Raw genomic sequence first — 144,179 nt, 5'->3', positions numbered from 1 at the left:
TACAAACAGGTACAAACCGGTGATCGGACATGAGAGTCTGCACACCGAGACGACTAAACGGTCAATGGGGCGTAAGTCTTGCAGCTTCCCGAGAAGTACTTTCTTTCCTCTCAAGGACATTCTTATGGATTCGTTTGTTTATTATTGGATTATAGGCTGTAAGATATCGACTTGGACCACTATCTAGTAGCAGTTTGTATGCGCTCAAAACTGTTCAATGTTTATCACATGCGACAGAGCCGATCCCCGCATCTCAACATTAAACAGCTACGGAACCCCCAAACTGCGGAAGACTACGCGCAACAACTAGACGCGGCACTTCCTACGGCAGAGGAGTTAGGTGCAACATCTCTTGAAGATGGTTGGTGCAGAATTCGCACAGCCATCAGGGAATCCGCGACGGATACACCAAGAGTGGAGGCACCGTCCGGCAGAAACGCCGGAATGCGAGGCAGCGGTTGCGGAGAAAAATCGTACTTGGGCAGGCTACCTGAGGGTCAGGACGAGGGAGAACTTGGCCAAACAAAGACGGGCACGGAACGACATGACCACGGTTCTGGAACGAAAGAAACGCTAACAGGAGGATCGCGATCATGAGTAGCTGAAAGAGCTGTTCGGTGTCAATGGAACGCGGAAGTTTTACGAGAAGGTAAACCAATCCCGCAGACGTTATATGCCGCAAGGCGATATACGTAAGGACGAAGGTGAAGTGCTTGACAGGTGGAAGCAGTATTTCGAAGTGCACCTTAATGGTGATGCAGCAAGCGAAGCGGAGATGGAACTGACCTGGGTGAGTCATCAGTAGGCGCGCGGTACCACGGACCAAATTTTTTCAATCCGATAAATCCTACTAGATCCAAAAATGTCGGGAATACAACGTGACCACGCACCACATTTTCTTTGACTTCCTTTTGTGTCGTGATTTGTAGCACGTAACACCAAAAAAGCCGCTGGGGGAAATGATTTCTGTATGATCATATTTGAACGAACGAAAGCGATTTTTTCAGTGAATGGATCAACTGGCAAACACTGAAGAAATGTGGGCCATTTATACACATGATGTTTTTCCCGTGCCACAAAACTTCTAGCCTACTACACTTATTCTAAGCGGTTTTTTCTGTTGCCGTTGTTTACTGCAGTGATTTATTCCGGTCATGCTTGAAAATATGTGGAGATCTTAAGGAGTTTTCGGTTTTGACCAACTCCTCCACTGTTTCCCTATTTGGAAATTGCTTGCTTGTACAATTGAATATGTTTATCATTGGTTATTGTTTCAGAAATCACATATTTCATGTATAATAGTTTGTGTATACACCGGTCATATCGACATATCTTCCGCTTTTACTACCGTTCTAGTGCAGAATTGATTGCCATCTTCTAATTTTGAAACTTCGACCGTAAAGTTAATTATTTTTATCGAATTTACACTAGCTTTGCACATCTTTGTGGGAGTTAATTATCACATTTCAAAGATTCAATCCTAAGCATTGTCAGTGTTCCTATCAGAGGCACAGGGGACTTCCATCTCTACCGCATACATACTCTATTCTAAAATTAGAGCCCCTTTTTCAAGTCTCGATAAAATTTAAGCGAAAGCTCGTGTTGTTGGAAAGAGTCACTATACACGCACGTTCGAACAATCCCCTTCTACTAATTTACATGATTGGTTCCTCGTATCAGCGAAATTCGTTATTCAATTATGCTCAGGATTTATTGTAACCACTGAAATTTAATCTCAGGAATGAATTAATTGGAGCCTCAACGTCTACCAGTTTCGAGCAATTACGTTGGACTGAATTGAAAACATCGAATGAAATCCATTCAATAAATTTATACATCAAGGGGGGATATACACATACGAGGGCAGGTCAATGAGTCTTATCCTACAAATAAATGAAAATTTTGGAAAATTGTCGATTTATTTCTCAACTCAGTCTCCTTTTAGCTCGATACACTTGACCCAGCGATGCCCCAACTTCTTCAATCCATCTGAAAAATACGCTTTCTCGAGGTCTGTAAAGTAGGCCTCCGTGGCGGTGATGACTTCCCCATTCGACTGAAATTTCTGTCCAAAAAGTCGCCCGAGGCCAAATCTGGAGAATACAGTGGATGGAGCAGCAGTTCGTAGTACGATTCGACCAATTTGGCCGCGGCGACGGCGGAATTTCCATTTTTTCCATTTTTCTAAAATCTACGGACACCCCCGCTTCTACAAACGGTCAAAACAAAACTACGAGTCCAATTCGGCTGAAATTTTAACAGTATCCGTTTACGAGAATGTACTATACGATAAGTAAAGTAATTTCTCTTGCGATACTGACACCATCGGGCGATGAGGCTATGTACTTATCGGACCGCCCTCGTATATGCAGAAATTTAACATGATTTCTAGTATTTATTTTTCGAGAACAACTTGTTCATTATTTTCGAAATATGGCAAACATGGCTTATTTCTTTTGTCATTTTGACTATTCGAAAAAAAATCTTTAGTTTATGATTGTCATTGAAATCGAAATATCTCTCTGCTGTAGTGACAGCTTGCCAAATATGGGTAAAATTCCTGAGGTCCTTTGTGTAATGTACGCGCACTCGCGCACGTTATATTTTTCATAATCCCGTTTGTAACTAAACCTCGGGTTTTTTCCGTATATCCTAGTACTTCGTTAGAGCCCCGTTGTATTTTTGAGCGCATGTCTTGTTCACCAGACTCTGCTTCAGCGTCCGATTTAGTTTTTAGGGAACGAAAAAAACCAGTTATGATGGAACGGTTTTCTGGACAGTAGAATGAATGGAAAAGTTTTCCTAGGTAACATCAGCATACGAGAGTCCTTAGATCACTTTAACATGGTTTCCTTCCCGTTGTTCCTACACCCAAAATTTATCATATGTTTTGGTATCCCGATTTATTACATTAAATGCGCCTAAAAATAACAGAACTACTTCCCCATCATTCGTATAATATATATGCTGTAACAATATAAGAGCAATATGAGCGAGCGAAACAAGAGACACATTGCAAATAAGCACGCAATAAAGCTTTTCGCACACTTTGCCACATACACGGCCCAGACCGAAAAAGATATAGAAGTTTATGCTCTCCTTTTTAATCTTAGAAAATACTTTCCAACTTCATTATATAATGAGGTGTAATACTATCTAGGATTGGGCGATCTCGGATCGATTCTTAGAAGATCGATCTTTTCCATTACGATTTTCGATTTTTTTAATAATTTTTTAATCTTGTGTATTCGAGAAAATCGTGAAAATCTTTTTTATTGCTCTCGATTATTTCGATATTCCGTACAAATGCTGACAGAGACAGAACTAGCGGTAGCTACTGAGGGGATTTACTGTAACCAGTGGCCCATAGGATTACTGAGCTAGATGTTGATATCAGTTCCAGGAGAAATGTCGTTTTTTAGAACTGGTGCCAAATTCAATAATCGGTTTTGACTAAATGACAGACGCATAGCGGATTTCTGGACAGACACCAGTTGTTGATTTTCTAATAATGCTTTTTCAATTGATTCATTAATGAAACGACTACCTGAACGATGAATGCCCTGGAAAATGTTTTTGACGTAGGACTACGTCTAACCGGAAGATATAGGGGGTGAAATGGAAATCTAGGCACTGAACAAGTAGGAAAAAATGCAAGATTTGGAACGCTTATAACTCGAGCATTTCTCAATATATCGCAAAGGTTTTTGCAGCAATTGATAGGAAATATATCTTGTAGCAGTCGTGCTACAAGTTAGGAATATTTTCGGAGGGTAGCAGTCCAAATAAAAGGGACTGCTATCTAGCACATCTTGCACACAACGATGTGCATAAGTTGTACGCAATCGTTGTGTGGTTGGACGCAAGCGCAGCAATCATGTTCCGTCACACATACACCTTTCAAGGTTGAGTGGACGAAGTGCCTCGCAATTGGGTCACTTATGCGCGGCTTAGCGGGAGTTCCGAGTCAGGTTTCGAGAGGCGATTCTGAAACTCGCGAGAAGGCTGACTCGACCTGACTCATGAGAGCGGACAATCGTTTCTTTGCTCTGTTTCGAACCGTGGGCTGGGGGAAGTTCGCGGATTTGAAAAGAACATTATTTGCTTTAGCAAATATTGTTCTCCCGGGGGCAAAGATCGGGCACTAATTGTGTTCTGAGGAACTGGGGAATCTTTGCTCGTCCATTCCGATCTGATTCGTGGAAGAGGCAGCAGTGCGAGTATTTTTCGTTTGTCACGTCGCGGTGTGCTTTCTAATGTAAGACTTGTGCTGTGAAAGGTTTTTCTTTAAACGTAATTGGATTGTTCTTTTTTTTGATTTTCGTAGAATTATAAGGAATATTAGAAATTATAGAGATTCGTGTTCGTTAATAGTGAGTGCTCAGTAAAACAATAAAAGGTAATATTTTGAGGATTGAGTTAGCGAATGTTTTTTTTTCTAAATGCGTCGAACAGCCGTTCGACGGCTTTTTTTGTTAGATTTAAAATCTGCAGGATTGAGGCTGACCGGAAGTACAATTCCCAGTCCGTGCTCGGCGCACCGCAACTTCACCTCGTCATCGACCGCACTTCTGACCCCACGTGTTGGGTTGGAATATCCCGACGCAACGCCAACACTATCGGAAGGGAACTGCTCCGACAACACAGCGCTCCGGGCAGAGCCAGTCAGCAAAGCGTAAGTACCCTAACCCTTAAATACATGGCCATGTGGGTGGGTACTTTTTTGTAAAGGATTATACTAGTAATGAAGTGATCCCACGTTGTTGTGAATGAAACTGAAACAGTGCGGGAATGAAGGCCGGTTCGACGAATAGTTAGGATATTAGATTAGGGAAATATATGTATAGAGTAGGTAAAGAATAAATGTTTTGAGTTGAGAAAATGTGTTAGTTGATTTTTGTAGTTATAATTTTGTGTTTGGAGAAACCCTTTCGAGCTTCGCGTCGTCTTCTGTTCGTAGATTTTTGTTTGTACTCCAAGTGTGGACTGCTTGGGAGTCTCAGTCCATCTCGGCTCTTGTTCTCGGAAGCGATTGGGAAGGTTTGGGCCGCAGGAGGAATCAGGGGAAGACGCTTTGGTGTGCGTCTCAGTGCCCCCGGTAGAATCCGTGAACTTTCTCTCGTTTGTGTTGTTGGAGACAGAGCAGAGAAACGGGAACGCGAGTTGTAGGTGTCAGGAGGAGTCAGCTATTAGTGAGTTTCGGGATCGATTCAAGAACCCGCCCTGAGGTCGGAATTCTTGCCGGGCAGACAGCGAGTGAGTGGCCCTCTTACGAGGTGGCGCTTAAGCCACTCATTTTGAATCCCGTGTGACGGAACCAGTAGCTGCGCTTCCAGCGCGCTACATTTGGCGCCCAACGTGTTTTAGGGCTTACCGGAAATTTTGGGTGCGCCACATTTTGGCGCCCAACGTTAATTGGGGATATCGGGGATATTGGCGCGCCACATTTTGGGCGCCCAGCGTTATTTGGAGTGTACCGGAATATTTGGAACACCACATTTTGGCATCAAACGTTATTTGAGGTTATCCGGAAATATTAGTGCGGTGCATATTTGCAATCAAAATTTTTTAGATTGTTCGGAAATTGCTACAGTTTGGCACGCGAATAATTTTGTTTTCTGTGCTTTCGGAAATATATATATTTTTTAAAACTTTGTCTGCTACATATAGGAATAGTTAGATTAACAGAAAAATAAGACGTACTATTTTTGGAATTTGTCTTTATTGAAATAAATTAAATGGAATTCGAGTATTTATTTTTCGTTGAAATATTTTGTGGGGAAATTGTATTGTGTGTGTGATATTTGTTAAATCATTTTCTTCGTATATTATATATTCACTGTATTTTCTGTTAAATAAAAAGTATTATATTTATTATTTATTCTTTTATTATTATTATTATACTGCATTATTTCAAAATGAGTTCGAAATTTCCGCACGCGGATCACCTTTACAATGATGAGGTGGACTATGAATTAATTATTAGAGGGAAATATGAAGAAACTAAAAGTGATTTGGAGACGAAATATAGGCTACTGAGAAAACTGTTTCATGAGGACATGAAGGAAAACCGAGAGTGTTCTTCACGTTTCACAATTGATCAAGAGTTCGATCATATTGCGGGTAAAATTGATAGTTTGAGAAAAAGATTAGAAAAAGGAAATGATGAGAAATCTATTTCACGATTGAAACATTACGCGTTAAGAGTGTCTCGTAGTATTGCTGAAGATGCTCAATCACAACAGATGCGTAAGGAGCTTGGACAAGATATTAGGGAATTGATCAATAAATTCAGTACCAAGAAAAAAACTGAAATTAAATCACCTAATAAGGCGTACATATTTGAACCGCAAAGTGAAGTCCGAATAAGCGAGCATGAAAAAATGCAAAACGTTGAGCAGGAAAACGCAGCGTGCGGAGGTCAACCTCGAAGTCTGGAAAAGCATGACCAGAATAGAAACGATTCATCAACAACGGAACACACTAAAGTGTTCAGTGAGAGCCTCAAGCGAAGTCTAGGTGCAATTCCTAAAGAACGTCAGACACAGAGTGCAGAGCGCGTGGTAGGGAAAAGTGAGGAAGAAAAACAAATGTTAATTAACCGAATTACGGAGCTAGAGCAACAGTTGTCGTTGATGCTGGGCTCTATGCAACAGAGGGAAGGACCAGTAAGGGAAAATTCGAAGCGAGTAGTAGAAAGTAATAAAACATTTGACCGAAGAGATCGTGACAATCAGGGAAGAAAAACCCCCGAACGAGAAACGAATATAAGAAATAGTCAGTCTGAATCGTTTGTCAGCGAACAGCGTAATATGAACCAGAAGGGTAGAATGGAGTCGGGCCCAGATTATATATAACAAACCGAACACCGAAATGTACCAGAACAGCGATATTCTAGTAGGAATGATAGCCGACGAAATGAGCTAGAAAGGCAACAGGCGGGCAACGCACGAACAGACCGTAACGCAACTGAAGTTCGTCGCGATCCCAGGAGGATGCACCACGATCGATTGAATCGGAATGATAGTTCAGAAGAGCGATCTGATGAAGAATATTACGATAGACAAAGATCACGTAGAATACCGAGAAATATTCGACAAATTACCGAATTGGAGATTCAGAACGTGGATCGCCGCATGGAAAAATGGCATCTTACGTATAACGGAGATTCTCGTCAACGATCGCTGGAGGATTTCCTTCACAAAGTCCAAAGGCTAGCACGCATGGATAGAGTATCAGAAGACGTTCTATTACAGCGCATTCATACGATCCTGAGAGGTGAGGCGTATGATTGGTATCTCTGCTACGCAGATGAGTTCATTGATTGGAGCGATTTCGAAGAACGAATTCGATATATGTACGGCAACCCTAACAAGGACCAAGGTAACCGCCAGAAGATCTATGAGCGGAAACAGATGCGAAACGAATCATTTTTGTCGTTCAAAATGGAAATCGAACGACTGAATAAGTTGTTGACAATTCCTTTGGATCAGCGAAGAATTTTTGAAGTGATATGGGACAACATGCGTCCTCATTACAGATCGAAGCTAGCATGCAAGACAATTACCGACATGAGGAAGCTGGAATATTACGCTTATCGTATCGACGCGAATGATTCAACGTTAAGATACAACAGAGATGGACCGTCAAGAAGTTCCAATCAGGTTCACAACATCGAGATCGAGCGGGAATCCGACGATTCGTATTCAGCTTGTTCAGAAGAAAAGGAAGTTAATGTGGTGGATAAAAGACATGAGAGAGATCGACGATCTAGAGACGCTGCAAGAACACAACCACAAAATAATCAGGAAGTGAGACAGAGCGAGAGAAGAGAGAAGCAGACAGAGCCGCTATGCTGGAACTGTAGAAAACGTGGCCATTTCTGGAGACAATGTAGAGAGGAAAAAAGAATATTCTGCTACATTTGTGGGACACTGGGAGAAACTTCGATTTCTTGTCGAAACCATCCGCAAGCTAGGCAAAATTTTCGTAACAGACAGTCGGAAAACTAAGACGGGAGTGTAGAGAAGGGAACATCAGCATTCCGTCCAGCAGTTTAGTTCCCCAACCGACTATAACCGAGGAGACTTTTCGTAGCCTGTTAGAGATTGGTGTACACAGGGAAAATTGTCCCCATATAACTGTACATATTTTCAACCAGAAATACGATGCTTTGTTAGATTCGGGGGCAAGCGTTTGTGTGACCAGCATTACCGATATAGCAGAGAAAAATGGACTGACATTACAACCAAGTCCCCTTAGGATTGTAACAACCGATAAAACCGTCCATGAGTGTTTAGGCTATGTTCAACTACCTATGGTTTTTCGAGGGATTACCAAAATTAATCCAACCTTGGTTGTTCCGCAAGTTTGTAGACCGCTGATATTGGGTTACAATTTTTGGAAGTCATTCGAGATTCAGCCAATGATTAAGGGTCCGAGAGGATTAGAGACAGTAATCACTGAGGAGAAGAGCAACAAAAGAGGATGCGAAATTGAGATGATTCAATTTTCGCTTTTGCCCATTGAATCACTACCAATGGTGAAACGAACAGATCCAGACGAGACATTAGACATTCCAGCTCTGGAGTTGCCAGAACCGTCTAAAGTCACACCAGAAACGATCGAAACGGAGCACGATTTAAATGAGATAGAGCGAAGTCAGTTGACAGATGTCGTGAGAAGATTTTCGTGCACGACAGAAAATCATTTAGGTAGAACATCTGTAATTCAACATGAGATCATCCTGAAGGAAGGAGCAGTACCACGACGACAACGGGATACCCTAGCTTCCGGTGCTCTCCAACAATACGAGCGGAAATGGACGCAGAACTTGAACGGTATAAGAAAATAGATGCCATCGAGGAGTGTACGAGTGAGTGGGCCAGCGCTTTGGTACCCGTTCGAAAATCGAATGGAAAACTCAGAATATGTCTGGATTCCCGAAAAATAAATGCCTGGACGAAGAAAGACTCCTATCCCATGCGGAATATGGGAGACATTTTCAACAAGCTGGGAAAGGCAAAATATTACTCAGTCGTGGATTTAAAGGATGCGTATTTCCAGATTCCACTTAAAAAGGAATCTAGGGACTATACGGCCTTTAGGACTTCTCAAGGACTATACCGGTTTAAGGTTTGCCCATTCGGGCTGACCAACGCGCCTTTTACGATGAGTCGTCTAATGGATAAAGTCATAGGGTTCGACTTAGAGCCCAACGTGTTTGTCTACTTGGACGACATAGTAGTAGCAACAGAGAGTTTCGAGGAACACCTTCGGCTCCTCAAACTAGTGGCCGAGAGGCTGAGTAGAGCGGATTTGACCATATCTTTGGGCAAAAGTCGTTTTTGCCGAAAGCAGGTGACTTATCTGGGTTATCTTTTAACAGATGAAGGCGTATCGATTGATAATTCCCGAATATCCCCAATTCTCGACTATACACGCCCACGAAACATAAAAGATGTCCGCAGACTGTTAGGTTTTGCAGGGTTTTACCAACGTTTCATCTCGCAGTACAGCAAGATAGTTGCCCCGATATCGGATACGTTGAAAAAGGCAAAGAAGAAGTTTGAATGGACCGATGCTGCAGAAGAAGCATTTGGGAAACTGAAATCAGCTTTAGTGTCAGCTCCAATCCTTGGAAACCCGAGTTTCAAACATCCTTTTGTCATTGAATCAGACGCTTCGGACAACGCGGTAGGAGCAGCGTTGATCCAGGAAATAGACGGACAATCCAGAGTAATTGCGTATTTCAGCAAAAAACTCAGCAGCACTCAACGTAAATACGCCAGCGTTGAGAAGGAGTGCCTAGGAGTGTTGCTTGCGATAGAGCATTTCCGTCATTTTGTGGAAGGAACGCGGTTCAAGGTCGTGACCGATGCAAGAAGCTTGCTATGGCTTTTCACGATGGGTGTAGAGTCAGGCAACGCAAAGCTGTTGCGCTGGGCTCTCAAAATACAGTCCTACGATATCCAACTAGAATATAGGAAAGGAAAGAACAATATCGTAGCTGATTGTCACTCGCGATCAGTGGAAACAATATCTTCGTTACCTGTGGACGATGAATATCGAAAGCTTGCTACTCAAATTCTAAATGATCCGGCGAAATTTCCTGACTATAGAGTAATTGATGGAGAAATCTTCAAGTTTGTGAAAACCGACGGTAAAATAGAAGACGCGCGATTCCAATGGAAGAGCTACCCGCGAAAGGAGAAACGTGATGAAATAATTCAACATGTGCACAACCAAGCTCACCTCGGACCTGACAAGACATTAGCTTCTGTCAAGGAGCGTTACTTTTGGCCCTATATGAGCAGCGAAGTAAAACGATTTTGTCGAAACTGCATGAAATGCCAGACGAGTAAAGCGACAAACCAAAACGCAACCCCACCAATGACTATCCAGAAAAAAGTTGCCGAGTATCCATGGCAATTCCTCGCTATGGATTACGTAGGCCCATTGCCAGCCTCAGGGAGGAATAGAAATACGTGTTTGCTAGTCGTAACTGACTTGTTTAGCAAGTTTGTATTGGTACAACCATTCAGACAAGCGACCGCAGAATCGTTAACCCATTTCGTCGAAAACATCATCTTTCTATTGTTCGGAGTCCCGGAGGTTATACTCTCCGATAACGGTTCTCAATTCGTTTCGTCAAAGTTCCAAGAACTGTTAGCAAAATATCACGTTTCACATTGGAGAACGCCGAATTATCATCCCCAGATCAACGACTCTGAGAGAGTAAACCGTGTGATAACGACAGCCATTCGAGCTTCAATTCAAAAGAACCACAGCGAATGGGCTAATCATATTCAGCACATAGCCAACGCAGTACGAAACTCCGTACACGATGCCACCCACTACGCCCCATATTTTGTTCTTTTTGGACGAAATATGGTTTCCGATGGAAGGGAATACCGCCAGCTTAGAGACTCTCAGACAACTGACAACGTGAACTTGGAAAATGAAGAAAGAGAGAAACTGTACGAAGACGTCAGAAAAAACTTACGTTCTGCCTACGAAAAACACTCAGCATACTACAATTTGCGTTCAAATGCTAATTGTGCGTCCTATAAAGTGGGAGAGCGGGTACTGAAAAAGAACACCGAACAGTCAGATAAAGGGAAGGGTTTTTGTACCAAACTGGCACCCAAGTATATACCAGCCGTTGTGAAAAGAATAGTAGGTTCTCATTGCTTCGATCTAGAAGACCTGAGTGGGAAAAGATTAGGCATCTTCAATTGCAAATATCTCAAGAAATGTTGCTATTCTAACGACCTTCTACCTCAAAACTCAACCTCCAAATAAACCAAAATGTTATAAAGCTATGAACCTCTCATTTTGAGTAGAGACAAATGCATCAGGATATCTATCTCTGGTGCAATAAAAACATATCTCCACCATTCCATGACCGCGTAAAATCAAGACAAATGCAGGCGGGAATGGTTGGAATATTAAGCTCATACTTGTTTCTTCTGATAAGTAAACCTTTTCCGAACTAGTTACTGCTGCCAAGCGATCCCCTCGACCAGAAGTTATAGTGAGTCCATGGTGTTACACATCAGGACGTTGATCTACCAATCCAGAAACTCAGAGCCCATGTGGCGTTGACGAGTAGTACTGTTGAAGGAAGCAATGAAGCGCGAGTTTGTGACCGGGGATTCACAGATGATGACCGATGTAAGACTCAGAGTTTAAGCGAAAGCAAAACTATGACGAGCAAACTAGTTAATCGAGCGGGTAAAGGTAACTGGTTTGACGCAAGGTTGAAATTAGAAGAGAACAATAAGGAATTAGAAATCACCAAAGAGATAAAACAAAACCTGATGAATGTGGGGGAGTAAATAATGTTAGTCGGTAGTGCACATCGAGTCTTACTCATTATATTAGTAAGGCTAACCTACCGATTTATTGTACATAGCTAGTCCCTGTCCTTATACACTATTTAATATTTATTCAGAGTTATGTACATTGGAATTATTTATTTAGCAGTTAATTATTTACATTATTTATTTGTGATGTTTATCGTTAACTGTTATTATTTATTTATATTGTTGGTAGTTATAGTTGGTGTTATTTATTGGAAAATTATTTATTTACATTATTATTTATTTACCATTTATATTAGGGTTAGTTATACATAGAGATTGTTTGTGGGAGATTATTTATTTATATTTTTGTTATTTATTTATCATATATTTATTTATTTATTTAGAGATTAGTTGATGTAGATTTAACTTATTTATAGAAATATTCGTTTGAGTAATTTGTTGTCCTTCTAGATATAATCCTTGGAAAATACAAAATGCAGCAACATTTCCAGTCATCCTTCTCTTCCTTGAAAAGTCATCAAAATACCTAAAAAGAAAACAAATCTATAAGAATCGGTGGTGAAACTCACCTTTAATTGGAAGTCAGCTCTCCATTTTCCGTATTGTCATCTCGTGGAATTCTTCAAAACTAGATCCAGTGAAAAAATCAGTCATCTTCATCATCATAAAGTTTTCGTCATCCTGTCCAGTTTCTGCTATCGTCCATTTTCATGATTTGTTGATTTTCCTGAAAAATAAAATAAAAAGATAATTTTCAAATGTTTATAGATTAAATAAGTGTACATGTATTTCAAAATTTTCCTTATAAATGCAGTATTTTCATGAAAATTACCTTCAATTTCCTAAAATAGCACGAGCACCACACAATGCACTTCATTGGTTTTTGTTTACTATCGTATTTGACGTTTGTCGGAGTTCGGTTCAGTGGATGAAATGTTCATCCAATCGTTTGAAATAATTCATTCGATATTTAAAATATTTCATGTGCCTAGAATATATGCTCTAGGGTGGAAATGAATACTGTTGGGTGGAAAAGAATGAATTGGGAGGATTATGGTGTTTATGTTTGGAGAAATATTTCGCGTTGCGCCTGAAACTGCTGAGTTTTCTTTTAACCGGTGAAATCTTCGGTGTTGAGAACAAATGTAAAGATAAATTATTCTTTGGAGAATTGATGAGTCGTTATTTACTTGAGATACCTTTCCAACAGCGAGTTTGGAGTAGTCTCTGGATAGACGATGAGAGTATGTTGCGATTCATATTTGAATCTGTGGGAGCATTTGTTATGAGGAATTTGAAGAAATGTGTGATTTTTGTGAACTACCACTGAACAAAGACGACGAACTCAAACGATTTGTGTATTTAATGTTTTGTACTAAATTTATATCTAGTGTATATATTGTAAATAGTACGTATAGAATTAGGTTTGCATGTTTGTTTGGGATTTAGTGGGCGTAATAATGGATTCGATGTTTGTTTAGGGATTTAGAGGGATGTGCCCTTACGAAAATTTGGTTGTTTCTCTCAACCAAATTTTCGTAAAAGAAGTCGGGTGTTATGTAGCAGTCGTGCTACAAGTTAGGAATATTTTCGGAGGGTAGCAGTCCGAATAAAACGGACTGCTATCTAGCACATCTTGCACACAACGATGTGCATAAGTTGTACGCAATCGTTGTGTGGTTGGACGCAAGCGCAGCAATCATGTTCCGTCACACATACACCTTTCAAGGTTGAGTGGACGAAGTGCCTCGCAATTGGGTCACTTATGCGCGGCTTAGCGAGAGTTCCGAGTCAGGTTTCGAGAGGCGATTCTGAAACTCGCGAGAAGGCTGACTCAACCTGACTCATGAGAGCGGACAATCGTTTCTTTGCTCTGTTTCGAACCGTGGGCTGGGGGAAGTTCGCGGATTTGAAAAGAACATTATTTGCTTTAGCAAATATTGTTCTCCCGGGGGCAAAGATCGGGCACTAATTGTGTTCTGAGGAACTGGGGAATCTTTGCTCGTCCATTCCGATCTGATTCGTGGAAGAGGCAGCAGTGCGAGTATTTTTCGTTTGTCACGTCGCGGTGTGCTTTCTAATGTAAGACTTGTGCTGTGAAAGGTTTTCTTTAAACGTAATTGGATTGTTCTTTTTTTTTATTTTCGTAGAATTATAAGGAATATTAGAAATTATAGAGATTCGTGTTCGTTAATAGTGAGTGCTCAGTAAAACAATAAAAGGTAATATTTTGAGGATTGAGTTAGCGAATGTTTTTTTTTCTAAATGCGTCGAACAGCCGTTCGACGGCTTTTTTTGTTAGATTTAAAATCTGCAGGATTGAGGCTGACCGGAAGTACAATTCCCAGTCCGTGTTCGGCGCACCGCAACTTCACCTCGTCATCGACCGCACTTCTGACCCCACGTGTTGGGTTGGAATATCCCGACGCAACGCCAACACTATCGGAAGGGAGCTGCTCCGACAACACAGCGCTCCGGGCAGAGCCAGTCAGCAAAGCGTAAGTACCCTAACCCTTAAATACATGGCCATGTGGGTGGGTACTTTTTGTAAAGGATTATACTAGTAATGAAGTGATCCCACGTTGTTGTGAATGAAACTGAAACAGTGCGGGAATGAAGGCCGGTTCGACGAATAGTTAGGATATTAGATTAGGGAAATATATGTATAGAGTAGGTAAAGAATAAATGTTTTGAGTTGAGAAAATGTGTTAGTTGATTTTTGTAGTTATAATTTTGTGTTTGGAGAAACCCTTTCGAGCTTCGCGTCGTCTTCTGTTCGTAGATTTTTGTTTGTACTCCAAGTGTGGACTGCTTGGGAGTCTCAGTCCATCTCGGCTCTTGTTCTCGGAAGCGATTGGGAAGGTTTGGGCCGCAGGAGGAATCAGGGGAAGACGCTTTGGTGTGCGTCTTAGTGCCCCCGGTAGAATCCGTGAACTTTCTCTCGTTTGTGTTGTTGGAGACAGAGCAGAGAAACGGGAACGCGAGTTGTAGGTGTCAGGAGGAGTCAGCTATTAGTGAGTTTCGGGATCGATTCAAGAACCCGCCCTGAGGTCGGAATTCTTGCCGGGCAGACAGCGAGTGAGTGGCCCTCTTACGAGGTGGCGCTTAAGCCACTCACTTTGAATCCCGTGTGACGGAACCAGTAGCTGCGCTTCCAGCGCGCTACATTTGGCGCCCAACGTGTTTTAGGGCTTACCGGAAATTTTGGGTGCGCCACAATCTACGCATCTATCATTACGAAAAACATTTCATTTTTCTTGAGATAAATAATTGAATAATTGTGAAATATCAAGTATTGTCAAAATGCACTATGTGCCCATTTTTGATTGGCCCATTTTGTGCTCCTCAAATCGTACCGACCAAAACGGGCAACCAGCGGCAGCAGCGAAATAGAATGAAGCACGATAGGAAAGGAAGAAGAGAAAAATGAACGAAACATTGGTCGCAGTCTCACACATGCGTAATTCTCGAGCCAGCCAGTCAGCTTAAAAATTCCCGCTCCGCTGTCGTAACGATCATTCTTTGTGTGGACACCGACTGGACAACATCGTTGCTGGACGAGCTGGACGGCGAGGGATCGAGTGCCTTTCTCAAGGCAAGAGGGCGGAGGTGGTAGCGCCGGAGTAGAGTAGAGTAGAGTTTTCAAAGGGCCTTTCTCAAGGCTAGAGACGAATGAACTGCAAAAGTTTAAAGTCTCTATAATACAAGACCTTCCTTCCTTCCTTCCTTCCTTCCGTAACGATCATTCTCATTCAAACATTCAAACACATCAACAAACCAACACAAGCAGCCATGTCTGGACATGGTAAAGGAGGAAAAGTGAAGGGAAAGGCAAAATCCCGCTCGAACCGTGTTGATCTGAAGTTCCCCGCAAGGGTAGCTAGGCCGAGCGCGTTAGTACCAGTGCACCAGTCCACCTAGCCGGCGTTATATAGTTTCGGCCGCCGAAGTGATCGAGTTGGCTGGCAAAGCTGCTCGTGACGATAAAAAACCCGCATTCGGAACAGAACACATTCGGTTCGGTGGACATCAAGACAACAGGCAGTTGCAGCGAGTGGCGAGTGGCAAACGCAATCGCAAAACGGCATCAAGTAGCAGAAGAAAAAAGTTTGTTCTTTATACAAACTGCTTTGGTGGCAAATCCAGAACAAGGCGGCATCGAGGGCGTTCGAAATGGTTTTTTTCAAAACCACGAGTACTAAGTTTTCTAAATTGGAACCATTCCATAAAACAAGGCGCTTTCCAGGGCCATTAAACCTTCCAAAAAAGAGTTTACGAAATACAGTTCAATGCTTTCTAAAACAATATCCAAAATAATAATAAAACACAAATTGATTTTTTGTGAATTTGGCAGTTGTTCTGAGCTTATTGATTTTCACCAATTCTTAAATTGCTTCTAGATTGAAAGTACAGTAATTTACACTTATCTCGACATTTAGCTAATTGGACGGACCTGTAATGCGACATATTTAGTTGGACATTTTTGTAAACATAGAGTTCGGGGTCCAAATTATGACCCCACATTGAAAGTCGACACTGTACCACTGTCATCACAAATGTTCAATTACAGGTTGAAATTACCTCCAAACTGAGTGGTGATAATGCGACGTGCCATTGAATGTAATTTACTGTAAAATATGTCACAAGCTGGATGGGAAGAAATTTTCCAACTGTGAAAGCTGTGGCGAGTGGCAAATGCAATCGCTAAACAGAAAGGTTTAGCCGAACAAGATGGGGATATCGAGTGATAACAAAAAAAAAACCCTTTATATTGGAGTTAGTTTTGTGATCCTGAAAAGGACCCTTTTTAGCCTGTATGTGAATCCAACGAGCGAACAAATCGTAATGAATGTATTTTTTTTGCCATCGCTCCCTTTTAACGCTTATTCGTTCGTCTCGTTGGACTCGCCCCTCTGGCTGAGTCTGCCGTTTTGGTTCTATCCTGTGAGTGTGTACCGCTAGAGTATAAAACACGCGGACCCCAAAAAAATACCTTATTTTCTTTCAAACCGTAAACCCGTGTGGTTGTACGGCATCGGCATAGTGGACGTAACAAAGGAGGACAAGTTAAGGGAAAGGCAAAGTCTCACTCGAACCGTACAGGTCTCCAGTTCCCTGTTGGTCGCATTCAATGATTGCTCAGCAAGGGTAACTAGGCCGAACAGATTGGTGCCGGAGCACCAGTATACCTAACATCGATTATAGAGTTTCGGCCGTCGGAGTGCTCGAGTTGGCTTGCAAAGCTGCTCACGACAATCAGAAAACCCGCATCAAGAACAGAGCAGCTTCGGTTCGGCGCTCATCAAGGCAACAATTAGTTTCAGTGAGTGACAAAGTGTTTCTCCGGCACGTCGCATTAAATGTAATTTACTGAACAACATGTCACAAGCTGGATGGGAAGAAATTTTCCAACTGTGAAAGCTGTGGCGAGTGGCAAACGCAATAGCTAAACAGGAAGGTTTAACCGAACAAGATAGGAATATCGAGTGATAACAAAAACACAACACCAAAGGTTCTTTTCAGAACCATCAACATGTTCATAAAGAGTAAACAGTAAACTAATCCATTTTTCAGGTAGATAGGTAGGTATTCACGTAGGAGAAGAAAATAAAACAATATATTTAAAATATTTCGTACCGATTTAATCAGTGGATCGATCCCCACGTCGTTTGGAACATCGATTCGACAGGATCGATCTTTTTATAAAAATCGTCCAATCCTAATGTAGAGTTGGGAAAAAAGAAATGTCGTATTTCTGATCGAAATTTGACGCTTTATTTAACATACTTAAAATTATCCAATTTAAGTCAAATATGCGCCGTTTTGTACGCAAACTTGTTGCCATTTAGAAGGCAACTCCATTATCCCCCCCTTATAAAACCCCCACTCCTTATTTGAAAAAAACTCAGACAGCCAGTTTTCGCAAGCCTCTTTTGAGGCCAACTTAGTATCACCAAGTATCACTTGGAGCCAGGTCCGGACTATACGGTGGGTGCAATAGGACATCCCATCCGAGCTCCCGTAGATTCTGGTGGGTCATCAAAGATGTGTGATGCCGAGCGTTGTCCTGGTGGAAAACAACACCATTCCTATTGATCATTTCTGGCCGCTTCTGGTCAATCGCCTGCTTCAAACGGTCAGGCTGCTCACAGTAGAGAACCGAGTTGAGGGTCTGGCCATAGTTGAGCAGCTCATAGTGCATGATTCCCTTCCAATCCCACCAAACACACAGCAAAACCTTCCTGGCCGTCAATCCGGGCTTGGCGATGGTTTGGGCCAGCTCACCGCGCTTCGACCACGACTTTTTCCGCTTTGGGTTGTCGTACGTGATCCACTTTTCATCACCAGTCACCATCTTCTTCAAAAATGGGTCGAGTTCGTTCCGTTTAAGCAGTGCATCGCAGGAGTTGATTCGGTCTAAAAGATTTTTTTGCGTCAACTCGCGTGGCACCTATACATCCAGCTTTTTTTGGAATCTAATCTTCTACAAATGGTTCCAAACGGTTTTATGGTCTATACCCAGTTCCTGGCCAATCGAGCGAGTGCTCACATGCCGGTCTACTTGAATGATTTCAACGATTTTATCGGTTTCCACGACGATTGGCCTACCAGTACGGGGAGTATCTTCGACAGCCACTACACCAGAACGAAATCGATCAAACCAACGATGTGCTGTGTGAATCGTTGCAGTATCGGGTCCATAAACTACACGAATTTTTTCGGCCGCCTTAGTTGCAGTTTTACCTCGCAGGTAGTAAAAACGTAAAATATGGCACATTTCTTGCTTGGTGGACTCCATCTTTAACGCGCTATAACTTGAGACTGAAAAGGACAATCACAACACTGCCAAAACGACACTTGTAGCACAGATTGTCTTCAAATAATCGTATAGTATGACTCGATGCGATAAATACAACACAAGATATGTTTAAGTGTTGCCATATATTGACAATATACGACATTCCTTTTTCCCCAACCCAATATTATCACGCATTTATGCAACAGCGCCAGTGGCTATGTGGATAGCATGGTCGTGTAAGACTGCTTTACATTCCAGCCGGCCTTGGTTCGATCCCCGTTGGCATCGTTTGGACTTTTTTTTGATACAATCCCAAGCTGACGTTCAGTCTGAGAAAAGAGATGTCTGCTTTATACAATCGTTTTAAAGCTTTTGAAAAAATGCTTTTATTTGTTCATTTCACTCTTCAGCACACGAAAAACGGATGATGATCATTGGTGTGTCCATTTTTTGAATCAATACGCCACTGCCTTACTCTGTTTTCACTCATTATTCCACTCTCGCACACTTTCTTCACAAAGCTCGTGATGGATCGCAATTGGTTTGTAGTTCATGCCGACAAAAACCTAATCACTGGAACTTTCCGCTATCACAACTTGATGCGTACTGAGCGTAGAAACCTTTTGCTACCAAGATGCTCAGTCCACTGTCACGCTAGTCAAAAACGTCTTCTTGTTTCTGGATAGCCCTTGTAGAATTTACAGTTTCTCGTGTCATAAAATGGTATAGATATCGATCGGGAGCACCAGCGGGTAGTAGTTGAGGGTTTCGACCGAAAACTTCGAGATGTACCAAGAAAAGTGAATCCGATCAAAAATTTGTAACGTTTATAATTCATACAGTATAAAATATCCCTCCATGGAAGTGTCATAGAGATAGATATATGTGAAGACGGACATCAATCAGATTTCAGAGAACTAATATTTCACTGCTAAATACAAGTTTGATGTACCAGATAACTTCAATAAACTGGAATTGTGAGGATTTATTTTGGTAAACGATTTGTTCGAGCGTAAGTCGGAAGATATTTCTGAAGTCACACAACGGTTCTACGATTTTTTGGTCGAGTTCGGCTTTATGTGATTACGCAAAGGACGCATTGAGTTAATACCAGGCAAATGGTGTCGATTTCGTTCCGAAAGATCTGAATACATCAAAAATGCCGAAGTTGCGGCCGATTAAGAAGTACGGGGCCATTCTGAAGCTGAATCTTCGTAAACGTTCAAAAGTAGTCATTCAGGTCATGAAATGAGGAAAAAGGGTAAATATGCTGAAAAAAAACTACTCTGATGCTGTAGTTCATTTGTTTCATTCAAATCTCTGAAAATTCGATGACAATCGGCCAAGTGTGGTCGAATAATATTGTGAGATGTACTCACTTTAACTTTCTGTAAAATATAGCAAGAGTTCAAATTCGTCCTGTAAATTGCACATCAAAATTTGACTGGCAGATCGTGTTAAATAACAAATCATTCGCAATTCTAATGCGCTGGTTTATTCATTCTTTTTGGCTATGCACGAATGACATGCAAACACATGTCAACTCAAGGAAACCGCCATTTGTTGCCGCTATATGAACACAAATAGCGGTTCATCTGTTTAGATTTCGCTGAATTTGAATTTATGCTCTCATCCCTATACCTACATGCTTGCTGCAGGGCTCGGATGATTGCGACCCGTTCTCGTCCGAAACAATTTGTCGAAGTTATTGTTGGTAAAAACTTAATCAGCAGAGTAAGAGTAGGTGTAAAGGGTACTTGAATAATAATTAATTTCATTTATGGGAATCCTTTTAGGTACAGTTAACTCGATCAGTTACTGCTGTAACTGCAAGTGGGTGTAAAAATATAGAGATGTGGCCGACGTGCAGTGAAGAGGCGAAGATGAAATTCTGAACGAAAGTGCTGAGGAAATCTATCGTAATCAGTGTAAGTAACGTAAAGTAAATAGCTCTTGCCGGCGCCAGCAGAAATGTTTTTTGTTGTTGGTGTCAGGTCAGGGTTACGCCCGAAGTTAAGAAACTCTTATTTTCCCGATCAGTAGAGGACCCCAAAAAGTTTAAAGTCAGTTTTCATAACACTATTCATTGGAATGAGCAAAATTATTGAATTATAAAACAGAAAAAAACTTCATTGCATTTTTTTTTTCAAAATTTTAATCTATTCAAAATCATTCTTTCACGGTACAAAGATCACAAATATTTTTTTTGAGACATAGAACTTCAAATTGAAATGGAAGAAGGATTAATTAGGGTTAATCTCCCAATCAATATGACTTTCGATTCCATTTATTCTTTGTCATTTCATTGACTGTGATTTTGAGCAGATTGCTACTTCGGCTGGTTGTGAGGAAGTTCAAATCACGAACACTTTTTGCAGAGGTGGAGGCTTTATAGCAGTGAAAACATGGGAAACATTGTTTTCCAAGGTGTTAATCATCGACTCATCGGCGTAGTTCTGGGACATGGCAAATTAAACGAAGAGAACCATTGAAAATACAGTCCAATTTGTAGCCACAGTTCTAATGTCAGTATACTCCTGATGAAAAGGCTAATCTAAGTGACTACAAAACATGTGAAGCTGTCAACATCGCGTACATATAAAAACGAATAGGTTCTAGTGGAGTTAAGTTGGAAAGCGATGGAAAGAGTTATCCAAATCGTGCTCTCTTTCTTCATCTTAAATGTATGCCGTTATACACCGTATACAAATTACTTGACGCTTGAAAATACGGACGGCTCCTCTTTTAACACGTTCGTCGTCCCGTCACTCGGACATGGGTGACATTTTACTAATTAAACTTGAATAGTGTTTTTAAAAGGAGTTTAATGGAATAGACACCTAATTATAAATATTGGATTTATAGAATAATCATAAAAACAAAACCATCAAATATAATGCTTATAATATACTTTCCATTAATTAAGATTTAGGATGGTTTGTACTACAGTTTCCTACGAAACTCATGTTATATGTCATTGGCATGTGATTTTGTTGACAGTTTGTCTTCGAACGAACAAAGTTCGACCTTCATTTAATGATTTATTCGCATGTTGGGCCTCGCGAAAAACTTAGTCGGATCCCGTTGGGTGACAAACGTGCTAAGTTACAGAAGTGAAACAGAAGGTGTCAGTTAGGGGAGCCACGAGTAAGACGGACAGTTGGGGTATGATGGACAGGTGATTAATTTGTATAGTTGCATTATGAATTTCAAATTTCTGTTGATGGGAACCCCTTCCACATCCTATTCTAGAATATTTAAACCATCCTATGACAATGAATACTGATCAAAAGTGAAATAGGGAAACAAAAACCGAAAATCAAACATGATTCCGCGAGTGGATGTAATTTTCGCGGCTTCGATATTAAGCATTTTGAGTGATTTAATTGCAAAATTGAATTCGCGGATGGTTTTATTTCGGTTTGTGAGTTGACAGAGAAGCAGTATTAGGTATGTACGGAAATGTAAATTCTTTCGTTAGTGGTAAATTTCAATTATTGAAATAATTGCACTGATGGGGTCAAATCCATAATCACATCCAATGCATGATGGAAAGTGAAGGGAATAATATTGAACTCATTTTTATATCACTTTCTCTTTTTGTTCTATTTCAGTTACTTAAAATTTTCTACTATTCGGCTTGTTTTAATTTCAGTAAAAACATAAAAAAACACATTTTTATAAAACATTTGGCCAATTATTTCGAAAACCAGTATATTGAACTATAAGAAACTGCTTTTAAGTTTTGGAAAACATGAGTTTCCAAAGATACAATTGAAGTTTTCCTTAACATGTCCGTCTTACCCCCATATCCCCTACTGCTGTTGCATTGAAAATGATTCCGAACCGGAGGATGTCGAATGCGCCCATACCATGAAATTTGACGCCCGATTTATATGTATGAGACGGTTCGTGCGTGTAAAAACGAAAAAAAAATTGAAGTAGCTCGGATGGTTTTCCCTCTTGAAAGTTATGCATTACTCCATAACCGCCCAGCTTAGTTCACCTCTTTAAATTCATCTCAGGGTCGGCTTCCGAGTTACAGGGGACTCCCTGTACCGCGGCTCGACACCAGAGCTGCGATTTGTCGTGAGAATCAAGTGATGGTACTCACACAAAGATAATCAACAAATTTTGTACGACGATTATCTTTGGTGACCATCTCAAAGCCAGTTCAATAGTGTGAGAAGAGTATTATCACAACACTAACACATGGTGAGCTTCTACTTGACAGTAGAAATCCGAGCTCTTTGGTGAGTGTCATGTTGCTGAAATGTCAGAATAGTGCGACACTCAAAAGTCTAGCTGATGGTTTGGTGTTTGGCGATATTCACAACATTCGCCTCTTTGTGTTCGTTCTTTACGGTCAGGGATGCCAGATGTGAATATACAGTTTCATTTTAAATACAATTTGAAGAATATTGTATTTTCAGGCATGTATTTTCTTTTCATCTTTTCAGATGGCCTTAATGTTTTTAGTGGCACTTCGCCGACTCTACGTAGTATTACACGTGTCATTTGTATTAGTACTTAGTTTGTGGAATAACACGCCTTGATTATCCCCTCTATTGCGGATCCCGATCGGGTTTGAAATTAGCAAAATGATGCATTTTGAAACCCGTTCGACTTCGATTTTTTTTTTACCAAATTTGTTTCTCATCGTTGCAACGATGCTAAATTTGTAGACATATTTTACTGATGTTTGATGTCCTGCCTATCCTGTTGCAGACTTATATTTTCAGTTGCAAGCTGCAGTGATATGGCATTTCTACTCTTTATTTACTTTAGAGGTGATGACATTTACTTTGACAAAGGCCAACACGAAAACAACAAGTCACCAAGTATTTTTGTATACATTATACATCAAATATTTTTGTGTACAATGGCTCTCTGGGTTGACCGCTACCGACCGCGCCAGCTATCCAAACTGGACTACCACAAAACGCAAGTTACGTATCTGATCAATCTTTGCTACCAGGGAGACTTCCCGCATGTTCTACGGCCCTTCCAGGCCAGTAACAAAACTCGCATCATGTGTCTGCTGCGGAAACTTTACCAACCGGGCGCGGAACGGCTACGCAATGAGATAATGAATTTCACAACGCCCTCGAACCAGAAGGTGGAAATCAGGAGCATCAGCAGTAATTACCACATCGAGTTGAATTCATCGGTTGCCGTGATATATAACAGGGTGGTCGTGTCGAATTTGATCAAGCAAATTGATCCCAGTGGGTAGAGGGAATATGAGACTCGTCTTGTCCGAAGTGGATTAGCTGATCAAAGATACCCAGGATGCGCTGAGAAGAACCATTGAAAAGAATTTGTCTACGTGCAGATTGATTTTGTGCGCCAATTCTACTTCGCGGGCTATTCCCGCGGTTAGGAGTCGTTGCTTGAGTAAGAGTGCCGGCTCTATCTTAGGAGGATATTCTTAAAATTTTGTATGTAAGATTGTCATTTGTTTGTTTCTTGAATGTAACAACACTATTTGCATTTCAGCACATTCCTTCGGAGCTAACGAAAAGAATTACGCTATCCTCATGCTGGAAGCTTACAAGGTACAACTGTAACCGTTCACGGTCAACTATTAGGTGCCGTAAATCGACAGGCAAATAATTGTAAACAGAGCGATCGGCAGTGAGAGGCATTGGAACCAACCGTCATTTGGTTAGGTGTCAGAAACAAAATAGTGAGTATCACTACTGAATATTTGGATCTCACGTGCCGTGAGAGGAATTGAGTGACTATGGTCAGCTTTTTTGTGACATTGACGGTGATGGATTGCAGCTCTGCTCGACACTATCACAACCGAAAAAGTAGTCCAATAGGGCTGATTCTGATTGAAAACTAAGTGAAAACTACTAGATAATAAATTTGAACAATTTTTATTTAACGATTTCTTCGTTGCGGCGCCGTTCGTTGATCGTTGGGGGATCTTCGATGCTCACGTGGATGATGCGAAATAGAGAGAGGAGGAGAGACGGTCCAAGTACCTTTATCCGTGGTTCGAACTGCGATTCCACTGATTACCAATGTCGATTCTGTTGTAAAATATCGCTGAATTGATTGCTGCACTTAACTTGCGCACGGGCGCACGGAGGTTCGAAATCCGGGGGAATGCATGGAAACAGCGTGGCGTGAACCGAAACGTTCCTGTGTTTTCTTCACACGCCCAGGAGTATTACACTCACTTTATCACAATATACTTCTTAATGGTCAATTTACTACCTTCAGGATAATTGGTCGTTTCCCAACTCCAGTTAAAGTGCCCGAGGCCGCTCAATTTTCTTTCCACGAAACCTTAGCCCTTCTTCCTTTTTCGGTCCATTTCTCACTCTCTTAATCCGTTCTCTTTCTCATCCTTCTGTCTTATTCCTTCCTCTCTCTCTTATTACTTCCGGAACACCATCTATTCATTTTCGTTTGCCCGCCGTTGTTATTCAAGGTGGCTGACGGTCGTTACAAATTACAATTTTGGGATAAGCACAATATACACTTACAACTAATGTTAATTCATACAATAAATAATTCACGAAATTTACATTAAACGACAATATTATATACGAACCAGCCAACAAGAAACAAAGTAAATAATTTACTCAATTCTATTTTTCAACAAGTACTACAGTAAATAAACAAAATTGAACTGCCCTTTATGTGACACCGTCTAAAGGTTGAGCACAAAAATATCCGAACATATTGAAAACGCTGCCAGCGAGGCACCTTTTGTGTATTTTTCTTTATTTTACTGAATTTGTGTGCAATTCCAAATTAAATCGTCCAAAAAATGCAGATCTTTAAAACATATATTTTTTATTCGAATGAAAGTTTGTATTACATTTGGGTTGGAGTAAATATGAGTTTTTCACAGTAATTGGGATTTTTTTGACTCAATTGCAACTTTTGAAAAGAGCGTATCGATTTCAGTAAGAAAAATCATTGATCATTTACATTTCAAAAACTATGAGTCGTATCGAAATAGTGTCTTAGAAAGAGTTATATAATATTGAAAACAGTACATTTTTTCTCATTTACAAGAAACATTAATTTGCACTATCTAAATTATGTATTTTTCTATTTTTTCAAATGTTTTTAATATAAAGTAAAAGTCATGTAGGAAATTAAAAAAAAAGTGTCCAGGATGATATAACTATTTTTGACGAATTTTTTCGGAACATCCAATTGTTATGAATTTTCGAAACTTTGCATCTACGTTGCATCCCACAAACTCAAGTTTCTCAATCACTGACACGGTTAAGAAACGTTTTTCAGATGAATATTTGTTACCGTTTTTCGGAAACGGTTTACAACACGAGAACATTTTGTTGCAGTCCATTGTGGTATACTGTTATCCACTCTATGAGGCTGATTGTTCGACTGATAAACGATGTTTGAATCTGAGTACACGCAAACATATTAAAAGAGCCTGTTTACTATTAAAAAGACAATAAATTAGAAATATTATTTTGAATATCCCGAGAATGGCTGCATTTAGGCTGCATTTAGAAGGAGATTAATAATCTACATCACATAAGAATTCATAATTTGTGGCTAAAAATGATTGTTAACATACAAAAATTACACATTCATAAATATTCGATGTTCCACAAAGTCTGTCAAAAATAATTTTACCATCTTGTACTTATTTTTCGAATTTTCTACACAACTTGTATTTTATACGAAAAAAAAATTTAAAAATACATATTCTAGATATGGCAAATAAAGTTTTTTTTGTGAATAAAAAAAAGAGTCATATTTTTTTCCTCAGTGTATATTTTTTCACGTTTAAACATCAATACTCTATAATATCATGGACAGACAAAGCTGTACTAGCGTTGTACAGGTACCATCATAGCATGGCAGACATACTTTGGTTCTACATTGTACCGCATGTCAAACTGCCATTCAGAAATTTGACCAATTTTCACCACATATTTCATGAAAAGGGTTTTTATTTAGCTTCTCAACTATCAAGCACAACAAACAAGCACAATGTTTACCAAGTGTTTTGATTCGGTTTGTTCAGGCTACCCACCACTAACCGTCTATGACGCTGCGCTGTAGCCATGTACAACGGTGAAACAGGTCGGTACAGATACAGTGACTGTACCGAGTTGCTTGCATGGTTCTAGCACTATACATAGTGACAGACATACAATTTTCGAAGTACAACGCTAGTACAGTTGTATGTCTGTCATAAGTATAACTCTTTCTAAAACACTATTTCGGTACGACTAATAGTTTTGGAGATATAAATTATCAAAGATTTTTCTTACTAAAATTTATACGCCCTTATCAAAAATTAAACTATTGTCATAACATTCCCAATTACTGTGGAAAACTCATATTTCCTTCAACCCAAACGGAATACAAACTTCCACTCGGATCAAAAATACTCATGTTTTGTCATTTGTAGATTTCATTTGGAATTGCTCTTTTTTAGAATTACAGCAGTCATTGGTTGCCGGGATAAGCTCATTTGTTTACACCATGACTTTACTGGAGCTAGCAAAATTTTTGAACTGGACGGGAGCTTTATGCCTTAGTTGACCTGAAGAGTGCCCCGGAAAAATGTTAAATCAAGAAAAAATCAAAATTCCCCAAAAAGTTCCTTGTATGGCAAGCAATCTGCGGTTGTGGATTAAAAAATGAAACTTTCGATTCTTCTGGGACCATGAAACAGCAAATCCACTAGGAGTAGTTCATACAGAGACTGACTTCTCTGAAGTAACATGATTTGGTTTGCTTATAGGGGAAAGTCGGGAAAGACGGACACCCCTGTATAATTGATAAATTACATTTTTATTTTAAATTTGAATGATGTACAAACTTGCAATACAGTGTATCAATACCTTTGACACTTACTGTGTACACCTAGTTGGTTTTCTGTTAAAATTGTAAATAAAAATAAAAAAGTAATCTACAAAGAGCAGCTCGATGTAAATTTTCGTCTGCAGAAAATAAGGTTCTCATTGTTATCGAGTAATTTTTTGGAATATTTTTCGCTACGTGAATGTTTTACCATCAGTTTTATTTCAGTTTATCCAATCAGCGGTGAAGTTGTCTCATTTTTACTCCAGAAATATTGACGAAAATAAAATACTAATCAAGTCGGGTAAGATGGACACTCCACCGGTAAATGACAAACATTTTGTTTTGAAAACAATTTGATTATCTCCTCCTTCTTTTATGTTCAGATGCCCACTAACTACGTTTGCAAGTGCAACCAGATATCATGGACGAATCAGTAGAGCGGTTTTAAAAACTTTTATAACAATTTCCTGTCTTCTTTTATTGTTGTTTAGTTCAGTGTAGTCGTTTGAAGCAAAAATGCTTTTACTTTTAAATCTTTTAATCTTTCCATTTTTATATAATTTTTTCCTGTAGTGAATCCCTTCAAAGGAACTAAGTTCCACTGGGAAATTCACTGTTGCTTACAATTAGATTCTCCATGCCTTCTGGTGTGGGGGTCAGTGGAGGGTAAAAAAAAAGAAACTATTATAAAAAAAAACGTAGCTCGAATTCGTCATTCCGAATGCCGGAAGCTATTTTAGACATGAAAAATGAGAAAAATTACAAGCCCTTATAGGTGATTTTAGTTTAGCCTTTTTGTTAGACAATTTTTAAAGCATATTTGAAGACCTCCAAAACTTATCGAGTACATAAACTTTAATTTTCAGTTAGTGTCCACCTTTCCCACCCCAGGTGTCCATTTTGCCAACCAAGTGTCCGTCTTTCTCGACTCAATCTTATTTTTTCAAAGATGCCGGACAAATCCATTTTCCAAAATTTCTGCCTTAAAGACAAAGTTTATTATAGAAAGTGACCTAGACTAGCAATTTGTGGTGAGATAGCTACATATTTTTTGTAAAATTCACAAAAAATATCAACTTGTACTTAGGGTGTCCGTCTTTACCACCCTTCCCCTACCGGTTGGACTTGGTGAACTGCCACTACTCAAATTCGAAGTGGTTCAGCAAAAATGGCGTTACAGTGGTTTCCGAGGAGATGAATCCGTTCAATATTCCGGAATCCAATTGTAGATTACTGATTAATTGTGTAACAAATACTAAAGAAAAAGGGTGCAATTGCAATTGAACTGAAGGATTTTAAGCCAAAATGGAATTTTGCAGCCAAACAAGAGAGAACAGACCATTTTGAAAATGGTCCGTAATGACGACATTAGTATTGTCTTAGGTTTTATGTATAAACAGTTTGTAGATAGAAACAAAAGAATTTTGTTTCATAATTATGTTTATGTTATTCACTGAGTTCACTGATCTTACATAGAACGTTGATTCTTAATAACTATAAAAATAAGAAACGAAAAACCAGAAATATCAAATGTAGGTAGTAGTGATACTGTTTCCACCCTAGGATCTTGTATTTAACTATCCGAACGATAAAATCACAGTCTGGCTGCGGTGAACCCAAGCTAAAACACGTGTACAAGCGGTAAATTCTGCCACGAGCTACGGACGGGAGAAAAACATTCATTTGGATCTGAAAAGACGGTCTGTCCGGCAAGGAAAAAGGTAAACTAATGTGGTTGAATTTGTTCTAGTAAATATCGTAATCTGCATGATGTATATCGTGAAACCTGTGTGGCGCCGGGTTGAATATAACAGTTGGCTAGAGTGGGGGCACGACTAATGAAGACGGATCGTTAAAAATCACGTGGAATATAGGGGTGTATTTGTTATAGAATTCAACAGGTAGTGATTCGGTCGCAATCGCGTTCTCACGTCGCTGACATTCAGCTAATTGAGCTATGAACTTTTGTGATAGAGGGGACTGTACTCCAGCTGGCTTGCACTATTATAGTAATCAATAAGTAACCTTTTCAAATTTAGAGAAGCTTGCGCGAATTGCATCTTATTTTAACGAGTAGTAATGTCCTCGATATTACGGAAACATAAGTCGGGCACATCGAGCCTATCATCAAACTTGTGAAATTGTCACATTGCTGTTGCTAATTAGCAGCTAAGATTGACGTCTGACACTGAGATTTGGCATCTCGCCTGACACACCTAATCCTCGAATCAATCAACGTTTAATAAAGTTATTCTTATTTCTGACGCTTTTACCGGCTAGTATAGAAATTACCTGTCGTAGAAAATTAATTTTCCCGATCGTGAGGCTTCGGTCCGTTACTGATTGGCAATCAAGCATGACTATTTTGTAACTGGTGATGTAACGAGAGAGGGCAAAATTGAAATGTCACCGTGCACCCCGCAGTGGGAATGCGTTCATTTGAACTCGGTTCACGTCATTGCTTCGGATCTCTCTTTCGTGCGTTATTTCCACCCGCAACCAATCACGATATGCGACGGGGAAAACACCGGGTGGGGAAAATCTTCTCCTCATTTTCTAAAGGTGACAAATGTATGATAAGTTGTGTATTATGTATACGTTCAATTAAAAGCTTATAACGGGAAATCAGCATGTGGATCATTCATGGGGAGCAGTTGAGTCAAGTAAGATGGAAGTTTGTAGCTAATTATCACTTATCTCAAGCCAAACCAACTATGCACTCTTGTGGAACTCGGCTATGTAACATGTGAAGGAGTCTTAAACCTGATTGTGTTTAGTAAAATGCGGAGGTTGTCCAGGATATGAAAATGTAGTTGAGGAGGTTTTCGGAATCTCTAAATCATATATCTATTATCACCATCGTGCGTAAGAATCTTCATAGCTCATTTGGTATTCTCATTCGAAATTTAGTGGGGGAGAATATGACGTCAATCGGTATCTACATGTTCTAAATGGCATATACAGGTCGGACTCGATTATCCGGAGACTCGGTTATCCGGGATTCGATTATCCGGAATTTTAGACTCGATTATCCGGAGTATTTTATTTCTGATTTTCGAAAATTTTGAATAATTTGTATAATAATTCCATATTGAATAGCTAAAATGAGTATCAAATGAAAGGGCTGGACTAGTAGAACACAGTTATTTATGAAAGATGTAAACCCAAAAGGGCCGCCATCACAAGATAGCGCCATATATTTTTTTTCAAAACCTCATCAATATGGGTATCAAAAAAAAGTTCTCGACTAGTAGAACATAGCAGATGATGAAAAATCCAATTCCAAGATGGCCGCAGTCCCCAAATAACTAATTACTTTTTAAATGGTTTCATTCAGCTTGACCTGTTTCTATGTATGTTTGAATGTTTGTAGGGCTGTCCCACATTAATAGAAAACTGACCCCGTTCCTGTTGACTGATTGATCTGAAAATTGGAACATATATTTATATATGGAACATATATTTATATAAAACTGCGTATTCCATGATCTTGAAAAATTCAATTTGGCCGCCGCAAAAAAATGGCTGAATGGCTTGATTTGGAGAATACACTACATTATGAACAACATAAATTCGAAAAGGTCGCCGCCAAAAAGTTGTCGACTATGTATTTTTTCCAAACCCCTCAATATTGGTATCAAATGAAATGATTTGACTAATAGGATACAGTATATCATCAAAATATTCTGAAGAAAGTTAGGTAAGAAATAAAAATAAAAAAAAATATTTGTTGAATGGTTTTAATGTACAAAAGTATTCTAATGATACAGATAATTTACTAAAAAATAAAAAACTTTTTAAGTTAAATGGTTTAATGTACTAAAAGCTAGAAAATAATTAGGCAAGTAGCAGTTAGTAGTTATCACATCAGTTCCTTCATTAATCTAGGGCAATGATGAAACAACTGACTGTGGATAATGGAAATCCAACGTTTATTTCTTACCTAATTTTCTTCGGAATATTTTCATGATGTACTGTATTTTATTAGTCAAATCATTTCATTTGATACCGATATTGAGGGGACTGCGAAATATACATAGTCGACCATTTTGTGGCGGCGACCTATTTGAATTTAAGTTGTTTATTATGTTTCGTGTTCTCCAAGTTAAATCATTCAGCCATTTTTTAACGACGGCCAAATTGAATTTTTCAAGATCATGGAGTACGCAGTTTTATAATGACAGTAGAATTAAATGTATGTTCCAAATTTCAGATCAATCAGTCAACAGGAACGGGGTCAATTTTCTATTAATGTGGGACAACCCTACAAACATTCAAATATACATAGAAGCAGGTCAAGCTGAATGAAACCATTTAAAAAGTAATTAGTTGTTTGGGGACTGCAGATATCTTGGAATTGGATATTTCATTATCTGCTATGTTCTACTAGTCGAGAACTTTCTTTTGATACCTATATTGATGAGGTTTTGAAAAAAAATATATATATGGCGCTATTTTGTGGTGGCGGTCATTTTGGATTTGCATTATTCATAAATAACTGTGTTCTACTAGTCAATCTCTTTCATTTGATATACATGTTGATGGGGTTATGAGAAAATGTGTAACCCGCCATTTTGTAGCGGCCATTATCTTGGATTTACATTTTTCATAAATAATTGTATTCTACTAGTCAATCTCTTTCATTTGATACACATATTGATGGGGTTCTGAAAATGTGTAATCCGCCATTTTGTAGCGGCCGCCATCTTGGATTTGCATTTTTCATAAAAAACTGTGAAAAAACTACTAGTCAATTCCTTTCATTTGATATACATATTGATGGGGTTTTGAGAAAATTTGTAATCCGCCATTTTGTAGCGGTCGCTATCTTTGATTTACATTTTCCATAAATAATTATGTTCTACTGGTCAAGCCCTTTCATTTGATACCCATGTTGATGGGATTTTGAGAAAATATGTACATTTTCCGCCATTTTGTAGCGGCCGTCATTTTGGATTTTCAAGATCATGGAATACGTCGTTTTATAAAGACACCAGAGATAAAGATGTGTTCCAAATTTCAGATCAAACGGTCAACAGGAAGGGGGTTCAATTTCTATTAATGTGGTACAGCGCTACAGACAAAGTTACAAAATTAAAAAAAAATGAGTGGGTTATATCTATGATATAACCGCAAGGTTGACGTGGAACTACCTTAGCTTAGCAATCATTCGTTTGTATTGATTAAATTCTTGATTGAATGAAACAGTTTCCAAATTCAATTGAGTTCAATATATTTGCTCTGTGAGTGAAAAAAAAGAACAAATGCCGTGTAAAGTCAATTCATTTATTGTGATTGATTATTCTTCGTTACAAGTAAATTTAATGACGGACCTTTTACGTTTGGTATGATGACTAGAACAAAATATATGTACGGAAGAATTATCAAACTTTGATGAACTAGCCTAAGGCTGAAAATCTTTCCAATAAAGACAAAAAAAAATATCAAACGATTATTTTATTTTACATTTCCCTCTGAAGTTTACATCCCAAAAGTGTACATACTTCTCGAATCTCGAATTTGCTTGAAACTGGGAAGTTCATTCGCTTCTAGTGTCTGCATGATTTTCCCAGGTTCCTAAGTTTAGAAGATCATGTTAGGACAGACATATTCCACTCTGCACAAAGGCAAGCGAGGACAAAAGTACTCGCAGTTTGCATTTATTTGCAGAGCCGATTTCCCCAGAAACCTCGGTTTTGAAGTCTGTGTTAGGGAAACACATTTAAATCGGAACAAAAATATCCCCGATTTGTATGAATTCGCAATGCCGATTTCCCCACGCTCCATGGATTTGAAGTCTGTGTTAGGGAAACACATTCCAGTCGGAACAAAAATACCCCCGACTTGCATGAATTTGAAATACCGATTTCTCCAGGCACCTTGGTTTAGAAATCTCTATTAGGGAACACATTTCGGTGGGAACAAAAGCTCTCCCTACTTTCGTGTGTTCTTCTTCTTCTTTTTGGCTTTAAGAGGGTTTAAACTTTTCAGTTCACTCGCCTCTAGGCTCTTTCGTGTGTTTGCAATGCCGATTTCGCTGCTTGATTTTAAAGTCTGTGTTAGGGAACATTTTTCGATGAGAACAAAAGTCCCCCTACTTTCATGTATTTACAATGCCGATTTCCCCAGGGCTGCTTGGTTTTGATGGCTGTGTTAGGGAAACCGTAAATCGGGCCAATCAAAACGATGCAGTTAGGGCGTTTAGATAACGCCTAATATTTTACAGTTATTCAATTGTTTATCTAAAGAAAAACAACATTTTGTTAGTTGCGATAGATGCGTAGAAATATTCCCTATCAAGTGATGCAAACATCTCTACTATCCAGTACGAAATGTTCGAGCTATAAGCATTCGAAATCTTTAATTTTTTCCTGCATGTTCTGTGTTTAGGTTTTCATTTTACCCTCCATATATTCCGGTTAGACGTAGTCCCACGTCAAAATTACAAAGTCACAAACATACAAACGAGTCCAAGCTAGATAAAACCGTTTAATAAATAAGTGCAAATCATAATTATATTAAGTTTAACGAGAGAAAATTTGTTTTTTTTTATGACTCGATTATCCAGAGGATTCGATTGTCCGGATAGAAAAATCAAAACTCCGGATAATCGAGTCTGACCTGTACTCGAAAATAGTCGATACTATTCCAGAGACAATTGGTCGGTGTTAAGTCAGAGCGGACCGTGTCGCAAAATTAAAAATTTCGAGTTATTGATTGCATTAGGTTAAACATCTTGTAGGCTACATTCCACACTTATCAGATTTGGGAAATCACGCGTACAGCGGGATTAACTTATCGAAATTGTTTTGAACGCTCAATGCAAACTCTTTATTTAAAACTTCAAACTCGTTTTCCTCGAAATCATAAAAGTGTCACTTGGTCCGGTCTGACTTAACACCGACCAATTCTTCTACGTCTCCGTATAAAAGTTAAAAGTTTAAATGCAGGATTGAACAGAAATTCATGCTAAACATTGCCTTTTCTGAACCATGACACAGGTTGAAGACCAGTGGTTTGGCTATCAATCAAAATGTTTGGGAAAATGTTGATTCTATTTTTTTCAAAATATCATTCCGATGGGTGAAATGTGTTTTGGCAAGATGAAGCAGAAATAATGGGAGTAAGAACCACCCGCACAGATTAGCAAACATCAACGAAAATCGACCAACACGGAGAACAAATTTACAACCTCAGACTATAGAATCGTTTACTTGAACATGCTCCGTTAGTGCCTTAATCACTTCATTCGTACCGGAGTATGGCGAAACAGCCCCACAATGCAGGAAATTTGAATGATATCGGGAATAGGAAAATTATTTGAATTCAGAGCTACGTGTGACTTACTTTCGATCAGCTAACGGTCGAATTTCTTGGAAGAATGCTATACGTTGCATAGTGAGAGAATGTCAGCGAGTAAAATCGGAAAACATATCTATTTTATTGTTTCGTTGTTTATGCGTTTTACTATTTCCTTTTCATTTGTCTTAGACAAAAACATAGCTGGGGCTATTTCCCAATAATTTATGTATTCCGTGACTAGTGTTGCCACATTTTAATCTGTACCAGAGGGGTTAAAAATCTTTCTCATCTGTACTTTTTCGTCCAAAAATCTGTACCATCAAAAATATTCGTTGTAGAAATTTGGCATGAAAAAATACTCATTTATTTACTACAAATACTGTATTTACATTACATGTGTTTTATAATGCTAAAATTGATAAATGCTAAAAATAAAATTTAAAAAATCGCTCCAAACGATACTGCGGCGTAGAAGTCGTCATGTACCTTGATGTTGCTTTGTTCGAATGTAACAATTTCCACACGCGGAAAAAATAATGGTACCAATGTACTTTTTGACGAAAATCTGTACTCTGTACCGTACAGAATCGGTACCAAAAATAACGAAAAAATCCGTAGCTTTCCAGATAAATGTGTTCGTGTGGCAACACTGCTCGTGACCTTAAGCGTGAGGGGTACGGATATTGCCTCCCTAATTGAAGAAATATTGACGTTCAAAATCTTTCCCTTTCAAACCAAAACATTGAAATTGATCCTTCGAAAAGTTAGACGTAATCTCAAAACAAATTGTCCGAATGATGTCCCTTATGATAACAACATTCCTTCGATCGGGTTTTTGAGTTTTACAATACGCGATAGTGATTTTCGGGAAAATGATAGATTTCTAATGCTTTAGACAAGGCTTCCTCCTTCTCCGATGGCGCTAACGTTTCCAAAGGAACTCCGCTGTGTCGACGTAGTATTACTAGCCTGATTTTTTTTATTTTCTATGCCAAACAATCTGCCTCAAATGTACACTGAGTGGCAAGTTGAAGAATACACTTGTACCATTGCGAGTCGGAATAAATTAAGAACTAGACCCTAAATTTCCGGCATGATATTCGTGATGCAAGCCAAGGGAACCGCAAATCTTAAGGGGTAATACACTATGGGTTCTTGAAAAAAATCATTTTTTTTTCTGGCTTGTTCTCTGTATTCTCTGTGATGTCTACTTTACTGTAGTTTTTGTCCCAGTTTTGTCCGATGCTCCGCGTTTTTCTCGAAATTAAGTTTTGCAAACTGGCTGGAGTTTTACCTTCGGAACGGTCCATCCGATTTTGATGAAATAGTTTTTTTTTTACAAAAAATGTCGCCATTTCGTCAAAAATCTATATTTTGAAAAAATCCTACGTACGATGACAGGAAACCGGTTGCGGTTATTCAGAGGATAGTTCATTTGTCACAAATATATTTTTGTTGGTTAAGTAACATATACCTAACAAAACTGTGATATCAGATTAATCATAGTAATTTATTTTCTCGTTGAAAAAATCGCGAAAATCACATACTTTTTATGATGTTTATAGTGTACTACCACCTTAAAAGAAGTTGTTGGCTGATCGCTGACTGGCGCGAGACTAAAACGAAAATCACAAATGTAATCTATTTTTGACTGGCGCCAGGTTCAAGGGCGGAGAGAAAGATTTTTTTTCTTCTGGTCTGTGTTTGCGCATCAGAAAGAAAAAAAAACTTTCTGTTACAAGAATATTTGAATAGTCTCACGTAAACCATGAGGGTGTAATTTGGATTTCCTCACAAATTTGAATCATAAGCCAATTCTAACTTGTCACCCGGCCTCTCAGGCATCCGACCTCGAAACTTGCTCATTATTCGGCTACCAATATGGGGTCGTCCTACTATCCGTTTCATTTCTATTACCGACTACATGTGTCGTAAACGTTATCCGCGTTTGGAATCTGGAAAACATTATTTATTTTTAATGTTTAGTTATATCTGTATTTTCAAGAATAAATAGAAATAACAAAATTATTCATCTCGATTTTGAATTTTCTTACGTTTCTTTGAGCATGGTTCATAAACCGGCGCGCTTCTTACATTCACTATTTTGGTCACCTTTTAACATTAACATGATGAAGCCGTGTGAGGATATTTTTTGTACCATGTGAATTTGAAAGAATTACCTAGTATCCAGGCTGATGCCTACAAAAATCTACGTTGATTCCATCGTCCACGTGAAAACCTGGATGATTAAATTGGTCAGCAATTGGTCATGTAGATTTCGGTCAAGTGTTTCAGCCACACTGATTAGTCTGAAGAATCGATTTGGGGACGAATGCCATGAGCTGTAATGTAGGATAGTCCCATGCGATGGAAAAACATTGCTCGAATTAACTGCTTTTATAAACGACTAGCAGACCCGGCAAACTTCGTCCCACCCAAAATTTATTTTTCGTGATCATATACACGTTTTCTTAGTAAGTGCACGTTCATGGCTCCAATCGTAGAACCATTCTTTGATTGATCTTCTAATCCTCCCTTTAAAATTACCTTGTACTATAAAATTTCTGGTATTAGATTATTTTCAGACACAATTCTCGATCAATATTTTTCAACCACTTGCAAATAACATGTTTCTTGGCTACATGGAATAAATGTTTGATACAGAAAATATTATAGAATAAAGACAGCCCTAAATCGGACAATTCCTTTCTCGAGTTTTGCTCTTAACGTTTATCGATCCCTAAAACCTCTATAGGCCAAATTCGATTCCATTTGCTTTATTGGTTCTCGAGTATTCATACCGGCTACCCCCTCCCCCCTGTAGAGAGGGGGAGGAGTGTCAAACCACGTTAGAAACGTTTCTTGCCTCCTAAAACCACCACATGCCAAATTTGGTTCTTTATGCTTGATTAGTTATGCAGAAATTTATGCTTCATTTGTATGGAAGTCCCCCGCATCCCCCGTCTCCCTTAGAGAGGGGTGAGTAGTGTCTGTTCACCATAGAAACGTTTCGTGCCCCCTAAAACCTCCACATGCCGAATTTGGTTTCGTTTGCTTGATTAATTCTCGAGTAATGCAGAAAATAGTGTTTCATTTGTATGGAAGCCCCCCCCCCCTAACAGAGGGAGATATATATATATATATATATATATATATATATGGGAGGAGCAGATTGTGTGAACAGTAGAACAAATGAGAAGCGCGATGAGCTTTTCGAATGCCGTGTATTTAAGACAATTAAAATTAAATTCAAAACAATTGACAACTGTCATAAAGATGCACATATCTAAAAGTGCTACCAATTAAAAGATTTATAAAATATCTATCTCTATAAAAACTACGCATTATAATCATATTATCTGCCGTGATGAATTCATATAATCGCATTTATATATGCCTAATATTCTTTTAATGTGAACGTTCTAACAATTCATAGAAGTTATTGAATTGATTGGGTGTTTTCAATGAAAATTCTTGCGCCTTTCGTAAACTGCAGGAACCTTGTTCCGTTTCTGTTGCTGAGCTGGCAGCTATTGACTTCGCATTGGGTATGATCAACAAGTCTGCAGACCACTACTTCATTTTCTCGGATAGTCTCAGTTCGCTTGAGGCGCTCCAGTCGGTGAAAACCAGTAGGCACCTATCTCATTTCCTCACAAAAGAGAGGCAGCAGATGAGTGCACTGATCGAAAGATCTTATAAGATTACCTTGGTATGGATCCCCTCCCATTGCTCAATTCCTGGCAATGAGAAGGCGGATACTATCGCAAAGGTGGGTACCCTGAAAGGCGAATTGTTTGATAGACATATTTTATACGATGTTTTTTTTTCCAATTATTACGTCAAAGTTCTCTCTTGATTTGGCAAACCGATTGGAACACTGGAAGTCTTGGGCGGTGGTTACATACAGTTCTACCAAATGTTTCTCCGAGAGCGTGGTTCAAAGGTTAGGACGTAAGTCGTGACTTCATTCGAGTAATTCATCTCGCCCCTTAACCTCGAGTAAACTGCGAGTAATGGGTCGAATCCTTCTAACCCGGTGAACAGAGCAATCGTCCACATCATGTCCGAGCTACAGAGGAAGTGGAGGACCGATCAGCGTGCGGATAATGCCTAACTATAAAAGATGAACCATAGCGGGATCTGAAGCACCGGAGTACCCCACGAGAGCGGCCGTTACAGAGTGCGCGTTGTGTTGGAGAGCACTACCTAATCGGCGCTCCGCATATTAATGTATCTTGGGTTATATTGTATCACACAAACACTGAGGAGCACTGGTGGAAGTTCGAATAACTACTGTTTGGAACGTACAGTTAAACATGCTGAATGGTCAATTATTGCAATATTACCCAATTAACTTGGTTGACAATTGATCGGGGTCCTACCAGAACGAACCAATAATCTATCGACAATGAATTAAGTGAGCTACACATACACCATCCCGTCTTCGTGAAGTCAACGTAAAGGAATGAAATGTCAAATATTTCCCCCTGAAAATCATATGGTAGCATTCACATACACCATCACCGGCAACATTGACGTCGGCAAAATAAGTTCAAAAGAATAGTTGACGGGACGGTGACGGTGACGTTGTATGTGTAGCGCACTTTAACCTTGTCATTCGGGCAGTCGACAGCGGCTCCTAAACGAAAATTCCGTGTAGCAGGCTGCGAAAAAGACGAAATTGCATTCAACCAGAGCGATCCATAAACCAACAACATGGCATCGGACGATAGTGATCGTTTTCTTCAGAAAGGCAGTTTTTCCTATTTATCCGAATCCTTGTCAGGTTTTTCTGTTTCGGGCAGTTCTTGGGAACAGTTGTCGTCGGGATCTGGTAAGTAAGATAGTCAGAGGGTTGCCCGGAAGTGTTAAGAGGGCTGATCTGCATTTTTCAAAATTGCGATCAGCCATAATGAACCAAGTATAATACATTTTTAATTTAATTTATTTTCGTTTATTAGGATATTACTTTGTCAAAAACAGCAAAAGTGAGTCATTATATATACTATACATACTACTACTCAAGAGTCGTTACGAAAAACAAATGTGTTGAGTGATAAGATTATATTAACAGTTAGTATATACACTGGAGTCGCTTTTTACGCGGGGGATACGTGCCGCGTAAAAGGAAACCTTGTAAATTCCAAAAATCCGCGTAAATTCCAAAATCCGCGTAAAAATAAACCGGGTAAATTTCAAAATGATAACAAAAATCTAACAAACAGTGAATTATTAATTAAAAATGCAACCCATGATCTAACAATTGATTAACTTATTTTTTTCGTATGCTGTTATCATGATATCTGTATCTTCTTTTATTTCTCAGCTACTAATCAATGATACAATACCAAGTTATTGAATTTGTTGGCGGTTGATACGTGCTGCGTAAAAAAAAACGCGTAAATTTCGAAATCCGCGTAAATTCCGAAATCCGCATAAATTCCGAAATCCGCGTAAATTCAAAAAACCGCGTAAAATAAAAGCGCGTAAAAAGCGACTTCAGTGTACTTGGTTCGCTCTGGCTGCAAAGATAATGAAGTTTTGCGTGTCTCGCAGCTACATAATTGAGTTTTTCACTTTATTAAAGCTTCTGAATCCAAAATTAACCAGGCTCACAGCTTGAAAGGGAGGAAGTTATTAAGGAAGACTTGGTTATGGAGGACAGAAATTAAAGAGACAATAATACTCTAGATGACATTTTTTGACATAGTTCACATTTTTTAAAATTATCTACGATCATAACATTTTAGAAAAAGAAAGAAATGAAACAAATGAACAAATCTCGAATTTCCATAAAGAGAACATAGTTTCGCCGTCGTATATCAAAAAAACGTAAGCATGCTGATTCTTAATTTTTGAAGAAAAATCCACATAAGCGTAATAGAAATGCAGGCAAATTATAGAACAACATACGATGGGCGGTAGATGCAGCTAAGAAGATTCAAGCCGATCACGTCTGTGGTTGTCCAAAAAATTTTTATAACAAAATGTCTTTTCAGCAACGTCTGTCAGTTCTACGAAAAAGCACCGTGGGAAACACAAACAGCATTATTGCCAAATCAACTCGTGTTTCAATAGTTCAACGGAGGAGGGTTTCCGATCCAGATCAGTAGAGGAAGTTGTCTCATCTTGTAAGCAAAACAAGAGAAAGTTTGTTGTCACTAAAATAACAAGCGACGATTTTTACTCCACTTAAGCGTTGCAAAAGTTAATTATCAATAGAAAACAAAGACAATGTGAACTGGCTGAGTATGGAAGAAATTTTCGTGGTAAAATCAAAGTCGGAATACTTATGTTTAAGTATTTCTTTGAGTTAGACTTGAGGAAGAGATTAGGAGGTCCTTCACCTTTTTTAGTAAAACCACAATGGAACTTTTACATCTAAATGGGCACAGCATTTTTCGCACGAAGTACAACGACATTCAACATCTGGTGAAATACCTTCTGTAAACCGTGGTCTTATGTCTGCTCTCAGCCACCAAACCTTCTTCACCGTTCCGCTCGTTTGTTTGCTCTCAGCCACTACACAATATACATTAAAAATTATCAAAGGTTTTTTTTGGAAAAAAAATTATTGAAAATTAAAATTCATTTTTCTCGAAAACATGCTTTTAAAATTTTGAAAAAAATATATATAAATAGCACTTACAATTTCCAACAAGTTTTCCATACATCGGACGATGGGCACATTTACATGGAAAAAGCAACAACTTTTTCATTTTTTCTTTGAAAAAATAACATTTAACATTTGCATGTATAAATTATCGCAATTTACATGCTCTGCCAACTTTTCTCTATTTGGAAACATGTCAAGAACATGTCAAACGTGAGAATTTACACACAAAAATGTTACGAGCAAAACATTTTTTTTTCAGCAGTCTTCATACAAAAATGACTTATATTCCAAAAGCTATAACAGATAGAAAGTTGATGATGATGATGATGATGTACCACCTCATACCCCTACAAAGGTCAGGCCGATTTCTCTTATAGATAATATTTATGTTTGAAACAATAAAGAAACCAGTGTTTAAAAAACAATCAAAGCGAACTGGCTCTGTTGCAGGCATAAATTTGATTTCTTCGACAAAAGTTCACATTTTGATAAAAGCTAAAATTTTGTCGAATACACTATATCTTGACATTAAACAAAATTAGAATTAGTTGTATTTTTTTTCAAAGAAAATATAAAAAAGTTGTTGTTAGAAAAACTTTTTCCCTGTAAAAGTGCCCATCTTCCGATGTATAGCCGACTTGTTGGAAATTTCAAGGGCTATGCATATACATATATTTTTGGGAATTTAAAAAAAATACGTTTTTGAGAAAAATGAATTTTAATTTTTAAAATACCTTTTTTTTCAGCGAAATTTTTTTTTTCAAAAAATATTTGATATTTTTTCGTAAAAATTTAAACAATTTCCTACATTTCATTTTATGACATGAATTTTGTAGGTATCATAGTTTCTAAGTTATAAATTTTTGTAAAAATTAAAAAAAAAATTCGGCTTTTTCCAAAAAGTTGTCTATTTATTTTTCGAATATTTCAAGTATGTAAAGTTGCTTAAATGACCCATGTCTTTACACCCACAACGTTTCACTGCTATCTGAGATGGTACTGCCAACGGCCAGTCGAGTTGGCATGAAATTCGACTATAGTAAAAAGGTTGAGGCGGCGCCGTCTACGTTAGCAAATTAATCATTGTATTTTATTATTAATTACAATACGTATATGGGAGGAATACGAAAATATGTACGAAAATTGGTGGAACCACTTGCAGGCGATTTTCGTGATGGATATCACGCGAAGTAGGAATTATTAAAACATATTTGTTGATTTTCACATTTTCACATTAAAACACATTGTTCAGTGAGCGCATATCTACAGCTCACAATAAAAACAATAGATCTTATTTACGTTTCATAATCTTACATGTTATGTGTCACTGCTCTTTCAAGGGAAAATAATTCCGACCAGTACGACACCCATACCAGAATGTAATACAACCGCAAAGGGTTAATCATGAAGTTGGATCCCGAATGATCCTTACCTGCCTTTAGATCAATATCTGCTAACGATTCATTTTCGATCGAAAAAATTACCAAGCCATTGAGTCGGTCTTTGTTCATTTTAGAACGCAGATAATTTTCAATCAATTTACGATTGCTGAAACTGTGTTCGCACGATGCGCGGTCTGTGCCATTTTTACTTTAGTGTAAACCAGACTAGCAGGCTCTTTCATCCCAGCACAAAAATTGCTCAAAAATTGCCTTTCAATAACACAGACATTATTTAGAAGTTCTTTTAATGCAGCTTAAGAAATAAAGTGTGTTTCAGTTAGAATTTGGTCGCTTATTTTTATTCACTTCAGCGCCCCTAGTTGTCACATCGAGAAACTATTGACGTTTATTCAGTAGTACAAAATTCGTCGAGATTGAAGGATATACCCAAAAGTAATCGACGATGGAACGCGAAAGGCGAAAAAAAATCGCACAATCACATTGAGAACCCGACGTGGTCGGGAGAAAAGACTCCAAAATTCCAAAATACCGTACTCAAACGTTACCGGGAGACGTCGAACACCGATGAAAACTTGAAGAAAATGAAAGAAGTGGTGCTTGAAATTCGTCATACCAGCTTGAGAGGGATGTCTAGTGAATTTGACATTGCATATGGAGCGGCACAGTATATTGTTTTGGGTCGTTCCGAAGGACCTGAATTTCGTGCAAAAACACCATCAACAGACAGTTGCTGAAGAGATGATTTCTCAAGCCCAATGTGATCCAACCCTCCAACGGATAACTACGGGCGACGAGACATGGGTCTATGAATTTGACATAGAAACAAAGCAAGAATCGTCCGAGTAGCGCTTCGAAGACGAGGAAAACCGCGTCAAATCCACTCAAAAGTGAAGGTGATGCTGACTGTTTTCTTCGATTGTCAACGCGTAGTACACTATGAGTACCTTCCACCGGGCTAGACAGTCAACCAAGAATATTATTTATCCATTTTGAAGCGTTTTAGAGATGCTGTACGTCGCTAACGACCAGAAATGTGGGCCGACAATTCTTGGAATTTGCATGATGATAACGCGCCATCGCACTGAGCCAGAATTGTACTGAATTATTTGACCAAACATCGACTAAAAACCACCGAGTAAGCACCGTATTCACCTGATGACCCAGTGCGCCTTTTTTTTGTTTCCACAGTTGCCAGTTCGTGGAAAAAGATTTCAGTCGATCGATGAGATCAAAAAGAATGTGACGAGGGAATTAAAAACTATTCTTTCGTTGGCCCACCAGGGATGCATGGAGGACTGGGTCAAGCGTTGACACATGTGTGTTGCTTCAGATGAATCATATTTTGAAAAAGATAAAATTAATTTGCCTGAAATTTAACTCTATTTTGTTTTATATAAAAAATTCCGGTACTTTCTGATCATAGGGTGCGTAACAATGGATTTTCAGACAAATAGTCGGTAACAATTTTTACCATGTCAGGAGTAGGAGAGGTTCAAATTTGTTTACGCAGATGAATTTGCCCGTAAGTTGATGATCACTGGGGCAACAATTACAAGGAGGAGTGTCTTCAGAACAGAACTTTGTCATTCATTCTATCACACAATGGTCCAGTGAAGTTCTGGCCTGGCTTGACAAGCCGCCATTACAGCCGGTATGGCATCAAGTGTTATAAGGAGAACAAAATCGACTTCATTGAAAAAATTATCAATCCTCAAAATTGTTCGGATTTTCGAGAGATATTGGACAATATCAAAGGCAAATTGAAGAAATGTGGCAGAACCATCAAAAATACAATTCAAATGCACCACTTTTCCAAGAAGATAGCAAAAACAGTTACCAGTAGTACTGTGCAGAAAATAATGGGTGGTATCACACGAAAAGTTCGAAAATTCATCCGAACAGATGAATTGAACAATTTTTTTGTGTTTTTTAACCTTAAAGTTGATAAACCTACAAAATAACATCCCTTCCCTTTTTTGTACGATATTTTTATGCTGAGAAATGTCCTACTTTATGCGAAATTCTAACTGAAACAGGCTTTAACTGTAAAACATAGTACGGCCATTCACGGCCTATTTCGACACCCTTCCGCCCCACTGTATTGGCTGCATGCAACTGTTTTGCATTGCATGGAGAAGCGCCCAGGTATGCGTAGCGATTAATCGAATGGGTATTGATGTAATGTGGTGTTGGGTGTTTCAATTTTGCTAAAATCAGAGAGAGTTTATTGGTTTTATTAATGTACGGACAGAAGCAACTACTCATGATGGGTGTTTTTTTCTCAATTGAAAGATGAAATATAATAGTTGGGAAATATAATTGTAGGATAAAATGCTATTCAAAATTCCTGGATTTTGGCGCCTTAAAGGGCCAGCGCCCCCGACAAATGCCGGGTTTGCCGCCCGCACACTAGGCCACTGCTTGTAACACTTGAGCTATAAAATAATAGATTTGATCAGCCACGGTCAATTAGTGGGAGCCCAAACTTCAAATTGAAATATTTCAAAATAATGTTTTTGGTTCGTCCTGGCAGAACCATTTCCTATGCATATAATATCATGGTTTGGATCTCTATCGCATCGTTCTTTGCCGGGACATTCGAATTTGGTTGTATCGAAGCGAGAATATGAAAGTTACTTGAGGGAAATGTGCGAAATAGTGCGCGTTTCGGTAAAAGGATATTATACAACTCTAGCACCTGCATGATAGTTTTTAACAGGTATGAAAAGAGTCATAAACATTTTCTTCAAATTTCCTCCCTCTTCTGTTTTCTTATCATGTATATTTTCCGACCATATCCAAACAGAAGACGTTCTGGGAAACGCGTTCAAGCTAAATTTAAATAGTTCGCATACAGCGAGCCCAAACTTATCCTCATAGAATGAATCAGTTTACATGTTTTTAGGTAAAACTGTTCATCTATGTATGCACGTCGCTTCAGATTTATTATTTTCCGAAAAAGATTACATTTCAACCCCAAAATTTTCCCGTTGCATGAAGTGAATATTTTTGCATACCGCTTTCTAAAAGAGCGAACAACAGTTGTGAGCCCATGCAATTCCAATTTCCACCCCCTTCATGCGAACACTCTTTGACGAAGCATCATTCGCTCGACCGCGCTCTCGGGTGAACTCTTCGGCATGATAGCACGTGTTGGTTTACAACACGAAGCTGAATGGGGGTTCATTTCGTTATGTAGCAGCAGCATCTATGCGACATGTGATCATTGCAGAACGATGTTTCATCATCAGAAATGATGTTATCTATTCTATGCTATACGTGATGTTACGTTATGTTGACGCGAGGGTGTGGAACGTATAGCCCATAGCCCACGAACGAACAGTATGAGTGATACTAAAATACTGATTACCGTCAGTGAGTAGGATGTTGTAGTGTTCATTGATGGATTTTATAGTTTCAATAGTAAACTGGATAAATGGCTCATGATTAACATGATTTGCATTTAACGGAGATCCTGATCTGAAAATTCGAAAAACTATAGTTTTTATTTTAACATTGTCGGGTAGCTTATAACATCAAAAATGTTAACGACCCCAAACATATAAAGTAGCTTTTTTGTAAATATTTTGCTTCATTCATTATATTCTCTCAAATATACACCGGGAATGACAGAACGCGCTTAAAATTGACATTAAGAACGCGTCAATCAGCGTGGAAATTTTTAGATGATTTTTGAAGTGCTGTAACTTCGCGAAAAATCGACGCATGTAGGTGGGTATATGAACCTTCTTAACCAGCTTTCTTTTGATTCCTAGAACGTTCTTGTAGGACTTTGCAAGTAAAATTTCGGTTGGAGGTCTTCGCAGCCTAATTGGTTGCGTGTCCGCTACTAAGCGAACAATCATGAACTTATAACTCAGGGCCCTCAACTGACCATTTTTGTGTGTTATTCTAGCTACTACGTCAATGCATCAATCATCATGTGATGGTGATCACAGCCTCTCACTCCCCATACGATCGATCTGCTGCATCGGTAATTGGTGCGATTTATAAACACAACAATGGAAGCAGTCCCGCTGTGTCCAACTGTGAACATTCGAACAATAGAAATATTCTTACGCCGAAAAATGCGACATGAGTTGTATATCGATCAGGCCCCGGCCAAGAGGATAGGATCCGCGAGCCAAAATGTGTTGCAATTTTAGCTGTCATTGCCAAAATACTCGGTGAGCTCAAGGCAGATCTATGGAACAAGGTGCGCCCATTCGCTAATCATATTTAACTCGAAACAATCGTCGTCAAATTCGCGAAAATTCAAAGAAGGCAATTTTGTAATCTTAAAATTTGAATGAAGATTCTTAAGTTATTCGATTATTTAAAACACGACGCTCTCTTAACCATTTGGCTACATATTTCACAACACACAACATTTACAAAAACTCGCCAGTGGAGGCGATCTGGCGTAGTGGTAACATTCATGCCTCTCACGCTGAAGGTCACGAGTTCAATTCTCACTCCCGACATTCTTCCAAAAATGGAAGTAAAAGTGACGAACCAGCCAAATGAGTTGAAAATCACTATAATACAGATTTAGTGATTTTCAATAGTTATTATTGCATAGAATACACATTCGAAACAGAAAAGTAAATTTTCATTTATTATATTTTCTTTCAGAAGTGTGTTTATATCATCCTGTAAATTCATGGCTGTAGAGTGGTTTTCACATTTTGACCAACCTGGCAGTATGTTAAGCGCCTTGATTTAAACCAGCTTGAGAGTTTGGCAGTTCTCGCGAGTGACAGTGGTTGCAAATTGCATTTGCGACCCGGACATGTTTGACGCTGTCAAATGCTGTGCATTAGTATATGGATGCCCTAAGGCTGGTATCGATAGAATAGGAATGAATACTCTTAAGTCTAAATGGCTAATGTGTAATAGATAAAAATGTGTGTCGATGAGATAGGAATACTTTTACGCCTATATGGCTACTGTGTAATATACAGCATGAGAAAAAAAGTACACGATAACTTCGGCTCTGTTATAGCTGAATTGCTAGATGAGCCTAGTAATAAAAATAAACAGATGGGATAAAAAAAAGTAAAATTTCCCCTTCGTGATGAATAATTGATGATGAATAATTCAATAAATAACGTTCGCACCGCAAATCGAAAGACAGTTTTGAGAAGTCCAATAAATTCTGTACAAGGACCTGCATGTTGTTGCTTTGATGAAAAAAATAATTGAAATTTTATGCATCGATTTAAAAAAGTGTCAAAAACAGTTTTTTTTGTAGTTTATACAAATATAGTTTTACAAAATCTGCTGTAATTCAGCAAACATAAAGTAAGTTCTAATGTTTGCATACACATTTTTAGCCGGATGTATCCCCTGAACCCCTGTGAACGTTTCATATTGACAATTTTAGTCGTTTTTTAGCCAATCGATCAAAATTTGGAGTAAATTAGAGGAGCACTTCATCGGAAATTGTACCAGAAGTGTGAAATACTATGCGTATCGTCGAAATGGAAGATTCACAACTTCCGTAAGCTTTCACAAAAATTCTATGCGAATCGGAAGCGGATTTATTTTAGTTTAGGGTAAATGATCTTGGTTTGTCCAGTCGAAAATATGATCATGGTTTGCCCACTTTTTTGAATGCTCTAATTTAGCGCTCCTGTGTCAAATAAGGCCTTCGAATGTTTCGAAACATATAAATGAAATTGCCTTTTACATGATTTATAGTAGTTTGATAGTATATTTTTACGAAATCACATGTTTTAAAGGATTATAAAATACACCTTCTATTTGTGTCAATGCGCCCTTCATTCGAGCAAACTTTTAATCGATCACCAGATGATTATTTGGCACGTATTCAGACCTTTTCTGGATTACAACACTTATAAATATTGTAAACATCATGTATGCTCACCATTTGTATCGGATTTACTAAACCATTAAATTAACGCATTTTGATGAACTCAATTCTGATCATGAGTTGTCCAATTCAATAATGTTGTTTTGTCCACATGATTTCTATGGCAACCGCTTGGCGCGCTGCAGTTTGTTTATGTTTGTTTATGGTGTGCTTCGCGCATAGCAGAAGTATGGTTTTTCTGTGTTGATTGTGTTGAGGTGAACACTTCTAAAATGCCCAAGAAAAGGCATATTCTGAAGAAAGCCTAAATTATGAATGAATCAATATGATGACAGTAAACTCAAGCAATGATAAATGCAACATCAAATTGTGAATTCGAATGTTTTCATTCAAAAATGGAGATTTCTAAAACCGGACAAACCATGATCATTTTTTTGGGCAAACAATGATCAGAGGTGGTCAAACCATGATCATAATTCTTCTTTAAGGAATATCGTTAAAAAACATAAAAATTTGAATAATTTCAACACCTTATGGTAGTATTAGCAACTAGAGACTTGGGGCTTTTCAACAAACCCAAACTCGTATCGATTATGTGTGATTTTCATGAAGAAAAATCGATTTGCATTTACTAGTTGCCTAAAAACACCCCAAATTGGACAAACCAAGATCATTTACCCTATAACAAAAAATCAATGATGTCCTCAGATCGTAGTTCGTAAGCACAAAATCCACCATGTTTAATTTAAAAAAAAATTGCGACCGCATTAAAATTCTAATGTTTCGTATTAGATATTATTAACAGGTGTCAAAAACGACGTTGACGTTCATCATGACGATCGATATGATTTTGAGCTTTTCACAACAGACCGTGCAACAACATGCGCTGCAAACTAACAAGTACGCGCTGACGAGAAATGCGGGAAAAAGATTATTTTGCGTTCTTTTGGTTTGGGATATTAAATAATAAATAAGTAAAAATAATTTTCAATTTTGTGAAAGATTGTAGAACTAAACGGTGCACATACTCGTATAATTGAATAAATGTATGTATACCTATGAAAATTGTGCTTTTGATTTTTTCCCTAAAAATCGGCACGAACTTTCCGGACAACCCAAATTTATAAAAAAAAATGCAAATCAAATGAATCAAATTTTGCATATTTGCAAATTTTAATGCAATTTGAATCGTTTTGAAAGACGATTGATATGTACGCGTCTACATATTATATGTGGTAAACGGCTACTGAAAAGGTGGATGAGGAAAAGCTTGCATCAAGCTAACCAGCTGGGAAGCAACAGCTCCATCGGTTCGTCCGCGATGTCGCATGATTCGTGACATCATAACGATGACGGTGGGTTGATTGGGCCGACGACAGGAGACTCTGATGATTATGATGACGGAGGTGATGACGAGTAACAGGAAATAAAAGGAACTGATCTTGTTTGGAAGCAAGCACTCCTTTTTGGTAATCCTGAGGATACAGATGGCAGCAGAGAGATAACCAGCAAGGAACAAACGATCTTTTAGTGAGTGTCAGAACAAGAACAGTAGACACGTAGTGTGAAGTGCAAGTGCCAAAGAGACAACATTAGGCGGTACTGTATCTGGTGAATAATTTGAAAGCGCCCGGAACGAGATAAGCACTCATGGGAATTTAAAATTGCAATATAGTTCTAAACGAACAATTGTAGGGAAACGTGAAACAGTGCATTACCATATATTGCAACGTGGAGAAGCATTCCGATACAATTGTTTTTTCACAGCCTCCACTTCAGATCTTGACATTTCACTGGTAACAAAAGCCACGGCGTGGCGTTTTGCTTTGCTCTATTCAGATCAACAATAAGCAAGTGCTAGAGGTTAGTAGAAGTGCAACTTCATAAAGACTCACTTAAATCTCGCCACTTGGCAGCCTTGTTGAGTCGGCGCACGGAATGTAAAGTGGCAGAAAAAAATATTACATCCCAGGAAGCACGTCAGAAGTGAACGAATTTATGAGGCGGGAGGTCTATGAATAAATTTATACTTTCGCGAGATTTGTTTTAATCGAGGTGCAATCCGAGCGTATCTAGCTCTACATATTAGGCGAAAGAGCCCTACTGGGAGTGCGGCTCGCATCGAGTGTAGGAGTGTTCGAAGAGTACCACCGGCAAAAAAACAGGGTGGGAGGCAATAAATTTGTCACTGAAGCACAAGTGCATCGTGATAAATTTTTGACAAATTCGCCGAAAAAAAAACGGTTACGATGAAGGTAAGTGAGAAAAAGTTTTTTCTAGGAAAGGGATATGATGGAATGCAGCAACAGAGTACTTGAGAGAAGTGCATAGATGATGACTTATGTAATTTACACAATTTTTGAATCATTGCTCTAAATGAATAATTACTTATTTGATAAAGTACGCATACTATTTTGATTGAAAACATAACCAAATGTGTTCTCATTGTATTAATGACACAATTCGTCTCTTATTAAAGTCTTATCAAGCCACCCAAGGGAATTGTTTTTTGCTGCATTAAATTCTAGAAACCTTCATTCAAATGATAAATATACAAGCGTGATCATTGATTTTCAACACATCTTCTCTCACACAGTCTAGAGTCTAGACCAAGCTTTAGAATATTTAAATGAGAAAACCACATATTAGCACATTCTGGTACATTCACACATGCCGATTAAAGTGAAAAGTAGTTCGAGGCTTCTATTCCTCGTATCGTCAGGAACCGTATTCATGTAATTATGTTTTCATAGTGTGTTCCTTACTTTAATTACTGGAATGATGTTCTTTTAGCTTTAAATGTTAAGTTACTTTTCCAGTAAAAATAAGGAAATCATGTCGAATCTCTCTCAAAATTGTAGATTTTTTCTGTATTTTCCAATTCAATAAATTATGTTTTTCGGGAGTGAACACCGAGCTGCCTTAAAATATTGTTATGATTAACTATTCTGGTACATTTTTAATGTAATGAAAAATGTGATGTTCACAATACTGTTTGAAACTTATAAGTGGTACCAGTGCTTCAAAAATAGTCTACGATGACCATAATTGACCAATTGATATTGGAAAATGAAGAAATGTTGTAAATCGATTAGTTCCAACTATTGTTGATCTATATTGCCGAACAAAATGACTGAAAGACGGCTGAGGTGGTCATTCCAATTAACTAGTAGATACTAGGCAAAAGCCCTGAATCTATGTCCGCACACAGAACATTGAGAAAAGCTTGCTATCCGTTATATGCTCATATGAGGTAGATATCATGCTAAAAAGACGAAATAGTGGACTCGTTAAGCTATACTTCTGCTTTCTGAAGCACTATTGATATAGATCAGCTATAGTCAACCTGCGGCCCACCAGGCTCTTCTGGTTGGCCCGCCTGGCCCGTTACCATTTCGTATGAGTAACAATCATGGAAACTTAAGAAATCATCTAAGAAGCATGAGATGTAAATAATGAAGATTGACACATTACACATTATTACACATTAGTTAGTTGTGTAGTTAAGGGGTATTAGTAGATTAAATATATTCTTGTTGACGTTAGTGAATAAAAATGAAAATATGGATATGAAAATATCCATATGAAAACATTACCTATTTCTTGACATAAGACTACATACGTCTTTCAGTAATGGTACTGCTTCTAAAGCAAACAATTGAAGTCACAAAAATCTGTAAATATGAGGACAAGCTTGAAAGCCTATGATTTGTCGATATGTGTCAATGACTGTCAGTAAAAACTCTCTGAATATTGTGCTCGTTCTGGTTTTTATTTTGCTATTGTGTTGAACTGTTTTTTTTTTGTCACAGAATGCATCTTCAGAATATGCAAGAAGCAAGCATAGTTTTTTGTTTCGAGCTCTGTTGCCTCAAACTGGCTCTACATTAAAATGTACGCTACGGAAGAAGTTTCTGTTACTTTCATTTGAAAGATGAGAAAATGTAGCGCAGGATTAGTGGATTTTATTAACATTTTGGAAGTAGAAAACCTAAAATTTAATAATTTTTAATGTGTTATTATTAATTTCAGTAATGGTACCAAATCAGAAAACACGGTCACGATTTTTATGAAATAGTTTTAACGATAATAATTATTTTAGCTCTGAACAGATTTTGATGGTTAGCAATCCAATAGAATCAGAAATTGTCTAATTTTTTTTCGGTACGTTATACATTACGGCTATAATTAAAATGAATGAAAATTGAAAGGAAACACATTTTCCTATCGTATTCCCGTAGCCGAGGTACAATATTTAAATATCACTGCTAATCAGGAATGCGTAAATCGGTCACTCGAAATGCAAATGCAGCTTCCGTTCTTCGGACAATGTGGGTAGAGGAAATATTGCAAACTGCAATCGCTGTATTATATTCATTGAGTATAAACGAACCATACGAAATTTCAAATTACAGTATTGACAATTTATCTGTCACCTAGCGACCAGACGCTAGCTTGGTCTTGCTTCAACTATCAGACAGCAGTTTTTCTTAATGTTAATGTCACACACAACAGTTTTGCTCAAATTTAAGAAAGAATGAAAAATAGATATCGCACAGTATGGGGGTATGTCAATAACTTCATTCGAATAATAAAAGATGTATGAATAATGCTGGTTATTTTTTGACCCAAAAACTTTTTCAATAGTTCAAAACTGCTTCTAAAGCAAACAATTGAAGTCACAAAAATCTATAAATATGAGAACAAGCTTGAAATCCTATGATTTGTCGATGTATTAGGCTGTCAAAAAAGTCCTGCGGTATTTTTTTGAATTTTCATTTGTTCATAAAATTAGTTACAATCATCTGTTTTAAGTCAAATATGCGCCGTTTTGTTCGATGACTTGTTCCCAACGAGAAGCCAACTTCATAATACCCCTATTATAGAAGCTCGCTTCCTTATTGGCAAAAAACTCGGATAGCCAATTTTCACAGGCCTCTTTTGTGGCTAACTTCTGACTACCTAGCTCGTTCGCCATGGACAAAAACAGGTGGTAGTCGCTTGATGCAAGGTCTATACGGCGGATGCAAAAGAACCTCCCATCCGAGCTACCGGAGCTTCTGGCGCGTCACCAAAGAAGTGTGTGGCTTGACGTTGTCCTGATGGAAGACAATGCGGCCTCTGTTTATCAAAGATGGCCTCTTCTTCATGAGTGCTACCTTCAAGCGGTCCAGTTGTTGGCAGTACAGGTCCGAATTGAGCGTTTGGCCATAGGGAAGCAGCTCATAATAGATTATTCCTTGAAAATCCCACCAAACACACAGCAGAACCTTCCTGGCCGTTAATGAGGGCTTGGCCACCGTCTGAGCCGCTTCAGCGGGCTTCGACCACGACCGTTTGTGCTTCACGTTGTCGTAAGTGACCCACTTTTCATCGCCAGTCACCATCCGCTTCAGAAACGGGTCGATTTTGTTGCGATTCAGCAGCGATTCACATGCGTCGAAACGGTGAAAGATGTTTTTTTTGCGTCAACGTGTGTGGCACCCATACATCGAGCTTCTTTGTGAATCCAAGCTTCTTCAAATGGTTAATAACGGTTTGATGACTTATCCCCAGCTCTTGACCGATGCTACGGCTGCTACTATGCCGGTCTTTCTCGGCTAATTCAGCGATTTTGTCGCAATTTTCGACGACAAGCCTTCCGGAGCGTGGCGCATCTTCGACGACCTCTACACCAGAACGAAAACGTTGAAACCATCGTTGTGCGGTGGAAATGGAAACTGTATCGGGTCCATAAACTGCACAAATTTTATTGGCATCTTGAGATGCATTTTTGCCTTTATCATAGTAGTACTGTAAAATATGTCGGATTTTCTCTTTATTTTGCTCCATATTTGCGGCACTATAACTCACGAACGACTTAACCAAACAAAACACTGTCAAGGACTATATTATAGCGCGCAAAAATACCTTTCCATAACTATAGTATGACTCGATACAATGAATACAACTAGAACTACGCGCTTACAACGACACCTCGTGGAAATACCGCAGGACTTTTTTGACAGCCTAATATGTCAATGACTGTCAGTAAAAACTCTCTGAATATTGTGCACGCTCTGTTTTTTATTTTGCTATTGTGTTGAACTATTTTTTCGCTACAGAACGCATCTTAAGAATATCCAAGAAGCAAGCATAGTGTAAAGCAGATGAGAAATATGTTACAGGGGGGACTCGATTATATACAATTTCTGATTTCTTTTCACTGTATATAATCGAATCAAAAAATTTTTAAGTTGATTCGTTTAATTCCCTTAAAGTCAGAATACACCTTTCTCATATGAAAAAATAATTTCATCCAGATTCTCTCAGCAGATGATAGACGATCATATTTGATGAAAAAAAATCCTTCTACGCATATGTTCGAATTTCAACAATGACAGAGTTATAGAACTTTTTTTTTGTTTCGGACTCTGTTGCCTAAAACTGGCTCTACATTAAAATGTACCCTACGAAAGACGATTCTTTTACTTTCATTTGAAAGATGAGAAAATGTAGCACAGGATATAGTAGTGGGACATCTAAATTAGTGGATTTTAATAACATTTTGGAAGTAGAAAACCTAAAATTTAATAATTTTTAATGTGTTATTATGAATTAGATCTGAAAATTTATATTAAACTAAATTGTTTCTATCAATTAAATTGAAGCTCGAATAATTCTACAATTTATTCTTCGACACCCACCTTCTATCTTTTTTAGTTTGGCTGCAATATCGATATAAACAATTCCTGGGGAAAATTCAAGCAAACTCTTCAAAAATCACGGTTTTCACCCCACTGTACATGTAATAGTCACTTAAATTTCACGTTAAAGTTGAAACGTCACATTTCTTCTTGAAATAAGTCATATTTGAAATATAAAAAAAAATATTTTTTTCCAAATTGTATAGAATCGAATCACATATAATCGAGTCCGACCTGTATTTATATTTATTTGAAGCCGAAAGGAGTTTCTGTGAATTCAGTACTTTTCTTTGATTTTTATTGGTGTAATGATGTTGTTTTGAATTATAGAGGCTTTGAGCTTGCTCAATTAATTAGCTTCTAGCATTGAAAAAAAAAAAAAATTTGAAAAACTTAACTAAACAACGCCTTGAGAAATACCATTTAAAAAGCCTTGCTGCTGTCCGGTCCGTGACTGATAAATCGTTAATGACTTATTTGTGATTTTTTACAATCGTTCATTCAATTTACGAGATTTTAATTATTATTTCCGGGTTGAGAGTTGTGTTCTTCGGTGGAAAACTGAAGATGAAAATTTGTTTCGATGCTATTGCATTCGTATTGTCCGCCACTACACAATAGTTATGGTTCGGATTTTCGGTTGCCGTACTGCGTCTTCTGAGATGTTTCCTTCTGCGTTGGACATTAATTTTGCTAAGAGATACTGAAAAATAATAGAAGTATCAGTAAGTTTCTTCGTTTTTTTTCAAAGATTAATGCTTTATTCTGAAAAATGGTTACGAATTTAATATTCAAAGTATTGCCAATCGCTAGTCACAACTTTTTCCCATCATTCTGGCAATTCACGGATTTTTTTGTGGAAATAATCGGCCGGTTTGTCGGCTAACCACGAATCGAAATGGAAGAAGTGCTGGTCAACCAGACCATGTTGCATCGATCGAAGAAGGTAGTATTCGGACGGAGCAATGTCTGGAGAATACTTCATCGTGCCTTTGCTCGTATTGTGGCCATTTTTCCTTCAGTGCACGACTCAAACGCATAAATTGTCATCGGTAGAGGTCCGCCGTAATTCGGTTTTAGCAGCTCATAGTATACCACACCCAGCTGGTCCCACCAAATAGACAGTGTAACCTTCTGGCCGTGAACATTCCGCGCGGCCGCCGATGTTGATGCATGACCGGGGTATCCATACGTTGCCCGACGTTTAGGATTGTCGTAATGGACCCACTTTTCATCGCCAGTAATGATTCGATGCAAAACCCTTTCTTTCATGCCATTGGAGCAGTTGTTTGCACGTGAAAAAACGGCGTTCGACGTCTCAATTCATACGGCACCCAATGTCATATCTTTCGGATCATTGCCATTGCTTTTAAATGATCGGATATGGTTTGCTGAGCTACTCCAAGTGTATCTGAAAGATCTTGTTGCGTTCGTGACGGATCTTGATCGAGTAAAGTCTCCAATTCTTCATCTTCAAACTTTTTTGGCGGTCCGGACGTTCTCCGTCTTCCAAGTCAAAATTACCACTTTTAAACCGTGCAAACCACGTCTGACACGTTCGCTCAGTTGGAGCACGGTCACCATATACTTCCACCAAAATGCAATGACTTTACGCAGCTTTTTTCTTCATATTGAAGTAATGAAGTAACACTCCCCGTAAAAACACTCTCGTTGGTACGAAATTCAACATATTCAGAGTGTTTCCTTCCTGTTGTTTACGCTTCAACTTTTTGACATATACTGAAAAAGACGCGCAGTGACATTAGCTTTCCAACGAATGTCTGCAAATTTGATTCATTGGATTCAAGTTACGCCATCTGTTGTAAAACCGAAGAAACTTGGATATTAAAGAAGATCTCAATTTCAGTTTCAGAGCATCGAGTTATCAATAGTACATGTTAATGCTTAGAATTAATTTGACAATGACAAAGACAACTCCTCACTCAGTGAAAGCATTCATTTATCGGCTCTTGTAATCTATCAAATATTTATATCGAAAAGTTTTATTATTGAATTTCTTTAATGATTGTTCTCACCGGCAATAATTTCGTAGTACAGTCTTGGACATCACGCTTCTTTATTAATTTTTTTGCGGCTCACGACATCATGAATAACACGTGTTGGTGGCCCCTATGAAAAAAAGGTTGAGTATCGCTGATATATGATATATCGGTGCTCCTGTGGCCGAGTGGTTAGCGTCCTACATGATCATGCCGGGGGTTCGGGTTCGGTTCCCGTTTTGACCGGGGGATTTTTCATCAAAGAAATTTCTTCCGACTTGCACTGTGGTCACGCGCATTCTAGAGCTTGCCGCTCCAGAATACATTTAAGGCGTGTTATCCGGCATCAACTTAGTACCACTAATAAAAATGATGCAAGTAATACTACGCTGAGAAGACAAAAGTTCCGCTGGGAAAGTTAATGCCATCCAAAAAGAAGAAGATCGCTGATATAGATGAATGAATTGATAATAACCGCATTTCAATTACCACCCAGGTAGTTCAGATACCGAGTAAATGCTCTATATTAGCGTTTAATGCTTTAGTTAATATATGTTTCCATCACTGTTAATATGCTTTCATAATGTTCATAATGTTTCATAATATTAGGCTTACAAGCAAGAAAAATGTAGATATACTGCTATTTGGCATCAGAGATGCTGAATTAGAGCCATAATTGTTAGTTAAAGCTATAAGTTAATGCTTATCAATGCTGATACATCATTCGGGTCTGATCAGAGATTTTCACAAGAGAAGTTGGATTTCAGATGAGTTATTGTGAGATTGGTACCAGAAGGATTTATTCCTGTTGCAGTGAATGGATGTCCTATTTGCTTGCGAAAAACAACTAAAATAGCTAACGAAAATCCTGGCTCTAATAGTCAATATTGGGATCCAGAAAACCTTCGATGAGTGGATTACATGTTGGCCCGAGTATATCGTAGCCGTCGGAAACTACTCTGAAAGGAAAAAAAAGTTGTTTAACATTTAATTGAGCAGTTCTTCAGAAATATCAGGCTCTACCAAAATGAAATGATTTCAATCGAATTGAAATCTCGAAATAAAATAGTGCAGTATAATTATATTACTTTTCTGAGGAATACAAGATTGTATCTAACGATTGCAGTACATATAATTTCCATATACAAAGTGAATTTAAAGGTGTTGTTGAGGGTTTCCAGCAAAGAAGAGATTTATAACATAGAATGGGAACCTGGAACCCGCTTTATCCTTTTTTTGAATAAATGTACATCGCCAAGATTTTATAAACATTTACTTTATCAAGTAGTCAATTAATTACATTTGGTTGAAAGCATTTCAACAAAAAAAAAAACCTATCACGATTTATTCTACCTCTTGCACAACGACGAGAATGCGTAATCATACCCAATAACATCTGGTGAACTCTTTCAAAGAACAAATTATTATGCATCAGATGGCTTTTTAATTTTGCGTTTGAGTTTGCATTTCTTCTGACGATTGGATGTCGTTTCTTTTAGTTTAACGGGTGAAAATGTCAGATATTAATTACTTGTCGTCGTGGACGCCTTTCGTCAATTTGCTCAGAGTAGTGTGTGACAACGGGAAGCCCCCTTGCAAGTATAAATCAGAACCATTAGTATTTTTGCTTGTTTCTAGCCGAGCAATGGTCGATGGCGTTCTCAGACTTGGGTACAATCTTGCACTAATGAATAAATCAGAAGAAAAATGAAGGTGTTTTTCTTGCATCTATGAAAATGCGAAATGGAAGATAAAGCGCAGCTATTCAGTTGCAAATTAACATTTCTATCAGTCTGATCAAACATGGAATTAATTAGGTGCCTTTTAGATAGATTGTTTGGTATAATGTATGTAACCTCTGCAGTTTTTCATGAAAACTAACACAAAATTAGGACGAAAAACAGCCGAATTTTACGCGACCGTCTTCGATTTTTTTGAAACTTGGTACACATGATAGCAGTTATCCAAAATCACATTCGCACATTAAACATAATTAATATTTCTTCCAAAAAATCGTAACCCAAAATCCAAATGTTTGATTGAACTTATGTGTTTGATAAAGTTCTGGGAAAATCAATGAACTATTTGGGAAAAATGACATTTTAAATACATGTATCCAAGCTATGCAAGCTATGAGTAACCATTTCAGGGATGAGAAGTTTGAATTTGTTGAGATTTGTGCCCCAAAAAATGTTAGATGGCATGGTAAAAACTTCAGAGGCAGCCATTTGTAGTTTCCAACAAACTTGTCCTTAAGAAACAATTATTTCAAAAAATAATTTTCTCTTATTTCGTCTTTATTCAAGTAATTGTTGTTTGCATTTTCAAATAATGCAAACTATATCTCTACTCATGATAAAAAACATTGCATTCGGAAATGTTTCGTCACAAGTTTATTCATCCAAGCACATCTGCAGCGCAGCATTACGAATCTTTCTGAGGTGCACCATCAGCCATCTCGAAGTGTTTGTCCTCAGCCCATTCGATTAGCCGAGCCAGTTCTTGAGCGACTTGGTGGGTTCGGGTCAATGCTGAACCTGGAAATACGATGTTCACCCAAAATCGAATCTTTGTCTCCTTGTTTATCCAACGAATGTTCCTCTATGCCGTCGCAGCCTTTATCGTCCTTATTCAGTAACACAGCGTAATTTTCGCGTCTGAGTATTTATCAACGCAAAATTATTCTTCGGGATATTCCGTTGTTGAAACTGTGTCGATGTCCATCTGGGAATCGAACAATATACGCAAAAGAACGTCGTCGTAGTGCAGCAGTTACAACTATCCAGCCTATATTTTCAAGATCGTTGAATCACTGTTTCGGATACATCCATCCATGTTTAATGCAGCCAAAAAGAAACGAATTTAAGGTTGATTTTCTTAATCCGTTGCTTAAAGTCAGACTTATTGGCGATTTCAAGATGTAATTTGTCTCGGTATCTTGTTTTGGTATTTTGAATGACCTCTTGGTCCATGGGCTGTAGTAAAGGGGTCACGCTTGGCGGTAGAAGCTTTACCTCTATCAAGCCATCAACCGAAATCAGCTCATGTTGGAAATGATGGGCCGTACAATTGTCAAGAAGGAGAACGGCGTTTGGTTCGATTCCCACTCTAGCGGAAAATTTTCGAATATTTGGTACGAAAGACTCGTGAAACCACTTCTGAAATATGTCGCGAGATGTCCATGCATTTTTCGATGCGGCAGGTATTTGAGCATTTGAGCATTTTTGAAAGCCCTATGGTTTTATAGTTTTCCAAATTATAAATATCGGCAGTTTGTGAGTACCCGTAGCATTTGCGCATGGTATAAAGGTTATTCTATATTTTGCCATCTTTAGCCCCAGAGCAGTAGACTCTTCAGTGAATACACTGCGTTTCACAAGTATAGAACCACTCATTTTTTCTGAGTTTCCAAAGTCATTTAAAAAGTCGGTTGAATTGAAGTATATGGTGTATGATATAACAACTATCTTAATTTAAAAGAATGGCCATTTGAACTTTGTTGTTGTCTTCAGGCGCGAAACATTCAAAAAACAAAAATTTCCAGTGTTTCATAACTATAGAACCAGATGGAGAAACTCTCACTCCTTTACAAAATTAACGTCAATTCCACATGAATTACAATAAGTTTCTAATTCGTAAGTCATCTTTAGTTCTCAATCAGTTCAAATAACCCATTCGGGGTAGTTTTGACCAAGCTGCGCCATGTTGTAGTGTGTATCTCGTTCTACGCAGAGGATACTGCTCGTCTAAGCACTTCAAATTACTCATACTGTTCGTAAACTAAATCTACTATTCATACGATCACTCCTCATTAGTTCTTGATAGGGGTTTGATCTGGTAAACAAGCAGACCAGTCCAGAATCTGAAGTCCTTATTCATCAAACCATGCCTTGAGACAGTTTAAAAAGATAGGAGTTTGACGTCAAAGAACAAATTGTAGAATGGTTAGAGAGCTTTAATTTGGTTGATAGTAACAATCACATTTATTATGATAAAATTAACAATTACACCTTAAAAAACCCCTAAATTTTAAGTTTTTCACGTTGAAGGCGATCTGGCATAGTGGTAACATCCGTACCTCACATTATAAAGGTCCTGAGTTCAATTTTCACTCTCGACATTTTTCCAAAATGGAGGTAAAGTAACGAACCAACCAAAAATATTGAAAAACACTATAATACAGAAGGAAAAAAAAAGTTTTTCGCTCCCAAAATGTTACTTAAATCCGATAATTGTGATGTTTCACAGCTGTATTCTGCATTAAATTTCCTCATCTTCGAAATGGAAGTAACAAAAACGTCCTATGTATCGAAGCCTACGTACTTTTTGAAGTAGAGCCAGTTTAAGGTAAATAGAGCCCAAAACAAAAAAAAAGCTCTATAACTCTATCATTGTTGAAATTCGACCATATGCGTAGAAGGATTTTTTACATCAAGAAATTTTTTTTCGATTCCATTAACGTTTGCATTAAAAAAATGAACTTTTTCGGATGGTGATAAAAAAAACTAAGACAGATGATTGAGTTGGTAAAATTCCCATAGAAGGTAATTATATTAGCTTACTTTCAAAAAATATCTACGCCCTTGCGAGCGGTTTTCCGGCAGTTAATCGGAACATTCGTCATGACGGACGAAACCATGCGTGTGAGCATGTTTTTGAGTTCTTTCTTCGTTTTATTTATCAATTCCTTTTCTGTTTTCGCGACAAAATTGTTGGAGTAGATCTTGCGCAGCTGGGGGACTTTGGGCGTGTTCGCCGACATGGGTACCACATCGATATTCAGCCGCTCCATCTCCCCCACGATCGCTTCGAGTAGTGAGCCGACGCTAGATCCGGCTAAAACACCGAGTCTTCGCCCTTATGGTATTTCTTGATGAACGACGCAGCTTCCGTTAGGTACTTTGTACTATACATTTTCCCATTCACGGCCAGTCCGGAACCAAACAAATGGCTTTGACATCCCCTTCTCGCTGATTGTCAGCCTCAGCAACACCTTCTTGGGGAACTTGGTGTGCGAAATAAACTTCACTTCGGAGCTCACTTCCGTCGTGGGGGAAGTAAAATACGAAGTGCCCTTCCAGTCGTTGCCATCCAGGGTGAGGTATGTCTCGTCGTCCATCACCACCGCCACGTCGCGATTCGTCGGGAAAATCGACTTGACCATCTTGTTCAGTCGCTGTCGCTGCGTTATTGCCTGCAGCTCCGAGACCAGTGGACGGGACTTCCGCTTCTTGACATGTATATCCATGTTCGCCAGGTACTTTTCCCTTTTTACCGGCCAAGCGCATGCAGCATTGTAGCCACTTTTCCCTCGATATTCCTCTTCAGCATCCTTTGGAGCTTCTTGTCGCTCAGGGTCGTCGGTCGTCCGGAACAAGGCTTTTCGTTTGATGCTCTGATTGTTGTCCCATAGTGCCAAGATGTTATAGATGCCGGAACGGACGTATTCGGCGCCCACGAAGTGCCGCACGAAGTCCGTTTTCGACGCGGCGGGGTACCGTTTTTTGAACGCGCACAGTTCTGAACGGAGTAGCTTCCCTGTTTTCGCCATCACGGTTAGAGTTTGACTGATAAAGCTGCCAAATTTTTCCTGCTGACTCATGGGTTATTATGATTGATGCTGCATGGGTAGTTTCATCAGTGCGTAAAACTCATGAAAGATCGACAATTTTTGTCCATTTTTTTAATGCAAACGTCAGGGCCAAAATTATTTAGAAAAAAAAACAATGTCGCAATCATTCGAATTCTCGAGCGCAAATAAACATATATCTTCTACAGACAATATGTATTCAGACCGCTTGAAGTTCTCCAAAATTTGAAGTAAAAGTCGCTCTGTTGTTGAATTCATTCTATATGTTTGTGGATTTTCTGCTTGGAAAAGTTTGAAAAAAGCAAGTGAATGACCCCGAGACAAAAGTCTCCGTTGATTACTAGTAACAAAAGTAAACAAGTGACACTGATAAAAAAAGCAAGCGAATGACATTGAGACAAAAGCCCTACTTCCTTTGACGATATTTTCGGCCAATAGTTAGAATTTCATGGAAATAATATCTCTCAAAAACCCAAGTACACTATCATAATGAAAAGTCTTCACATATTTCATTATGTCTTCAAAATGTCTTCCCAAAATCAAATGTCTTCACAGCAAGTCAAATGTCTTCAAATATGGCATATCTGTCTACGAAACTCCGCTTTGCTCCAACCAAGATTTCATCGCACAGCTTTTGGATATAATAAGCCCATTTTTTTTTTTTATCCAAAATATATATTTTATTAAGGCTCATATGGCGTCAGCCTAACGGGGCCGGGAGTTCAATATTTTCACAATTTTTGCTTAGACTATGTTAGTAATATGTAACCGATTACTCGCGGTTGACTCGAGGTTAGTATTACAAGGGTTCTCATAATTGGTATGTCGCAGTCTTCGATGCTCTGTACGTGTGCCCGACACGGGATACTTCCTATTGGGATGCAGCTGACCATTAATCAGCAACGCCCCCCTAGTCTGTACCCCATATCTAGCGTGGTGCGTCTTTCTCGACTCGAGGAATCCAGGATAGAATGGTCACTAGCCGGCGCAATCATCAGCTCGTGTAGAGTTGTCATGAGCGGTACAACCTTTGGCTCTTGTTGAATAATCAGTGGACTGCACAACCTTCGGCCCGTGCATCTGTAAAGAGTGTGTGTATGTATTGCCGCGACTAAGTAAAAGTTTATCGATCGGATAGGAGGGATATGAAACGGGGACACAACGAAGGAAACATCATTAAACGTTGACATCGGCGTTTCTGAGGAACAGGTATAGATGAAGCAGAAGATCAGGATCCCGGCTACCTAAGATATCCCGGACAGGGATATCCGATTGTCTGCCTTGTGCTCTCAGTGCTCTAGAGAGCTGAGAGCGAGCAGCGTGGAACCGGATACACGACCAGACAACATGCTCGATGTCGTGGTAGCCATCGCCACAATCACAAAGATTGTTTGCTGCGAGCCCAATGCGATAGAGATGCGCGTTTAGGTTGTAGTGATTGGACATAAGCCGAGATATCACGCGAATGAAATCACAACCTACATTCAATCCCTTGAACCATGCACTCGTCGAGACCTTAGGGATAATCGTGTGTAACCAACGACCGAACTCATCACCACTCCACATGCGCTGCCAACTTACGAGCGTATACTGACGGATATGTGGAAAAATTCATTATAAGCAATTTGCCTTACAAAAAGTGTGCCTTCTAAAGCGCCCACCTTAGCTAGCGAGTCCGCTTTCTCATTCCCCGGAATCGAGCAATGAGAGGGAACCCATGCTAAGGTAATCTTGAATAATTTTTCGACCAAAACACTCAATAGTTGTCTTATTCTTGTTAGGAAATAAGATGAGCGTTTATCAACTTTCATTGAGCGGATTGCTGAGACTGTCTGAAAAAATAAAATAGTGGTCGATGGGCAATGTTTCAATGATCCCTAATGCGTAATATATCGCACCCAGTTCAGCGACATACACGGAACAAGGATCTTTGAGTTTGAAAGAGGCACTGGAATTTTCATTGAAGATGCCGAAGCCAGTGGACCCGTTTATGAATGAACCGTCAGTAAAGAACATTTTATCAGATCTAACTTTCCCATATTCTGCCGAAAATATCGGCGGAGCGTAGGTGATCTGGGATTCCATGGATTTTTTGTCGCATGGACAGATCAAAAATGACAGAGGAATTGCAGAAGTATGGGAAGCAAACTTGGTTGGAGATGCCTGGTGAAGGGTGCATGTCGTGGGTAAGGTACTCATGGTATAAAGACATAAAACTTGACTGAGGAGTCAGTTGGAGTAGATTTTCGAAGTTATCAATCACCAATGGATTCATGATCTTGCAACGGATGAGAAATCTGTAGGATAATTCTGTGAACCGAAGAGTAAGCGGGGGTACTCCTGCCAAAACTTCGAGACTCATCGTATGTGTCGAATGCAAACACCCCATGGCTATACGCAAGCAACGATATTGTATTCTCTCCAGCTTGAGAATATGAATCCTGGCAGCTGATCGGAAGCAAAAACTGCCATATTCTAACACTGATAATATCGTTGTTTTGTACAACTGAATGAGGTCTCCTGGATGGGCACCCCACCATGTTCCGGTAATTGTTTGGAGAAAATTGATTCTTTGCTGGCATTTCTGTTTCAAATACGCAATGTGTCTCCCCCAGGTACACTTAGAATCAAAATATACACCCAGGTATTTGAAAAACATAGAGTGTTGGGTCGTTTTGCCGGATAGGTGAAGCTGGAATTGGGCGGGTTCGTGCTTCCTAAAAAAAACGACCATTTCAGTTTTCTCCGTAGAGAATTCGATACCCAGCTTGAGGGCCCACGTGAACAGATTGTTCAGGGTATCTTGCATAATAAGCCCATGTTGAGGATTTATTCGAGTTTGGCGAGCGTTCCAGCTGTTTTTCGAGAAGTGTGGCTAGACCTGAATACTTCCATGATGTATTGTGATATTATTCATTAAGAAATTCCAGTTGGATGGATATAACAATAGTAAATAAATCACCTGATAGATTGGAAAGAGTACACGATTTTCCCATTTATCAGACGAAAAAAATTTTTATTCATTCGAGAACAATAAATACGGTTTCAGATCTATACATTTGATACATTACATGGTCTTATGCTTATTTTAAGGACTTTGTTTCATCCCCACTTCTTTTCATAGGCTATTGCTTGAATTTTTCCATGACAACGGTCCATCACCCATTGCACCACCTGTTTTCCGGCGTGTTTGGTAGCTAAATTCCGTTTTACTCTTAAACTCTATTTCGACTACAAACTATTAACAACCAACCTCAAAATTCGATAATGTACTTGGTTGATGGCTTCAAAAGTTACGAAAGCGTCATTTCCTAGTCCGAAGCTAAGGAGACTGAACGAGGAATTTTTCGTCTTTCGGGGCACTTCGACGATCGATCGAGCGGATTTTAATAGCTAGCGTGTACGGTGGCCCGGTAATAAGAACAATTGAATATATTCTGATAACAAATACCTATTGTGATTATATACGATCCTAATGTAATTCAGTGAAAGTTAGAAAATTGCCGCCAATGCTTATGTATTTTTGCATTGTTGTTAAAGGTAGATTAGTGGTGAAGAAATAAGGCACAACGGTGCTGCTTGAACGAATATACAAGGGTCCGTGTAAAAATAAAAACTTTTTTCAACATAGTCTCTTATAAGACGTATACACTTCGTCCAACGATGCTTTAATTTATTCAAACACAAAGAAACAGACCGATTTGGCTGAAACTTGGTGTTCTCCCAAAAGATGCCACTAACGCAGTGTCAGTAGTGTCAGTTCTTTGACTTTGCACGGATTTTTCAAACGACCTTCGTATAATCGCCTGTGATCGAATGTTTTACTTGCGAAAGACTTCCGAGATAGCGTTTGCTATGATTAGGGGAAAAGGGGGGAATTTGGACCACCTAAGCAAATCGCCTAATATTTCCAAACCAATACGGTCTAAATAAAAAATGTCACATTGTATACTAAGCTTAACTTGTTTTCTCTCAATCAATAATGTTTAATCATTATATCAAGCTTTAAACTGCTAAATATATCATAAAATAAAAGAGATGATTTTTGGACATTAAAATTTGATGCGGGGTGATTTGGACCATCTGTGGGGTGATTTGGTCCAGTGTGTGTTTCATCGAAAAAAACATACTTATGTTTATGTAAAGTATTTTGGAATAATGTTACAATCAGAAACAGTGTTCTGGGATCGATACCAGGTGTGTTGACCAGATTCCAGACCAAAAAAATTTGATTGAAACCATCTCGAATTCTGCATGGATTTTTCACTGTTGTTCGAGAATTTCAAACACTTTCGATGCTTGGTCAAAGAATATCCGTTCTTGATGGCCTGCGTTGCACTTTCAAGCTTTTCCCTCTTCCAAAGTTGTCTGCCCATCCTCTTTTTGTAATTCAGCGGCATCTGGAATCAATTAGACCAAAGAAAAGCCTCAAACCTGTATTCACCCCACAGAAACGTGTCCATGTCACCCCACACAACATGCAAAAATTAAAATGCAATTAATTTCATTAATTGTTATCAAACTTACAGTTTCGCTGCATCAAATTGTTCCTCTTCTGTAGGCGAACAGAACTTTACTACACAATACACGAAAAGTTTGTTTAATCAGCGGGAAAAACCTTAAAACCACGATAGGAAAATTCATATTTTTTAACAATCAAAGTGCTTGCTGTGTTCATGCTACCATTCCCTTCCACCTGTCAAATTTTACCAAAGTTTTTTTACGTTAGTTACATACGGTTCATTAATAAAAGAAGATGACATTATAAAAAATCCAAGTTGAGCCGTACTTTTTGAGATAATGGGGTGGTCCAAATCACCCCGTATGTCCAACTCACCCCGTGTTACCCTACTGCTTTGCTATATAGAAACAAATTGCGACATATTATCAGCTTGTGTATTGCTCTCGCGTGGGCAAGAAAGGATCATCAATCACCTATCTTCAAATGTTTCTATAAAACCATTCATCGACCCTTTTCAGGGCCACCCAAATTTTCCACAAAAAAGTTATTTAGAATGTTTCGATGCATTCCAAAGTAATATCCGTAATAACGTAAAGTTTGATACATGTAAAATCCAGAATCACAAAAAAGGCTTTAAACCGCATTTTTTTTCTTGAAACAGCCGCCGTTTTGCCAAAAAACAGGTTTTTGACTTGTCCGACGTTCATGCGATAGCGACATTTTGACTGATTCATTTTTCTGTTTCAGATAACCAGACGGGCTGGTATCGTGTACCACATGGCACGGTTTTTTTAACCTCCTCGCTTCATCAGCTTGTGTCCATTCTATTTATGAATAATGTTTTTCTGTTCAATCTTTGTTTCATTGTTAAAAGATAGATTAATAATTAGTAACATAATGGATATTCCAATATATTCTATATACTTATAATCTTTGTTTTATTTCTTCGAAGCAAAAAACAACTTTCTGAATTCGTGCCTCTACACTAGAATACCCAAAGCATTCTACACTAGAATACCCAAAGCATTCTTACAGTTTTGATAATTTTTTAAACATTTTTTCGGATAAGATAGCTTTGGTTTTCTGTCCACAGCAGCAAAGACATCTGCTCTGGCAGTGGCCTCATGGAAATTCTGGCCTGAGAGCTGACCAAAATCTATCTTCACTTACGTACCGTCATCCATCAGTATACATTCTTCATACTTCGTCAAAACCAACTTTCAAACGCCTTTTTGGGCCACCAGATTTTGTTTCATCGTCTTGCTTGGTTGCTTATAAAATATTATATGGAAATTACCATAACCTTCTCGCATACCGGTTCTGCGGATGGTACTTTTGGTTAGAGTTGTGTTTTTTGAGATTTGACGATTCCGAGAGTCCCTAGTTTGCCTTAAATGTTCTCAGTACCTTCAACGTCGGTTTCCGGTCGTAAGTTCCACTACGACTCATCCTCTGATCCTTCTGAACAACAGTTGTACCCTCATGGAAGCACAGTATCGATTTAGCCACTGTCAGTGACTTCGCGATTTAGTAACTGACCACGTCAGACCACGTCGGGCTGTCCAAAATAAAACTTCTTCTCTCGGCTTTCATCCTGCACAACTTTTTCGAAACAAAACGGATCAACATGATATTTTCACCGTCAAAAGATACAGATTCTCCAAACAATTTGCTGTCATAAGGTTTTAGATACGCCTGCTACGACCGCTGCTATAAAATGAACGATAAATGTAAGAGTGGAACAATCACAAATTCGCAAGCCTTTTTACTAACTTTTTCTGTTAAAATTGATAAGTCCTCCTCATCAACGCTTTGGCCATCTCGAATAGCGTAATACTGGTGACCAGGAAGCGTTTTGTGATCAAACTTGACGTAAGATTCATCGTCCATGATTACGCACACCGATTTACCACACAGAAGTTGATCATATGATTTACGAGGTCTTGTTTTGACTCCGCTTCCGGAGTGGGAGCCTTCGGAAAATTTCCTCAGAAATGGGAGGAGAATGTTTGCAAACACTAACAGATACGTCCAAGCGGTTAGTGATTAATTTTTGGTAACTTCGATTCTTGAGTATTTCTGTTTCAGATCGAGGAAATTTCCCACTGAGTTAACCTTTGCACTGTTATACGCGCGTGCCACTCATAACATAAATCTAATAATGAACTTCGAACATGATGGAAATGGTTTGAGTAATAATATATTAAAAAAAACGAAATAAATCGCAGCCATGTTATGTCATCAAATAATAAAAATATGCAGAAATATCCAAATGAGATAGAACTCAGTTGCCCATATGTTCAGGCCGTTTGATCCCGTGTATCGTTTTGAGCTCCACCGTTTCCTGTAATCGTTTTGCTCGATGTGATTTGAAAAATTCCGACCATCACCGTTCTACCGTTCGAGCAGATTGTTTCCACCCACCCACTGCAGCAATCAATCAGGGCATTTGGCATAACAAAATACTCGGTTGTTGTGGTATAATGGAGACATGGGAGCAAAACGATACCGCGGATCGATGTGCGTTTTGCCAAATCAGGTATTTGGGGATTGGGGGTTCGAACCAATCGAGAGGAAGTAAAAATAATCAGTGATGCTAGAACAACACACGAGCATCCGATTGGTACACAGTAATGCTGGTACGACGGTATGTCATGTAAACACATACTTGACTAGAGATATGCCACGGAACGGGCAATAAAAACTGAATGCTTCGCTGCATTCCAAGCCAAGCCATTCCAAGATGATTCAAACCAATTTAGATTCATTTTTTGTTCGCTCTCATTTTAAACTAGAATAGATTAAGTGGGGGAGGGTTTTTGATTTGCCTCGCTTGAATATTTGAACAAGCCAGCGCAAATCGAATTCTCTTGATAATGTGCTATGAGCAATTCAAAATGAGCGTTCATCCGTTGTTATTTCCCATACGCCTCTTTGGGTTGCATCTCAGGAGGGACTAATAACGTTTGATTCACATTGCACGGGAGAATTATAGCATATACTTCCGGTTTTAGCCTCTTCCCGTTGCTATGACGTTTTTGTGGTGAAATGATCATGTCATAATAAAAGATTCCCATCCTCTACGTCTTTTAGGAAATTGTTCTCACTTAAAGCTGACATGATTGAATTGTCGGTCATTCACGCATGAAAAACAGAGTCATAACTGATGTACACTCGATGATGATGATGATGATAACCACGTATAGTTTCCAACCGATAGTTAGATTCTCTCTCTGGCTGTGCGCCATAAATGCGGCGTCATAAAGTCCTACGCCACCTTCTCTATTTTTGGTGAATTTACTATATAACCGGATGTGTTTGACTTGTTGAGTCCTGGTGTGGTAAACATGCAACAGGTTGAATTTTATTAGATTCTTGTGCAGTGATAGTGGGATGGGGTAGAAATTGCTGTGGTTTTTCCCATGGCAGACTGTTGATGGGAGTCGAGTGAATGCTAACTATCGCCGAGGGATATCGACAACTTTATGAGAAAACTGTTCTTGTTGTTACACAATTTGTGGTATGAATTGTACCATGATTTGAAACAACAATTGATATTGGATTTTACATCAAACAGCCATTTTTTCATGATATATACAGTAATTTTGATGATTATTTATAGAGTGGCTATATTATATGCATGCTACAAAAGCCACTTATCGTACTGAGCGGAACACAAACAGATACTGAAATAATCTCTCTTCTTCTCCTGTTTCTATAGAAGATGGAGTATTCTATGGCAATACCCAGTAAATAAGTTTTTGACGTGGGACTATGTCTAACCGTAGTATATGGGGGGTAAAATGAAAACCTAAACACAGAACATGCAGGAAAAAATGAATGATTCCGAATGCTTATAACTCGAACATTTCTTACTGGATCGGAAATATGTTTGCAATAATTGACAGGGAATATTTCTACGCTTCTGTCGTAATTAATAAAATGTTATTTTTCATTAGATAAACAATTGAATTGCTGTAAAATGTTTAGCGTTAGCTAAACGCCCTAACTGCCTCGTTTCGATAGGCCCGATTTACGGTTTCCCCAACACAGTCATCTAAACCAAGCAGCCTTGGCGAAATCGGCATTGCAAATACAGTAGAACCCCGATTATCCACGGAATAGTCGGGCTAGCTCATCGCGGATCACGAAAATCGCGGATAACACAACAAATGACTAAAAATGAGGTGCAAACACAAAAAAAAAACAATATTTCAGTATGAAAACAATGTTTTATCAATACAGGAATCATTGAACTATCCATCTGTATGGTCGTGTACACCAGTAGTCAAATAATGTGAAAGTCATGACCAAAACAGAAGAACAAAAACCTACCACTCATTGTCAAATTTAGGATAGGTTCATAGAATTACTATGGAACTCGCTTTCGCGGATAAACCGCACCGTGGATCATCCGCTCGCGGATAATGGGGGTTCTACTGTACATGAAAGTATGGAGACTTTTGTTCTCTCCGAAATGTGTTCCCTAACACAGATATCAAAACCAAGCGTTGGAGAAATCGGCATTGCAAATACATGAAAGTCGGGGGCATTTTTGTTCCAACTGAAATATGTTTCCCTAACACAGACTTGAAATTCATGGAGCGTGGGGAAATTGGCATTGCAAATACATGCAAGTTGGGGGTATTTTTGTTCCAACTGAAATGCGTTTACCTAATACAAACTTCTGAGCCAAGGTTTCTGGGGAAATCGGCATTGCAAATACATGCAAGTCGGAGGCATTCTTGTTCCGACTGATATGTGTTTGTCTAACACAGACTTCAAAATCAAGACGTCTGCTGAATTCGGCTTTGCAAATGAATGCAAACTGCAAGTTCTTTCGTACTCGCTTGCCTTTGTACAGACTAGCATATGTTTCCTTAACACGGGCTCCTAAACATAGGAACCTGGGAAAATCGTGCAGACACTAGAGGCGAATGAACTTTCAAGTTTAAAGCCTCAATAGGATAGAAAGTAAGAGTTGTTGATTCATGCAAGCCGGGGGTACTTCTGCACCCGCAAGTTTTGTTTGCATTCAGAAAAGTGTTTTCCTAACACGGATTAAAAAAGCGGTTACGGACACAACGCTATGGCTCGGTTATTCAGGATTGCATTGGAGGATATGCCTTCATATCTTCTGCTCACTACATTTCCACGCATACCATTTGATGATTAGGGAAAATGTTGATAACCATTTGCTGCAATAACGCCTATTGATTAAACAATATGCGTTCGACGTACATGTCAAAATCGAAAATGAGTGCCTGAAGTTCATCAAATCAAGTAAATTCGCGGTTCAAGAAGTACGTATACTGAGAAATGCATAGTTAATCAAAAATTTAATCAATACAAACAAGTGATTGCTAAGCTAAGGTAGTCCCACTTCAACTTTGCGGTTATATCATAGATATAACCCACCAATTTTATTTACAATAGGTTCAAACTTTCAAGGCTCCGTTACAGCTTCAACGTTTATGTTTAAAACTGTTAATCTGTTTATGAGTATTTTTCTCAAGAAGATGCTTACAAGGCACGATATTTTCACATAATGTACAGTGATGGACGCAAAATAAATCCACCCCTATTCGAAATCAGAGTGTTCCAATATTGAAAGTTTTTTTTTTCAAACTTTTCGGTATTCCAGTCCAGAACTACAGCAGCATGTTGACATGCTCTCTCGCAAACCGAAATCATTGTTTTGTTGGTGTTGCGATCATCGAACGCTTTTGGCGAAGTAGCTCTTCAGGTCTCGTTCCACCTAGCGTCGACGAATGGTGCAGTTGGAAAGGCCCAGGTCCAACATTTCTGTAATCGGCCAAATGATCGTTCGTGGGTTTTTGTTAACATTCCGAATGACCAGCTGGATCGCACCACGGCAATGTTTCATTCGGACTCCATACGCTGGAAGTCACACACAATCATATTTCAACAACAGACTGGAACAGAGGGTCCTGTCCAGGTTGCGTGTGAGACACACAAGGGTGGCCCATGCTCACACGATTCTTCGATGTGACCCACGGTTTTGTACAACATGCGACACCAGATTAACAGTCGAACACATATCAATCAACTGCATGAAATATGACCTGCGAGTACATTACCAGCTGTCAACATCAATAAGGGATGTTCTCAGCAATGACCCTGTTCGTGAGGAGATTCTCCTGTCGTTCCTGAAGGATACCGGTTTGTTTTGGGAGATTTAAATACGCACCTTCCCTGTATTATCCCTGCCCGGAGAGGTCCCGATTTCAATCGATGAACCTCCGGCGGCAGGTGCAGGGGGGAGCCTGGATATAGCTTTAGTGAGATCATCTTAGTTATCGTAATGCTCATGCATATTGTTGCTTTGCGATATTTCAGAAATATCATATGCTTGCACTCCTCCACCCCTCATGGTCTCCGATGGATTGGAATAATATGATCTGTGAAACAACGCCTACGAGGAAGACCTGGGGTGACATTTCGCATTTCGAAACGAGTGATTTTTGTTCGTTTCGACCACTTTTGCGACCACTTGAGCTCGAAACGAGCGAAATGAATAAGGTAGTAGGAGCAGCAGTGCTTCTGAAAGTTATTTGGAACACGGTTGTTTTTTTTTTTTTAATTCGTTTATTTTTACAGGCTCAGTTACTTAAGTTTAAAGGAGCCGAATTCTTAATTATAATTTTAAAACTATATATATAAACAATTTTCTTACATCTATGGTTAGTAAGGTGGAAAACCGATTACTCGCGGTGTACTCGAGTTTAGGAGTGTGACATATTTTTAGGAGAAGGATGGGATATAAGGAAATTGTAACAATGTTGATGAACACTCAATTTATAAATCTATTCGTATATCTATAGTGTATTTACATTTCAACTTATTCTACTATTTATAGCAAGGGGACGAATTACCCGCAAAGGAAGGAAAGGAGGGTATAAGGATGTAGGGGCAATCACACACGAAGATCTATAGCTTTAAGGAAAACATATATATGGGACATGGAATCAAGGTCTAACCGAGCCAACACATCTCTCACCGGCACATTGGGCTGTCTTCCTCGGGCCCGAAGGGAGTTTTTTAAATTCGATCTGGCGACCAGATACACCTCGCACGACCAAACAACGTGCTCGATGTCGTGATAACCTTGGCCACAAACGCAGAGATTGCTGCTGGCAAGATTGAAACGGAAGAGTAGTGCATCTAACGAACAGTGATTGGACATGAGTCGGGAGAAGGTGCGAATAAAGTCCCGACTCAAGTCCAGACTTTTGAACCACGGTTTGAGGCTAACCTTAGGGATAATCGAGTGAAACCACCGGCCCAATTCATCTTCATTCCACTTGCGTTGCCAGTTAGCGATGGTATTTTTGCGGACTAAAGAATAAAATTCATTGAAGGCGATTTGACGCTGATAAATATCGCCTTTAATTGCACCTACCTTTGCTAATGAGTCAGCCCTCTCATTACCCGGAATGGAGCAATGTGAAGGGACCCAGATAAAGGTAATGACATAACAGCGTCTGGATAAAGCACTCAAAATTTCTCGTATTCTCTCAAGGAAGTACGGCGAGTGCTTTTCCGGCCTCACTGAACGGATAGCTTCGACAGAGCTAAGACTATCCGTTACAATGTAATAGTGTTCAACAGGTCGTGAGGCGACGCTGTCCAGCGCCCAATGAATTGCTGCCAATTCAACAATATACACTGAGCAAGGATTCTGAAGACTGTGTGAGGTGCTAAAAAATTCGTTGAACACTCCAAATCCTGTGGACTCGTTTATAGTGGACCCATCAGTAAAGTACATATTATCACAATTGATACCCCCATACTTTTCATCGAAGATCGTTGGAGCGATCCTCGATCGTTGGTAATCTGAATATCCATGGATATCTGCTTCATGGACAGATCAAAATGCACAGAGGAATTGATGTAGTCAGGGAAACAAACACGGTTGGGAATATACGAAGAAGGATCAACCTGCATGGAGATGAATTCATGAATATGATCCGGAGTGAAAATTTAGCTCGATCAGCTGCTCAAAATTTCCGATCACCAATGGGTTCATGACCTTACACCGGATGAAGAACCGAAGAGATAATAAATTGAAGCGATCTTTTAGTGGGAGTAGGCCTGCCAAAACCTCGAGACTCATGGTATGCGTTGAGGGCATACATCCCAACGCGATACGGAGACAAAGATACTGAATTCGCTCGAGTTTAATGAGGTGTGTTTTGGCAGCTGATTGAAAACAGAAACTGCCATACTCCATCACTGAGAGAATAGTTGTTCGATACAACATTATAAGATCTTCTGGGTGGGCTCCCCACCAGGTGCCGGTAATTGTACGGAGAAAGTTTATTCTTTGTTGGCATTTTTTACTCAGATACCTAATATGGGCCCCCCAAGTACATTTGGAGTCGAACCAGACCCCAAGATACTTGAATGACATAGCATGAGTGATCGGTTTACCCAAAAGTTGAAGCTTTGGTTTTGCTGGTCTATGCTTCCTAGAAAAAACCACCATCTCTGTTTTCTCCGTGGAGAATTCGATCCCTCGCCCAATGGCCCAGGTTGAAAAATTGTTCAAAGTATCTTGTAAGGGTCCTTGCAGGTCGGATTCGTTTGGTCCTACGACAGACACCACTCCATCATCTGCAAGTTGTCTTAGGCTGCAATTTTGTGTAAGGCAATTGTCGATGTCGCTTACATAGAAGTTGTACAAAAGGGGGCTTAAACATGAGCCCTGGGGGAGGCCCATGTAAGAGTCCCGACTTACTGCCGAATCTCCGTGAGAAAAGTTCAAATGTTCACAAAGCAAGTTATATAACATATTATTCAATAGAGGCGGCAGACCCCGAGAGTGTAATTTGTCCGACAAAACCTCTATTGAAACAGAATCGAAGGCCCCCTTTATGTCCAAGAATACTGAAGCCATTTGTTTTTTTTTCGGCGTAAGCCATTTGAATTTCTGAAGAAAGCAACGCAAGACAATCATTCGTCCCCTTGCCCCTGCGGAACCCATATTGTGTATCTGAGAGTAGGCCATTCGTTTCAACCCATCGATCAAGGCGAAACAAGATTATTTTCTCCAACAATTTCCGTATACAAGACAGCATTGCTATTGGGCGGTACGAATTGAAGTCGGACGCGGGTTTTCCGGGTTTTTGAATAGCTATAACTCGTACTTGTCTCCAATCATCTGGAACAATATTATTCTCCAGAAACCGATTGAATAAATTCAACAAGCGATGTTTCGCCACATCAGGGAGGTTTTTCAGCAAGTTGAACTTAATTCTATCCGATCCCGGAGCAGAATTGTTACATGAGAGCAGAGCAAGAGAGAATTCTACCATCGAAAACTCGGAATCAAGATCGCACCTACCTTGTGGTATATCTCGAACAATTTTCTGCACGGGAGCGAAATCAGGACAAACCTTCCGTGCAAAATTAAAAATCCATCGATGTGAATATTCTTCGTTTTCATTCGTTGAAGAGCGATTTCTCATGTTTCGAGCCACTTTCCATAATTTTTTCATTGACGTTTCTCGTGACAAACCTCCCACGAAATTTCGCCAATAAGCACGTTTTTTCCCTTTGATCAAATTTTTGAACTGATTCTCAAGGGCTAAATACATTTGAAAATTTTCAGGGGTTCCACGTTTCCGAAAAGCTTTAAATGCATTCGATTTTCTACATAAAGCTTGGAACATTGGCTATCCCACCATAGATTGGGAGGCCTTCGGGAAATGGTGGAACCTGGGATGAGTTTCGTTTGAGCGCGAACCGCGCTGTCATATATCAAACGAGAAAGGAAGTTATACTCCTCCAATGGAGGTAAACCATCTCTGGAATTGATGGCTAGAGCAATCGCGTCCGCATATTTTTTCCAGTCAATGTGTCTTGTGAGGTCATATGCCATGTTTATAGATTCAGAAGAATTCGACCCAATGGTGATGGAAATTTTGATTGGCAAGTGATCACTACCGTTGGGGTTCTGGATTACATTCCACTTGCAATCTAACGATAGTGAATTCGAGCAAAGCGAGAGGTCAAGAGCACTTGGGTTAGCAGGAGGTTTAGGTACACGTGTTGTTTCCCCAGTGTTCAAAACGGTCATATTGAAGCTGTTACAAAGGTCATATATCAACAATGAACGATTGTCGTCGTACTGTTCCCCCCAGGCAGTTCCGTGAGAGTTGAAGTCTCCCAAGATCAATCGTTGCTCAGGAAGGAGTGAGCACATGTCATCAAGTTGTTTGCGGCTAACCGCAGCTCTCGGAGGCCAATACAAGCTGACAATACAGAGGTCTTTGCCTCTGATGTTTGCATGACAAGCAACAGCTTCGATCCCTCCAATAGGTGGAAGGTCAATTCTAAAAAATGAGTGGCACTTATTGATCCCCAAAAGCACCCCTCCGTATCTATCATCACGGTCCAAGCGTATAATATTAAAATCGTGGAAAGAGATATCATCTCGCGAAGAAAGCCAAGTTTCGGACAGAGCAAAAACATCACAATTGTAGTTATGAATTAAAATTTTGAATGTATCCAATTTAGGGATAAGACTACGACAATTCCACTGTAAAACAGTGATATCTCCTATTTGAATTAGACATCAAGAGAGATAATCATTGCAAGGAGGGGCCATGTTTGCATCAATTGTTGCAAAATTGTCTTTAATACTGGAAGCATTGAGATGACAAGGGTTCTGATGGAGTCGGAAACATTAAAACACTTGAAGATTTGGTCCAAAAGGTCAGACAACTTTATAAATCCCGATTGGGAAGTTGAACTGGACGGAATAACAGGGACATTTGGGGTTTTTGATGTCCCCTCGAGTGCTGGGCCATTCGAAGGTGAATTATTCCCACGGAAACCAGGAGGAACCTGATTTTGCTTGTCCGCTGCACTCGATTTTTTAGGCATGCTAACAGGGGGTATCACCGGAGGGGCTTGTCCTTGAACTTTGGGAGTGGTCACATTTTTGCGCCGGGGATTCCCTTGGAAAATGAACGGTGTGCCCCCGTTAGCTGTGTCCGCTTCTATTTCGTCAACGGGCAACGTGGCGAAGACATTTTGTGTGTTGATTGGTTGTTGTTGTTGGGCCAGTGGAGAAGCGCCCTTTAAAATATCCGCAAAAGTGCGTTTCGAGCGTTCCTTCAAAGAGCGCTTCTGTTTCTCCCAGCGACTCTTGTAATTTTCACAAACTGAGAGCTCGTGTGGGGATCCCCCGCAATATGGACATTTATGCTCAGTCGCACTGCAGGATTTCCCCTCATGTTGCTCTCCGCAAGTGGCACAGCGCTCCTTGTTGGCACAATAATCCGAAGTGTGACCACCTGACTTGCATTTGTTGCAAGTCATGGGCTTTGGCACGAAGAGTCGCACAGGTAGTCTCAATTTGTCTACCATAACGTAGTCAGGGAGGGCGGCACCAGCAAAGGTGACTCGAAACGAGTCGGACGGCGTAAATTTAGTTTGGTCCCCATCATGGGAAAGTTTCCCGAGTTGGCGACAGTCCAAGATTTTCACTTCCATTGAGGGGAGCTTCTTGAACTTGCCTTTTCCTTCTGCTTTTATTTGTTCGCTCGTCAGACCCGTTTCAGTTATCACCCCCTCAATTTCTACGTTATGGGAGGGTATAAATGTTCGATATTCGAGAGTGAAATGTTGATCAGCAACAATCTCGTTTGCGTGTTTCCGTTCATTCACGACAACTCGCAATTTGTTCGGTCTAACCCTGCGAACTTCAGATACAGAAGTGTATCTGGCCAGATCTTTCATGATCTGAATCACGTTAAGGTTTTTTCCTTTCGGTTTTGGCCGGAGGAAAACAACCCAAGGGTCAGTTCCAGGTGCATCTTCTGGATAAACTCTGACACGTGGAGCGGAGACAACAGAGGGGGAAGACGAGGACGAGGACGAGGATGAGGATGAGGACGAGGACGAGGATTGGGTTGGATCGGAAGCATCAGAAGGGGGAAGCGAAATCGATGATGGGAGAGGGGGAGTGGAAGTAACAGTGGGTTGAGAAGGGAGGCTTGCAATTTTCTTAGAGGGGGGCTTGGTAGGATGAGCGGATTCGTCCCCAGAAGAATTAGCTTCCTTATGAGGGACTCGTTTATGTTTTTTCCCAGATCTTGTATGAGATTCATTATCGGAGATCTCCATCTCTGGAGATCCTCCACTATTCTCCATTTTACAAAAATTTCTGTCTTATTTCTAAATTATTATTGATTTTAACAATAATCTTAAAAAAATAATAAATATGTGTACCTTAATATATAAGTTGTTCCAATAATGCGCTCTACTGCCCTAATCAGGGAGAGACAGAGGCTGAGCGCTACGGAGACAACGCAATAGCGCAAGAATAGCTTACGCAGCCACGTGATGATGAATCCCGTTTGCGACAGTCACGCGATGCCGAATCAGTTCAACAGCCGCAATCCGGCTCGCTGCAAGAGCGCTGCTCCCTTTGTTCCTTCGTTCCACTTCACAAAAGGTCAGGTCGAAAGCGGACAGCAATGACCTTCACTCGTACACGATTCACTCGTACCAATAGCACAATAGCAAAAGTGGCAACGCACAATACCGACACTGAACTTTACTCGTCAAGAGTTGGATAGCGAATGGAACACGGTTGTATCCGAAATATTTTGAAATGCTTCTCGACTAAGTCTGATATACTGCCGAATCCTTGAAATAAAAGAATAATTATTATCATTTATATCGGAAACGTATATAAGACAAACTCACTCATTTTCACTTAGCGAAAGAGAGTCACTTTTATCCCTCAACTCTCGCCTCTTTAGAATAAGCGGGCTCTCTTCTTCACTATCGCAATCGTCAAAAAACTTCTCGCGATCTTTTCTTTTTAATCACAATTCTAATATAATATCTAATTAAATTTATTTTTTGGCATTGATATTTGCAATGGCCGTGAAGTTTGTTTAGTACAAACCCAAAAATTTGACATTTTTCTTCGAGATAAATTTTGCTCGAAATCTAGTACACTGAAAATAATAAGAATTCTCTCGAGTTACATGTCACCCCTGATAAACGGAAGAGATAATATGCGCAGTAAATGAGCTGCCCGTTTCCGGAGCGGCCCTTTCCGGAGTGATACCGTTCCACACTGATGTTTAATGTTGAATCTAATATTTAATGCAATGGTTAAAGGTTAAAGCTGGTTCAAATAAGCGTAATAATAAAAATAATATGTTTGTATCAGATGTACACAATCAGCTGTCAAACTCGAGGAATGCATCGATGAAAAACACGATAAAATAAAATTACGCAAGTGGATTTTTTTTATGTCATACCCTAAAAACACCCATTTAGGAACAAATGTATTTTTTCGTTTTTCTAAAAAAACAACGATACTGAAATGACAAAATATTCTACTAATTAATTTTTTACGTAGTATTAGAGATGGGTGAACGCTCACGAGCCGCTCATTTGAGCCGGTCCCTAAGAACGAGCGTACGATCAACGGTTATTTACAAAAGGGGCACAGTTAAAAAGAACCGCGATTCCAAAAAGAGTTTTGGTTTAAAAAAGAGCCGCGGTTTAAAACAGTCGCGGCTCAAAAAAGAGCTGCGGTTCAAAAAGGTTCTCGGTTCCAAAAAGAGCCTCGGTTCAAAAAAGATCTTCGGCTTAAGAGAGAACCTCGGTTCAAAAAAGAGACTCGGTTCATAAAAAAAAACCGTACGTCATGGTAGAACCGTGACGTAGTCGTAGAACACAGTTATTTGTGAAAAATGCAAATCCAAAATGGCTGCCGCGGAGTACCGGTAAGTTTCTTGTTTTGTTTTTAAATAATGTTTTATTCTGCAAAATGGTTACAAATTTCATATTCAAAGTATTGCCCATCGCTAGTCACAACTTTTTTCCATCTTTCTGGAATTCAAAGATCCCTTTGCGGAGATAATCGGCCGGTTTGTCGGCTAACCACGAATCGATCCAATTTTTGACTTCATCAAAATCACCACGTCTGACACGTTCGCTCAGTTGGAGCATGGCCACCATAAACATCCACCAAAATGAGATGAAACGCGATTTCCGCAGCTTTATTCTTCATATTGAAGTAATGAAGTAACACTTCTCGTAAAAACACTCTCGTTTGTACGAAATTCGACATATTCGAAATGGCAGAAAACTATGTTGTTTACGCTTCAACTTTTTGACATATACTGTAAAAGACGCGCAATGACAGTAGCTTTTCAACGAATGCCTGGAAAATTGATTCACTGGAATAATAATCTAGCTACGCCATCTGTTGTAAAACCGAAGAGACTTACCGGTACACCTAATATATTTTTTTTAAAGCTAATCAATATGGATATCAAATGAAACGGCTTGACTAGTAGAACACAGTAGATTATAAACATCCAAATTCAAAATGACCGCAGCCACAGAATGACCAATTACTTTTTATTAACTCGAACTCCCGCATATGGATATCGCATGGAAAAATATCATCAGAAAAAAATTAAGCCAAAAATAAAAATTTTAAAAAAATGTTGAATGGTTTAAATGTAGAGAAATATACCAATAATACAAATAATATATTTTTTTAACACGCTAAGCCTCGGATTTTTTATACTGCGCTTTTCATTCAGTCCGCATCAAGACCTTTGCACAATATCAGTGTCAGTCTTTCACAGTATCCCTTCTAGTTATTTCAATGATTCAGTCAAATTTATATTTCTTGTTGGATCTTCCTCCTTCTCTTTTTCCTCGCCTTTTTCTTATTACTTTCCACACCTTCATATATGAACACCGCCAAAGCAAGATCAAGCCACGGTACCACGTTACCAAGTGTTGATTTTGTTACCATTTCTATTTATCACTCTTATCGGCATCATGCCATAAAAGTATTAATCTGTATTGCAAATATTTGCCCATGATTAGTCGTGGCTGGTCGTGGCCCCGTGAATGACATTGATACGACCACGTGTTTTTCCAGGGGTATCGAAACGCAAACAGAACAATTTTAGTAGCCACTCGACCAAGGACCATTCACCCTCCCTCGCAGTTTCGTTTCGGCGCATTTCATGTCGATTTGTGTTAGTTTAGATTTCCTGCTTTGATGATATGATATCATTCGCCGAAGTCATCAGGAAATCGTTCATTCGGCGGTTGCCAATTCATTATGCCATTCAACAAAACTTTTTTCGTCGAAGCTTGCTTGCTTTATCATACACACACGTATATGTGACAATACTTGGTCCCAATGCTGATCTTGACTCTAGCATGTTGAAAAAAGCGTCCCACATATGTTCCTCCTACATAAAGCGCGGCGATGAAAAGGCCCTACAAGTTGCTCAGAAGTGTGCCGCCCTATAGGAAGGAAGATGTTTCTCCGTTAGATAAGTGGACAAAACGGCCGACTTACAAATGCTCTTATCGTAAAAACATGAAAGACAGAAAGGTAGTTCGCCGTTGTGTTGATTGATAACGTTGTGTCGGTTCATTATTAACATTACATTTACGCTTTATCTCATGCCGGAAAGTGAAAAAGTTAGGAATCTGAACTTGCTCTGAAAATGGAACTTTCGTTAATTTAATCGACCGAAATTTTCAACCTGTATGTACTGCCTTCGCGTACATCATTATACGAAACTATCAATCTGAGACTAGTTATCGACAAGGAGAATTCAATAACGATGGATAGTCTGTCGTCGATGTTTCATCGTCGTTTGTTTATACCGAAATTTTCAAAGTTTCAAACTCAATCGTAAGGTGATTATACTTACCGTTAAACTGAAAGTTGTGTGTTCAACGTGAGAAAATATATGCTAGAAATTAGTTTTTGCAGCGTATGACACAGACGACATCAAACATATTTAAAGGAAAGAATTAGATCACAGGTGATGTTAAGTTGACAATGTGAAGTACAATTAATCATCGAGCGAGCGCGATGCTACATAACACACATGTAAAGCCGCAAAGCCTATCCAGAGGGACCAAGGACGTTTTCACGTCCGTTGAGTATTAGAACGAACGTGTTCCGAAGAATACATAACAAAACAGATTCACAATTCTATCCTTTAATTAAGTCGATAAGCCACATCGAAACTGAAACGAAATTCCGATGCGAAGCAAGTATTTCTTTGCAAATGTTAGTGAGTAAGCAATCTCAAATACTTTGAAAAAAATGTGCAGTATCTTAAATGGCTAAACTTGAAGCTTTAGGACAAATTAACAATTTATTTTCTAATTCAGTTGCTAGACACTCTTCCAACATTTATAGTAAAAATTAGAAACTGATGCCGAGCGGTCAATTTTGGAATTACAGGGCGGAGCTGATTATATACAGTCTCCAATGTTTTATCACTAGAAATAATCAAACCGAAATAAACGAAGTTTTTTGAATATATTTAGATATTATATATTCAAAAAACTTCGTTTATATTAATTTTTATTTCTATTAATTTTTATTTTATACTATAGAATATTAAATAAAAAAATGTGAATGCAAAAGAATTATTTTTTTCCCTTTTTGATTGAATTTTGTCTTTTGATTGTGGTCGAATATCAACTATGACATAGTTATTGAACCTTTCTATTTTGCGCTCTGTTCGCGTTTTTTTAATCGGTTTTATTTAGCTTGCCCTGTAATCTGTTTGTATGTTTGTATGTTTGTAACGTGTTTGTCTGTAGCGCTGACCCACATCAATACAAATTTGACCCCCTTTCTGTTGACCGATTGATCTGAAATTTGGAACACACCTTTATCTCTGTAGTCATTATAAAACAGCGTATTTCATGATCTTGAAAATTCAAGATGGCGGCCGCTACAAAATGGCGGATCACATATATTCTCAAAACCTCATTGATATGGGTTTTACAAAACCCCATCAATATGGGTATCAAATGAAAGTGCTTGACAAGTAGAACACAGTTATTTATGAAAAATACAAATCCAAGATGGCTGTCACTACGAAATGTCGGGCTATATATTTTCTCAAAACATCATTAATATGGGTATCAAATGAAAGGGCTTGACTAGTAGAATACGGTTATTTATGAAAAATGTTAATCCAAGATGGCTGCCACTACAAAATGGCGGACTACATATTATATCAAAACCTCGTTAATGTAGGTATCAAATGAAAGGGCTTGACTAGTAGAACACAGTTATTCATGAAAAATGCAAATCCAAGATGGCCGCCACTACAAAATGGCGGATTACATATTTTCTCAAAACCCTATTATTATGGGTATCAAATGAGAGGACTTGACTAGTAGAACACAGTAATTTATGAAAAATGCAAATCCAAGATGGCTTCAACCACAAAATGACGGATGCATATTTTCTCAAAACCCTATTATTATGGGTATTAAATGAAAGGGCTCGAATAGTAGAACACAGCGGATCATGAAAAATCCAAATCCAAGATGGCCGCAATCACAAAATAGCAAATTACTTTATTAAACGGTTTTATTTAGCTTGAACTGTTTGTATGTATGTTTGTATGTCTGTAGGGTTGTCCCAAATTAATAGAAATTCGACCAATAGGAACTGACCGAATTTATAAAACACCTTTATCTCTGCTGTCATTTTAAAACTGCTTATCTTGAAAAATCAAATTTGGCCGCCGCTACAAAATACAGGTAAACTTTGATATAACGTACATTTCACTTTCAAAATTGTACGTTGTATCGAATTGTACGTTATATCGAAGCATAATAAAGTACTCACAAACGTAGTCTATAATACATTATTGTGTTGCTGTTTTAGTAAAGTTAATGAACAACTTCAATCAGAAGACGAATCCAGCCTTTCTCATGATGTTTCCCTTCGTACTGTTGATTGAAGCTTGATTCATTTAGAATCCGGATTCACAAAACCAGCTGTATTTCGGGATTGATTGAAGGTACAAATCTTGTTTTAGCATCACAATACAGATAATTCATTGTTCTATCAGGAAAAAAAATATTGAAATTTTTATTCCTTTACACTTTGGAAATGTGTACGTTATATCGAGGTAAAATGTACGTTATATCGAGTGACGTTATATCGAGGGTACGCTATAACGAGGGTACGTTATATCGAAGTTTCCCTGTAGCTGTTTCCATATCATCTCAAAAAGAAGGATGATTGAGATATGTGTATCAAACGAACGAATTTGACTTGGAGAACACACTATATATTTTCTGCAATCCACTCAATATCGGTATCAAATGAATTGTTAATTGACTGATAGTATATAGTACAATGGTTTCATTGTAGAGAAATATTCGAATGAAACATGTACCAAAAACTAGAAAATAAAATAAGTAAAAATACTTTTTAAGTTCAACGGTTTAATTGTGATTAAACATAACAATGTACTAAAAGCTAGAAAATAATTATGCAAGTAGCAGTTAGCAGTTATCACACCTCTCCTTCATTAGTTTAGGGCATTGATAAGACTAAAATAAAATCGTGGGGCACGTTGGATTTCCATTATCCACAATTAGCGACTTCATCATATGTCCCACGATTTTATTTTAGTATTATCAATGCCCTAAACTAATGAAGGAGAGATGTGCTAACTGCTAAATGCTACTTGCCTAATTATTTTCTAGCTTTTAGTACATTGTTATGTTTAATCACGATTAAACTGTTTAGCTTAAAAAGTTTTTTTTTACTTATTTTATTTCTTCTTTGTGTTAAACTGAGTCTAATTCAAAAAAATGAGCTAGTTAGAACGAATCTTTTGTTTGATGATGTTTCCCGATCGATTATTCAATTTTCCTGAATTCAAGCATTGTTTGCGCGTTAAAGTGGCATCGAAGAATAGCGAATTTCAAGTCTGGTGTGATGAAGGAATTGTCAAGCGATAAGAGCTGTGTTTTTTGGTGAAAACTGAAGATGAAGATTTGTTTCGCATCTGTTGTTGTCGTTTGGGTTTGGATTTTCTGTTGCCGTTCTCCGAAAGTTACTGCATGGCATAATCTGTAGATTTTTTTTTTGGAAAATTATGTTTTTTGGGAGAGTTGGAGATGTAATTTTACTAAGAGATATTGGAAAACTACTTGGATATTAAATAAAATAAGCATTTCAGTTCTGCTCTTGACAGTGAGAAATCAACAGTACATGTTAACTTTGAGCGTTAATTGGTCAAATCACACGGATTGGTTTTTATTGTTTTGCAAATCGTCCCCGCAGTACAAATATTCAGTTATCGCTACCAAAAACTAAAGAATTCATTTTTAAATTTTTATAATTTCTATAAAATTCTCGGCTGCAATAATTTTGTCTACGTTAACGATGCGGTTGTGTTTTGCACACATCCCTTCTTTTTTCTGTCGGTATCACAGTATTTATTGTCGTTGAATGTTTGAAAAATTTCGTCGTGGAATTTGATTCTATTGAAGTGATGTTTAGTCAACATAATCAGGTTAATCGTTGTTGTTTACGTTGTTGTTAATCGTTCACTTTGTTTACGTCTCATCTACTCTAATCTATGATTGTGAACTCTAGTACTTCATTGCTGAATCATATTGGAAGCACCTCGATTTATTACCGATTGTAGTATTGCACAAGAACTTGTGTTTGTGGAACGAAATTGTAAACGATTCAAACAAAGTTTTCATTACACGATTGTATACACTCTGTCCATCTTCTATGAGACCACTCTGATTCTATTTCATTGCAACACAAACAGTAAGAATTTCAACAACATTCATTACATTGTTGAATGCTTAGAATAAAGTATATTTAACATCAATTTCGTTCAAAAAAGTTGTTTGTTTATTGTGCTTAAATATGATAGTTTCAGCTATCCAGTTTCTGTAAGACCATTTCAAAATTTAGAAGGATTATCAATGAAAAATCCAAAACGATCGGCTGGTTTATATGTCAATAATTGGCAACCTTGCCATTTCGGCTAATAACCTGGAAAATTCGTGTTGGAATACTATTTTCCAAATGCTACTGAACGAATTTCTCGATATTTTCCCATGTTTCCGAATTTGTGACCTTGGGCTTGAGCTTCAATCGAGGTGTACCGTTTTCCCTCAGTGTAGATTCTGCGTACAAGGATCCCCCTAAGATTTTCAACAGGATTCAAATCTGGAGAGTGAGCCGACCAGCCCAAAAAATAAGTTTTTGGTCCTTAATCCATTGCTTAGTTTCCTTGCTTATATGAATAGTAGCATTGCTGTGAATTTTTTGTGACGCATTCACGCAAAAAAAGTAGAAGAGAGGATTCCAGAACATGTATGTAATCTTTGAATGATATGAAAGCTGTCATGAGCTCTCCGGTTGCACAAATATCCCGCTAAAACCATGCACGAGCCTCCACCAAAATTCCTGGTTGAAAAATACTGTTCCTTCTTCCGTAAATCACGCCAGTACCCGTTGAAAACATCAAGACCAATTGAACTAAGTTCAACTTTTTTCGTCAGTGAAGATAACCTATACATTGAAGAGCTTTTCGTTATGGCATATAGCAATATGTATTCTTTTGAAAACATTCTGTGTTACAACATACCATGTCTCACTGTCGGTTCATGTGAGCTTTGGTAAAACTCAGACGTCTTCCGATGTTAGATGGTGTAAGTTGAGGTGCTTTAACCTTTTAAACCCTCTTTATGTGAGGCTTTTATTACCAAAATTTGACGAATTGTCTCCCGAGTGACATTTAAATTGAAATATTGAATTATTTGCATAAGCGATTATGATGTATCCGAATCTGTTCTAGCTATTTCCCGCTTATCCCGGTCAGAGACCTTCGATTTACGTGGAGCTCTCTTCTTCTTACCGTATCCTTGAGGATTCGTCATAAAATTGAGCATCGATTTGTTTTTATTTTCTCGCCTTTTCCCTTCGGCATTTTCCAAATTTATTGATCAAAACAACTAAAACAACGGAAAAATGTAACTGGTCTTATAGAAACTTGACACTTGGAAAATACAAAACCTTTGGTTTACGCTCAGCGCTTGCACACACACATATGAAAATCATGCAGTGTATGGTAGTCACCAATACCAACACACTAGTAAATCTACTTCTCTCAGGAAGGGTGTTAAGTCAGAAGAACAGACCATGTTTCTATGAAATAATGTTGACTATTTTTGCTGTGAACTTTTGATGATTTGCATTCCAACCGAATCGGAATTTGCGTTATTTGTTTGATATGCTACACGTTACAAACCCCTAGTTTATAAATGGTTTAAGGGGGGTCTCCTGTCTGGAAGATCGAAAAATAATGAATTTTGGTGATTTTTGACGTAGGACTACGTCTGACATTACGGGTGCCAAATCAAAGAGCAGCTCACGTTTTTATGAAATAAAGTTAACGTTAATAACTATTTTTGCTGCGAACGGATTTTAACGATTTGCATACCAATCGAATCGGAAGATTTGTTTGATATGTTACGCATTACAATCCCATAGTCTGTATATGGTTTAAAGGGCCTGGCCGGGTAAGGGAGTAAAAAGTGCCCCCAAACCAAAATTTCGAAATGCCAGAAAATCTATAACATTTTTTTGTACTGTGTATTTTTTTTATTATTTTATTTTTATTATTAGATATTTGAAAAAAAAACAGCTTGAAGAAATTTATCAATCTAGAAAAGCCGTAAGAGCACATTTAAATATGAATTAGAGTAGTACTGAATTTCAAAATCCCAAATTTTTTTTCTTCAGAATTTCAATATTTTTTTAGTACTAAAACTTTTGATGAAATTTTTTTTTGATGATTTTTCTTGATACACCGTGGTAAGATGCACATTCAGTATTTTTTTCAAATTTTTATCTCGTAGCTATTGAGGATGGCGTGAAATAAACGAAAAAGTACGTTTTTCACTATAGATCCTACGTCAAACCACATAGGGGTTCAAATAAACCGCCAAAATTTCTTATTTAATATCCTTCACAATATTTGCCATACAGCTAGTGATTTGGTTTGGGGCACTTTTTACTCCCTTACCCGGCCAGGCCCTTTATGAATATTAGAAGCATTCCCATACATTCTGTCCATTTCTGTTCTTTTCCGAACAGAGCTGCTAATATCGGGCAACTTATGCAGTCGCTAGAAAAGAAACTCTACCCTGGCATAGTAAGTAAGCTGTCGCTAGCGTATATATATTGCATCTCTTCTGAGGAAAATTCTCAGAATCTTTCTGTGCCCGAAACAACAAAGGTCGTTTATTCTGCTCGTTTCATGTTTCATGTTTATTCAGGAGATTACCTACCCGAACCGTTAATAAGGATTAACACATTAAGTGTCACGGTTTTATAGCGTCTCTATGGGGATTTTTAAACGTATTAGGGCCATCGTAGGGATCTTATCGAAGTGGAAGGTATTCTTGTTTGAAAGGGAATGCTTATAAGCTTATATGCTTATATTAGTTACCTTCATTATCATATGTTATACTGTCAGGCAACGGTGACGCACGTCGCAAGTAAACCGGTCGCAATTCGTGCAATTTAAGCCCCGGCCGATGGTAACCAGAGCGTAAAAGCCGAATTCCCTTCCATTCATTGTCTTTAAGAGGCGTTAAACTTTGCAGCGTTTATGTATCACACGCACTGTTCAATCCCTGAAAAGAAGTGAAACGGCATCGCTAGCCCACCCCCTTAGTGATTCATTAGCCGGCCAGAAATACATAAAATAGTTGCAGGGAAGTGGATGAGTTTTTTTTTTCAATCGTGAAGTAGTCACCAATCTTAGTAACATCAACAACAGTTCGAAAAGAGTTGTAATGGTGGGTTTCGAACTGTCCTCAGGTGCGACGGGGATCTGGTGTTATGCTGGCAAGAAGTCTATGCAGGAGATTTTTTTTACCCGGCAAGATATTAAAGAAATCTTGAATGTGCGTACAGGCTACTTAAAAAAATTACCGACGGAGTCCAATGTCTATGTTGAGATGTTTGGTTCCGTACATTTGCAGCAAAAATATGTTTCACTGGGTTCAGTCGTTGCCGTCGAGTTGTGTCCTTTCTACTTTTCGAAATAGTTTAGTTTGGCCACGTGTCCGTGATGAAACTAACGAATCTATCAATGAATACCTTTTGATTGACTCGGAGTAGTGTTATGTCATTCTGTAAAACGGTTTCTAAAATGGATGCTTGAACGTCTCCTTTTGCTAAATTCACCGGGAAAAGCATCTTCGAGACGCCTCGTTAGGGCAAAAATGTGGTTTCCAACCAGGTAGATAACAGAGTCCATCGTTATGCAAAGTTATGCAATTTCTAGGCACTCGTCGTTAAGCCATCTGTTCATGATGAATCTACAGTGCTATATTTATGGGACTTTCAGCAGACCTTAAGTTCACCTAAAGGTTTAGCTCATCTGCCTCATCTACTTTAGTACGCAGTTCCAGAGCTCCACACTTGTTTTGTAGCCACGTGGTGAGGGTCGGTATTATATGAACCGTTGAAGGCCACATTTATCAGAATTGACTTTTTGGCAGTTTTTGAGTCCTTGAGGGTACCTACTATCAAAATTTCAGAAAAAATAGAATCAATGAAACGGCATACAAATATATGAAGAGAAAGGTTTGAATCTCGCCACTGTCTAACGTTTGGAAATTCGTTCGACAGCCCTAGAACAATAAGCGTATCGTTGTGCTTGTCTTGCCACAAAATGCACGATTAAATACTTCTCATATATTACGTAACCCAAAAAGTATTTGAAAATATCTTCTATCTCCCTGCATATCGTATTTTTGTATTCCTTATGTATTAAGAGTCAAATAAATAATATTTATTCGATAAACTAACCCCTTTATACTCCCTCCTTTAACGCAGAACATAACATATAATCACCTAGCTATTACTTGGTATAAGCATTAGAACCATAAAAAATACATAAAATTGAATTGAATCACTTCAAAACTGCTAAATATATCGCTGATTTCTCGTTTGTTTGAGAAACCCCCTAAGTCCATCAACTTCTGTATATTTATATTTCGAGCTTAAACTGTTATATTGACGAAAAAGTGGTTCCACATTATATGTTTTTGGTGAAATAACTAAATTTGATACCAACAAATAGGAGGACCAGGTCCAATTTTTGAGAAAAACAATTTTTGTCGTTTTCTCGCAAATACGTCAAATGGACTTATGTGGTTTCTCAAACAAACAATTTATATATTGTTCATGACTGAATGATCTCCCGAACTCATTTTTATCATCGACAGGAATTTCCTAAATCAATGTTAGAGCCTCGATGATGTGCCCAAATAGAGTGTTTCAAAAATCATGAATCGTATCTCCAAATTCAGCTGTCTGATTAAAATATGATGTTCGAAAAAGTTGTTGGGACTAACAGAATACCCTCTGTTAGTTCTAAAAATATAAAAGGGAGACGAATTCAAAGCACCGAGATTTTATTTTTCCAGGATTATAATTGCATGTCATCCTACCAGATTGCATAATTGCATGAGAAGAAAAAAGTTTCGTTAAAGTTTGGTTTGTTCTTCAAAATAGTGAAATGAATATAAATTGCTCATTTTGGTCTGGCAAATAAAAAGAATACATGTCGTGTATTTGAAACAAAAACATAAAAAAAACCACACGAAAAATTAATTTTTAGCACATGTTTTGGCATCCCGCTTTATTACATTAAATGAGCCTAATAAAAACAGAAAATGCGATACTCTCTAATACTTGTTTATTATTTGTAAAATATAAATATGCTAGAGCAATATAAGGTCAATATGAACGGCCGAACCAGGAGACACATTGCAAATAAGAACGTATGAAAGTTTTTCGTAGTTTGCCAAATGCACGGGCAAGACCGAGAAAGATATAGATCCTTGTTTATGCTCTTATGTTCACTCTTAGAAAACACTTTCCAACTTCATTTTATAACGAGGTGTAATATTATCACGCATTTGTACAACAGCACCAGTAGCTATGTGGATAGCGTAATCGTGGTAACCATCCTTGATTCCCTCTGACCTTGGTTCGATCCCCTTTGACATCGTATGAACTTTTTTTTGGTACAATCCCAAAAGAGATGAAAAAAGAAAAAAGAAAGAAACGTCTGCTCCCATACATACAAACATTTTAAATAATTTGTTCCACGTCGTTTGAAGTTCCTAAAACAGCAGAGTTTTTTTTGGTTTTATTCTTTTTTGAACAATAATTGGCCACAGATTTTCGATCGGGTGATTGTGGCGGGCAATCCATCAACTTCACACGAGATTGATTGAAGTAGGACATCGTTTTGTCTACCGTATGCTTTGGATCGTTGTCTTGCTGAATGATCAAATCCTTCGGTAGACTGATCTTCCCTACTGAGCTCTTCAAGTTGTGCATATGGATATTAATGTACTTGTCATTATACCATCGATATGAACCTGGTTTCCAACACCGGACCAAGCAAAACACCTCCAGGTAATGATGTTGCCGCCACCGTGTTTCACTGTCTTCTGAACGTTCTTGTCAAGCTGCTCCTCTCCTTGCTTAATCGTTGTTTCGTTTCGAAAAGCTTTTACTTTCATCTGAACACAGCACCTTTTTTCAGAAACAGAATGACTTGTGGACGTATTTATTGGTGAACTTCAAACGTTTGATTTGGCTGACCTTAGGGATTAACGGTCGCCGAGACGCAAACTTGCTCCTGAATCCTTACTGTTGCAGTCTCAATCGCACTGTTCGTTCCGATACGTTCAATGATAAGCTTTCTTTTATAGTTCTGTTTGTAGCTTTTGGGTTTTTTTTTCGCGCTTCTGTTCGCTTCGCTCCTTACATCATCCCGGTCCGTTGCCAAGCGTTTGCGTCCGGTCGCAAACGGTACCAAGCTCTTGGTACTTCCTCCAAAGCTTCTGAATCGCACCAATGCTTACTACTTGGCTTGGCTTGTACTTGGCCGGTTTGTTCCGAAAGGATATGCCATCCTCACGGTCCTTAACTAATAGTTTTCGTACAGAAATTTCGATTTTAATGATCATAAAAAAATTATAACAACTCGCGAAACCGTATTCAGAATCAACAAACTCAATGTGACTTTAGAGAATAATGGAACCCTAACACCGAAAGCGTACAGAAATGTCATTGATATCAGTAAGGACACACCATCTCCAGCTGAATACGAAAACTTTTCACCTGTATTCTGTTTTTTGTGCCAGATTCAAACGACCGTTTCTACATCAATATTCAAAGATATGATTAAATCTGGCAATGTATAAATCTTGTACTGCAACCCAAAAAATAATATTTGTGGTAATAACTGATATCTTACTTATGTAAAACAAACGATTCATGGAGGAGGCGATCTGGCGTAGTGGTAACATCCATGCCTCTTACGCTAAAGGTCACGAGTTCAATTCTCACTCCCGACATTCTTCCAAAAATGGAAGTTAAAGTGACGAACCAGCCAAATGAGTTGAAAGTCACTATAATACCGATTAAAAAAAAAACAAACGATTCATGAGCACAGAGAAAAAAATTTAAACCTTCACTCATAACTATTCCAATTTTCAACATAATTTATCTCATGCCGTGTAACAAAATCTGAACATCCACATCCATGTTGTATATCAAACTTATTCACTTCGAGGGGTTCAAGATTGTTTGTTGAATTCATTAGCCTCTCCTGCTAGCAGAGCTCTCGCTTCGGAGCGCATGAATTTGAACTAATGTGAACTGAACAAGCAAACCGGTAAATATCGCCATAAATTTCACATTTCCTTTTGAGCACTCACCATCCCGGAATGTTGTCCTTTACAAACACACGTTAATTAAGCATTTCGGGAAAATACTTTATGTGTGATAACAAATAACACCTGAAGACGTAATGACCTGTTCGAGATAAACTTCAACGAAGCAGACGTTTTCACCTCTTATCATCGTCTGAGAGTATTGTTTTGTAGAATTATCAACTTGTAATTTGATGACTATCATTTTTTTTCCAATATATGGAACGCAAATTACGGAGTTCTCAGCCGGAAACAGTTGCGGACGACAGCAGTTTGTAGTTTTGGCCTTCAAATGCCGACGTATTTATCATAAAGTGTTATTCAGCCTAATACTCATAATAGATAGAATCAATTTCGCTTATGTTTTGATAGTCTGGCTTTGAAAACATTTATCTCACAGTATTAGATACTTGCTTTTGTTAGCCGTTAGTAAGTTTCGTCACGTGCTCGTGTTTCCCCTAATTCTGTTGATACACCTTTTCTCTCCTCACGAATACGCTAAGCGCCATCATAAGACGATTTATTGCCATGAAAACTATGCAACATGTTAACCTTTCTAGCTTGTATCCTGATTACTAGTTCCTGCACACTTCTTGCGAAAGGCGGCGATATTTAATTAAACTGGTTATCAGTCCAGAGCAGACCTGGTAGTGACCGGGAGTCAAGACAAGATTGTATCATTATTCAATTATCAACCTAATTCAGTTATAAGCACATTATTCCACAAATGAACGAAAACCGCTTGTGGAAATTACCGCTGAAAAGACAGGAGAAGAAGAACCCTATTTCCACCGTCAGTATATATCAACACAATTTTTTCTTCATCATAGTGCATCACTAAAAGGCTATTTGTCTGTTTCACAAGAACGTTCTCCAAATTTTTTTTTTCTATTTGGATGGAACACAGCCAACCCATATCTGGAAACTGTGATGACACACCAGCAAACAGCATAAAGCGATGTGTTTATTTCCGAAAATGATATCACCGGAAAATTCATCATCGTTTACACCGGCCGATGTTATGAAAGAGAAGTCTTATGAATCGTATGGAAATAGTTGACGATTAGGGTGGAGCAATGGAATACATATATGCTCGACTAGGAAGTCTTCCGTTGAATGGAAATATTTGATCACCATAAACGGGGATATATATTTGGGTTTTTTCATCAACGTGAAGGTGTTATCCTGTTATTCGTTCCTTCAATAGTAACATGTATGGGTTCAACTTAAAATAGAGTAAATCGATCATTTCTCCAAATTCAGGGAAATAATCTTAAAATTTATTCAAAATAAAAATAGAACGCTTGGAATTGTTTCTACTTTAGAAACACGCCGTGGATCGTTCCAGCAAGCTTCTAATGAAACGTCATGAAATGGCGACAATTGTAACCTAGATATAATTTCTTTTCGCGAGCCATTACAATGTCGCTGTCATCTGTCTCCTACGCTAGTGCATTACAATACACATGGAACAGTGTTGTTGAAAAGAAAACTTTTGCTCAAGATGATGTTATAGAATGCCGGCAGCTAAATGTGTCGTTTCCAACTACTTATGTGCACTGCCCATTTCAATTACTCCGTACGGTTCTCTCTGCATGCCCATGTTTCCAACCGTTGTTTCCATACAGGGACAGGGACGATTCACGTATTCACGTATAAGTTACTAGAATGAAGGTAATTCTGCATGGTATTTTTCAACCGCCTCTAATAGAAAAACAGTTTTGTTCGAGTCAACTTAAAATTTCAAAACCTGCTTCAAAAAATCGTTGAAATATACAATTAGTTTATGAATTATAAAGCGAGAATTCCATTAAACAACAATTATGCATAAAAGTTCTCGATTGGCTTTTTGTTAGATACTATCTTACCTCCCTGTCGAGTTTGTGCTGCAATTCGTTCCCGTCTTCTCATGATCATGATGAATTTATGTGTGCTTACGTTGTTGTTCCAGCTTGTTTACAATCTTGTCGACAGAAAACGCACTCTACATTACTAACTTTATTCTTTTGAAGTTGAATCCTTCCAGCTTGGAGTAGGTGGCATGTTTTCGTATGTCTCGATATGCCCCCAATGGACATGTAATCATCGCGAACTTTGGTTCTGTGGATTTGTTTTGCAATAGCAAAGAAATAACTAATAAGTACTGCAAGATAATTGAAAATGTTCAATAGTCGTTAAGTGGTTTCTTATCCTGTCGGTTTTTCTACTATTGATATAATATTTATATTAGATGTGATGTGATCTGATTTGATCAAATAGTTTTCCACTGGAAAGCTGGAATATCTATTCTCTTGAATGTTGATTTTATTATTTTTATTCTGTTGATTTTGTCATCGCTGGGGCACTTCTGGAACTAGTTTTTCAGAATAATGTGTTCAGGTCCTTCATCAAGACATAACGGAAATATTTCTGTGTCCATAAAGTTTGCTAAATATTGTCTTTCTCCGCCTATAAAGCAGAGTTCTAGAATTGAGTAGACTTGTCATACGAAATTAGAGAAAACATGAACATGAATAAAAAAAAATACGATCTCTCATTTCTAAACACTTCCTGCCTTAATTCTCTAGCCCCTACTCGGTTTTATAGGTACTCACAGGTGTATTGTGTCGTGTCAGGGCCCGACGCTGATTCCCATTCGTTCCTGAACTGACTCGGTTTGTCGGCGGAGATTCTGATCGTCACTGCGTTGTCATTTCGTTCATCGTTGAAGATTCCGGCTCTGATCCTCGGTCTCACATTGCGCTCAACTACCTAACGACTATGCCGACTAATCACGGTTTAACTTTTCCAATGCAATCACTGTGCGCCACTGAGCGCAACCGCTACAAACAGCTGGTTTGGTTTTTTGACGTAGAATTACGTCTTTCGGAAACATTTTAGGGTACAAAATCGAGCACACCGTGAATGTTGTCCAATTTCAAACGCTTACTGCTCAGTCATTTCATGATGGATTGATGCAATTTCTGCGTCAATCGATTTCGGCACTCCATAACAATTTTTTGTATTGAATAAAATAATATATGTCATGAAACTAACCAATTGAAAAATCTCAACCCCTATCCTAACGGAAGTACCCACTTCTGACTGGTCGAAATTGACGACACATGCGGCGGTTCCCTAACAGAGACACCAAAACCAAGCTGCCTGGGGAAAATCGACATTGCAAATACATGAAAGTGGGGGGAGCTTTTGCTCCCACCGAAATGTGTTCCCTAACAGAGACATCAAAACTAAGCTGCCTGGGGGAATTCGACAATTGCAAATACATGAAAGTAGGGGGAGCTTTTGTTCCCACCGAAATATGTTCCCTAACAGAGACATCAAAATCAAGGTGCTCGGGGTAATCGGCATTGCAGATATATGCAAGTCGGGGGCATTTTTATATTGCATGTAAGGTGATTAATACGATTACTCCAGCAAATTAAATTTAAATTTGTAATTTTAATGTTAATGTCTCATATCAATGAAATCGATGACCGATCGTGTATTGTGAAAAATTTAGCACAAGTGTAAGTGTAAAATTGTATATGGTAGTAGTTGTGTTAAAAATGTCTTGATATATAAAACGATTTATTTCAATTTTCATAATCAAAAACCAAGGTGTTCCCGCTCGAGAACGGGTCGTTCGGCTTAAGCTGTCTGTTTTGTTTTGTTTATTTTCACCCAAGGAAAGTTCATACGGCGAGAAAAGTTGGAAAAGTGAAGAAATAGTCGAAAAAAGTGATTTCACAAATGCTCTACATATAGTATTAGGTGTTGTTAGTCCAATAAAAATTCGTATTGGGTTGAATAAACACTCAGAAAGTAAAAATTATATAAGAAAATTGCCTTTTCCGTTTATATATTAAAGTAACATGTTTTTACCGATGAGAAAAATTGATAGTTGTGTTCGGTATTGATAATTATCTTATATAACATTGATGAGTTTTTTTTCTATAATTCATCCATACCTAATACTGGAGGCATCTCATCTAGGGTCACAGAGGGCGGTTTTCATTATAACTCATTCCACTTCGGCATTTTCTATCTGATACGCACGACTAATTACCATCCTTCTGTCAGCTTCACTCGGTTGTAAACACTGGTGGAGTGAACAAACAATACCCAACAAACAAACAAAACAGCCCTTTTCAGGGCCACCAAATCATTATCAGAGTTTAATTCTTCAAACATATCCAAAATCAACAGATAACCTAACGGAATCCTACGTCTACTATGCGGTCGTGTATCAGACACAACTCTCCTGTGACTTTTTTGTACAGAATGTGACTTCCTTCTTTGCAAAAGGGCTTCGTGGGGGGAATTTATTTCCACGCCTATTTTCGTTAGGTTTTATTTATTTAAACTAGCTGACCCGGCAAACTTCGTCCCGCCCAAAAATTGTTTTTTGTTATCAATACCTTCAAACATTCACTTTTTATTACTATGAGCAAGTTCATGGGTCCAAACGCAGAACTATAGAGTATAACTACCATAGAAACATTTATTGCACCTTCTTCTTCTTCTTCAATGGTACTAACGTTCCTAGAGGAACTTCGCCGTCTCAACGTAGTATTACTTGCGTCATTTTTATTAGTACTTAGCTGAGATTTCTATGCCAAATAACACGCCTTGAATGTATTCTGAGTGGCAAGCTCTAGAACACGCGTGATCACAGTACAAGTCGGAGGAAATTTCTTTGACGAAAAATTCCCCCGACCAGAACGGGAATCGAACGCGAACACCCGGCATGTTAGTCATGACGCTAACCACTCGGCCAAGGGAGCACATTTATTGCACCTACCCTATCTAGCTTTTAAAATTTATTTTCCTATAAATGTGTGTTTACCTTTTTTTTCAATTTCAATAAATGGGTGGGTGGAGGCAATCCTCAACAAACAACAAGGGCCTACCAGGAACAATTATTTCAATTTTTGTTTACAAATACCGTATGCGTGATAATATTTGCACCATCGTACAAATAAAGTTCCAATTTCTCTCTTGTATATAATGCTTTGACTTTCAAAACACGTAAGCTATAATTCATTAAATAATAGATTGCGTGTAAAAGAAGCTGATTTGCTTAGTTTGACAGTTGCACCATGACGAAGCGGCAGCGCAAATATCGTTCAAATATCGCAAAAAGACATTTCAATTGCCGTGGGAGTGTCCCGGTGGACCGTGAAAAGGGTCTTAGACCGAGAAAAGAAAGGACAACTATCCGCGAGGTCGTCCGAGGTCAGCTCGGATTCCGAGGGTTATCGCTGCCATCAAAAGGAAGATTCGGACGAATCCAGCTACGAGGCAAGCGATGTAAGAAAATCTTGATTTCCTTGTTATCTGTGTACAAATTATGAGTTGAAATTTTCAATATGTTTTACAGGATTATTCGGTGATGCCAATGGTAATCACGTTGAACTAGTAATCATATACGCTGTCATGAAAAAAACACTGTTTCATTAATGGAAGTGTAATGGAAATTTATACAGCTACCAGGGCAAGCTTGTTTTCGTTGGATTACTTGAATGCTCTTATTCTGATACCTTTGAGCTAGAGCTTGGGTAGACTATACACTTCGCTGTTGCTCTCCGTGGTTGACCTGAACCAGCGAAATTGCACAACTAACACACTGCATGACGCTTGGGGGTAGCAATCCATTCTCATTGTGCAAGTATCGATGATTCGAGCTTTGAATAGTCAATCACGACGACGATCACATTCTTACAGTCACCAGGGAAAGGGAAAAAATGTTAGTATGATATTCGCGGTCAGAAGAACCGCCTCTATGGCCTGGTTCCCTTGCGATTAGCATGGAAGAAATAGCTGATAGTGGGATGGGCTGAGAAACAGGATTCACTGAGGTAAGTGATGTGATTATGTAAATGTGAACCATCGAGTACTCGACGAGTTACAACACGCGATAGAGATTATCTTTCGGTATCCTGAGAAGAAAAGCCTGTAAAATTAATTGGACCGACTATATAATAGCTTAAAAATTGCTTCCAAAACTAGCTATTGAAATCACACAAATCTGTATATAAGCGGGTGCCTGCTCGGGAATCCATCCCATTATTTGGGACGTGCTTCGGCGAGGGATCGAATGTCTTTCTCAAGACTCAACTCTTAAGAGTTTAGCTCAAAGAAAGAATTTTCGCCAAGGGGCTTTTTCAAGGCTAGAGACGAATGAACTGAAAAAGATTAAAGTTTCTATAAATCAACACAGAAGAAGAAGAACAAAATCATTCATTTATGAATTTTCCCAATACAGACTTTAATACCAAGGAGCCTGAAGAAATCGGTATCTATATAAATAAAAATAACTCCCTTAATGTGTTGCTAAGCGCAAAATCAGCGGAAGGCGTCGTCCGATTGAGGCCGTCTTTATTTATGGCCGTTATGGAGAGAAAAATTGGAAAATTTTCGGTAAGCTCTGAAGGAAAATGAGAAAATTTCCTTCTGAAGTAACGTCGTAGAAGCCGTTGTTGATCCAATTGAAATTCGCGTTGACGGAATTGATCTTCGTGTTGCGTTGATGTGAAACGTAAATGGTGATGGATTCTCAGGTGGACTAACACATTTTGAAAATAGAAAATTATGGATGAAAATTTACCTTTTCTTATTAAATATGTATTCTTTGTAATGAAGAAACATATTTTTTGCAAAACTGCAAACAATTTGAACGATAATTGTGTCTGACAATAATTTATTGCCATTATAATAGTTAGGGAATTAGAAGTTTTAGAAAATTTAAAGAAAGAGAAATTTTAAAACGGCCGATATAAAATAAACTAATGAATAGTTCTGGGATTGAACCCAAGATCGTGTTCAGTAAGCAAATGTGAAGGTGTATTCCGTATTCAATGAATTTTAGGCGGGACTTAGTTTGCCAGATCACCTAGTTGCAAATATATGCAAGCCGCGAATACATTTGTACCGTTCTGAATCATATTTCAGACAACATCATATTTCGGACACTTTGTTCTAATATCTTGAAATGCTTCATGCACTGATGATATAACTGTAAATTTGAGATCACAATTGCTTCTTTAGAGTGATCCCTTGGTTTCACTATCACTTCATTTGAGAATAACATTTGAATTATCACATAGTAGGAAAAAAATCAACAGCACCACTCATTATCGTTTGTGTTTGACGTTTGTTTTGCGTGAGCACGTAGAATTTACCCGTTCATAAATATTTAAATTTCGTGTTTCATCAGTTCTCATTATCGTTAACAGTTTACTGTGATTGCTTGGTAAGTGTTTCGCAGTTGACTATAAAATATAATCAAGTGGTATGTAATTTTCGTCTATAGAATTACAAAATAAAGTGTCTGAAATTTGAATTCAATCTGTCCGAAATTTGATTTAGTGTCCGAAGTTTGATCTTATTCGCTTCATTTGAAAAGCATTTTATTCGATGATTTTACTATGTTTTCAATCAAATAGGTACCAAAGTAGAAATCTTGAAAGCATATTGAACTAATTTATTGAAAATATCTACGAAATAATACCTGTGCATAAAGTTTAGATCTTTTTTCTGCATCATATGCCTTAAGCGTCCGAAATATGATTCGGAACGGTACCCGCATACATTTATGCGAACTGGAAGATGTTTCCCGAATACAGACTTAAAATCCAACGAGCCTGGGGAAATCGGGATTGCAAAATATTATGTTAGAAAAAAATAAATCGATTACTTTTGCAAAGAATTCAAAACTTTATTTGATACTAGCTGACCCGGCGAACTTCGTCCCGCCCAAAATCATTGTTTTAATAATTCTTTAGAACGAATTTCCAAACGTTTTCTCATCATAATATCATAATATCATAATATCATATTGTTCTATGGGCAGAATACAACAAAAAGGAGACGGCTCAAGAGAGACCTTTCCTTCTTCGAATTTTTCGATTATCAACACATTTAGCTTTCCTTTTTTATTTATATAGATAGGAATCCCGCCTGAAAATCCATTTCCACCTTCAAACAAAGATCAATTTCGTTAGCGCAAACATCGAATGGACTAACAACACTTATCATGATGTAATTTTCGAACATATGGGTATTCAATTTACCGAATTTTCTGAACTTCCTTCAGAGTTTTCCGAAAATTTTCCGATTTTTCTATCCGCTTTATTGATCTATGGGCAAAGACGAATACATCAAAATAAATGATGGCTCAAATCGAACGATTCCTTCTTCGGGTTTCGCGCTTAGCAACACATTTGGCCTTTCATTTTTATTTATATAGATGCCATTCTAAAGCCTCTCTCATAGAAGTATTGGTCCTTATTGATGAAAGATTTTAGTCGATTTCACAATCTTCTTTTGAACCTTCTGAACCTCAGGAAATTTCGCAATGCGAGAAAAACAGTCCAGGGTGGCGCCACATTCGAGAAGAGCGGGAAATGCGGGCGAAAGTCGGGAATCATAATCTATCGAGAAAAAGTCGGGATTTGCTTCACGAAGTCGGGATTTTTTTGCTCAGTATTTTTTCTTGGCACTCTAAAATGTTACTGCATGTATTTCAGCGCTTTACGACCTTCCAGGCAGGGTGAGTCTGTGTTTTCCAAAAAATCCTGCTCTGTTGAAGAAAGTAATGCAATGTTCCATGGATGACGTTGAAGTTTTGTGATGTTCGCTGGGTGGATTCAGTTCAAATCCTACCACACCTCAGACGGTTTGTCGGTGAGGTAAGGAAACGAGAGGAGAATATGCTCAAGGAAAGTCATCCAAACTGAAAACAGAGTATATCACCAGTTTTCCGGTCAAAGATGATAGGCTGCTAGGACCGAAATTGAGTTTTTGTATTACGGCAGCATCGACAGTTAAATCGTTTTTGCATGAATATCAGACAGAGGCACCGATGGTTCCTTTCGTTTTTGATGACCTAACGGAACATGTAAGAGCTGTTATGGAGAAAATTATGAAGCCCGTACGACTGAAAGCGGAATCGGAATCACTTGTTGAATTTGAACTCACAAAAACCAATCTACTGCTACCTGGAAGTATCGAAACTGGATTTACAACAAAATCCGCAATCAAAACAGCGAAGGATTCCGCCAAAATTTCCGATAATGATGTCCTAATATTTCGTACCGGCTGTCGTGAGTTCTACTGCGATTTTTTAAAGAAATTGTTCATACGATCACCTTAACTCATCACTCGTTGCTTAACGTGTACTAACCCGGCTGTGATTTCCAACTTTCCGGATATAGTGAAGAAACAGATGAAGTTATGCTTGGAAGTATTCGTCGATAAGATTGAATTGGATGGAACGTCGACAATTTTTGGATGGAACTTATCGCTCAGTCGAAGAAGGAGCTTCCAAGTTTACCCTTGTTTGTGAAATTCTATCGCATGACAATGCATCATTGGAGAGGTTTTCAACGAAAAGTACAGAGAGTCGTGTATGTGTACGATGCAATCACGAATGCAGGAGGAGTTAAGTGCGCTACACATACAGCGTCACCGTCACCGTCCCGTCAACTATTCTCATGGCCTTATTTTGCCGACGTCAAAGTTGCCGGTGATGGTGTATGTGAATGCTATCATACGATTTCCATAGGAGAATATTTGACATTTCATTCTTCTACGCAGACTTTACGATGACCGGATGTTGTATATGTAGCGCACTTTATTGGTGTTGTAACGAAATCGCTCATCCGTTACGGGTGCAATGCTCACTCAAGATACGTGGAGTGCTTAAAAGCGAAGTAAACTAAAGAAGAGGAGAAAGAAATCTATGTAAAACGAAAGTAGGAAGCAGAAAAAAAGCGAGGGAACTTGAGGCTAAAAAAATGAAGATGCTGACGGACGCCCATAGAGATGCAGCCTTGATGGACGAGAAAAATAAAATGCCCAAAAAGTGTAGAAATTCTTTTCTCTTATGTTTGTCTTATGGCATCCAATAGAAACATTCGTATCTTTGAAAAAATAGTAGTAGATAGTTAAATGTAGATTCAGCACACCGGTCCAAACAGGTCCTTGAAATAAATCAAGGCTCTGATGTAAAAATGGAACGCTGTTTAAAGAAAAAGGAGTCAAATTCAGAGTCATTAAAAAGGTGCTACTTACTTCCTGTTATCTACTTCATCTCGTCTCATATGCTCCGATTTTGACGTAGGATTACGTCTTTCATTTCTAAACTGGGGTGCAAGTTCAAACTTTCGAAAACGAAAGCGTTACGCTGGATTTTGAGCGTTTATAGCTCCTAAACAACTGAACGAAATAGTATGATAAACACTTCATTCGAAAGATAGAATGTCTACGCGTTATATGCTTGTTACTTTTTGATCCAAAAATTTGTTTCAATAGCACTAAAATAGCTTTCAAAACAGGCTATTGAAATCACACCAATCGGTATATAAGCGAGTACCGCTCGGAAATCCACTCAGTTATAATTGCGCAACGATTGAGGTACGATCGCTGGAGTGGATGGATGTTTCCCTAACACGGACTTTAAAACCATGGAGCCAGGGGAAATTGCAAAATTGATGTAAGCAGTGGGTACTTTTGTACTCGCTTGCATATGTGGAAATTGGAATGTTTCCCTAACACAGATTTCGAAACTATGGAGCCTGAGGGAAATCAACATTGCAAAACAGATTCAAGCTACGGGTAATTTTGTACTCGCTGGCGTTTCTGGAATTCGAAATGCTTCCCTAACACAGACTTCAAAACCATGGAGCCAGGGGAAATTGGCATAGCAAATTAGATACATGCAGCGGATACATTTGTACTCGTTTCCGTTTCTGCAAATTGGAGTGTTTCCCTATCCCAGACTTCAAAATCATGAAGCCTGGGGTAATCGGAATTGCAAAATATATGCGAGCTGCGGGTACTTTTGCAGTCGCTTGCGTTTCTGTGAATCTGGGAGGGGAAATTTGCATAGCAAATTAGATGCATGCAGCGGGTACTATTGTACTCGGATTGACTATGGATTTGATATGGGATGATACGGTATAATGAATATGATCGAAGTGGTTATTATAATACATATCGAAGAAATCACATTTATAGAAGCAGCGTTATAAAATTATTTGTTTACAAATGCAGCAATCGATCGTCGTTATTGGGAAGATGGAATTGTTGGGAAGGGGCTCTAATTTTCGCTGTATAATTCCGAGGAGGAATCCATTCCTTCTCAAGCGTTAATAATCCTGCTCCGGATCAACGATGATTCCAATTGTCGGGGCTTGGGGAGTGGGTACTATTTGCGCTGGGTATTTCCGAGGAGGAATCGATTCCCCCTTTGAACGTGATTAATTTTTTTCCGGCTAAACGAAGTGGTATGATAATCACTTTATTCGAAAGATGAAACGTCTACGATTTATATGCTTGTTACTTATTGATTGCTAAGTCAACGTAAGTCCTACGTCCACCTTGCGGTTATATCAAAGATATAACCCACTTCTAGTTTTTGCTAAGCATTTTTGTCCAGCGTTATTGACGTAGGACTACGTCTAACCGGAAAATATAGGGGGTGAAATGGAAATCTAGGCACTGAACAAGTAGGAAAAAATGCAAGATTTGGAACGCTTATAACTCGAGCATTTCTCAATAGATCGCAAAGGTTTTTGCATCAATTGATAGGAAATATATCTACGCATCTATCATAACGAATAACATTTCATTTTTCTTGAGATAAATAATTGAATAATTGTGAAATATCAAGCATTGTCCAAATACACTATGTGCCCATTTTTGATTGGTCCATTTTGTGCTCCTCAAATCGTACCGACCAAAACGGGCAACCAGAGCAGCAGCAAAATAGAATGAAGCACGATTGGAAAGGAAAAAGAAAAAAATGAGGGAAACATTGGTCGCAGTCTCACACATGCGTAATTCTCGAGCCAGCCAGTCAGCTTAAAAATCCCCGCTCCGCTGCCGTAACGATCATTCTCATCCAAACCGTACACCACATCGGTTCGCATCACAACACATCAACAAACCAACCCAAGCAGCCATGCCTGGACATGGTAAAGGAGGAAAAGTGAAGGGAAAGGCAAAATCCCGCTCGAACCGTGTTGATCTGGAGTTCTCCGCAAGGGTAGCTAGGCCGAGCGCGTTAGTACCAGTGTACCAGTCCACCTAGCCGGCGTTATATAGCTTCGGCCGCCGAAGTGATCGAGTTAGCTGGCAAAGCTGCTCGCGACGATAAGAAAACCTGCATTCGGAACAGAACACATTCGGTTCGGTGGACATCAAGACAATAGGCAGTTGCAGCGAGTGGCGAGTGGCAAACGCAATCGCAAAACGGCATCAAGTAGCAGAAGAAAAAAGTTTGTTCTTTATACAAACTGCTTTGGTGGCAAATCCAGAACAAGGCGGCATCGAGGGCGTTCGAAATGGTTTTTTTCAAAACCACGAGTACTAAGTTTTCTAAATTGGAACCATTCCATAAAACACGGCGCTTATCAGGGCCATTAAACCTTTCAAAAAAGAGTTTACGGAATACAGTTCAATGCATTCTAAAATAATATCCAAAATAATAATAAAACACAAATTGATTTTTTTATAATTTGTTTGTCAGGATATGATGAGTATGTGAATTTGGCAGTTGTTCTGAGCTTATTGATGGTTGGGGACTTTCCCGATTATCCAATTTTCACCAATTCTTAATTTGCTTCTAGATTGAAAGTACAGTAATTTATATTTAGCTCGACATTGAGCTAATTGGATGGATCTGTAACGCGACATTTTTGTAAACATAGAGTTCGGGGTCCAAATTATGACCCCACATTGAAAGTCGACACTGTACCACTGTCATCGGAAATGTTCAATTACAGGTTAAAATTACCTCCAATCCGATACTGAGTGGTGGTAATGCGACGTGCCATTAAATTTAATTTACTGACCAACATGTCACAAGCTGGATGGGAAGAAATTTTCCAACTGTGAAAGCTGTGGCGAGTGGCAAACGCAAAAGCTAAACAGGAAGGTTTAACCGAACAAGATGGGGATATCGAGTGATTAAACAGTAAACTAATCCATTTTTCAGGTAGATATGTAGGTATTCACGTAGGAGAAGAAAATAAAACAATATATTTGAAATATATATTTAACAAAAGCTGTCCCCTTTGTATAGTCCTACGTCACTCCGGTTATGTCCCCGACATTACCCACCCGTCTTTTTTAATAAGACAGGTATTCTGTGTAATTTTATTTGCAATAGTTAATGAAATAATTATGCACGGGTTATTACTTTAAATAATATACCTAAACAAATCTACATATCTTACGGAATCACATAATGAGCTTCAAAAACATGATTGTTTAATTTTTTAAAATTCTTATTGTGCAGGCATGCGGATGAGATTTGATTGAAGTAACCTACTTACTTAATTTGACTTATATCAAATTAATTACAGAATTTCGATTGCATAGAAGAGTCGCATCATGCATTTTTGGTTCAACTCAGGAACTGATCATAGAGGGTATCCGGGGCATGCTCCAAATATGTTTAGATGTGATCACTGAGGTTCTGGTCAGTTATTTTAATAAATGAGCCATTCGGGTTTCAAAAATCACGACACAATATTATGAAATTTTCATTTTGGAGAGTCGGAAATTTCGTGAAATCATGCGGGAATTTAAAAATAGAAATTGAGTAGCCACCCTGAAGATCGCAATCGCTTAATGCCAGGTCCGGACTACATGGTGGATGCATTAAGACTTCCCAACCAAGCTCACAGAGTTTCTGGTGAGTCACCACAGACGTGTGTTGCCTGGCGTAGTCCTAATGGAACACAACACCTCTCCTGTTGGCCAATTCAGGCCGTTTCTGGTCAATTTCTAGCTTCAAAAGGCATGGTTGACAGTGTATTGCGTTCTGAACATTCTGAATTTAGTGCTTAGCCATACTGAAGCAACTCATAGTAAATTATTCCTTTCAATTCTCATCAAATACACAGTAGAACCTTCCTGGCCGTTGGTCCTGGTTTGGTCACCGTTTGAGCTGCTTCACCCCGTCATGGTCATTTTCGCACAACATTGTTGAATGTGACCCATTTCTCATCCCCCGTCGCTATACGTTTGAAAAATGGTCGATTTAATTCCGTTTAGTCAAGACTTCGCAGATGGGAATTCGACCCGTTATGTTTTTGGTGTTTATTAGTGCGCCAAACATAGAAATTTTTTGTGAAACCAGCTTCGATGCTTCATATAATCAAGAAGCTTCAGTTTTTGAGTCAATTTGATCTTGTAAGGATGTAGCCCAAGTGCTTTTCGCAAAATACGCCACAATGAGGATGCCCAATTCTTGAGAGAACGCCTACGATATTTTCGTTGCTTAGTGCGGGGCGGCTTCTCGTTGCAACGGGAACACCCAACAGCGAAAATGTAGACTCAAATTTGGTAGCTAAACTATGCACAGCCTGCCGGCTGAGATGATTATTATGGCCGAAAATAGAAGTAAGTGCTCTTGAAGTTGCAAGTTGCATCACGCACAATGTTGGTTCCGTAGAAATCGTTTCGATAATTTTGATGTCAAAAAATAACACCACGCTCTGGTCAGCCAGCTGTTGAAGTTGTGGGTGGAGTAATTAGAATCTTCGAGTGCGACCGTCATGTGACAGTTCGGCTGAAAAGTTTATAACGTAACACAGTAAAACTATTTTTTTATTCGCAAAATTCCATTTTATTATTCAACATAATTGCCTTCGAGGGCGATACAGCGATTATAGCGATCTTGAACTTGTTACCATTTTTATAGTACTCTTTCGGGTTTTATACTATTTCAAACTGCGAATAGCTGCTGAAACGCCACGAAATCGATCCATTTCTGAAATGGATGATGGTTGAGGATAGAAAACGCTAACTAGTTAAATCCTCCCTTTCCCACGGTCCAACTCTTAGTTCAACCGTTACTGCAACAAATTTACTTTGACTTCTGTTTTGCATTATTGACCCGTCGTGAGGTCTGTGCAGTTTTTGATCACTCGCGATCACACGGTGATTTTAGAAAAATAGAATCAGACACTTCATCTGTTCACATACGGAAGCTGAAGGATTTTGCAAGTGAGCGTGTATAATAATTCCCTTGTATGCTCAATAACTCTAAACAAATAATAGCACCACATTATCCTAAAATTATGGGAAAATTACAATGAAAATTTGTTTAAAACAAACAAAATGTGTCGTCCTTCGTAACGAGATTATGTCATCCTCCAGCATTTTGGACACAAAGTTAAGTAAATACATAAAACCGTCATGAAGAAAGTTCAATTTAATTTGATTCATTTCACCTTAATATCATAGAGTAAATAAAGAATGATGTCGAGATCAACTATCAACGTCTCGGACACTTTGCTGTGCTGAAATTTTAATTCCCACTAATGTAAACTGTAAACTTTTGTTATTATCGCACTTCATTGGGTCTCTTTCATTGCAAAAAGAATGAAAGTCAATTAGCAAAGTACTAAGAATGTTGCGAAGTTCTATTTACTTACCCCAGACGTTTGAATTAGCGTTTCTTTGGAACGAACAAAATAGTGATAGAAGGGTTATCCAAACTTTAAATATGAATACTGACTGATGAATGCAATTATATGAATGGGGGAGATTCTAAAAGACCATTTGATATTACACTCGATTACTCTGTATCATACACATTGCAAAAAAAAAACATTTGAAACGGCAATTCTCTTAATACTGTATATTTGTCAGATATATTCCATTTGATTTGTTTTCTATAGTAAATTTCTTTTACATTGTTTATTTATTATCAGCGCAACTTTCTTACGTCCAGTATGAATGCATTGCTGGTTTAATTCAGTTGGCTAAATTACTTTATACTAAACTCACCCATAAATCACAATCCATGTGACAACCACAAAATCATCTACACCAAAAACCACTTTTGTTCTAATAGATTCACTAGGTATGAGTTGCATTCGATGCGGCTGCGAGTACTTCCACGGTAACGAAGTAAGGCTAATGTGGATGCTGTAAAGTAAATGAGAAAAAGTTCAAAAATAGCACATTTTACGGCTATTTAACGAACGGTAAATGTGTTGCTGGTTGCAGTCGGGGAAAGTTGCTAGATTTGAGGTTCACTTTCCTACACCTCACGGTGTGTCAACGTTGTCACTTATAAACCTACCGTTGGGACGATGTAGTGGAACGATGTACATGGTCCAATTTTGTACTCTCCTCGGAAAAAGCGAGTTTAACTTTCGATAGTTTTGATACTTCTGAACGTGGCACAGACATCGGGCGGTATCCATAAATTCATTACGCTTCAAAGTATCAATTCTGTCGATCACAGTCTGGAAGATAAATTTGAAATGTTGGTTCAGCGTCCGTGTTGGTGGGCTCCTGTCTGAGAAACGGGAACAACGTAATTTGCTGTTGCTCATCCTTACGACTTGGCTCTACTGAGATAGCAAATTTATTTAATTTATCAATAAATATTTATTGGATAATAAGTTCCGCTACTGTTTCAGTGCAACGTGGAGTTAATCGCACTTTAAATTGATTGTGACAGATTGAAACTTATCATTTAAAAAAAAATGTCAGGTCACAGAACGTCTGATGTAAAGTAGTGGTTGGTTTGCCACGTTATGGATAATTGAAAATAATGTAAATCTTCAGTCATTTATTCATATTTATCTGCTCCCGTATTTTCTTTTATGTGCCTTAAGTTACGTAGTTACTTCTTACTAGTCAGCAATTTAAAAATAAGACAATCGTAAAAGTTCGTCGAACATACTTCAGTTTTTTTTGAGCCCATCCCCAGTAATTTCTTTGGCCAAAGCAGGAATCGAGCAGTTGCGGGAAGTTTATTTAATTCGATTACAAATCTGCTCTTCTTCTTCTTTCTTTGTTTTTAAGAGGCTTTAAACTTTTGCAGTTCATTCGCCTCTAAGTACAAATCTGCTCACAAGCTCACATCAAAATAAGGACAAACAAAAAAGCGTGTAAATTAATTATTTTTCTTTTTGAAAACCAATTGGAATAAAAATACACAGAAATACAAAAAAAAAATCAGCTAAGCTTCTGGTTGGCCGAATCCGACATTTCGTTTAACTCCTGCTATCAGATTCTGTACAATCACCTAGACCACTTTATCCGCCTCAGAACGTAGTTTGCTCTAAACTGCTTCTCTTCTCAAAGAGATTTTTGGTCGTTTTCAGGTTCCTCTTGGCTGATTAGATGAACCTTCAGCGTGTTGGGTACGTTGCTAGCGGCATACCATACACCACATGTACAGATAACCTGCCAAACCTAAAATTTAATAGCAAATATCGACAGATTCACATGTTTTGAAATGTCTGTCACCTTTCCCCTGCCGTCGCCGCGTGAAGCTCTTGTTTCGGAAGCTGCCTGAAGTCCGATTTTATGTCGGTTTTGTCGTTTGAAACGAAACAATCGAACTTCGTGCAGCATCCGGGATCGTTGTTTGGTCATCTTGTTATAAGTTGACAGTTCGGCTCGTTTTTAGCATGATGCACGGTTGTAGACGATACTTCCAGCTGAGGTTGGGAATCCACTTGTTAGAGATTAAGTAGGTTTAAGAACATAAATAAAGTAGTTTACATAAATAAACATCTATAGGTTTAAATTAGAATGTAAAGTATCAGGACATAAGTTAACTAAAGGGTGTGTCACATCAAATTGCATCACGGAAAAAACGCTGTAGAAATTTAATTTTTAGGAATTATATCTTCAGCTTTCGCTTATAATCAGATAAGAGTGTATAGATCACGTTGGCCATGCTTCACTGTCAATTTTTCGTAAATTTGGAAAAATGTCGTCGAACGAAAAAGAGCGTCATGAATTAATCCTGCGCACTCATTTCGAGAATCCGGAGTTGTCACATCGGGACATCGGTAAGATGCTGGGAATCGTCCAATCCACGGTCAGCAGAGTACTAAAACGATACTTCGAGAACCTAACCATCGACCGGAAGGTGAAGAACGGCAAAAATGGATGCTCCGTCAGTGAAAAAGATCACAAGCGCGTAGTTAAGCAGTTTAGACGTGATCCGAGAAGTTCGGTCCGGGATGTCGCCAATAAGCTGAATTTGTCAAGTTCATTCGTCCAGCGGACCAAGCAGCGGGAGGGCCTGCGTACATACAAGGTTCAGAAGGTTCCTAACCGCGACGAAAGGCAAAACATGGTGGGGAAGACGCGAGCCCGGAAGCTGTACACCGAAATGCTGACGAAGCCGCATTGCCTGGTAATGGACGACGAAACCTACGTCAAAGCGGACTTTCGTCAGCTGCCGGGCCTGTTGTTCTTCTCCACAGAGGACAAATTCAGCGTTCCGGAGGAGATTCGCAAGCAGAAACTATCTAAGTTTGCCAAAAAGTACATGGTGTGGCAAGCGATCTGCTCTTGCGGAAAGCGGAGCGCCCCCTTCGTGATGACCGGCACGGTAAACGGGCAGGTTTACCTTAAGGAGTGCCTACAGAAGCGCTTACTACCACTATTGAAGCAGCACGAGGGCCCGACCATCTTCTGGCCGGATCTCGCTTCGTGCCACTATTCAAAGGACGTGTTGGAGTGGTACGAAGCCAACGGGGTCAACTTCGTGCCAAAGGAAATGAACCCGCCCAACGCGCCGGAGCTTCGCCCAATAGAGAAATATTGGGCGATTATGAAGCAGGCCCTCCGGAAGAACCCAAAAGTTGTCAAATCGGAGGCGGACTTCAAGAGAAAATGGATTTCTGTTCAAAAAAAAAACTACAACCTGACGTTGTACAGAACCTTATGGACGGGGCAAAGAGGAAGGTGCGAGCATACGGGCTTGGGCTCGAAGTATGAGTAAAAAGAAAATGCCAAAAGTTGTTTAATAGTTTTTATTTTACTGTCTAAAATTTTCAAAAGGATCGGTCTACTGGGCGAATTTCTACAGCGTTTTTTCCGTGATGCAATTTGATGTGACACACCCTTTATAATCACACGCACACACATATACACACCAAGTACACAAACCTGGAGTTGAGTGATACACCATAAAGTCACAATGACTCCAATGAATATGTAGTTGTTTCGAGAAGCGACATACGACTTAAGAATTTGGGGAAAAGGAAAGCACTACTGGCACAATAGACATACAAAAGTGTCCATACTATCCAAGTTTGAATTGAAAATTTAAAGCACTTCGGAACTGCATTTTGAACCGAGTGGACCGAGAATTCAGGTAAATAGCTTCTTATTATAATAGAGCTAGACCCAGTGGCAAATTGTGCTTTCCTTCCCCATACAGGACCCAATAATATCCGCTAAATAATTAGCGCAGCGAAAAATGGTGTCGTCCCTAAGCCAGGAGTCGACGAGAAACTCAAACTCGATAAACTTGAGTCGTCAACGAGCTAGAGACTCGCAGTTCTGGTACCGAGCTGACGACGTCGATCGCCCACATCGTTCAAAGGATCCTTCGCTCGGCTCTTGCCGGCCGGCCCCGGAAAGGACACACTTTACACTCACGCACACACATCTGTAAGTTAATAAAAATTGAAAAAAGGAAATTATAGTGTGTATTCAATTGCGAACTGACCCCTTGATTTGTGCACGGATGTGAAATAAGCCGATCTTGAGCCTCCGCGTTTCAAGCTCGAGCTAGCCATCGAAAAGAGGTCTTGAGAGCCCACCCTCAATGGTCCCTGCGGCTTAGACCAGGGATCGAGGGCATTTGGGGCCCTTCTGGAAAATCTATTGAGGGAGAGTTAACACACTTGTAAGCTCTAGCTACTCTTCTGTCTTTGCTGCGGTTTCCGGTTTTCGTTTTACTATCGACTAAATTCGAAAAAAAATTTCGTTTTACTATGGCTAAATTTATGAATTGGTAAATTTAAAATTGGTAAATTTATCAATTTTTTTTCAAGTTGGTACAATAGTAGTTGTTGTAATGTGAATTTTGAGTGCGATATGCTATTAAGTTTGTTTGCAGCGTTATTGAGAACACGTTAACTTTTTTTTAATTCTCTTGGTCAAAGATATTGTATGAAATGACTCAACTGCGTCACGCGTGTATCAATGGCATCAGGCGAAGCGAAAACACAGGTGTATGAATGATATAAGGCGTTCAAAGACAGCCGAGTAGAGATTAACGATTTGTCACGTCAAGGACGACCATCCACCTCTTCAACTTATGAAAATATCGAAAAAAGTTGCGGCACGGCTAGTGCCAAAAGAGCTCATTTTTTTTCAAAAATTTCATCGCAATCAAGTGTCTGAAGACATGTTTGAACGATAAAATTCTTATCCTTAGATCATCAAACGTATAATTACTGTTGACCAGTGCTGCAATCCATCACCGTCAATGGCACAAAAAACCCGACCACTGTCACTCAATTCCTCTCACGGCATGTGTGATCCGAAAACTCATTCTGACTGTTTCATTCATGCTCCACGCACAGAAACTGCCACTCCGTTTCGTAGTCACGAATAGGGATGCCAGATTTTTTCAAATATCTTCACATAACACGAAAATAGTTCTTTACATGTTTTCACAACCATTTTGATGGTTTGATATGTATGTAAATAGTCATGATTTCAACGGTATGTTTGAATGAATAAAAAATTAATGAGTGAGAATAAAAAAACAAAAAATATCACTGGTAAAAATGGTACGATTCTCATTATTTTTGGTAAAATTTAAAATATAGTCAAAGCGTTCCACTCATAATTCGAATGACGCATGTAATACTACGTTGAGAAGAAGAAGTTCCTCTTAAAATGGTAAGATCATCTGAAAGAAGAATAGAAAATACATGTTTGAAAACACTTTTTTTTCAAATTGTTTTCAAAATGAAGCTGTATATCAACATCTGGCACCCCTGTTCGCAAAGAACGAACACAATGACTTCACTTCACCATTCAACTTCACGCTAATGAATTGGCTTTAGTATAATCGGAATTACGAACGAATGCACTTCCATCAAATCTGAAAGAAGAAACAAATATTATAATATTCAAACAAAATTTGAAAGCGTATATTTTCAACAATCAAATATAAGGACAGCAAAGTGACTTTATAATTTATATTTAGGTTTGGTTAAGATACTTGCATTACAACTGAATTCACTTCATGAATAGCTGGTCACAGTTTTTGTTAACTTTTCAGCTTGTACATCAAATAAACAAAAAAAAATACGAGTCAATAATCATCGGCATGCACTACTGCAAATGAGCCGAAACCGAAAAAAACCACGTCAAAGCTGATCAAAACTGAAGGTAATGCTGACGGTTATCCGTGGTGTTGTCCATTCGAAATTCCTTTCGAAGGGCCCAACGATCAATAAGAAGAATCATTTTTTTGAGATAAACAATTGATTAATTGTAAAATGACAATCATTATCTAATCGCGCTAAATCCCTCGTTTCGATTGGCCCAATTTGTATTCCTCAAACTGGCCGACCAAACCAGGCAACTAGATTAACAGCGGAATACAATTTGAGTACAGCTATACTACTGTAAAAACAAACGTAACTATCCACCGTGTAAAGAGAATAGTGTTACTGTTTCATTATGTAGGTTCTAGTTTGTATTATAAGATAACGCTCTGAAGTAAGGAAATACGTAAGTTAGGAAAACATTTTAGTACAACTCACACACAGCACAAACACACCTACCTTTTGAAAGCTGTAATCACAGCAGTGGAACTCCATACAATTCACTGACTAAAAAGTGTCCACATTTTCATCAAAATTCGAAAGAGAAATTAAAAAGGGAATGTTTTTTTCCATTTTCCAATCCATGATTACCTTTGCTTTATTATTTACCCCCCCCCCCATTATTTGTTAATTTTTCCTGCTTTTCGTACTTTGACCTATCATTTTGACAATTCAATTTGAGAGGTTTAAAATTGCGACAAAATAGAAATTTGATGTAAAAAAGCGAATTGTGGAAAATTAAGTGGCAAATTTTCTAAGCTTTGATTTATAGAAGAATAAGAAGTTGATTTATAGAAGAATAAGATTTTATTTGATATGTCGATTTTTGAAATCGACTCAATGATTGAAAAGTTATGACATTTTGGAAGAAATGTTACTTACTTAATCAGCAAAAGGCCCCAGTGGCATGTGCTGTACACAAAAGTCGTCTCCATTCACATGAATTTTATATATTTTTTCCAATTCTTAACATTCAAACTTATTTCAAGGATCAACATATCATATCTTTCTATTAATCCGTAAACATGCCTAGTAGTAACTTAAAAAAAGCAAACTCATAAACGACAAAAATAGTCTTCGATTGTATAATTTTTATATATTTTTACAGTTTTACAGTACACATTCGCTTCTTGGAGAGCTTTTTAATTGACGGTTCGCTAGTTGAAGCACGCGCCAATCAAAAAGCAATCATCCGTCATAACTGTATGTCAGTTTTACTCTGTTGTTCCAATGCCATTTTTATTGAAGGGTCTTCGAATGTTAAACTCAAAAAATGAAAGCACAGTATAAAAGTTTTTAGTTTTGCAGTTAGTTTGAAAAACGTTTTTGTTTAAAATCATATATACATACATACAATGAATCACATCCTTTATTCAAGGAAGTTAATGATACTTATATTTTCTAGCATCAATTCAAATGCAGTAATCCTAATTATTATGGCCGCACTAAAAGACATGAAAGACAACAAGAGAAACGCGAACTTTGAAATTTGTGAACTATTGCAGTATTACTTCAGCCATTCCATGCCAAACTGATATAGTGGTATCAGATTTTCGTGAAAATTGGTAACTTGTTTTCGTTATGGTAAAACATTGAACTTGTATTGTTTTATTTTTTTGGGTGATTCGATTGTTTCCACTTCTTCCGAAAAATGGCTTTTATCAAAAACTCATAACTTTTGAACCACTAAGCCGATTCAGATGATCGACACATCAAATTGAAGTTAATTGGCTAGACTTTTTTGGAAGAATATCAAACCTGCAAGAAATTTGAATTTTGTTTTCGTAATTATTGATTGTATCCATTTTTTATTGTTTACATTTTCTATATTTTTTTTTTCTTGAAAACTGAGGATTTTTTACAAATCTATATTTTTTACTCAAAATCAAAATCAGATCAGAATTTTTTGAAGTGAACCGGAAGAGTTCGGAATATTAATTTCTTCCCCTTTTCCTATTTTCAAAAAATTCATAACATTTGAATTGCTAGACCGATTCAGATGATCGATTTATCAAATTAAAGCCAATGAGCTAGAATTTTTTGGAAAAATTTTGCACTTGCGAAAAAAATGAATTTTGTTTTCGTGATTAATAATTGTATCTGTTTTTTATAGTTTACATGGTTTCGGGACCAAAGGCGCTATATTTTTTATATTTTTTCTTGAAATTTGAGGATTTTTTCGTTCTTGAGTGTGAAATTATTGACTTCAATTAACTATGTCGATTATCTGAATCGGTTTAGTAGATCAAAAGTAATGAATTTTTGAAAAACGTCATTTTTGGAAAAAAGGAGAGAAATGATTATTTGAACCATCGGTTAAATTTGAAAAATCATAATTCAAAAACAATGAAGAACACATTTTTGGATTCGTTATTTAATAAATCCTCAGCTCTCGAGAAAAAACATAAAAAATATAGCGCCCTTGGACAATGAAAACTATAAAGAACAAATACGATTAATAATTAAGAAAACGAAATTATTTTTTTGCAAGTGTACTATTTTTTTTTAAATAGACTAGCTAACTGGCCAATTTGATATGTCGATCATCTGGATCGGTTTAGTAGTTCAAAAGATATGAATTTTTGACAAAAAAAATATTTTTGGAAAAAAGGGAATGGGATCTAATATTTTGCGATAAGGAACAAAACTACCAATTTACATGAAAATCTGAGAACTACTATATCGGTTTGACATGGAATATATATAACATATATAACACGATTTATTCCGATGAGATTAAAGCAATATTTCAACTGATGCTCTTACCACATTTTAATTTTTCTATTTCATGTCCAGTTTCTATGGCGAAGCTTCATTCGTAAATTACACATTTGTCATCATTGGTTGAATACGACCATAAATGTTGTTATGAATAGTACAGCAAGTTATGATTACCATACATATGGGTTTATTTTGATAATGCAAATATTAACGACATTATACATAAACCGATAAAAATGCATTATAATATTTGTCCACAGCACTTTCAGTGTCTATATGTATATTTTATTCATTTTTCAGTTCGTAATTTCTATCCCATTCGCCGTGTTTATCATGGTGATTCTAACTTTATTAACATTATATACGAACCTCCCACCTTATATATGATGTCTCCCACCGTTTTAGAGACATCTTAACATTATGTTCAATTTTTAGAGCGTAAACCATCTGTCAATTTTTTCACTGTTTACATTTTCTTGCCACAAATCGTTGCCACTTTTTTCTCTCAAGTTCCACTTCTCTTCTCTGCTGTAATCCTTGATGCATAACTCGACGAACATAAAAAACGGATATAGTAGGCTAGGAGAAATGAATCGGAAAATTATAGAATAATCTAGAGTCAGCTTCTTGGCAGCAGTGGTAGAAAGTGGATACCATTTCCTTTCTTAATTTTATTCTGGAAGCACGAAGTTATTCTACAGTGCTATAAAACAATACTATTGAACAATAGCAATTGTGATTCGAAGCATTCATGAGAAACAGGTATGATTTACAAAGTTGCCAAGATTACTCAATTATGAGTGATACCTTGCATCGCAAGCTCCACCTCTGGGTGATCAGTCAGCTTAATATTCCCACTCCTCTGTCAAGCAATCATTCTTTTGACGTAGGACTACGTCTTTCATTTCTATACCGGGGTGTAAAATCAAAGTTTCGAAAACGAAAGCGTTACGCCGGAGACCGAGATTTTGAGCGTTAATAGCTCCTAAACAACTGAACGAAATGGTATGATAAACACTTCATTCGAAAGATAAAATGTCTACGCGTTATATACTTGTTACTTTTTGATCCAAAAACTTGTTTCAATAGTCTTAAAATTGCTTTCAAAACAAGCTATTGAAATCACCAATCGGTATATAAGCGAGCGGCGCTCGGAAATCCACTCAGTTCTAATTGAACAGCGATTGGAGCATGTTGTCGCTGTTGCGGTGAAGCTCTTTATTTATCATGAAAGCGCGGATGAACGGTGTCACCAAGAGCCTGTTTGTGCACCCTAGGCCAGAAGGGAATCTATCAGGAGGAGAGTGATGCCACAAACGGTTCCCTGGGAAGACATCGCTACACACACATACACGCGCGGCTATTAACAGGAGGTTATCGAGTTGGCATTAACCACTGGTGGGCTTCCAGTATCGAGGAAAATGTGGAAATATCTAATCGTTACTGAAAATAATCTGCCAGTTCCTCTGGGAATTTTCAAAATATATTCATGTGAAAGAGTTTAATTGAATGTTTTCTATCCATGTAACACTGTGACCAAATACATTTGGTTTTGTGGTTTTTCAATCAATCGCAATTAACAGGATAGCTTCAGAAGATTATTCTTCCCCATCAGTAGGATATTTCCGTATCCAATATTGTATGCGCCCGCAATCGATTATTGCTCAGTCGCCGAAAGTTCCGAGCTCAGAGAGTTCATTCCCCTCTAGTTTGCCTTCCAAATTGCCATCGTAAACCACACCTTCTCTCGATTCAATTACATACAAAAAGCATACTTAAGCGATATTCTGGTGGTGAGACACATTCATTTTTCGTGAGGACATCGACAAGACAACATCGTTGCCTAACGTGCTGGAGGAGGTGGACGGCGAGGGATCGACACATACACGCGCAGAACTCTTTCCGTTAGGATGCCATTCAGCATCGAGAAAGTTCCGGAAAGATCTAATCATTGCTGGAAAATAATCTGCCAGTTCCTTTGGGAATTTTCAAAATATATTCATGTGAAAGAGTTTAATTGAATGTTTTCTATCCATGTTACACTGTGACCAAATATGTTTCAATCAAGTGCTATTAACAGGTGGTTATCGAGTTGGCATTAACCACTGGTGGGCTTCCAGTATCGAGGAAAATGTGGAAATATCTAATCGTTACTGAAAATAATCTGCCAGTTCCTCTGGGAATTTTCAAAATATATTCATGTGAAAGAGTTTAATTGAATGTTTTCTATCCATGTAACACTGTGACCAAATATGTTTCAATCAAGTGCTATTAACAGGTGGTTATCGAGTTGGCATTAACCACTGGTGGGCTTCCAGTATCGAGGAAAATGTGGAAATAACTAATCGTTACTGAAAATAATCTGCCAGTTCCTCTGGGAATTTTCAAAATATATTCATGTGAAAGAGTTTAATTGAATGTTTTCTATCCATGTAACACTGTGACCAAATACATTTGGTTTTGTGGTTTTTCAATCAATCGCAATTAACAGGATAGCTTCAGAAGATTATTCTTCCCCATCAGTAGGATATTTCCGTATCCAATATTGTATGCGCCCGCAATCGATTATTGCTCAGTCGCCGAAAGTTCCGAGCTCAGAGAGTTCATTCCCCTCTAGTTTGCCTTCCAAATTGCCATCGTAAACCACACCTTCTCTCGATTCAATTACACACAAAAAGCATACTTAAGCGATATTCTGGTGGTGAGACACATTCATTTTTCGTGAGGACATCGACAAGACAACATCGTTGCCTAACGTGCTGGAGGAGGTGGACGGCGAAGGATCGACACATACACGCGCAGAACTCTTTCCGTTAGGATGCCATTCAGCATCGAGAAAGTTCCGGAAAGATCTAATCATTGCTGGAAAATAATCTGCCAGTTCCTTTGGGAATTTTCAAAATATATTCATGTGAAAGAGTTTAATTGAATGTTTTCTATCCATGTTACACTGTGACCAAATATGTTTCAATCAAGTGCTATTAACAGGTGGTTATCGAGTTGGCATTAACCACTGGTGGGCTTCCAGTATCGAGGAAAATGTGGAAATAACTAATCGTTACTGAAAATAATCTGCCAGTTCCTCTGGGAATTTTCAAAATATATTCATGTGAAAGAGTTTAATTGAATGTTTTCTATCCATGTTACACTGTGACCAAATATGTTTCAATCAAGTGCTATTAACAGGTGGTTATCGAGTTGGCATTAACCACTGGTGGGCTTCCAGTATCGAGGAAAATGTGGAAATATCTAATCGTTACTGAAAATAATCTGCCAGTTCCTCTGGGAATTTAAAATTACATTCATGTGAAAGAGTTTATTTTAATGTTTTCTATCCATGTAACACTGTGACCAAATACATTTGGTTTTGTGATTTTTCAATCAATCGCAATTAACAGCATAGCTTCTGAAGATTATTTTTCCCCATCAGTAGGATATTTCCGTATCCAATATTGTATGCGCCCGCAATCGATTATTGCTCAGTCGCCGAAAGTTCCGAGCTCAGAGAGTTCATTCCCCTCTAGTTTGCCTTCCAAATTGCCATCGTAAACCACACCTTCTCTCGATTCAATCACACACAAAAAGCATACTTAAGCGATATTCTGGTGGTGAGACACATTCATTTTTCGTGAGGACATCGACAAGACAACATCGTTGCCTAACGTGCTGGAGGAGGTGGACGGCGAAGGATCGACACATACACGCGCAGAATTCTTTCCGTTTGGATGCCATTCAGCATCGAGAAAGTTAATAATCAGCCAGTTCCTCTGGGAATTTAAAAATACATTCATTTGAAAGGAAGGAAGGAAGGAAGGAAGGTCTTGTATTATAGAGACTTTAAACTTTTGCAGTTCATTCGTCTCTAGCCTTGAGAAAGGCCCTTTGAAAACTCTACTCTATTACTCTACTCCAGCGCTACCACCTCCGCCCTCTTGCCTTGAGAAAGGCACTCGATCCCTCGCCGTCCAGCTCGTCCAGCAACGATGTTGTCCAGTCGGTGTCCACACAAAGAATGTTCATGTGAAAGAGTTTATTTGAATGTTTTCTATTCATGTAACACTGTGACCAAATATTTTTCAATCAAGTACTATTAACAGGTGGTTATCGAGTTAGTATTAACCACTGGTGGGCTTCCAGTATCGAGGAAAATGTGGAAATATCTAATCGTTACTGAAAATAATCTTCCAGTTCCTCTGGGAATTTAAAATTACATTCATGTGAAAGAGTTTATTTTAATGTTTTCTATCCATAAAATATCCATATAATACATTTGGGTTTGTGATTTGTCAATCAAGTACAGTTAGCAGGTTAGCTTCTGAAGATTATTCTTCAGAACAAGGTTTTTCGTATCCTATATTGGATGCATAAAACCTTGTGCCTCCAACGTAACGCTCTCGTTTTTGAAGACTCCCAAATATTCATTTATTCATTCATTCAGAATGGATTTAGATTCAACTTCAAACAAATGATCTCTAAATCAACGATAGTCCTACGTCACCCTTGCGGTTATACCATAGATATAACCCACTTCCTGTTTTTTCTCTGGGAAGTATTTAATATCAAGATGGAAAAGTGGTTGATCAAGATTGCAAATACGGTTACTAGCAGTACTGTGCCGAAAATGATGGGTGATATCACGCGAAAAGTTCGAAAATTATCCGAACAGCTGACGAACAATTTTCATGTTTTTTTCAAAAAAACCTACAAAATGACATCCTTCCCTTTTTTGTACATTATTTCTATGCTGAGAAATGTCCTACTTTATGCGACCAAATTGAAATAGGATTTTATATCTGAAATTATAAAAATAAAATCGATTTTCATAATTTTTTTGTCGGGGAGATTGTGTGAATTTAGGTATGTTTTGGTATTATTGCTGACTTTTTGCCATAGATCATTCAGTTTTCGTGAATTCGTGCATTGTTTCCGTTGTGTTAAAGAGCAGCGAATTCCAAGGTGGATGTGAAGAAGATATTTTCTAGCGTTGTGTTTTTCGATTGAAATCAGAAGGTGAAAATTCGTTCCACAACACAATCGATGTTGGATTTTCTCCTGCCGTTCTGCGAAAAGTGTTGTATAGCATAATTTGTGTGATATTGAGAAATGAAAAAAAATGTTTTAAAAAATAAAATAAGTTCTGTGTTGCTCTAGACAGCGAACCACATCGAACCACAGCACATCTTACGGTTGAGAGTTAATTTGAAAATTTTATGCCTTCGCTGCTTTAATGATCCTTTGCGCCGCAAACCATTTAGTTTGCTTACATTACATCTGCACTGAATAAGAATAAGAAGAAGAAGCAACATAAACATTTCTCGACAGATGTTCGCATCAATCGATTGAAGATGTTTCTGCATATAAATATTACAATAAAAAGTTGTAAGGGGTTGTATCTAGGACACAATCGCATATTCTCGACGTAGAACTACGCAATTATAGTATGCAATCCACTTGTTTACCACATAGAATATTATTTTAAAATGTATCGAAACTTTTGTGTTATTCGTTACAAATAAATTTGATGAACGTCCTTTTACGTTTGAAATGATACGTAGGACTACCAAAATATGTGAACAGAAGAATTGTCAAACGATCATTGTATTTCACATTTCCCTCTGAAATTATTGCACATCTCATGTTTACGTAGTTCTCGAACCGTGAAAGTTCATTCACCTCTAGTATCAGAAATGACGATTTTCCCAGGCTTCACAGTTTAAAAGTACGTTTTAGGGAAACATATTGCGGTCTGCACAACGACAAGCGAGTACAAAAGTACTCAACACCAAAAAATACCCCCGACTTGCATGTATTTGCAAAGCGGATTCCCCCAGGCACATTAATTTTGAAGTCCGTGTTAGGGAAACACAGCTCAGAGGAAAAAAAATATACCCCCGACTTGCGTGTATATTTGCAGCGAATTTTCACAATTACATGTATTTTGAAGTCTGTGTTCTTTGTCGCAAACCATGAGACCCGTATTTTTTTATTTTTTTGTTAGGGTGACCATTTCCATTTTAGGGTGGAAAAATCAAATTTTTCCACTTTTTTGAAAAAATGAATTTTTTGAAAAAATACTAGAGTTACACAAAATTGGAATTTTGGTTTCGTTATTATTGATTGTATTTGTTTTTTATAGTCTTCATGGTCTCGGGACCAAAGGCGCTATATATTTTTATATTTTTTTCGGAAAGCTGAATTTTTTACATAACATGTCTCGAAACCAGAGAGGCGTTTTTGTTTTATTTTTAAGTTATGTTATGTCAAAGTTACCCGTAATTATTTCGTGATTATTATTTTTTTTAAATTGAAAATTTGATTTTTCGGACCACACTAAAATGGGAATGGTCACCCTAACAAAAAATAAAAATAAAAAATACGGGTCTAATGGTTTGCGACAAAGATCAAAATTTCCACTTTCCACGAAAATCTGAGAGCCACTATATCGGTTTGGCATGGAATGGCTGATATGCGAATGACCACTTCCCCCCACCAGGTGACTACTTTACCTCCCAGTCAAAAAATGTTCGATTTTTCAACTTTTTTTTCTAATAAAAATGTACTATTTTCAATTTTTATAGTAAAAGTCGCTTGCCATCTTGAACAACAGTGAGTGAAACTACACAATTCTTCCGAAAACAGGGATTGAAGTGGTATGTGAGTGTAGAAAATTGGCATAATCCGTAGGGTAACCATTATACCCCCACTTCCCCTATGCATTTTATTATGATGGAGTGATTCAACCATCTACTGTAAGAACAGCCTAAAACCTATTTGGGAGTGCATCGTGCACATTTTTGACGTTCCCGATACTTTGTGTCATTCGTCAGTTATTTTTTTTTAATTGCTTGAGTGACGACTATCAATCTCAGCGGTGTTATACTTATAACTTTCGAAATCAAAACTAACTGATACCATCCTATGAAAACTGTGCGCTGAACAGTTGTTCCTCCATTGATTTTGTCCGACATTTTTTTAAATTTTCATTGTACAGGAAAACCTGTTTTGTGCGATTTTTTTTGGGGTGGTTTTCTGTCGTTGTGCGATTTTTTTTGTGCGGTACACAAAAAGAAGCGTATTTGACGAAGTTGTCGTCTATTTAGTTTTTTTTCGATGGTTTGTATGCTCTTCAGTGCGAAAAAAGCATATTTGCGTCTAAACTATTCACCCATCATTCCCATCCTTCCATCAAATGCTCTAAATTGCGCATGACATGATTACAAACAGAAACAAGTGTTGACATGCAACTAAAAACACAACACAGCCTCGCGCAACCGAAAAGGCAAACTGTCCCATCGCAAAGCAGAGAAACAAAAGGAAATTGAACGGTGAACGGCGTGGATTTGAGTTATTTTATTGGGGTAAACTTTTTTTATGCGGTCCCTATCTACCGCACAAAACAAAGTTTTTTTTTCAAATTGTGTACCGAACACGAGTTTTTAAAGCTACTGGTGAAGTTTTGCACGATTTTTTAATGCGATTTTTTTTGTGCGGTCCCCATCCCCCGCACAAAAAAAGGTTTGCCTGTACTCTTCAAGCTTTCGACAGTCGGAGAGCAATTTTAGAATTTGTTTCTATACCATCTCGTGAATATTAACTGGTCCTACGGCCTGTCATCATTTAATATCCCGAAGCCGAGAATAAACAGCCTAATTCAATTTACCTGAGAAAATATTCGATCCCTCGTCGTGCCCAAAACGGTGACTAAGTTGTGAATGAAAACAATACCACACGTTGTGTACGATATTGTACAAATAATGCTATGTTGTTTCGGATGGTTGCCTTAGCGGATCGAACGTGAAACTTTTCCCACCGCGCTTCGGCTGGTGCATAGCAATGACAGAGGATATATGTATATATTTAAAGGATAGCACTTGGAGTGCTCTAATACTATTCAGGAGATACATACGAGCACTGTCTGTTGAAGTGAAAGATTTCATACCTTCTCAATATAACAATTCAGCTGTAATTCGAACTGCGGATATTGTAATACGATCGACTTGCTTGTCATGAAAGCAAACAAGTTGTTTTCCGAGGAACAAATGTAGTTAAATGTGGAAAATGCATCGATAGATGGACAAATCTTTTGACAATAAATTGGTACTATCTCCAAAGCCCTTCATGTTATTTAAAACGTTATAATGCATGTATCACAATTCGCATTAAAGTTTAAATCACGCTGCAAGTCCTAGCATAACTTTCACATAACATTTATCACATGGTGGCTTCGAAGGGGTAAAATTTGGCGACGCTCCCACATATTGCGGACCAGAACGAAAGCGAACGTTGTAAATATCTTTTTTCCTACTTATCCAATGAAGAGTAGAATCAGGCTATGCGAAAACCCGTCTATAGAACGATATGCATTTTTAGAGGAATAGGGAAGACAGAAACGAAAATTTCATTCAAAGTTAGACGATACGTCTCAATGCTGATTCGATTCAAACTGGTAATGCGTGGTGTGAACTTTTGAATGCGGAGATTTTCTCTTCAATATGAATGATTTACTTTCTCAATGCTATCCTATCTACTGCATCTTCTACATAGTTTCGTTTTTAACTTGAATATTATTTCGAGAAACTCTGTCTATGCGAAAAGACATATTTTTAAAATGATAATGTTTTACATGATACCAATAACATTTAATGGCTTTTTCAATTTCTGCTGTTTTTACCTAGGTAATGAAAATGCCAGCCTGTAAGCTGTTGTTCGTGGTAGTGTTATCGTCGATTCTGCTCTGCTGTCACACATCGAGTGCCGGTCCGGCCCGACAGCTGGCCAGTTTGGCCTCGCGAGCCTCTAAGATTCCACGTTCTATACGGGCCCCATTTCGCAACTCAGAGATGATGACTGCCAGAGGATTTGGTAAACGACGGGTACCGATCGGGTCAAATACGGGCGGTAGCAGCGGCAGCGTTAACCACGTTGTCGATGAGATGCCATGGGGCTATGAAAAACATGATACAGGAAAGATGATTGAAGAGCTGACAAGGGACAGACTCGATTCGGTGCAACAAATAGGCGGTGAACCTGAGAGGTAAGATTAGCAATATCCATACAATGTGTGACCACCAAATAATTTACGATTTGCATGTTGTCCCATCCATAGTGATAGTTTTTCTTTCTGTGATTCTCGTTCATTGGGACAGAAAGAAAGTTTCATTATATCAAATTTATCATATCAAACAACAGTTTTCCAACAGTTTTTTTTAGTCTTCTTCAGATTCCGAATGACGATGACCCAATATTCGTCGGGCTTTGACGTGTTTGTAGAGTTCTCGTTTTTGGTGATTACCTGTACGATCGTTTGTGATGACTACACGTCCTTCGTTCTGTAATGACAGAATGTGTTGCTTCAGGAATTGCCACAGACGTATTTCCAGACACTCGTTCACGTGAATTTTCTGGTTCATGGTCTAGCTTGCAATCGTTTTTTGAGCTAAAGATACAAATAGTTCGACAGTCTCACATGTATAAAATATCTGCCACGTTTTCCTCATCTAATGGCGGTTGAAGATTCGAACTCAGAAAACTGTTTGGAAGTCTGTATTGACGTAGGATCATCAATTACTACATAATAGAACTTCGTCATCATCATCTCGTACACCCCTTAGGACAGTGTTGCACTATTTCATCATTACTAATGAAGCAAATGGAACTATGATTGGCATGCGGAGATTTTTGGAGACAAGAGATGTTTCTATGGTGGTTCGACCCTGTTGCCCCTCTCTAAGGCCGAATTCATTATTTCATTATGTTTTCTGTTTCAAACATGTATTCCATGTAACGGAAAAACATGTTATTTGAAAGTGATTGAAGAATCTTGAACATTAATTGTGTCTGAATATAATTCTAAATTATAATGACGAGTTTTGTTAGATGGACTAAGAAATTCATAGTAAAATCATTTTAGAGAGTCTAGAGGTAATCAAACAATGAAGAGTTCTTCGATTGAACCCACAAACGTTCGTTTGGTAGAAAAAGGAAGGAAGGAAGGTATTGTATTATAGAGACTTTAAACTTTTGCAGTTCATTCGTCTCTAGCCTTGAGAAAGGCCCTTTGAAAACTCTACTCTATTCTACTCCAGCGCTACCACCTCCGCCCTCTTGCCTTGAGAAAGGCACTCGATCCCTCGCCGTCCAGCTCGTCCAGCAACGATGTTGTCCAGTCGGTGTCCACACAAAGAATGGTAGAAAAAGTGAATGTTTGAACGTATTTATATCTAAATATCAATTTTGGGCGGGACGAAGTGTGCCGTATCAGCTAGTAACTTATAAACAGCCCCATTCTTACTTGGTATGAACAGGGTTGCCAAAAATATTTTTCAAAGAACTGGAGTATTGCTCTTAAAAAAACTGGAAGAAAACTGAATCCTGTAAAATCATTTTATTTTAAGTTTGACTTTGATTTATTTACCTATTCCAATGCTTGAGAAATAAAATTTTCTTCGAAGCTTCGTGTAGTACAGGTCGGACTCGATTATATACAGATCGAAAAATATGTTTTTTTATAATTCAAATATTAGGCTGTCAAAAAAGTCCTGCGGTATTTCCGCGAGGTGTCGTTGTAAGCGCGTAGTTCTAGTTGTATTCATTGTATCGAGTCATACTATAGCTTGTTGGAAAGGCGCTATAATATAGTCCTTGACAGTGTTTTGTTTGGTTAAGTCGTTTGTGAGTTATAGTGTCGCAAATATGGAGCAAAATAAAGAGAAAATCCGACATATTTTACAGTACTACTATGACAAAGGCAAAAATGCATCTCAAGCTTCCAATAAAATTTGTGCAGTTCATGGACCCGATACAGTCTCCATTTCCACCGCACAACGATGGTTTCAACGTTTTCGTTCTGGTGTAGAGATCGTCGAAGATGCGCCACGCTCCGGAAGGCCTGTCGTCGAAAATTGCGACAAAATCGCTGAATTAGCCGAGAAAGACCGGCATAGTAGCAGCCGTAGCATCGGCCAAGAGCTGGGGATAAGTCATCAAACCATTATTAACCATTTGAAGAAGCTTGGATTCACAAAGAAGCTCGATGTATGGGTGCCACACACGTTGACGCAAAAAAACATCTTTGACCGTATCGACGCATGTGAATCACTGCTGAATCGCAACAAAATCGACCCGTTTCTGAAGCGGATGGTGACTGGCGATGAAAAGTGGGTCACTTACGACAACGTGAAGCGCAAACGGTCGTGGTTGAAGCCCGCTGAAGCGGCTCAGACGGTGGCCAAGCCCTCATTAACGGCCAGGAAGGTTCTGCTGTGTGTTTGGTGGGATTGTCAAGGAATAATCTATTATGAGCTGCTTCCCTATGGCCAAACGCTCAATTCGGACCTGTACTGCCAACAACTGGACCGCTTGAAGGTAGCACTCATGAAGATAAACAGATGGAATACAATGCGGCCATCTTTGATAAACAGAGGCCACATTGTCTTCCATCAGGACAACGCCAGGCCACACACTTTTTTGGTGACGCACCAGAAGTTCCGGGAGCTCGGATGGGAGGTTCTTTTGCATCCGCCGTATGGTCCGGACCTTGCACGAAGTGACTACCACCTGTTTTTGTCCATGGCGAACGAGCTAGGTAGTCAGAAGTTAGCCACAAAAGAGGCCTGTGAAAATTGGCTATTTGACGGCGCCAGTGGTTGTGTGGTTAGCGTAACAGCCTCACAATCCGATCGGCCTGGGTTCAATCCCAGCTGGCGTCGTTGGGATTTTCTGAGGCGAAAAATCTCTGGTTACGTCTTCCTTCGGAGGGGAAGTAAAAGAAGTTGGCCCGGCTTATGAGTTGTTGAGTCTGATAGGTAGGAACAGGTGGAGTCGCCTCCCTGATGTCGGTGATTGGCACTGAAGTGGCGGAAATAGGCCGACGAAAAATAAGCGAAGATAAAAAAAAAAAAAAAAAAAAAAAATTGGCTATCCGAGTTTTTTGCCAATAAGGAAGCGAGCTTCTATAACAGGGATATTATGAAGTTGGCATTTCGTTGGGAACAAGTCATCGAACAAAACGGCGCATATTTGACTCAAAACAGATGATTGTAACTAATTTTATGAACAAATGAAAATTTAAAAAAAATACCGCAGGACTTTTTTGACAGCCTAATATGACTTATTTCAAGAGAAAATGAAATGAGTCAACGTTTGAGTGAAAGTTAATTGGCTATTACGAGTATAGTGAAGTAAAAATCGTTATTTTGGTAGATTTTAGTTGAAGATTCATCTGGAACTGTTTTGAAATGATATTGCAGAGAAATTTAAAAAGATATAAGTTGGGTGTCAAAGAACAAATTCTAGAGCGGTTAGAGAGCTTGAATTTGGTTGATGGAAATATTCATGTTTATTTTGTATTTTTTGGATAAAATTAAGAATAACACATAGAAAACCACAAACATTGAAGTTTTTCGCTTTTAAAATATTACCTAAATCCACTAATTTAAGAGTTTCACAACTATCTTTTATAAAACTAGCTGACCCGGCAAACTTCGTCCCGCCCAAAATTCGTTTTCTTTATCAATACCTTCAAACATTCACGTTTTCTTACTAAGCGCAAGTTCATGGGTCTAATCGTAGAACTGTTCATTGATTGATCTTTTAATCGACCCCGTTGAATTTACCCATTACTAAAAAATTCCTAGTATTTCTACCAAAACTCATTTGTGTTTCATTTGTATGTCAGCACCCCCCCCCCCCCCCCCCCTCCTTAGAGAGGAGGAGGAATCTCTAACGACCATAGAAACATTTTTTGTACCCTAAAACCTCCATGTGCCTAATTTGGTTGCATTTGCTTAATTAATTCTCGAGTTAAGCAGAAATTTATGTTTCATTTGTATGGCAGCCTCCCCTAAGAGAGGGAGAGGAGTCTCTAACCACCATAGAAACATTTTACCCTGAAACCTCCATATGCCTAATTTGATTTCATTTGCTTGATTAATTCTCGAGTAATGCAAAAATTTATGTTTCATTTGTATGGCAGCCCCCCTCAAGAGAGGGGGGAGGAGTTTATAACCACCATAGAAACATTTTTGTACCCTGAAACCTCAATATGCCTAATTTGGTTCCATTTGGTTGATTAATTCTCGAGTTATGCAGAAATTTATGTTTCTTTTATATGGTAGTCCCCCTAAGAGAGGGGGAGGAGTATCTAACCACCATAGAATCATTAATTGCACCCTTAAACCTCCACATGCCAAATTTCGTTTCATTCGCTTGATTAATTCTAGAGTAATGTAGAAATTTGTGTTTCATTTGTATGGCAGCCCCCCCCCCCCCCTTAGAGAGGGGGGATGGGTCTCAAACTATCACGAAAATCTTCCCCGGCCCGAAAAACCCCTACATACCAATTTTTATGTCGATCGGATATATATATATATATATATATATATATATATATATATATATATATATATATATATATATATATATATATATATATATATATATATATATATATATATATATATGGCCAGAACAGAGAAAATGTTCAATAACTCTGTCATTGTTGGAATTCGAACATATGGGTAGAAAGATTTATATACAGGATTCAATTACATACAGTGAAATTATATCTTCGATATCATTTCACTGTATGTTATGATATTTCTGATCGAAATTATTCAAATTATCCAATTTAAGTCAAATATGCGCCGCTTTGTTACCACCTCGTATTGAATTCGTAAGTGTAAGCTGGAGAAAAATAACATTGAGAGCGTGTTAGAAAAAGAAGAACGATCCAACGTAAATACACTTTGAATCGATCGAACGAAAAATGTCAACAAACAAAATTGGTAAGGAATATGAGGGATAATATTTGTGCGTTGTGGATTTATTTTACATAAAATAAGTAAAACTGAAGCGCACATATAAAAAAAAACTGGATAAAACTAGACAATATTTGAAAAAAACTGGAAGAATTTAGAGTTTAACTGTTCAACTGGATCGAAGAAAAAACTGGAAGAATCCAGTTGAAACTGGAACATTGGCAACGCTGGGTATGAACATTATGAACATAAAAAATACGTAATAGTGAATTGAGTCACTTTAAAACAGCTGAATGCACCACGTTTTCCACATCTAATGGCGGTTAAAAATTCGAACTCAGAAAACTGTTTGAAAGTCTGTATTGACGTAGGATCATCAATTACCACGTAATAGAACTTCGTCATCATCATCTCATACATCCTTTAGGACAGTGTTGCACTATTTCATCAATATAACGAGACAACTGACGTGCTAGTCGCTTCTTATTGATGAAAAACTTGTTTCAATGGCGACTGACGAGCTACGATGCAACATGATGCCTGTTGCTGAGCCTCGTCAAAACGCTTTGATCGATGAAGTAGGCGGTAAAATTGTCTGTAATGAACTGTTGATTATGGCAGATTGTATTTTATCTTCATCGAGCATAGCTTCGATTTTCGTTTCTGTTGTTTTTTTGTTGTATTTATTGAGGTAAATCACTTCAACTAATCTCTACATGCTAAGATAATGAAGAAATTTTATTCGCTTCAATGAAATTTCTACCCGGCACCCAAATGCTCATGTTGGACAGTCCGTTTAAACTCATTTATATCCTTTGTTCTGCCCGAGTTTTAGCATATTCATATGATAAGGGTATTCACGTAGCGGAATGGAAACAATCCGAGCGTCTGTTCACCATGGAGGTGCGGCTCAAAACAGCGTCTGATCCCCATGTTAGGGGCGGCTGATCACTGTCTTCGTGCCAGCGGGGATTCTAAAAAGAGCTGTGCACGACGGTCCTCCGGCGAGACAGTGGGTTGGTGCAGGCACTGCAAGCCATCCGTAAAAATGAAACGCACAGGAATATTCACAAAGAAATTCGAGACAGGATAATCGGACTAGACCCACGCAAAGAACACGGATCAGAGATTGGAAACTCGGAACATGGAACTGCAAGATTCTCAATTTTCTTGCGAGTACCCGAATTGTGTCGGAAATATTGAGAGACCGCAATTTCAACATCGTAGCGCTGCAGGAGGTGTGCTGGAAAGGTTCGATGGTGCGATCGTTCCATGGTAGGTATACCATCTATCAGAGCTGCGGCAACACACACGAGCTGGGTACAGCTTTCATCGTGATGGGGGAGATGCAAAAACGGGTGATTGGTTGGTGGCCGATCAATGAAAGAATGTGCAGATTGAGGATGAGAGGCCACTTCTTCAATATCAGCATTATCAACGTCCACAGCCCTCATCTAGCTAGCACCGATGACGATAAAGAAGAATTTTACGCGCAGCTAGAGCGTGAATACGATCGCTGCCCAAAACACGAAATCAAAATCGTCATCGGTGATTTGAACGCTCAGGTCGGCCAAGAGGAGGAGTTTAGACCGGTAATTGGTAGGTTCAGCGGCCATCAGCGAGCCAACGAAAACGGCCTAATACTTATCGACTTCGCTGCCTCCAAGAACATGGCCATACGTAGCACCTTCTTCCAGCACAGCCTCCAATACTGTTACACCTGGAGATCACCACAGCAAACCGAAACACAAATTGACCACGTTTTGATCGACGGTCGGCACTTCTCGGATATCATCGACGTCAGAACCTATCGTGGCGCTAACATCGATTCAGACCACTATCTGGTGATGGTCAAACTGCGTTCTAAACTGTCAGTCGTCAATAAACTAAGACACCAGCGCTCACCACGGTACCACCAACGACGACTACAGGAGCCGAACGTTGCTGCAACATACTCGCAGCGTCTTGAAGCTGCGTTACCGGAGGTAGACGAACTGGATGCTGTTCCCCTCGATGAATGCTGAAACTCCTTAAAATCAGCAATTAGCAGCACAGCAGAGACCGTCATCGGGTATGAACAACGAGAACAACGAAACGAATGGTTTGACGACGAGTGCCGAGAGCTCATGAATGAGAAGGATGCAGCACGCGCAGCCATGCTGCAACGAGCGACTCAACAAAACGTGGAACGATACAAACTGAAGCGAAGGCAGCAAACACATCTCTTTCGGGAATAAAAGCGCCGCCTGGAAGAGAAAGAGTGTGAGGAGATGGATCTGCTTTATCGTTCTCGAAAATCGCGGAAGTTCTTCAAGAAACTAAACGCCTCGCACAAAGGTTTTGTGCCGCGAGTCGAAATGTGTAGAAACAAGGAAGGAGGTATCTTGACGAACGAACGCGAGGTGATCAAAAAGTGGAGGCAGCACTATGATGAACACCTGGACAGCGCGCAGACAGGAGACCAAGACGGCGTTGAGGAGGACTACCCCGGTGCAATAAACAACGACGACGTACAACGACGTGAATTTAAGGAGGCCATTAATCAGCTCAAGAACCACAAAGCATCTGGTAAGGATGGCCTCGTAGCGGAGCTCTTCAAGGGAGGTTCGAGAAAACTTGTAGAGTGTATGCACCGGTTGATAGTCAGGATCTGGGACACAGAACAGCTACCGGAAGAGTGAAAGGTAATCTGCCCCATCTATAAAAAAGGCGACAAGATGGATTGTGGGAACTATCGTGCCATCACGATCCTGAATGGTGCCTACAAAATTTTGTCTCAGATCCTCTTTCGCCGTATATCGCCAATAGTAAGTAGATTTGTGGGAAGTTATCAGGCCGGATTCATGCCCAGTAGCTCGAGGACGGACCAGAATTTTACACTGCGGCAGATCCTCCAAAAGTGCCGCGAGTTACAGGTCCCTACACACCACATCTTCGTCGACTTCAAGGCCGCATATGATACAATCGACCGACGACAGCTATGGATGATCATGGATGAATACGGCTTTCCCCGAAAGCTGACAAGACTGATTCAGGCAACTATGAACGGTGTGTGGTGCAGTGTGCGGATCTCAGGTGAGCTATCGGGATCATTTAAGACTCACAGTGGACTTCGACAAGGCGATGGACTCTCCTGTCTGCTCTTCAACGTGGCGCTGGAAGGTGTTATGCGGAGAGCGGGCTTCAACATGCGGGGCACGATTTTCAATAAGTCTATTCAGTTTATCTGCTTCGCCGACGACGTGGACATAATAGGAAGAACACATGCGACGATAGCCGACTTGTATACCCGACTGAAACACGAAGCAGGGCTGATTGGGTTTGGGATCAATGCGTCTAAGACTGAATACATGCTAGCTGGAGGGACTGATCGCAAGAGAGTTCTTCTTAGCAGTAGTGTTGTGAACGACGACGACGAGCTCGAGATGGTGGAGAAATTTGTCTACCTTGGCTCGATGATAACAACTGACAACAACAACAGCCGTGAAATTCGAAGACGGATTGTCAATGGAAGTCGTGCCTACTATGGACTCCGCAAATCCTTGAGGTCCAACAAGCTCCGATCCCGTACGAAGTGTACCATGTACAAATATCTAATTCGACCGGTTGTTCTCTATGGGAACGAAGCATGGACGATGCTTGAAGATGACTCACAAGCGCTCGGAGTTTTCGAACGCCGAGTGCTCAAAACAATATACGGTGGTGTACAGGAAAACGGAGTATGGAGAAGGAGAATGAACCACGAACTGGCGCAACTCTACGGCGAACCCAGCATCCAGAAAGTCGCCAAGGCTGGACGAGTGCGATGGGCAGGACATGTTGCAAGATTGCCACAGCAGCGATGGTGTTCGCATAGAATCCGGTAGGAACAAGTAGGAGAGGAGCCCAGCGAGCGAGGTGGTTAGACCTGGTGGAGCAAGACTTGGCAAGAATCGGTGCAGCCGGGAGTTGGAGAACTGCAGCCATGGACCGGGTTTATTGGAGAAGAGTAGTGAATCAGATCTATTCTCAATGGGATGTAGAGTCATAGTAAATAAATAAATAAATAAATAAATGGAAACAAATGAACCCTGGTAAACTTGTAAACTTCTATCATACAAGTGGCATGGTATTAGAATATTCTGTTTGAGGAACCCCATAAACGCCATTTTTATCAAAATTGACTTTTTGGCAGATTTTGAGTCCTTGAGGGTACTTACATCGACTATTAAAATAAGAAGAAGCATGCACAAATCAACATAATTGGAATGTTTTCTGATTTGGATTGTTACCCAGACACGACCGCGAAATGAAAGCGTGGTGTTCGGCGGCAAAATTACCAAGCGGAAGTCATAAAAAGTACAAGAGTCAAAGGAAAGGCATGCAAAAATAGAGGCAAATCATCTCTCGAATACCCCAAGCTGAGAACTCTTGTAAGTCAGTTTTGTCGACCCCCGTTAAAGTATCCTACTATACAATCGTCAAGAAAACTACATGAAACTACGCGAGAAAACAACTATTTCGTTGGAAAGCAGTGGCCGGAAAACCCCCAATAACCAAGAAATCTACTGCAAGCTTTCGCAGTTCATCCAGGTAGCTGCCAAGAAACACAATATTTGCAGCTACCCGAGAAACTGCAGAAACACCCGAGAACTAATGAAGCAAATGGAACCGAAATTGGCATGCGGAGATTTTAGGAGACAAGAAATGTTTCTATGGTGGTTCGACCCTGTTCTCCCTCTCTAAGGCCGAACTCATTTTTTCATCATGTTTTCTGTTTCAAACATGTATTCTATGTAACAGAGGAACATGTTATTTGCAAGTGATTGGAGAATCTTGAACAAGAATTGTGTCTGAATATAATATATTATAATGACGAGTTTTGGTAGAAGTACTAGCAAATTCAAAGTAAAATTAATTTTAAAGGGTCTAGAGGTAATCAAACAACGAAGAGTTCTTCCATTGAACCCACAAACGTTCGTTTGGTGGGAAAACGTAAATGTTTGAAAGTATTTATATCTAAATATCAATTTTTGGCGGGACGAAGTTCGCCGGGTCAGCTATTAACTTATAAACAGCCCCATTCTTACTTGGTTTGAGCATTATGAACATAAAAAATACATATTTAATAGTGAATTGAGTCACTTCAAAACAGCTGAATACACCACTGATTTCTCGTTTTTTTGAGAAACCCCCTAAGACCACCAACTTTGAAGCGCTATATTTTGAGCTTAACCTGTTATATTGATGAAGTTGTGGCTCCAAATAATATGTTTTGGGTCTAGTAATCGAACCCCATACAAACAAATTGGAGGTCCAGGTCAAAATTTTGAGAAAAACAGTTTTTTGTCAGTTTCTCGCCAGTGCGTCAAATGGACTTATGGGGTTTCTCAAACAAACGATTCATTTATGGTCTTGACGATCATAGTGCGATGACTTGCAACATGCTTTGATCGTCAAAACACTTTGGGACTGTTTTGTCGGTTTATGTTTTGTTGCACGCCATTTGATAGTCATGTTGCAAAAGTCGTGATATAGCTCAAATATACGCAGTGATCAGCACTGCTTCAGGATCGCGTTTTGGCCGCCTGTTTTGTTCGTCGTAGTGATTTGGACGAAATACCTTATATGTCGACAATACTCGTTTTTTATCTTCATACACGTTTGTAGACGACACTCACAGTTTGTTTGCGGCATCTAGGGCGGAGAGAAGGCCCAGAAATGTTGATGCAGTGATGAATAACACTGACGTAAACGGCAATGTTCACTGCTCGTTGATTAGAATCTAAAAAACATAACGTTTTTCTTAATTTCATCCTAATTTTTTCCGAGTAAATCAAATTACAGCTTAGTGGGACCCAGATTGACAGCATTGAAGACATAAAAACGAATTCGAACAGAACTCGAAATTATTGTTAGTAGGCTATGAATTCGTTAATCAGGCATAGAAAATAGGCATAGATATTGGAACCGCAATCACCTGCTAGGTTACTAGGAAGACTTCGAGCATTATTGGCACAATATTCTCTACCGGTCTGATGATTGTTTCGATTGTGATTGAAATGGATTGGCTGAAAAGTGGCTGCCTTTTGCCGCAGTAAATCTTGCTATCAGCGTGAATATCATGATATACTTCTCCACCAACAATCATGTTCCATGTTAGTACGTAATTACCTGCGTTTAACCCGTCGAATTGTTGTAGGTTTTCTATTGTCGGAATATCCATATAGGAGAGCACCATGGAAGTAAATAGAAAAAATGCCATCTGAAGAAGCCTAAAATATTCGAATATTGGAAGATCAAATTGGAAACTCGTTGGAGGAGAATGATTATTGGCCGTACAAGACATATCTAATGCTGGTTGGTAGGGATCCATGGAGCGCTTCATCAGCATAATAAAATTTTTACCGAACAGTATCTCACTTCGAACGCTACTCGCTCTTGCAGATGTTCCTCGAACTTCTCAGGGTGCTCATAACGTTTGCATTAAAAAAATGGACAAAACTTGTCGATTTTTCATGGGTTTACCTTCTCACACGCACTGACAAAACTACCCATGCAGCATCAATCATAGTAACCCACAAGTCAGCAAAAAAAAAAAATTGACAGCTCTATCAGTCGGACTCTAACCGTGATGGCGAAAACAGTGAAGCTACTCCGTTCAGAACTGTGCGCGTTCAAAGAACGGTACCCCACCGCGTCAAAAACGGACATCGTGCGGCACTTTGTGGACGCCGTATATGCCTGTTCCGGCATCTACAACATCTTGGCACTATTGAACAACAATCAGAGCATCGAAAGAAGGCCCGGTTCCCGACGGCCGACGACCCTGAGTGACAAGAATCTTCAAGAAACGCCGGAGAGGAAGTACGAGGGAAAAGTGGCTACATCGCTGCGTGCGTTTGGCTGGGAGGTTGTTGAAACCGGCCAAACAGTTGAAAAGTACCTGGCGATCATGAACATACATGCCAGGAAACGGAAGTCCCGTCCACTGGTTTCGGTGCTGCAGGCAATGACGCAGCAACAGCGGCTGAATAAGATGGTCAAGTCGATTTTCCCGGCGAATCGCGACGTGGCAGAGGCAGTTTTCGAAAACCGAAAAAGAACCCAAGGGAGGATTACATGTAATCGGTATCCCTAACCGCTCTACAATTTGTTCTTTGACACCCGACTTCTATCTTTCTTAATTTCGCTGCAATATCGTAATAAAAAATTCCTCATAAAAGCAATGAATTCAATCAAAATTTCCAAAAATCAAGATTTTTACTCCACTGTTTTTATAATAGCCAAGAGTATTTAACCTCAACGTTGAAGTATTACTATTTTTCAGAGCCAGGTTTTATTCGTGTACATGTACATGTTTATGTATAAGAACATACCATAAAATCATGTAAATTACACAGTAGTATTAGCCGTTTAGGCATAAGAGTATTTTTTTCTGTTCTATTACATTATGGTAAATTACAAAGTAGTAGCCATTTAGGCGCAGAGGAATTCTTTCTGTTCTTCCATTGTTCAGCAGGCCGGACAGCGCAGATAGTTGATACGATCATTGTAGTGTTATCTATTGCACAACAGCCCGATGTTTCTTGCAGAGCAGAGCAGTTGTATGGATGAATCGACCTTCGTTCCACCGTGGATCGATCTCCATCGCTGATGATTGTTGCGTGGACGTAGTTATTTTATAACAACACATAGATAGTCAATTAATGACCTTGAGTTTGAACTCACGATCGATCGCTTAGTAAGCGAACGCGCAACCAAGTGGCTACGAAGACCCCCGAGTCATATTTGAAATATTAAAAAAAAAATCAAACTATATTTAATCGAGTCCAAAATTGTATAAAATCTTGTCCGACCTGTATCATAAAAATAAATATTATTCGGTAATTGGTAAATTGAACTCATCGGTCTCTGTTTTTTTTTCAGCTTCTCCTTGGACTGGTTTGTCAACGAGCTGTCTGCGAATCCTGCCCTGACTAGGACAATTTTGCAACGATTTATTGATACCAACAAGGACGGCCTGCTGACTACTAAAGAACTGATCAACTCTGGAACAAGCGACGGCAATGATCTCTTCTAATTTTCTCTTCTGGACGCTGTTATTCCTGTGCCCATCACCCACCGAGGAACATCCCTTTTGCCATCTGTTATTTATATTCGCATTGCCCGAGGATCTCGTTCGAGTAGAATGGAAATATTCGGGTTTCAATGTTAACGATCTTAGGGAGATGTTCTTGTAAAATAAAAATACATATTAGCTTTTCTCACTATTGAATGGTTTGGTGTAAGCAATCCACTAAGGACCGAAAATTTTAGCGTTAGTGGGAAAACATATTTGTGATTTAGAGTATTTAACGGATAAACCTCTTTTTTGAAGTTATGTTTCTATGTAACAACGGTTCAGAGTTAAGAAACAATCTCAGCTCATTGGTATAACAGACTTAATTGTAAAAAACATAATATCTATTGTCATTTATTGATGAAAACAAGTGTCGAAAATGCGGAAGTAACCGATTTAGGCTGGGTTTCGTGTTGCTTCCAAAATTGCGACAAAAAAACATTGTAAAAAATGCTAATTGGGAACGAAATATTAAAGCACTTTTCCTGTTTCAACATTACACGATTAGTTAATTATTGACACGTTCAAATGAATAAATAAAAAGTATGCCACCCCACTGCAGATGTGAAAAACATATTGTAATATACATAAAGAAACTGCAACTATATTACACTGCAGAGAGACTTACAAAATGCAATTGAAAATAAAACTTGAAAATTGATTGAAAAAATTTTATTTCGAAAGAAAGCATAGATCGAATAATTTGCTGGCAATGTATTACTTAAGCCTAAACTTGTCTAGACGAATCAATGATTTTTTTTGACAGTCGCCTTTCGAAACAATATTCGTATCATGCATTGTTGGAAACAATGGTTTATTGTGAGACGGATGCGAAAGATGAACGATGTCATACCAAAAACTTTACGAGGAATCTTTCCCGGCAAGTCTGTTACTCGAGTTTGATGAGCTAGATGATGGGATTCTTAGCCCGCCGAGACTACAACAACCGGAGCAGATAAGTAATGTTCCTGGTGAGTAGCTTTTTCCTCCAAATTTATGATATTTTCGAAAACAAGAAAACCTGGCATGACAAGAATTTAACCATAGTCAATTCAATTGAATAACAATTTTTGTCCGCTTATCATTCAAGAATCTAGATCCTCGGCAACAACTTCCCACACATCGAACACCTCGAGTGGAAACTATAGCCTTTCAACGGAGAATGAAAATGGCAGCGGATCCAGTGGATCAAGCAACATCGCTTCGAAGTATCGCACAAGCACCAATAAGCGGGTAAATGCGATGAAGGATGCAAAAAATATCGGTTCCAAGCCTCCAAATAGATCGACGAATACTGTAAACCAGAAAAGGGCTAAATCTATGGAGAATCTTGTGAACAGTGGCGCTTCGCATGCGCAATCAATTCCGTTCAAACGACAGAAGTACTCACACGTTAAAAGTAAAGTGAAACAATTCATAGATGAAGCGATCAGTCAGCGTGATCGCCGCGGGTTGGTGCGTCATAACTCACTGAGTAATACCAACATTCTCGGGCGTACACTTGAAGAGGTATGTGAAGAGCTATATTTGCTTGTTTACCAATTAGTGTAATTTGAATAGGAAAATATTTTAGACAGATGAATTCGACCAAGAGACCAATATTGATACTTTACGAGCAATGCTGAGAGATAAAAACAACGAGATCGACAGTCTGCAGCGACATCTCCATTTCAGTGAACTTCAGCGGGAGGATGAGGTCGCGAGAGTTGTTGCTTTGAAGAATAAAATTGAAGGTATACGGCTAGAAGATTCGAAACGAGAACGGGAAAGAGAACGTGAACGCAAGCGTGAGAGAGAACTCCATGAAAAACGAGTTCTGGCATCATACCTTCAACTCAACAAGAGCTTAGTATCCGTCGCGACCCAGACAAGTCCGGAAATAGGACCAATGATCAATTTCAGCACTTTCCGCAGCGAGGACAGCTTTGAACGGTTGTTAGCCGCAAATGCGTCAACCGCTCCGAGAGTGAAACGAGCGCTGCAGTACGTGATGGATCTGGAACAAGAAGAACTAGACAAGAACAACAACCATATACAAAGACGTCCTGATTCTGTAACGGATCCGAAAAATTCACCAGCACCCCATCAGAATCAGTGCTCGGTGGAAGAGGATGAGGAGTCTCCTCGCTCGGAACAGCGTCTCGAAATTACCGTAGAGCCTATTGAATTTGCGGAAATTTGTCATGATTGTGCCAGGAGAAAGAAACGCAAATACATTAAGAAAACTAGGCTGGCCAGTTTCTTCTGCATAAAAAGGGAATGAACATTTCAACAAGATTTATTTCACGTAGTTATTAATCTTTGTATTTTAAAATATAACAAATGTATCTAATCTGCTCTATGATGAAAAAGTGATCAAAACAATGAATAAATAATACGAGCAAATTGGGAACATTGTTTACACGTTTATATGCCCTTACTATACGACATGAAAAAATAGAATCGTTCGATAAATGCTTTGATGATACTACTTTACTTTGTTTCGATATTTTCTTCATTCTAAACAGCATTAAGGGATGAGCCTGCTTTGGCCGGTTGCACCGACCACTGCCACCGTTGCACAGCTAAAGAGGACCAATGTCCTCTGTCGGGATTCGGATTAATCGTTGCCCGGACTTGCGCGTACGGTAGGCCTCGGTACAGTATCCTCCTTCAAATTGTTGCTTGCCACACTTCCCAATTTGCTTACGAGAATTTCGAAAAGTTTCTCTGTCGTTTTGAGGAAACCAATCTTACTAACCGAAATCCAAAAAGAAAATTTTATTATTTTTTGGAAAACCGCTAAAACTTTAATGGAAAGTTAACCAAATCTTTTTCCAGCAATTTTCTGAATGTTTGTTTTTTATTTTCGTCAAAACACTTAACTTCTCTTTCCCAACAATTCTAAATTTCTTGTGACGTCTTTTTTTACCTTATGTGTTTTCCTAAGACTGTGATTCTCCTACTAACACAATATTTTGTCCCTACTAATTGGTGTAGTTTTTACGTGTAACTGTGGTGGTGGCCCGTCATATATCATGCTGTTCCAGGGTACTCACTCTCATTGATTTGTATACCGGTATGTGCTCACCCGTGCAGCAACCGTGGGGTTCACCAATTGGTGGAGCAGCGTGGTGATTCTCACCGCTCAGACACCGAACCTCTCACCGACGTGAGTTTCGGTAAATATCGCTGGCGTTGGAGGACTTTCCCGCCCTGAGCAAACCGTGCTGGAGTAGGGTCGCGTGTTGCGTGCGACTTACACGGGGCCGAGCTTCCTTCCCGATGACCAACGCACTCCCGAATGGTATATAGTGGTCCGCAACCACGAAGTAATAGACCACTCCGGGGGATTTACCGAGCATCAACTTCAGGCCATTTCTCAAGGGAATCCCCGGCGCAAAAATGTGACCACTCCCAACGTTCAAGGACAAGTCCCTCCGGTGATACCCCCAGTTAGTTTGCCTAAAAAAACGAGTGCAGCGGACAAGCAAAATCAGGTTCCTTCTGGCTTCCGTGGGAATGGTTCACCTTTGAACGACCCAGCATTCGAGGGAACATCAAAAACCCCAAATGTCCCTGTTTTTCCGTCAAGTTCAACTTCCCAATCGGGATTCATAAAGTTGTCCGACCTTGTGGATCAAATTTTCACGTGTTTTAATGTTTCCGACTCCATCAGAACCATTGTCACCGCAATGCTTCCAGTATTAAAGACAATTTTACAGCAATTGATGCAAACATGGCCCCTCCTTGCAATGATTATCTCTCTTGATGTCTAATTTAAATTCGGAGGTCGGAGATATCACTGTTTTTCAGTGGAATTGTCGTAGTCTTATCCCTAAATTGGATACATTTAAATTTTTAATTCATAAGTTCAATTGTGATGTTTTTGCTCTGTCCGAAACCTGGCTTTCTTCGCAAGATGATCTCTCTTTCCACGATTTTAATATTATATGCTTGGACCGATATGACAGATACGGAGGGGTGCTATTAGGGATCAATAAGTGTCACTCATTTTTCCGAATTGATCTTCCACCTATTGGTGGGATCGAAGCTGTTGCTTGTCATGCAAACATCAGAGGCAAAGACCTCTGTATTGTCAGCTTGTATTGGCCTCCGAGAGCTGCGGTTAGCCGCAAGCAACTTGCTGACATGTGCTCACTCCTTCCTGAGCCACGGTTGATCTTGGGAGACTTCAATTCTCACGGAACCGCCTGGGGGGAACAATAAGATGACAACCGTTCATCGTTGATATATGACCTTTGTAACAGCTTCAATATGACCATTTTGAATACTGGGGAAACAACACGTGTACCTAAACCACCTGCTAAGCCAAGTGCTCTTGACCTCTCGCTTTGCTCGAACTCACTATCGTTAGATTGCAAGTGGAATGTAATACAGGATCCCAACGGTAGTGATCACTTGCCAATCAAAATTTCCATCACCATTGGGTCGAATTCTTCTGAATCTATAAATATGGCATATGACCTCACAAGACACATTGACTGGAAAAAATATGCGGACGCGATTGCTCTAGCCATCAATTC

The 144,179-nt window shown here is 38.8% G+C and overlaps 2 protein-coding genes across 2 annotated transcripts; both read left to right on the top strand.

The window, feature by feature from the left end:
* Positions 1 to 50,070: 50,070 nt before the first annotated feature.
* Positions 50,071 to 140,301, top strand: LOC129770030 (allatotropins-like). The gene is made up of 3 exons (XM_055772610.1): positions 50,071 to 50,856; positions 126,471 to 126,829; positions 139,461 to 140,301. Exons 1-3 carry the CDS (start codon positions 50,851 to 50,853, stop codon positions 139,612 to 139,614), a joined length of 519 nt encoding a protein of 172 aa, XP_055628585.1. The 5' UTR covers positions 50,071 to 50,850; the 3' UTR covers positions 139,615 to 140,301.
* A 166-nt stretch (positions 140,302 to 140,467) lies between these two features.
* On the top strand, positions 140,468 to 142,056 carry LOC129770765 (uncharacterized). The gene is made up of 3 exons (XM_055773819.1): positions 140,468 to 140,624; positions 140,744 to 141,162; positions 141,227 to 142,056. Exons 1-3 carry the CDS (start codon positions 140,498 to 140,500, stop codon positions 141,914 to 141,916), a joined length of 1,236 nt encoding a protein of 411 aa, XP_055629794.1. The 5' UTR covers positions 140,468 to 140,497; the 3' UTR covers positions 141,917 to 142,056.
* The last annotated feature ends 2,123 nt before the right edge of the window (positions 142,057 to 144,179 follow it).

The sequence above is a fragment of the Toxorhynchites rutilus genome, chromosome 2, assembly GCF_029784135.1.
Source record: "Toxorhynchites rutilus septentrionalis strain SRP chromosome 2, ASM2978413v1, whole genome shotgun sequence".
NCBI lineage: Eukaryota > Metazoa > Arthropoda > Insecta > Diptera > Culicidae > Toxorhynchites > Toxorhynchites rutilus.
Note: the sequence above shows the minus strand (reverse complement) of the source record. Positions and strands in the feature narration are given on the sequence as shown.

Bases quoted from the DNA above. Each gene is read 5' to 3' on its own strand.
- LOC129770765 (XM_055773819.1), top strand. From the start codon at position 140,498: ATGTCATACCAAAAACTTTACGAGGAATCTTTCCCGGCAAGTCTGTTA. The intron at 140,625-140,743 runs GTGAGTAGCTTT...TTATCATTCAAG, and splicing joins GCAGATAAGTAATGTTCCTG to AATCTAGATCCTCGGCAACA. The intron at 141,163-141,226 runs GTATGTGAAGAG...AAAATATTTTAG, and splicing joins TCGGGCGTACACTTGAAGAG to ACAGATGAATTCGACCAAGA.
- LOC129770030 (XM_055772610.1), top strand. The intron at 126,830-139,460 runs GTAAGATTAGCA...TTTTTTTTTCAG, and splicing joins ATAGGCGGTGAACCTGAGAG to CTTCTCCTTGGACTGGTTTG.